General features: G+C 35.3%; 2 protein-coding genes across 7 annotated transcripts; one reads left to right on the forward strand and one right to left on the reverse strand.

Annotated features, from left to right (window-relative positions):
• The first annotated feature begins 21937 nt into the window (after positions 1-21937).
• TPP2 (tripeptidyl peptidase 2) lies at positions 21938-110864 on the forward strand. 6 transcript variants are annotated; one of them, XM_020964001.2, is made up of 31 exons: positions 21942-22192; positions 28890-29018; positions 30929-31024; positions 32339-32443; positions 33952-34076; positions 37685-37848; positions 43097-43251; positions 49204-49280; positions 50924-51051; positions 56463-56562; positions 58438-58586; positions 59872-59987; positions 61381-61549; positions 67444-67601; positions 68891-68967; positions 73127-73233; positions 74693-74847; positions 79125-79241; positions 79728-79828; positions 81660-81756; positions 84888-85025; positions 86562-86806; positions 87021-87099; positions 89101-89139; positions 97732-97883; positions 98206-98302; positions 99451-99581; positions 101785-101995; positions 107075-107194; positions 109063-109157; positions 109950-110038. In XM_020964001.2, the coding sequence occupies exons 1-31, from the start codon at positions 22028-22030 to the stop codon at positions 109951-109953; spliced, it is 3801 nt and encodes a 1266-aa protein (XP_020819660.1). In that variant the 5' UTR covers positions 21942-22027; the 3' UTR covers positions 109954-110038. The 6 variants fall into 6 exon arrangements, with proteins under 6 accessions (XP_020819665.1, XP_020819664.1, XP_020819660.1 ...); XM_020964005.2 differs by lacking the exon at positions 30929-31024 and having other exon boundaries at positions 21941-22192; XM_020964003.2 differs by lacking the exon at positions 89101-89139 and having other exon boundaries at positions 21945-22192.
• A 2067-nt stretch (positions 110865-112931) lies between these two features.
• On the reverse strand, positions 112932-119996 carry METTL21C (methyltransferase 21C, AARS1 lysine). Its single transcript, XM_020964007.2, has 4 exons — positions 119783-119996; positions 118499-118653; positions 115089-115206; positions 112932-114617 (listed from the first exon to the last, which is right to left on the reverse strand). The coding sequence occupies exons 1-4, from the start codon at positions 119952-119954 to the stop codon at positions 114223-114225; spliced, it is 840 nt and encodes a 279-aa protein (XP_020819666.1). The 5' UTR covers positions 119955-119996; the 3' UTR covers positions 112932-114222.
• Positions 119997-137831: the final 17835 nt, after the last annotated feature.

A 137831-nucleotide genomic window follows, 5' to 3' on the forward strand; every position in this document is an offset into this window, starting at 1 on the left:
ACATAGAAGATACTTCAAAAATACTCATGGGGTTGAATGGAAATTTCTATTAATAGTTCTTGAGAGCAAAGATGGAAACCTTGTCGTGATCTTCCATATCTCAGTTAGATTTCATGAATTAATTCTAATTTCAATGGAAAGAGAAAATATCAGTGTATTCCTGAAAGCAGAAAAATTGTTGTCACAATACATATATCACTGACATCACAATAGATACAACATATATCATTGATATGATGTTACTTGCATTCCTCTAAGACTTAATGTCTAAGTAATCACTGATATATACTTTTATGAAGACTATGCTATAATATGGTCCTTTTTCCTCTTTGGGACTCTTTTTTAATTCTATTTTTAATTTATGGAATAAAACAAACATTTCCATAACAGTACAATAAAAAGACGATTGTATATGAAACTGCAAATCTTAAAATGTGGTCTTTTACTTTATTTCATTTTATTTTTATTACATTTGAGTTTCAAGCTCTTTCTCTTTTTCCCTCCCACTCAGCACTAGAGAAGGTCAACATTTGACACAAATATGTATGTGAAACTATACACATATCAGTCCTTTCTCTGGAGGTGGATAGCATCTTCCTTCACAGGTCCTTTGTAGTAATTTGAATATTCATATAACTCAGAAGAGCTTTGTTATTCACATTTACTCTTTGAACCATATTGCTATTAGGGGACATAATGTTCTCTTGGTTCTACTCATTTCACTCTTCATTATTTCATCTAAGTCTTTCCATGTTTTTCTAAAGTAAATCTTCTCATCATTTCTTACAGCACAGTAATATTCCATCACAATCATATACCACAACTAGTTCAGCCATTCCCCAGTTGGTGGGCATCCCTTCAATTTCCAGGTCTTTGCCACCACAAAGAGAGGTGCTGAAAATATTTTATATATAGGTATCTATATATAAATACCTATATAAATATGTAGGTTGTTTTCCTTTTTCTCTGATCACCTTGGAAAACAAACCTTTAATGGTATTGCTGGGTCAAAAGGTATTCAGAGTTTTACAACACTCTGGGCATAATTCCAGATTGCTCTCCAAAATGGTTGGAACAGTTCACCAGCAGAGTATTAGGGTCCCAAATTGTCCACATCCCCTCCAACATTTTTCACTTTCCCTTCTGTGTTTTAGCCAATCTGATACGATATGTAATATGGTATCACAAAGTTTTTTTTTAATTTGTTTTTCTCTAATCAATAATGATTTGGTGCATTTTTTCATATGACTATATATAACTTTAATTTCTTCTTCTGAAAACTGTTTGTTCATATGCTTTGACCATTTATCAGTTGAGGAATGACTTACATTCTTATCAATTTGACAAAGTTCTCTATATATTTGAGATATGAGAATTTTATCTGAGAAACTGTCTATATTTTCTCCCTAATTTTCTGCTTTCTAATCTTGGCTATATTTGTTTTATTTGCACAAAAACTTTTAAATTTAATATAATCAAATTATCCATTTTATCTCTCACAATGTTCTCTATCTCTTATTTACAAATTCTTCTCCTATCTATAAATCTGATAGGGAATATATTCCATGTTCTTCTAATTTACTTATGGTATCTCCCTTTATGTCTAGGTCATGTATCCATTTTGACCTTATTTTGGTAAATGGTGTAAGATATTGGTCTACACCTAGTTTCTGCCAGACTGTTTTCCAATTTTCCTAACAATTTTTACCAGTGAATTTTTATCCCAAAAGCTTAAATCTTTACATTCATCAAAGACAGATGATAATTTACTACTATGTATTGCTTAAGGTTAGATGATTTGGCTTCCAATTAATTTTTAATCTGTGTTTTCATGGCCCTTTGTTAAATGTAATTTTATTGCATTATGATCTGAAAATGATGCATTTAATATTTCTGCTTTTCTGCATTTAAGTATAACGTTTTTATAGCCTAATATAGGGTCAATCTTTGAAAAGGTGCCATATACCACTAAGAAAAAGGTATATTCTTTTCCGTTCCCATTCAATTCTCTCCAGATATCTAAGATTATCTAAGATACTGTTAAATCTTTTTTACTTCTTTCTTTTTTCTTTTTTTTAATAAATTTATTTATTTATTTTTAATTTTCAACATTCACTTCCATAAGATTTTGAGTTCCAAATTTTCTCCCCATCTCTCCCCTCCTCGCACCCTAAGACAGCATGTAAATTGATACTGACTCTACATATACATTCATATTAAACATAATTTCACATTAGTCATGTTGTAAAGAAGAATTAGAACCAATGGGAAGAACCACGAGAAAGAAAAAAAACTAAACAAAACAAACAAAAAAAAAGAGAGCAAATAGTATGCTTCGATCTGCATTCAGACTCCATAGTTCTTTCTCTGGATTTGGACAGCATTTTCCATCATGAGTCTTTTGGAGTTGTCTTAAATCCTTGCATTGCTGAGAAGAGCTAAGTCTATCAAAGTTAGTCATCACACAATGTGACTGTAACTGCATACAATGTTCTCCTGGTTCTGCTCACTTCACTCAACATCAGTTCATATGAGTCTTTCCAGGTTTTTTTGAAATCTGCCTGCTCATCATTTCTTATAGCACAATAGTATTCCATTACATTCGTATACCACAACTTGTGCCGCCATTCCCCTATTGATAGGCATCCTTTCAATTTCCAATTCTTTGCCATCACAAAAAGAGCTGCTATGAATATTTTTGTACATGTGGGTCCTTTTCCCATTTGTATGATCTCTTTAGGATACAGACCTAGAAGTGGTATTGCTGGGTCAAAGGGTATGCACAGTTTTATAGCCCTTTGGGCATAGTTGCAAATCGCTCTTCAGAATGGTTGGATAAGTTCACAATTCCACCAACAATACATTAGTGTTCCAATTTTCCCATATCATGTTCAGCATTTATCATTTTCCTGTTTTGTCATATTAGCCAATCTGATAGGTATGATGTGGTATGTCAGAGTCATTCTAATTTGCATTTTTCTAATAAATAGTCATTTAGAGCATTTTTTCATTTGACTATAAATAGCTTTAATTTCTTCACCTAAAAACTGCCTGATCATATCGTTTGACCATTCATCAATTGGGGAATGACTTGTATTCTTATAAATATAATTTAGTTCTCTATATATTTTAGAAATGAATCCCTTATCAGAGACATTGACTGTAAAAATTCTTTCCCAGTTTTCTGCTTTCTGGCTAATTTTGATTGCATTGGCTTTGTTTGTGCAAAACTTTTCAATTTAATGTAATCAAAATTATCCATTTTGCATTTCATAATGTTTTCTATCTCTTGTTTGATCATAAATTCTTCCATTCTCCATAAATCTGAGAGGTAAACTATTCCTTGTTCTCCCAGTTTGCTTATAGTATCAGCCTTTATATCTAAATTGTGTACCCATTTTGATTTATTTTGGTATAGGATGTAAGATGTTGGTCTACGCCTAGTTTCTGCCATACCACTTTTCTCAGCAGTTTTTGTCATATAGTTTTTATCCCAGAAGCTGGAGTCTTTGGGTTTATCAAGCAGTAGATTACTATAGTCATTGGCTACTGTGTATTGTGTACACAACCTATTCCACTGATCTACCATTCTATTTCTTACCCAGGACCAAATAGTTTTGATGATTGTGGCTTTACAATACAATTTGAGATCTGGTATGGCTAGGCTACCTTCTCACATTTCTTTTCATTAATTCCTTTGATATTCTGGACCTTTTGTTCTTCCATATGAATTGTTATTATTTTTCCAGCTCTATAAAATAATTTTTGGTAGTTTGATTGGTATGGCACTGAATAAGTAAATTAATTTAGGTAGAATTGTCATTTTGTTATATTAGCTCAGCCTACCCACAAGCAACTAATGTGTTTCCAATTATTTAAATCTGACTTTATTTGTGTGAAAAGTGTTTTGTAATTGCGTTCATATAGTTTCTAGGTTTGTTTTTGCAGGTACATTCCCAAACATTTTATAATGTCTACAGTAACTTTAAATGGAATTTCTCTTTCTATCTCTTGATGTTGGGCTTTGTTAGTAATATATTGAAATGCCGATGATTTACGTGGGTTTATTTTATATCCTGCCACTTTGCTAAAGTTGTTTATTATTTCAAGTAGTTTTTTTACTTGATTCCCTAGGATTCTCTAAGTGTATCATCATATCATCTGCAAAAATTGATAGTTTTGTTTCTCTTTTGCCTATTTTAATTCCTTCAATTTCTTTTTCTTCTCTTATTGCTAAAGCTGTTTCTAGTACCATAATGAATAACAGTGGTGATATTGGGCATCCTTGTTTCACCCCTGATCTTCTTGGAAATGCTTCTAGCTTATCCCCATTACATATAATGTTTGCTGATGGTTTCAGGTAGATGCTACTTATCATTTTAAGGAAGACTTTGACTTCTTTCTTATTTTTTTTGGTTAGATTTCTCTAATCCTGAGATGGAAAGATGAAATCCCCCACTATTATTTGCTATTTCCACCTTTAATTCATTACCTTTTTCTTTAAAAGTTTGAGTGCTTTAGCATTTGGTGTATATATGTTTAGTATTGATATTACTTCCTTATCTGTGGTATCTTTTAACATAATATAGTTTCCCTGCTTATTTCTTTTAATTAAATCTATTTTAGTTTTGATGTTGAGATCATGATCACTACTCCTGCTTTTTTTTTAACTCCAGTCCTTTAGTTTTACTCTATGTCTGTCTCTCATTTTTTATTGTTTCCTATAAACAACATATTGTTGAGTTCTGTTGACCCATTCTGCTATCCATTCCTGTTTTATGGGTGAATTCATCTCATTCACATTCAAAGTTATAATTACTAGTTGTGTATTTCCCTCCATCCTATTTTTCTTACTGTTTATCCTTTTCTCTCTCTTTTTACTTTATCCCTTTTCAAAAAATCTAATTTACTTCTGACCATTGCCTCCCTAATCTACACATCTTAAAAGTCTCTTCCTTATCCTATCCCCCCATTCCCCTATTTCTCTGTAAGTTAAGAATACTTTTGTACCCTGCTAAATACTTACGTTATTTCCTCTTTAACACAGTTCCAATGAGAATAAGGTTCTTGCACTACCTATCCTCCTCTCTACTATAACAGTTCTTCCATTTGTACCTCTTTTGTATGAGGTAATTTGCTCCATTTTACCTATCCAATTTTGTTATTGTAGGACCATTCAATCATCATCAACTCAACCCTAAGCCTCCTATCTATGTATACTCTTTTGAACTACCCTAGTCGTAATAACATTCTTTTTGTGTGTGAGACAATTGGGATTAAGTGACCTGCCCAGGATCACACAGCTAGTGACTGTTGTGTCTGAGGCGGGATTTGATCTCAGGTCCTCCTGACTCCAGGCCTCATACTCTACTCACTGTCACATAACTGCCCCCATAATAACTTTCTTAAGAGTTACAGATATCATTTTCCCATATAACAAATAAACAGTTTAACCTTATTAAATCCCTTATAATGAGACTTTCATCTTTACCTTTTTTTATGTTTTTTCCTGATTCTTGTATGTCAAATTTTCTGTTCAGTTCTGGTTTTTCCTCAAGAATAACTGAAAGTCCTTTAGTTCATTAAATATCTATTTCTTTTTGCCTTGCAGGATTACATTCAACTTTGCTAGGCAGGTTATTCTTGGTTGCAAACCTGGCTCCTTTGTTCTTCAGAATATTATACTCCACATCCTTTGCTCTTCTAATGTAGAAGCTGCTAATCTCGTTACGTACCTCCACAATATTTAAATTGTTTCTTTCCACTCGCTAATAATATTTTCTCCTTGATGTGGGAACTTTGAAGCTTAGTTAGAATGTTCCTGGGAGTTTTCATTTGGGGATCTCTTTCAGGCGGTGACTGGTGGACTTTTTCAATTCCTATTTTGGCCCATAATTCTAGAACTTCAAAGCAATTGTCCTCAATAATTTCTTGAAGGATAGTATCTAGGCTCTTTTTTTGATCATAACTTTCAGGTAGTCTGATAATTCTTATGTTATTTCTCTTTGATCTGTTTTCCAGGTCAGATGTTTTTCTAATGAGATGTGTTACATTCTCTTCTATTTTTTCATTCTTTTGATTTTTGTCTTATTATTTCTTGATATCTTATGAAGTCATTAGCTTTCCCTTGCCCAATTATAATTTTTAAGGTGTGTTGAATAATGTCTTAGGCTTCAGGTTTTTCACACTGTTGTTTTTTTCTGAGCTCTACCTGAGGGCCTTTGACCTTTTGGTTTGCCCAATGTTCTGTAACCCAAGGCCAGGTGTGGTCACTGCTTCCCAGCCCATGCCTTGGTCTATAAGTGATCTCAGGTATTCCTTTCTGAGCTACAACCAGGGCCAGCCTCCAGCACAGCTGCCACTGGAAACACTCTTGTTCCCTGTGGACTCTCAGTCGGCTACAGCCTCAGCTCCTCTGCCCTAGAACTGAAACCAGGGACTCAGCTCCCTTGTGAGTGACCACAACCACCAGGGCCCCACTCCACTGCCACTGTACTCACCAGCATGTGCTCACTCCTACTCACCTGCAGCCACAGCCTGAGACTCCATCTGGTTGGGGAGCATGGGCCCCCAGTCTTCCCTTGGTCAGTCACCTGACTTCCATACTGTAGGGCAAAATCTGAAGCTAAGGTTGCCCCAGACACAACTGCCTCCAGGGCTTGCTGTTTGTTGGCTCAGTGGTGTATGCCCAGAGGTATCTACATTTCATTCAGGCCCCTGACCACCACTCTAGGAGGTCAGATCTTTCTAAAGTCCTCCCAAAATTATCCTAGGATGCATGACTGCTTTACCCCAACTTTTAATTATTTCTGCTGCTCTAAAATTTACTTTGAGGCATTATTTTAAATTATTTGTGGGGACATTTGGGAGAGCTGTGTAATTTCCTGCCTTATTCTGCCATTTTACCATAATTCTCCCTTCAAGAACATATAATATGATCTTGAAAAGCTTTTTTTACATTCTACATGCAAGTATCTTTTCTTCAGGATAGATGGGATTAACTGAACAAAGTAATAGCCCTGCACTTTGTTTAAGATTTGGGCAGCTCTTCAAAGGTTATTACTAATTATGTTTAAATGTGCAAATCTAGCGCAGGACAGATTATTGCTTCTTTTTCTCAAATCTTTATGTGAAGAGAAGTTTGATATTTGTCCAGTGCTAGTTTAAATCTGTCTTGTTGAGTTATAGGGCAGACTCAATTAAGAATAAGGAATTCTTTAAAAATTATATATAGAGAGAGAAATGTTGACTTTAGTCAGGTTATCATATGGGCAATAATTTGGTTTTTCCAAACATTAATATTATTAAAAAGATATTATCTTCATAGCTTAGGAATACGATCAAGGTTGAGACCTGCTCTTTACAACTCTTTTAACCTAGTGACTTTACTTCTTTCCAAACTAATTATTTCATTGCTGTTCTCATTTATGCTATATACACTGTTGAAATGTTTCCTAAGTCAATTTGTCAATCGGTTCAATGTTTTAGATAATTTCATTGAATGATTTATAATTTAATATACTCTAATTTGTTAACCTGATTGTGATAACCAAATATTACACTGCTTACTTTGAGTAATTCAGCTTGCTAATATTAGCATGGTATTGTTAAGTCCTCCAATCATTTTCCCCCATCTTTGTCAGTACTTTTTCTTGGAGTAGTGAGGATACATTTATTATTATTACGATCATGTTACTTTCTTTATCATGAAACACAGTCATGGAGCATACTCATATTTGCCCTCCTGGTTCCAGTTCACCTGGTCAAATTTTGCAGTTGACACTCACTGGGTATCAAAAACTGACACTCCATCACTCTTTTCCTTTGCATTAATGAATGACGGAGGACTACTCTGATCTTACTCCAAAAGTCAGGCAGAAGAAAGGCTGAATCTGACATGGCATCTATGATTGTTCTTTCCTGATGATAGGTGAGTGAGTATTCCAAGATGGAATTATACAGGCAGTAATCTTTAGAATGTTTTTGGCTGAGATATCACTAGCAATGTACCCCAGAGCAGTAGTGACCAACGGGGATGAGAGTGGCTGTGCTGGGAGAAGAAAGACATGCCAAAGACATATGGTGACTTCAGGGAATCTGACCCCCTCATGGTGGAAAGAGATGCCAGCCATGGACCCTGGTAAAGCATAGACTCTTAGAGTCCAGCAGAGAAATACAAGGGGACCTTTGTGATTATGACTTAATGGAGAAAAGACTTCTATCTAGTGACAGAAGTTGGGAGGTACCCAAATGCCCTGATCCATTTTTATGCATTCTCCACCTAAGTACCTCACTAATACTATACTGTAAATTTATGCCCATTCTTCCCTCACCAGCCCATGGAATCAGCATTTAGTTCTGGAAGAGTGCACTTTGGGATTTTTTTTTTTTGGAGGGAGTGAAGGTGGGGGAGATATTTTGTACTAATTCTCTGTATTATCCCCTCTTAGTAAATACTTTTTTCTATAAGCTAATTGAAGCTGATTGTTGATGGGGAGCTCACTTATAGGGAATAGCTAGCTATTGTCAACCCTGACCAAATGACCAAAGAGCCATAGCAGCTCTGCAATCGCTGTTAATCTTAAAAAAAAAAAAACCACAGAGAGCTCACACAGGTTATCAAACCACAGTTAACTCTAAAAATAAAATAAAATAAAATAAAACAAATAAAACCAAAGAGCTAACAGTGGCTATAAGCAAAACAGGTTTCTTTATTCTGTTAGAAGAGGGAAACTAGACACATGCACCAGGGTCCCCTCTATTAGGAGACCCACACAAATTTCAATGCTTATGCCAATGGCTTCACAGTGAGCTGTACCCCTGATAATGGAGTGGTAACAGCAACAATGAGACAAATTTGATTCACACCAGGACTTCATAACCAAAACAAAGGTACTACAAGTGCTTGTCCAAGCTCAGAGACCACCTGGTGCTGGTGTGAAACAATTCTGGGATTTTGCTATGGCTGAGATCATCCAGAGGGTGAATGCAAAGGATTGTTGTTATGCCAAGCTCAGGGCACAGCTTGTTTACTGGGTCTTAGCTTTAGAGAGAGAGAAAAAAAAGGTGTCTCCTAATAGTAAAAAGAGAGGAGTAAAAAGACAGGGGTGGTCTTGGCATGGGGATCCTGACACTATCATTCTAGAAACAGCACCTCAGGTTCACTCCTAGAACTCTGAGAGTAGTAGCCATTTGCCTTCTGGGCATCACAACTTCTTTTGGGTGAACCCTAGAAAGGGTGCTACACTTAGAAACTTCTAGAGGTTTCTATTTCTTCTTCAAGAAAAGGAAATTCTTATAGTGAGCTTCATGTATCATCATCACTTTTTTTTCTATTCTTACATTGTCTATAACTTCTACTATACCTCATGTGATACATATTTTCTACTCTTAATTACACATAAACTAAGAATAACCATATTTGGCTGACATAAAATGAATCTTAATGTAAATTCAAACATTTCTGAGGTAATAACCTTCTAAGTCCCTGAGTTGGGGTGGTTGTGATAGCAGTAGTGGTGGAAATTATCAGTAATAAATATGGGTACACTATTGTGTAAGAATGTTCTTAGGAATTTTCTCATGCCTAATTATGTACCCTTTTCAAATTAAGGAAATGTGACTCTTCTCTTCTAGCTATCATTAAATACAGCATTCCTGAACCAAAATGTGCTTCTCCTTGCTTTAGGATTTTGCTCACAAAATCACAGAATGATAGAATTTGAGAGTTAGAAGGGACCCCAATGACCATCTAGTCCGATCCATAAGCAAAAGGAATTCTCCCTATAAAATATCTGACAAGTGATTGTTTCGCCTCAGCTGAAAGACATTCCAGGAAAGAGAGCTCCCACCCCTCTACCCCCTGAGGAAACCCTTCCCATTTTTTTAACTTTTGGACAGCTCTAATTATTAGGAATATTTTCTGACACCAAGACACACAAATACGTGGAGGTCTTTGGGGTTAAAATGAGTTGCTGAATCACCATCAGGTGAAGCGAAATTATCTCAAACAATGCATTACAATTCAAAGTAGCAAAGCTGACTAGCTGACTATATAGAGAGAATTTAAGTGGTGAGTAGGTCTTACCGCTTTTCATTCTGTTCTTTTTTGGAAAAAATTTTTCAGCAAATTAATAATATTAAATATCCTATCTCATCACTTCATTAAGGGGGTTTGACTTTAAGCAAGAGAATATTTGGTTAATGGATCAATCAGTAAATCAAATCACTTTTACATTTTAAATATAACATAGAGAATATAGTTAATAGTTTTCCTAATGTTTTGCTGGTACTTTAGCTTAATTTTCTTAAAAGATAAATTCTAAAGCCTGTATACAGAAAAGCTCAGAGAACTATATGTGCCATCAGAGAAGAAGTTGGGTCCCCCAGGACCTCTCTCTGCTTCTCCTAGGGGTTTCTCTATATGTAGAACTACATTTATGCTTCTACTAGTAAAGAAAAACAAAAATAACCCAGATGTTTTAATTGTCATTATAATTTAAACTAGTCATAAAAGTTGACAGGGAAATTATAGTTAATACACTACATTATATAGATGATATTTAATTTATTTCTTTAAAAGTTGTTTATGCTGTCTTTTAATTTGGGGGGAGGCCAAATTGTTACTTCATTATTTTAGATGACCCCTTGTGAGGCAACTTTCTGCTCTGTAATTGTCCATAACAATAAAATCAGAGGTAAGACTTTAGACCCAAGTCTTTTTGACTCAGAGGTTGCCTCCCTAATTACTATATTACCCTACCATTCTGTCTTTTTATACACATGTCCAGATAATTCCTTTTTTTTAGAAATCTATGTAACCAAGCAATCTTTTGTCATTTTCAGCTTCTCTATGTTGTCTTTTGGGCAAATGAAATAAGGTTATCTTGGAAGATATGCTTCTTTCCATTCTCTCTAGCAGCTCTTTCCACTAAGACAAAAACATGCTTATGGCTCCCCTAGCTTTGAAAAAGAAAAAAAAAGGCACCTTCCTTTGACCTTTGCTACCCACCTTAAGCTTGTCTTATCTTTCTCCTGAAAATTTCCATTGCCAAATTTCTAGAAAAAGCATTCAATCTACACATTGTCTCCGCCACTTTTAACTCTTATAACTAAGGTTTCTATCCCCACCATTCCATTTAAAGAGTCTTTCCAAAGTCATTAACTGACTTCCTGTTCATTAAATTCTAGGGACTCTTTTCTGACCTCAAACTCTTTGACTTCTTTAGCACTAAAGAATGGTGACCCACCCCTCCTCCTAATAACTTTTTCTCCCTTGGTTTTCATGACAATGTATTCTTTATGTACTTCTACCTCCCTACAAGTGATTCCCTTAGCTCTTTAGTCTTCTCTTGCCCCTTAAAGAGATGTTCCTCCAACATTCTGTCATCACTTTTCTCAGCTCTCTCTATACTTTTTCCCCAAAATGATCTCACGTATCCTAATGGCTTCAGTTATCACCTTCATACTTAGAATTCTCAAATCTGTTTCTGCTACCAATCTCTCTATAGAGCTCTAATTTCATTTCCAATTCCCTGTTCTATGTCTCCATCTAAAAGTTCCCCCAAATTTTTGAAGCTCATTAAGTACAAGACTTAATTTGCTGTCTTTTCATGTTTGTTTTTTTGGTTGGTTGGTTTTTTGGCTAGGCAATGGGGTTAAGTGACTTGCCCAGGGTTACACAGCTAGTATGCATCAAGTATCTGAGGCTGGACTTGAACTCAGGTCCTCTTGACTCCAGGGCCAGTGCTCTGTCCACTGCGCCACCTAGCTACCCCTTTTCAGGTTTTTCTTAAGGGACAATGCTAATTACTATATACTATGTAAACCCACAATATATGTTGATAAGAAAGCACAGAATTATATGGTGTTAAATGACCATTTTTAACAAAGCATTTAAGTGCCTAAATTTATGTCATACAGATATTCATTTATGCATGTTATAATCTGGACAGAAATAGCCATTTTTCATCCACTTGGTCTTTTCTGTGTGGATAGTCAGAACAAACTCTTTTGAGTATCATGGATCTCTTCTAGGAGAGTTTGAAATGTTCTGGAGCTGGATGAAACTAGCACAATGTTATCTATTTTTTTGTTGCGGTTTTTGCTTTTTGGTGAGGCAATTGGGGTTAAGTGACTTGCCCAGAGTCACACAGCTAGTGAGTGTTATGTGTCTGAGGCCGAATTTGAACTCAGGTCCTCCTGACCCCAGAGCCGGTGCTCTCTCCACTGCTCAACCTAGCTTCCCCAATGTTATCTATTTTTAAAAGGACATCTGAAAGACTTCATCATTCACAGTGAATCTCTGTTCAACTTGGTTGTCTACAGTGAATTTCCTAAATCCCAAAAACTCTTTGGAAAGCATACATAAAAATATATATATACATATATACATGTTTATACACACATATACATATACACACACATATATATATATATACATATACATACATGTTTTATGCCTCACCTCATGTTTTTGATCAGAGGGTTAATGAACAAAGTAACCTCTATGATATGTTTCAAATAATCTTGAACAGTTTTAACGCATGGATGGGAGCCACATTGTTAGATGAGAGCCATTAAGATATCACTTTGTTCACTAAATAAGATGCTTTTTCAAAATCAGAAACAATAAGCACAGTGGGATGTTATATTCTCTACATTGGTTACATAGTTGGGAAATAGGACTGCTGATGACAGCAAATTATTGTGGTATAAACAAGCCTTGGCCTGAATCTACAGAAATTTCCTACTGTTGGACTAGGCTTAGACACAGGGAATTATTACATAGACTCTCTTTGATGTTTCTGAGAGCTGGGAAATTGAGGGCACAGCCCATAGTTATTTACTTGATCTTTTGCACTATGCAAATGTAGTCATTTAATAAGTGCTGGTGATGACAAAGGTCATTAACACCATTTTATTCTGTTTGCTGATCAACAAATACTTGGGGATAGGATGGTATACAGTAATCATCAAGTGTCATATATCTGTGTTGCATTGGCAAAATGTACTTTGATGACAATGAAACTATCAATAATGCCAGAGTTTGACAGGATTTTGGAACCATTCTGAAGTTGTTCTTTTTCCATGCTCTCTGGAGAATCCACAGAAGTCTTTCTGCAGGCACTACTGTGGTTCACTTTCCTTCATATTTTATATAAGTAAGTTTTTAATTCTCTTCAAAGTTTTACTTAGTTTTGCTTTTAGGGTCGTTCTGTTGTTTTATCTACTTTTTCTCTTATCTTTGGTGTCTTGCTTTTTTTTCTTTCTTGAGTCCTGTCAATTTCTAGTGTTTCCTGAATCCCTTTTATGGAGACCATCAAGTTTGTCTTACAGGGCTACTTCAGCTTCTTTGCCTTGGGAAACAGGGTTCTCATCCCTTAGTAACCTTTGGGGAACTGGACTAGCCCCAAATGATTTTCTAGTTTCCATTTCCTCAGGCTTGATGCCTGGGCATGAGCATTTTCAATTTGCCTGATTCCTCCTTCTGCTCTCTACATATCCTTCACAGTGGCTGGGTGTAATTATCATTTGCTATTTTTTTCTAGTGATAAGTGACAAGGAATTGCTTAAGCAAATCAATTGAGTCATTTCCTCCTGCTTGAGATGCTCTAATACCTAAATGGGTTGAGACTAAGTCTTAAGCAATCTTAATCATAAACTTTAGTTTCAATCATAGGTTTTAGACTAAGTGAAAAATGGTTTTGGAGCTAAAGTGACATTGTGGTTGTGTGTTTGTCCTTCATTCTCAAAGAGGACCATGACATCAGCGAGTTGATGACTTGTAATTGACTTTGATTTGAGTGAAGGAGGGTTGTGCAAAGTCACTAGTCTCACTTTCTTCTCCAGAACCATCTGGGTCCAGTGGCCAGATATTCATCAGGATAACTAGAGATGGTTCAGGATCACAGGAATCAGTTCAGATTGGCTAAGGAAACTTGCTCATGCTCAAGGAAGGATTCATCCATGAAATATCAAGCTAGTTTAGAAATAGGATTATTCCAGAGATTTAAGTGAGTATGGCATTTCAGTAAAACCCTTGAAGAACTGTCTGAGAGTGAAGGAGAGGCCTTGGCCTAAGTTTCTATTCTCCTCCTTTCCTTTAGCAGGAAGAAGACCATGCAAGCTTTAAAGGGTTCATCAGATTTTGGACTTCCTATCTTCACCCAAGTGTCCTAGCAGCATCTCCACATCAACTGATAGCAATGTCTTCACTGAAAGTCAAGGACAGACTGGACATATAGATTCGTGGTCCCACAAGGAACCCAGCAAAGAAATGATATCATGTCTAAGGGGAATTTATTGAGCACCTCACAAAGGGGATAAAGGACTTCTGGAGACTAGGAGTTTTGAGTTACACCTCTGCCAGGTGTGTAAGCTTGATCCACATTCCCTGAACTCTATGTACTGGTAGGACAATGTATCTATGGACTTTTGGGGTAGGGAATCTTTTGTACCAACTATTTTTGCTATACCACCTCAGTAAAGACCCCTTTTCTGAAAAAGCTACTGAAATCTGGCGCTGACAAAATTGATTCTCAACTGATAATAGTGGGAGGAACACTGGTAGTAGCTTTTGGGATATAGCACTAGGGGAAAAAAATTCCTCGAGGATACCCCTAATCCACTGAGAGAATGTAGCCAAGCTCTAAGGACCTGATTAATGAGAGGGGGATGCTGGGAAAGTAGTCTCTGGGTATGTGTTGCACTGGGATGCAGTAAGGGGAATGTTCAGGGAGAGTCACTTAGCTATAGAAGAGCCTATCCTAGTGTCTGGTAGAGGGCACAAGAATAGTAGTTTATGTTGACTGTCATCAGCCTTTAGAAGTATGTGTGGGGAGAGCAGGGGGGAGAAGAATGCCAAGTGATTTCTTTAAATATTAAAGTTCTCTGGTGTTATACATATTTTTTAACCTGAGGGAAGGAGAAGTTTTGTTTTCTCAAGGATTTAGTTTTAATTACCCTACTTTTGGTATTTAATTTGGTACATAATTTTTGGCATTAAAGAAGTATAGAAAAAGTGATTAATCTCCATTTTGCTTGTCATATGGCCCTTGACATTTTAAAGCTGTACTTTTAAGAAACAATAAAATATTTTCAGCTCCACAAACAAGTTGAAGGGGTTTTTTTTGTTTGTTTTGTTTTGTAGTTGGTTGATTTTTTTGTGGTTCTTTGGCATTCCTATCTCTCTGTGCGCCTAATAGGGTGTTTTCTACCATTTTATGCTATCATTTGCATGAAAGTTAAAGAAAGAAGAAAGCACAGGACAGTTCCTGAATAATTAGTAATACCAATTGATAGAGATGTTAGTCCAATAAATATTTATTGAAAATCAGCTATGTGCTAGAAGGGCTTTCCTTGAGAGGATACAAATAAGTACTCTATAATACAGTGGTTTCAAAATCAAATAGAAATGGGAGGAGACACTAAACCATATATAAGGATCCTTGTGGGCTGCACACTAAATAGAAAGCCTCATTGTCTATATTTTGCTGTGTTTTTTATTTATTTTGTTAAATATTTCCTAATTACATTTTAATCTGGTATAAGTGTACTGGGTCATGTGGCTGTATGCTTAATAGTCTTTGGTGGGAGGTGGTGGGAAATAAATTCATACATGAAAAATGAATAATTTAAGGCAGCGTAAATGCCAAATGAGTATTGCAATCAATGTCACAGTAGCTCAGACAAGAGAGATCACAGTAAAATGAGATGCTTAGGGAAAGTTTAAAGGAGGCAGTAGAACTTGAAGACAGATAAAACCTGAACAGGCAAAGAAGCATTAAGAGGAAATAGGGTGAGGGAGTAATATTATTAAAGGAACGTGCAAGGTATGCTCAGTTGATATGATAGCCAAAGCAGAAGAAATGGTATGAGGTAATTTTAGATCCTGGAGGTTGGAGACAGATTACAGAGCTCCTTGAATATCAGTCTAAGGAGTATGAACTTTTATCATGCTGGCAAAGAGGACCCATTAAAAGTTTTTATAATGGGAGAGATATAGGTATAGTGGAAAGAACCCCGGCCTTTTTTACCTGTATCCTACCACCAATTTGCTGTATGCCTTTGACAAAGTACTTCACTTTTCTAAAATAAGGGTAGGGGTTGGCCTAGATTATCATTTAGTTACCTTTCATCTCTATCAAACTATAAGATAATAGAAATTTGGACTAAAAATTGAAGAAAGCAGGAGTCATTTAGGAAATTACTACACTAGTCCGGGAATGAAGTATACATATAAGGATTTGACCTAAGGTAATGGCAATGGAAACACAATGGAGAATTATATCAAATTAGCAAATACAGTTAAAAATGAAAGATATATTTGTATATACACACATGCCTTCATTAATTTAATGTTCAGGAAAGTATACTATTATGGTGGTAAAATTATAATGTGAATTAATCTTTTTTGTAAAGCAATCTGAAAATGTTACAAAACTGATGAAGATCTCTGACCTAGTGATCGATCCTAGCAATCAGATTATAGCCTAAAGATGTTAATAAGAGAAAAAAAAAGGCCTTCTTATGCAAAAAAAGTTTATAGAGGTTTTATGTTCTAGTGAAAAACTAGAAACAACTCATAAGCTCCACTGACTGGGAAATGGATAAATAAATTGGGGAATACCAATAAGAAGAAATCTTACAGTGGCATACGAAATGTCAAATATGAAAACATAAGTAAATATGGAATGATTTTTATTAAGTGGTACAGAGCAAATAAAGCAGAAGCAGAGACAATGAATAAAACTATGTAAAAATAGGAATAAATATAAATACATATATATATATATATACAGTAACAAAATCTGATCAAAAGTATACATGCAAATAAGATGTATTATAAATTTAGTACTGGAAGAAGCTCAGAGGTCAACTTAGTTTAATTGTCTCATTTTATAAATGAAGAAAAAGAGACCCAGAAAGGAGTAACTTTCCCAAGATCACACAGGCAAAAGAGAGTAGACTTTCTGAAGACTTCTGACTTCAGATCCTGTATTCTACAAATCATTACAAATACATATGAAGATTTCTTATACTTACCTGCTCATGGCCCCATAATCCCAACAATGGTTACTGTAAGGTTATGGAACTGCGAGGGGATCTATATTTAATTACAAAGTCCCACAGCCCTCTTTCCCACAACACACATACATAGAGATAACCCCCTCCCCAGGCCCCACCCACCCATGCCTCTGGACACAATTTTCAAATGCTCTTCATTATTTTTAAGAAGTAATTGCCATGCCTCTAAATTACCTACCCTAACTAAAGCAATGTACTTGGTAGATATAAAAGATATAGAAGTCCTTAAAATATAAAGCAGGGGGCAAGGGAAGGTATATATATATATAAGTTAGTATTACAGAGTGGCAAATGTCATTGGTGTTTTCTTTTGTTAAATATTTTTTTTGTTAAATTGTAATAGTTTGGAGTTTAAGGTTTTATGTATTGTTTTATTTATTTGCATGTTTGGGTTTGGTGATCTCTATTAAGCTTAAATATACACACACACACTTCTGAGGATGAGGAATTTTGAAGGAAGAATTCACAAGACATGGTAACTGGTAAATTGGAGGGATAGGGACGAGGCAAAGATAATTGGAAGTTTTGAGACTGGGTGAATGGGAAAATAAAAGGACTAATACATTAAACAGAGATGTCAGAAAGAGGAATTTACTTGGGAGGAAAGATGATGAATATAATTCTTCAATAGGTTAGAGGTAATGGGATAAAATACAAATTGTAATATCCATAAGGCAGCTGGCAATGTGAGAGTAGAAGTGATCTTAGGAATCTACCACATAGTCTAATGCCCTCATTTTGTAAGTGAGAAAACTGAAAGGAAACTGAAAGTTAACTAAGTTCACATAAGCAGTAGCAAAGCTGGGATTCAAATCCAGGTTACACACAGTGGTGAAATGCAAGTATTTATTAAGTGCCTACTGTATGCCTAGTACTGTGCTGAGTGCTTTACAAATATGATCTCAGTGATGATCATCACAACAGTCCTGGGAGATAGGTGCTATTTTTATGTCTTGCTTTTTACAGAGATGTTTACTACCATCAGACGTGTCATCATATTAGGATAGTTTTTACCCAACCTTAAAATTAGGGGACTGAATTAGATTGTAGGATCTCCTGTTACTGCTCCTACCCTCGAAAGATCCTTAAAGGCCATTTAATCCAAATCCCTCCGTTTAAATATAGAATGCAAGGTCATACATGTAGTTAGCATCAGAAGTAGAATTTGAATTCAGATCCTCTGACTCCAGAAACTTCCAAGTCCCTTCCAACTCCAAAATCCTAGGGTCCTGTATAAGAACCCTTCATTACTGATTCTGAATCTGTCTAAAAGACTGATGTAAATATTGTATGTAAAGGTACAGGACAGAATATATCAACAAAGCAAAGAATGTGAATTTTGAAATATTTAAAACAAAGTAGTAAATTAGTTTTTCTCTGCAAAACAGTTTTAAGCTATTTTTCATTCTTCTGGTTAACCATGTGTTCAGATACATTTGTTCTGCTAATACTGACTTTCAAAACAAAAGCAGAAAAAGAATACTGAAAAAGAAAGTAATGATAATGTATTTATTGTACAAACTCAAGCCTAATAAGGAAAAGATACCTAATCAAAGCCATGATAGATGTTAGTTTTAAATACTGAGTCTCAGACCTATGAAGATTTAGCCTTAAAATAGAAGTTAATTCATTATTCCTTTTTTTTATCCTCTCAAATCAGTAGAATAACCACTGCACAACAAATTTAGGTGTTCAGAAACAATCTATATATAAAAATCATTCATAGCAAATAAATTCATATTTCTTGAAGAAATTCAAAAAATATTGAAGAAATATATATAAAAGCTTTGAAAATATCAATTGTATTGGCTTTTGAGGTAAGCCAGCAGCCTTGATAGGGAAATTAGTAGAAGACCAGGAAAACTGACTCAGTACTTCCTGCTCTGAACATCAGAGTGTGGTAACCATTTATACGTGGGGGCTCAGTCCCTATCACATGTCTGAACTTTACTCCCTTTAGAATGATAGCTGTGTTGACTATCCCTACCCTCTTCTATTCCTCCCTTCCTCTGGATCTGTTATAGTTTCTAAAGTTTTCTGTGAATTTTTGCATTCCCTTTTTTGAGACATTTCTTTGCTGCATATAATGCCACAATCTTTTTTCACCTTTCCTGTAAATCTTCAATTGTTTGTTTGTTTGTTTTGAGGTAATCAAATTAAGTGACTTGCCCAGGGTAAAGCTAATAGGTGTCTGAGCTTAAATCTGGCCTATAACATAAGACAATATAGATTACCACCCAATATAAACTTGGCTAAATATTTATAGGTTCTCCTTAGGTTGTCCCAAATATGTGTGTGTGCAGTATATATGTACACCCACTAGATACCACCACTTCCTTTCCTTTCACTCTTAACTCTGTCTAGTCTAGTTTCTGTCCTCATTATTCAACCTAAAGTGCTCTCTCCAAAGTTACTAACAATCTCTTAATTGCTGATTCTAACACCCTTTTCTCAATCCACATCCTTCTTGACCTGTAAAGACTGTGACACTGTCAATCACCCTTTTCTGGATATTCTCTTTTCCCTACGATCTCCTGGTTCTCCTCCAGTCTGACAACTCTTCTGTCTCCTTTGCTGGATCTTCACCAAGCTGGGGGTAGGACTGCGGTAGGGATATTCCTCAGGGATCTGGGTGCTCTTCTTTTCTCCCTCTACACTATTTCACTTGGTGATTTCATCAGCTCCTATGGATTCAATTATGAACTGTATACTAATGTTCTGAAATTTATTTAAACAGCCCTAACCCTCTCTGCCAACCTCCAGGCTCTAATCTCTCTATTTGTCTACTGGGCATCTGAGTTAGATGTGTTGTAGACATCTTAAAGAGAACATGTCCAAAACTGAACTCATCATCTTTCCCCTGAAACTGTCCCCTCTTCCTAACTTATCTATTACTGTCAAAGGGACCACCATCCAGGAACCCAAGCTCAGAGCCCAGCAGTAATCACTCTCCATCCCCACATTTTGCCTAGACCTATAGATTTTACCTGGGTAAAATCTCTCATATACATTTCCTTTTCTTTGACACTATCACCAACCAGGTCCTCATCACATCACACCTGACCTATTGCAATAACTTGTTGGTTGATCTGCCCACCACAATTTTCAACTCCAGAGGTTAAGAAAGTTTCCCCAAGGTCTCTCAGTTAGTCATGACAGAACCAAGATAAAAACTCCTGCCTTTTTTCCCATACCACACTGCCTCTCTATTAACTTGTGTTCTTCTATTAGTGATTTAATGATTTGTAAAGTCTCTTGTCAGTTAATTGCTTTCCAACTCAACTGAATAAATGAAGTGTCTACTCCAGGAGCGCGCATGCGCACCCCCCCCACACTCCCTGAGTCTCTGACCAAAAGGAATTTACATTCTAATCATGTCACTCCCCCTGTACTCAATAAACTCCAGTGGCTTCCTATTGCCTCTAGGGGAAAAAACAAAATGTTCTGTTTGGCATTCAAAGCCCTTCATAACCTCGCCCCCTCCTGGATACCTTACTCCCCAAGGAGTACTCTGGGATCTAGTGACACTGGCCTCCTGACAGTTCCATTAACTAGACCCTACATCTCTTAGCTGCAGGCATTTTCTCTGGCTAGAATTTCTCCATGCCTAGAATGCTCTCCTTTCTCCCCACAGACAACTAACTTCCCTGATTTCCTCTGTCTCAACCAAAAACCCACCTTCTACAAGAAGCCTTCCCCAACCCATGTTAATTCGTGTTTTCCTTCTTTTAATTATTTCCTATTTTTCCTGCATATAACTTGCTTCGAATATATGTGTTTACATGCTGTCTCCTCCATTAGACTGCAGGCTCCTTGAGGGCAGGGGCTGTCTTTTGCTTCTTTCTGCATCCCCAGCGCTTAGCACAGTGCCTGGCACAGGGTAGGCGCTTACTAAGTTTGAGTGAATGAATGACCTGCAGAAGCAGGCTTTGAACCCAAATCTTCTAATGCCAGGGCCAGTGTTCTTACCATATACACACCTTACAAAAGAGGCAACTGAGGCCTGACTTGGTTCTTTGACACCAAAAGTCTGTGCTCTACACACACACACACACACACACACACACACACCCCCTTCATTTTATAAATAACAAGTCGGTGCTATTTGCACACGTGCCCGCACACCTACCACTCTAATTTTACAAAGAAGATAACTGAGGCTCAGAGAGACTCTCTCCCTGCTTTAAGAACACGAGGATTTAAGACTAGTGGATTTGAAGATTGTCCTATGAGTGCTGGGCATCCTAGAGGGGAAGCTCGGCGGTGGCGGAATTGGGGGGTGGGAGGGGAGACTCGGACGGACAGAGAGGCACAGACTCGCGCTCACGCGCACGCATCCCGGCGACCTGTTCTAGACTCCAGGTTTCAGCCCCGCAAGCCCCCTTCACCGTCCCCAGGATGGCGAAACCCAATTCTAGCCTTTAGAGGGCTGACAGTACAACCGGCCGGAAGGTAGCCTCCTGCCAGTTCCTTAGCTCACATCGAAGTCATCCGCCCGGGAAGTTCAAAGGCTCTCCTTGGACTGCACTTTCCCAGGCGACCAAGTCCCCTGAAGGGCCCCGGAGCTTCAATCTGCTCCCCGGGGTTGTAGGTTCCGAGACACTCTTCTCCCAGTTCCGTCAACCCGCTCTGCCGTAGGCATGGAAACACTCTGGCTGACGTCACACACCGACGCGCGGCGTCCCTTGCTTGCGGCGTCCCTTGATTACGTAGTCGTCGGCGATTGGCTGTCCCAGAGGCTCGGTCCCTCCTCTTGGCGGCACCGCGATCTCGCGCTCCACCGCGCGCGCCACCGCATGGAAGGGACTGGCTGGCCAGCCGGGAGCCTCGGACTCCCCGCCTCCTCTCTCCGCCCCCATCCCCAGCCGCAGGGTGTCCTCGAGCTCCCCCGCGCGCCGCCTGGCAGTTTGCCTTGTCCTCGTCCTCGCGCCTCCTATCCATGGCTACCGCAGCGACCGAGGAGCCGTTCCCTTTTCATGGGCTTCTCCCGAAAAAGGAGACCGGGGCTGCTTCGTTTCTCGCCCGCTACCCAGAGTACGATGGGCGAGGGGTGCTCATCGCCGTGTTGGACACCGGGGTAGACCCGGGGGCGCAGGGCATGCAGGTGAGGTAGCCCCCGAGGCCGCAGCCCCGGGGGTGGAGACGCTGGAGGCCCGGCGCAACGAGGGAGGCGCTGTCGGGGAAGGGGAGACGGGGACTCGGGCTCTCGGGCGCTGCCGAGGATGCTAGGGTCGCGACCTCTGTATGCGGAAGGGGGGGAGGACAGGATCGCGCGCACGGCCGTGGGTGGGGAGTGGTCCTCGCGCGCCCGCCGTGGGGGAATGTCCGCGGCTCCCGGGAGAGGAGGGCCGGAGGGTGCACTTGAAACAGACAATAGCGGCGTGGCGGGCCCTGCAGGTTCTCGGGGACTTGTGCCCAGGGGCCATCATCCCTCCTTGCCTGGTGAGCCTGCCTGGCCTGAAGCCACGAATAATCGGGGTTTTGATTTTTTCTGAGTCTTACTGCTGGGGGTGGGGAGGAACGTGTTGAATAAGCAATGCTGATGAAGAAGAGTTTATCTTTAAACATATTGGTTTTTATTTGTGTAGCTTTGTGGGGGAGAGGGAGGTGTTGTTGGGGAAGAGTTTGCATGTAATGTGAAAATGAGGTTTCCATTAAGTTGTCTTTAGAGGAGGCTGTCAGCTTCCGGGAAGTTCCCTCCCAGTAGTTTTGTCCTTTCTGGTTTTTTTGTTTGTTTTAAATCATAAGCTAGTACTTTACTTTTTCTACCGTCTGTTTTGGGTCTGTGTTGCATAAGATAAGATGGCGAAATCAAGTGAAGGTGTTATAAATCAGTGTTTTACTTGGGGAAGATAAATTGAGTTAGGTTTTGGTTATTGTTCCTAGGAAGTTTCTCTTTTTAACATGGGGGAAGAAAGCAAGTTTTAAATAGTTGTTTTAAAAGTTTATGCCAAACCTTGAGAAATATTTAGAGAAAAGAATAGAATGCAAATGAAAGAATATCTCTTGCATTTATTATAGTTACAAATATTCTGACTTTAAAAAGAATTTAAAGTTTACAGATAGCTATGGATTTGTTGGTCAGTAACAATATTCAGAGAACCCAGGCATTGGGATAGCTAGCTTTTTTTCTTTCAGTCCAGTGGGAAAAGAAACAGACCTTCCTAAAAGAAAACATCTCTGACTAAATACACTCCATTTGATCATTCTCTCACTTGACATTCCTTCTAGACTTTGTATTCTTGCTACTTTTTGTCGTTTACTTACTTTTGTTCCAAAGCTAGTTCTTAAGGACTCAACACTACTTTTGTATTAGCTGCTCAACAGTCAGGTTGGGCGATTTGCACTAGTTCGAAAGAGAATCTCGTTGAAAGTTCGGTCCAGAATTTTTGTTTTTGTTTTTGTTTTTGTTTTTTGCGGGAGGGAAGTGGACTTTGTAACTAAATATTGTTCCTCTGCAGTTTTCTAGCGTTTTGCCCTCATGGTATCCTTGGTAAGAGTAAAGAGTAAAGGTTTAGGTAAGCAGCAGCATTCTTTCTGAGTATTAGCTCTGGAGCAGGAAGCTCTCACTAGGAAGCAATGTGGATCATTGGAGAGCACACTGGATCCTAAATCAGAAACACCTGAGTTCAAATCCAACCTGAGACACTAACAGTGTGACTGACCCTGGGCAAGTTACTTAACCTCAGTTTCCTTATCTGTAAAAAATGAGGTTAATGTCAACTACCTCTCCCCACGGTTGTGGTTAGGATAAAATGAAGAGATATTAGTAAAGTGCTTAGCAACCCTTAAATCTCTGGATTTAGAAACAAAGAACTGTAACACCTTGTGATATCTGCTATTTTTAGGTCTCAGATCCCTCACCTGTAAGATGAGAGGTTTTAAACTAGATTTCACCTCTGATGTCCCATCCAATTCTAAATCTATGCAATCCTGTGATACTAATGACCCTCAAAGTGTAATGGTAGGTGTTACTGCTAATATCTATGAGTCCTCCAGATTGTTTTCAGGGTCTGTTAAAGTATTTAATATTTAACGATTGCCTTAATACTAATTTAAAAAAATTCAGATATCATCTCCTTAGTATTCTTATTGAGAATGCCAGTCTTCCCCTTAGCTTTCATGAATTTTTTTGGGTTGGCAGTGGAGTTAAGTGATCTTCCCAGGGTCACACAGCTAGTAAGTGTCAAGTGTCTGAGACCAGCTTCGAACTCATATCCTCCTGACTCCAGGGCTGGTGCTCTATCCACTGTGCCACCTAGCTGCCCCCATGAATTTTATTAAGGGCTAAATAGTTCACTGGTTAGCTTGCCCTATCACAGTAATAAATGGATCCAAAAAGTTTAAGAAATGAAGACCTCTGGAAGCCATTCTAATATAGTATTTTTTTCTAATCCCTTAGAATGTAAGATCCTTGAGGGCAAAGAATTGAATTTTTTTTACCTTTGTATCCCCATACAATGCTTTGCACTTTGTAAGTGCTTAATAAATGTTTGTTGACGGAGTAAGAACCTCTCCAACAAATTGTTCCCTTGTTCTTTTTCCCTTATCATAAAGCAGCAATGATGTTTGCTTCCCTAGGATTGCTTTGAAAATTAATTATAGGTGAAGATTAATTATATATGAGTCTTTAAAGTGCTCAAGAAAAATAGTATTATATAATCACTTTTTTTTTAAGGCAGTTGGGGTTAAGTGACTTACCCAGGGTCACACAGCTAGTAAGTGTCAAGTGTTTGGTCTGAGGCCTGATTTGAACTCAGGTCCTCCTGACTTCAGGGCCTGTGCTCTATCCACTGCGCCATCTAGGTGCCCCTATAATCACTCATTTTTAAAGTAATAGTATTTATTGGCAGGTACTTGCTTTGGGTGTTAAACATATCCTCAGCTTCAGTCCCTATTAGATTATTCACTGGGGCTATTAGCATAATAGATAAATAAAATATGATTGATAAAATGATGAAATAAATGAAAATCTAGACTTCGCCTTTCATTCTTTGTTATTTAAAGGTCTGTAAAACGAACAATTCAGTCAGTTCAGAAGGCATTTCCTAAATGCCCGTGTGCTATATTCCGATAAAAAGACAAAAATGAAACAATTCCTCACTTAAAGGTGATTGCTGGGGTTAATATATATGTGGAAAATAAATACAAAACATATGCAGAGTAATTTCTGGGGTGGGCATCAGGCTAGGCATTATATAGGAGCTGAACATTGAAGGAAGGTAGGAATTCTGTTATATGGAGGGGAATAAAGAATGCATTCCAGTCATGGGTGACAGTTTTGTACAGAAAAACTGAGACGGAATATCACTGATGAGGAACAAAAAGTAGACTAATTCGGCTGGAACATGGAGGTGAGTTAAGTGGGATAATTATGCTCAAAAAAGTTCCTGCTGTCAAAGAGGTGCTTATCATAGAGGGAAGGCACTAGCATTTAGGATGATTCCTAATGGCTTCTTGTAGAAGGAAGAATTTTAGTTGGGACTAGTAGATATCAGAGAAGCCAAAGATGGAGATGAAGAGAGAATCCCAAGCATGGAGGGACAGCCAATGAAAATGCCCAGTCAAGAGATAGAATGTACTACAATGAGGAACAGCAAGAAGGCCTCGGAGGAGATATTTACATAAATAGGTAATTTCATACACAAAACAGATTCCATATACTGTAAATGTAGGTTTCAGAAGCTATGAAGACTAGGAAGTTATTATAGACTTCCAGAAGGATGTGGGACCTGAGTTAGGCAGGATTTTGATAGAGGAACAGAGATTATATTCCAGGTTAAGGGAACATCTGTGTTCTACAAGGAAGGAAGTTAAAATGGTACATTGTTGGAACTGTGAGACCAGCCTGATTAGAGAGTAGGGCGTGTGTAGGGAAGTAGTGGTTTAGATAGGATGGGTGGAGATACTCTGTGACAGGCACTAATCTCTTTTTTTCTTTTAATTCTTTCTTTGGATTTATAAACCTCGGATATCAGTATTAGCTGACTAGTGTTAAAATTAACTTGGAAAAGTCTAGATGACAGTCTTAGAGAAGAAAAAAAAGTTTTGCCTTTTGAGTGGTTAAGGATCACTAATAACTGCTTGTCATTAATTTAGCTAATTTAATGATCATTGTGACAAATTAGTTTTTTCCAATATTTGCCAGAATTTCTGAGATTTGGTATTTAGTGTGATGCTTTTTTTTTAAAGTTGGGAGTAAAATTTCCCAAGTATAGTATGATGTTAAACTTGAAATGTCTCTTAAAAGACTCTTGCAAATACTTGCCAGTCGTAAAGTGGAAAGAGAACTGGCATTGGAGTCAGAAGACCCAGTTTTAAATTTTACCAGTGTCACTTGTTAAATATATTTGCCTAAGTCACCTAGACAAAATGATTAACTTCTCTGGACTTTCAGTTCTAAATCTAGAATTTTTTTTGTGGAGGCTAGGTAGCAAGTGAATGTTTAACCTTTTTCTTTGACAGGCATTGAAAACTTGTGAAAGAATTTAGTGGTGACTTAGGAGGAAAAAAATAATACAGTAACATCTTACTTATGTGGGAGTCACTAGTACAGTTGACCTTGACATAAACTTTAAGGGAAGTTTACAAAAGGCCCTGAGAAGACACCACAAAATATAAGTACTAAAGCTTAGGTGCTTGATTCAAAGGAGAACCTCTGAAGCCCTATCACTAAGAGCTAATTTATTTATATTTTAGACATAATTCTAAATAAAGTTGTTAGAATTATATTAGAATTCAAACAGTTCATTAAATTGTTAATCTGGCTCCTCAGGTAATCAGTTAGAAAGTGTTAAAAACTACTTTCAACTTCTCAAAACAAACATAAATCATTTCTTAAACCTAAGTCACCTATGGAAATGAATCCATTTATATAGGAAGTTAGATTACCTATAGTTTTTCAGGAATTCCTCTATTTACATAATAGCAAATAGTTATATAACTTTTAAGGTTTATGTAATACTAAGATTATTTTGTTTATCCTTAAAACAATACTGTGAAATAGGTACTATGGATATTATACCCATTTGACACATGAGGAAACAAGCTCAGAGAGATTAAGTGACTTGCCTGTGGTCAAAAAAATGTAGAATTGGGACCTAGGATTCTTCTGACTTCAAGTCTGATGTTCCTTCCACACACAAGTGCTGCCTCTGATAACTAAGATATATCCATGAGGGTTTGCAGTGAAATTCTTGTATAAATAAAATGGATTGAAATGAGAATATGTGGGAAAGTAACTGCTAGATTACAGTAAACTTCATTCATATTACTGCTTACAATCTTTTCTTCTTATAAATGCTCATGTCTGCTTTGTCAGTGATACATTTTCTAATCTCTAGCTCAGCTAGGGCACTGGAAGGGATATTCTGTGACTGATAAGACAAGGGACGATAAGCATTTTTAGTAGTTGTAGAATCGCTTTTATCCATATTACATTTAAAATAAGCATATAATTTTTACCATGTTTATTTAGCATGCTCTGTAACTGGATTTTCTGAATTTGTTGGAAACTCTGCCGAATTTTTTCGGTTCCCATCTCTGTCTCACTCTCCTTGCTGCTTTTTTTCCCTCCACTAACAATCCCTTCAAAACCTACAAATATAAGAAATGCCACAATAGTGGTATGCTGTATGTGGACTGGATACTATTTCTTCTGTGATTTATTAATGCTTTTTTCAGTTGAATTTGGTTTCCACAATATGATTATTGGCTGATTTTTTTTTTGTTTGTGAATTATTATTGTTTTGGTCCACCAAGCATAAAGTGCAATCTCTGCACGTTCAGTTATTGCTACCATGGGCAGTTTAAGAAATAAAACATGACTTAAACATAAACATAAACAGATGTCAGGGCAGGGTTGTCTTCCCATGGAGGCTCAGCATCACCTTCTTGACACTTGATTGCCATAGCTTCTCTATCACAGTGAGGAACTCTCCTATCAACAATGGCTGAGATTGGAGTCTGGATGACATCCTCCTTCCTCTCAGCTGCTAAGAGAGGGGCAGTTCTTCTTGAGGAAGAAGAGAATTTCCTTCATGCAGTCATTGGTTGGGACTGTCCCCTTGCATCCTAGGTTCCCAGATTGAAACTCAGATCAGGTTTTCTCCTAGAGCCAATGGGTAAATATATTTAACTACCCTTTATTCATTGTTTCTGTGACAGAAAATACATTCTTAGTTTCAAACAGGGATTAAGAAGCAAATATTTTTGTAGGTTGAGGACCATATGGAGGAGGAATCTTCATTAAAGTATAGCCCTAGATAGTTAAAGATATTTTCAGACTAAGCCATTTTTTAAAAAATAAATTGCCCATGCTCTTTCAGTCAGTCTTCCTTTATTTTTTAACTACTATTTTGTATTTTTTAGTTACATGTAAAGACAATGTTTGACATTCATTTTTTATAAAATTTTGAGTTCCAAATTTTCTCCCTCTCTCCCTTCCCTATCCCTCCCCTCTCCCTAAAACAGGAAACAATTTAATATAGGTTATATATGTGCAGTCATGTAAAACCTATTTTTATATTAGTTGTGTTACAAAAGAAGAAACAGTTTGCAAAAAAAATTATAGCATCCTGTTTTTCACGTTATACTAGCCCCAAGTCTTATTATTCTTTTTGGTAAATCTATTCAGTAATGTTTTTATGATTGAATAGTCTAGTTGGGATTTGTCAGTCTTTTTACTTATAGGAGTTAAAAAAAATCAAATTATAAGAGTCCTGGTCATTTGGGGTTTCTATACAGCAATTTCTCTCTCAGCTAAAAGTTTGTACTCATAAAAATTATTTTTTGTTTTTCAGATTACTACTGATGGGAAACCTAAAATCATTGATATCATAGATACAACAGGAAGTGGTGATGTGAATACTTCTACAATAGTAGAATCAAAAGATGGGGAAATTGTTGGACTTTCAGGAAGAACTCTTAAGGTAATATCTTATTTATTGTTACTATTATTTTTTTTCATGTTATATTCTTAGTGTCCTTAAAATATCACTTCAGACTACTTATGGAATGATGATGATGATAACATTTTTGTAGCACTTTAAGTTTGTGAAGTGCTTTGTAAATATTATCTCATTTTATCCTCACAACAACCCTGGGAAGGTAGGAAGATATCTCCGTTTTATAGATAAGGAATCTAAATCAGAGGTTAAGTGACTTGCCCATTTCAGGAAAGGCATCATGTAAAAAGGTGGTGCTTGAGCTGGGTATTGAAGCAAGTTAGGTATTCTCTTAGAAAGAGATGAGGCAGGAGGGTGTTAACAGGCATAGAGGGTGGCTAGTGCAGAGGTATAGAGGGTGGCTAGTGCAGAGTTATAGAGAGTATGCATGTTGTGCTGTATGTGAAGAATAGAGAGAAGCTTAGTTTTGCTAAATCAGAGTGTGGGAAGGGGCGTAATATAAAATCAGGTTGGAAAGATAGGTTGAGGCCAAGTTGTGAAGAGCTTCAAAAGCACAACAGAGAGAGGTTGATATTTTTTTTTCCTAGAGATAAGTGGGAGCCACTTAGGGGAGTGAAATGGTCATTTTGACATCTGTGTGGAGGACAAATTGGAGTAGGGCAAGACAGTTAGGGAACTGGCAGTAGTCCGGGTAAGAGGTGATGAGAGCCTGAACTGTGGAGTGGTAGCTGTGTGAGTAAAGAGGACGAGTTGGATATAATATAACATGTGGATATAGAAATAGCAAGATTGCATTACCTACCAGATCCATGGAGAGAGAATGAAGAGTCTAAGATAATATCACAAATCTAAGAAATGAATATAGTAACATAGAGATTGAAGAATTTAAGAGAAGGAAAAAGTCAAGCAAAATTGGCACCAGAAAATCTGACATTTTCTACAGTGTTTCACACCCATAATCCCTCTATGAAGGCAGTGCTCCATACTTCTTACTTTCTCCAGTCAGCCATATTATTCACATAGGATTTTAATAACTTTTGTTACTCATAAGTTAATGTTGTTCTTAACTGCTTGAGACCAGAGTGTAGTCTTTACATGACAGTTTTTTCTTTTTTGATGAAATCAGTTATTACTCAGTATTTGATCATAGACTCTCTAAGGTCCCTTTTAACTCTAGATCTTTCTCTCTTAAATGATATGTTCATTGGTTAAATGGTTTTCTTGCATATAGTACTTTAGAAGCAGCAAACAGAAGAGTGAGAAGGTTGTAGTTAAGTGTAGTGACAGAAACTACAGGTAACACTAAAATTAAGGGGAAAAAGAGAGGTATCAGGAAAAGACTAAACCATGTTCATTGTTTAAGAAGTCAGGAAAATTTAGGGCATAGCTTTTATAAAGTAATGAGATTGATTCCACAAATAACATTGATTTAACTTCATACCCAAAGGGTACAAGATATCTGTCTGCCTTATCATCATTCTAAGGCCTAACTTTGTTTGGTCAGGTTCTGGGAAATTATGCATAGGTAAGCTAGCTCTCTCTAGACTGGTTCCAGATAGCACGAAGATCTTGGGATTTTTGCCAGCTTATATGAGATAGGAAAAGAGATCTGTTGCACCTGAAAATGCTAAGCAAAGCATACATATCTTTGAATGTACCAGTTGTGGGTGGGTCAGGTAAGGTTGAACTCAGGGGTTTGGAGAATCTTTTGGTGTCGGTATCTGAACTCAGATGTTAATCATTCACACCACTTGTCTTTATATGTCTCCCCTTCTCCCTGTGAAGGAAGAGGCCTAGTCTAACCAACTTCTTGTCACATTAGGATCAGATTTGTCATTACAATAACATTCTTCCTAATCTCAGTTTCATAGAACAGTGTGTAATTAAGAGATAACATATAATGAAAGAACAAGTTATTTTTCCCCTCTTCATAGATTCCAACAAGTTGGACAAATCCCTCAGGCAAATACCATATTGGTATAAAAAACGGTTATGACTTCTATCCTAAGGCTCTTAAGGAGAGGATGCAGGTAATATATTATACTCATCACTTATATACGTATTAAGAGTTTATGGTAATGAATAAGAATTAATGCCAATGAATACCATATTTACTGGCCTTTCTTACCTTGATGAATCCTTACTTCCACTTGAAAATATTTTCCTTGTATAATTTCATCAACATTAGTGTTTTTGCTTTCTTTAGAATGCCAATCACTGTTGCTGTTAAATTTTTCGAAGACTTAAAGGTCTGCCAGAATAAATAAAGCCATCATTTTAGGAACTATATTCTATTTTTCTACTTGCGTTCTGACTTAACTCCCCAATATTGCCACTTCTTACCATTGTCTTCCTTATTGACTTTTCTCACTAGTTATAACCTCCCAACTTCTTTAATTACAGATTAATTGGGAGTTCATTTACTGTATACAAACTATATACTATATGCAAGCTACAGACAGTTCACTCAGTTTCTTTGTAACTTTTGTTTAAAAATTGCAGTTACAAAATTAATGAACCCAGTTTTCTTTCAATGGCATATTGAATTGTACATTAATCCTAAGATTTGTCTTGCTAATAGTTGATTAAAGAGACCTCAGTTCAGTCAGATAGAGATAGATTATTGTTTAGAGTAGGCTTCTTAACTAGTAATATCCTTTTTATTTGCAATTTTATTTGATATTCAAAAGTACAATTTATACATCTGTTAAACTGCATAAATAATTGCATCTGTTGCTGATATTGTTTTGTTCATTTAAGACATGCTTTTCATTATCAGAATTGAATCTCAGCTAATACTAACTAAATGTTAGTGTGGAAAAAATTCGTGGTAATGGAAGTACTCAGGGTATTTCCGTCTGCATTCACCTCCATTATTCTGTAAAGTCTGAATAATTTTTTAAAAACTGTGTGAAAGTTTAAAGTTATTGAAAAGCTCAATGCTAAATCTGTTAATTGCTTATTACATTCTTTATGATTTATTAGTTGGCAGTCACTATACATGGTCTTCATGTTTTTAATTAAAACTGTATAGTTTTCTGTTTCAGTAATTTCTGTTTGAAATAGCAGCACTGTGATTTGGAAAGCAGCAGATTTTGATTTTGGAATAGTTGGAGTTGTGGTGATTGAATAAAAACAGGAGACTCAGTTTCTTAAAATATAATGCCATAATTCTTTTTATCTTTTTATTACTTGATTCATAGCCTTGGTAATTTCACTAACATCTTATTTGTCTGTGTTAATTGTATAAGCATCCAAATGTAATAGCAATGAGGTTTGCAAGTAAAATTGTCTAAAATAGTAAAAATATAATATAATTTTCAGGATATTTATTTGTTTTTCAGAAAGAACGTAAGGAGAAAATTTGGGACCCTGTTCATAGAGTTGCACTTGCAGAAGCCTGTAGGAAACAGGAAGAGTTTGATGCTGTTAACAACTCTTCTTCTCAAGTTGGTGCTAATTGTTTAAATAAAAATATTGGTAAAGAATATGCTTCCTTAGGGAGTGAAAAATTCTAGTTTTAGAAGTTTTTCTTAAAGAGTGGTTTACTTATTTTTGGGATTTGTAACACCCTTCCTCCTCATAAAGTTGATATGGGCTCTGTTTAAACTATTTTGTTAAATATGAGCTTTAACTAAGTATTGTACAGAACTTTAAAAGTGGGGTCTTGGTTTAATTTCATTTGTATTCTGATTAAAAAAGTTTCTTGTTCTGCCACTTATTCATTGGTAAGATAATTTTTAAATAATGGAAAATTAAGCATTATTAAAGGACAAGACTAAAACAGTAACTTTGACACATTTGAGAATCATCTTTCGCTTAACTAATCATTAGGATAAATATTTTTAAACACTTCAGACAGTACTAAGTATATGTGGCAACTCTTATCTTTTTGAAAAATTAGGCTCCCATATGAACATGTAATTGTGTAACTGTTTTTTTTTCAGTGAGCTCAGATTTCTTCCTAATTTTGTTTTCACAGTAATTCTATGAATTAAATGCAGAAAACAAGTTCATGCTAATTTTTTTATCATCTGTTGATGTGGATACAGTATGTAACAAACTTGAAAGTTTGTGCACTTATTTTCAAAACTACTTTTATGTAGTCCCATTCTCAAAGTAATTTTCACATTTGCTATCTATGAAGAGAATCCTTACTCTTTTGCCATCCCACTGATCTCAGTTTAGCCTTTTATTTAGATTTTATTTTGAAATCTTGTTTTCTAACTCTGTAATAGACTTGATTTACCATTGACTGTTTTGATAAATCATAGGGATATATGTATGTGCATTGATGAATACTTTAGATTAAAAAAAAATTTTCATAATAGAGATGCTGGCTGCCATTAACTATTTGTTAGATATTTGTTGTTTCAGATTTTTTTTTTAAACATCCTGGATTTATGCATGTTTTCACAACTCTAAAATAGAGATTGGCTTGATCCAGTAAATATTGTGGTGTTTTTTGTTTTTTTTTTGTAGCTAGTTATGTTAAAAGGAATTGAAGATATATGGTTTCTGTAACTATGGTGGATACCTTAGGAGTTTTTTTTTCTAGATTTTTAATGGCCTATGTAATATGAGCTGGTATATTAAGTAACATGAGTTGGTTTTTTTTTTTATAACCAGTTCTTAAAATAGCTTATAAAACTGATTAGAGAGCATTTGTGGCTGTTTATTTTATGAACTGCTATACGAATAAGAGAGGACAAATGTTCTTATCATAAGGTTTGAGGACTTAATTTATAGCCATCTCATTAGATAGAACCATAATTTAGGGTAAGAAAACAAAATGACCTTTTGTTTTTCTGGAGTAAAGTTCATGCAATAGAGTGTAAAATCTAGAAATAGGCTTGTATTTATGCAGATTATATTGATGAGTGGAGTAGTGGTGTATATTAATTCTTTAGAAGCAAAAATGTATCAAAAATTTGCATGTTTGTGTTATCTTTTTTAGTTAAGTAAATTAATCAAAGAGGAGCTTCAAAGTCAAGTAGAACTGTTAAATTCTTTTGAGAAAAAATATAATGACCCTGGCCCTGTCTATGACTGCATAGTTTGGCATGATGGTGAAACCTGGAGGTAAGCCAATTCTATGTGTCTTACATATTTTAATCATTTTTAAAAAGTGTTTATGATGTAGAGCAAAATTAAATCTTACAAAGTATCCTGATTATTGTCTTATATAACAGTAATTCTGCTGACCAAACTACATGAAAACCAAGTTAATATTTATTTTTGTATGGAAATGTTGGGAAAAATTGCATACTTTAGTTGTACAAGGTGTCCCGAAGGTCTTAGTGCAGTTTTAGGCTATTAAACCTTAAAAGTGCACTAAGATATTTGTATTATTCCTTTGGGAGTTACATTTTTAAATTATGCTTCACCTTTTGTCATGGGTATGTTAAGTTGTATTATAAATGATGGTTTTGTAAATGGAATTGTTTTAAATGTAATTGCTTTTTAAAGGAACTCTGTTGTGAATATTTAACACAGAACCATGTTTGACAAATGGCATTATAGGATGCACTGGGTTCACAGTAACTGTTACAAATGATACAGGCATTAATGATTGGCAAAAATAAATCTAACTATAAAACCTTAAATTAGATCTCCACAGAGATCTAGGACAATGAAGTATTTTAATGGCAATATGTACTGTTTCTGCCCTACCCTCCTTCCTTGGCCACTAGATATCTGGGGATTCTTACATGATGGGGATAGGGGCACAAGGGATTCCATTAATGTGGTACAACAACCTCTTGCTTTTCTCCTTGTGACTGACTAACAGCAATACTAATCCACTGTTTTCAGTTGAGGCAGGCCCTTGGCCCAGCAAGAGGGAAATATGAAGGTGATCCTGTGGTGCCTACCAAAAGTTATTTTCTCATTGGTCTGACTATTGAAACCTCTAAAGGAAGATGGAAATTATGTGGGTGGAAGGTGGTACTTGGCAGTAAGAAGGAATTTTCCTCTTGAGGCATTAGCTATGGTAATGGTAGTTTTGCTGTTTTGTGTTAAGGCTTGGTTAGTAATGTCAGGCAGTTTGTACTTTAAAACTATATTGGCTCGCGTGACCTTGTGCTTGACATATTTGTTTAGGAAATAATTAAGTCAGATCAACAATCCATCCATCCGAAGTGTTCTTAATCTGGCAAAAGCTCTAGGACTATGAGAGATGTTTAATAGGAGAGCAAAGTTGGTTCCTTGTATGATGTAGATCTCACAAGATTAATAGGCATAATTTTTAAAAAATATATATTTACATATATATATGTACACATACATATACATGTATATTTGTTTATATTATGCACTCCTTGAACCTGATTTTTATTTTTTGCCTTTAACACTTCAGTTTATCATTTATTGTGCATTATGATTTATCAAGATATTAGGAGACACTCTGTTTTCTAGCGGTAAGGCTAATGAATAAGAGTTAAGGCCAATGAATACCGGTTCCTGTCTGGTTGACAGCTTCAAACTTTGAGTATTAGCTTGTTTTATCCTATTATAGACTTTGCCATTTTTCCTTGTCTCTCCCATTTTAATAAATGTATAACAAAGAATCCTTTTGCAGTATGAATGGTCAACCTCTGATTTTATGTTTTATTAGTTCTATAATTTATGCATTCATCTCACTTGCCACCTTCTAGATGAACCTTTTCAGAATTCCTTCAGCTTCTTCTGTATTACCTTGTATTTATTTTGAGTGTACTTATTTATGGATATGTTATTTCCCTGATAGAATCCAAGATCCTTGAGGGTAGGTACTGTTTCATTTTTGTATTTTTATGCACAGTGCCTAGCACATAGTAGGAGTTTAACAAATGCTTACTGATTGTGAGATGTACTAGATACTATTAGGAAATTCAGAATGATTAGATTATGATTCTAGTTATCAAGGAGCTTGTGGATTATAATATCCAGTTAAATTTAACAGCCCATTAATATAGCCTTATTGATGTAGTTGCCATAATTTCTTTCAAGTGAAATATTCTAGATAAATATCCCTGCCTATTTAATAATAATAAAAAGGTCACTCTTTGGTACAGTATTTATGGAGAGTTCCTCTATTTCTAGTACCTACCTAATTGTTCATCGGTTAACTCAGATATTTTTAAAAATACCTTCCTCCTGTAAGGAACTGTGCTAAGTTGCTAGGCATAACTGATATTCTTATAATCGTATTGGGGGGAACAAGGATATGAGGCACTTTTTAATTGTACATACATACACACACACATATATACACACACACACACACACACAATAAAAGGTAGATGTGGTAAAGGCAAAGGAAAGATCTATACAAGATGCTGAAAGAATAGTTGACAAAGAGTTCACTTTCATTGGGGGTAAGGGACGGCTACAGAGAGATGTTGGCATGTGAATTAGACTGGAAAGAAAGAGCAACTTTCCAACTGATGAAAATGTGGAGGAAAGGTAATGAGATAGGAATCGTCAATTAGTTGTCCATTTTGGCTGAAGCAGAATATATAATGGGAAGTAGTATGAAATAAAGTTGAAAAGTAGGGTTGGAAGCATAAATTGGAAGGCCTTTCATTCTGAGCTAAAGAGACTTTCTTCCCCCCCCCCCCATGGGTAGTAGGGAGTCATTAAAGCTTTTATTGAGCAGGGGAATGACATGACATGGTTGGACCTATACATTAGAAAAGATTATTTTAGAAGTTATGTGAAGGGCAACCAGTTACATGAGCAGGAAACCAATTAGTAACATTCCAAGGACTTAGTTAAGCTGTGGCGATGAATGGAAAAGAGGACCATTTGGGAGAGATGGTATAGGTAGAATCAACAGGACTTGACAAATTATTGGATATGGGAAATAAGGGAGATAGAAGGCTTAAAGATAACTCCAAGAACCTCTGCATTTGGGAAGATGGTGGCAGTATCAACAGATACTGGTAAGTTAGGAGGAAGGACAGGTTTTGAGGGAAAGATGAGTTTGGTTTTGTATATATTGGTTTTGGGGTGCTAGGGGGACATGCAGGTAGATATATGAGCTGGAGTTCAGGGAACAGTACAAAGCTAGATACAAATGGTCATCACCAACATTTAAAAAGCTCTTTAAGTTTGCAGAGTGCTTTTTATAGATAGTTTCACTTGAGGCTCACATTAATGTTGTTTGGTGGATATCATCCCACTTTTACAGATGAGAAAGCTGAGACTCAGACCAAATGATTTACCCATGGTCACACAGCTAGCAAGTGTTAAAGTACCAGAGATAGGACTTGAACTCAAGTTGGTCTGGATTTTCTTTATTGTGCCTTTTTGTGGACGCTTCAGTTATGGATTTACAGACCTCTAGTGAGGGGAATCAACTGTCCCTTTCACTTTAAATAGCTCTAAATCCTGTTTCACATTGCCCCAGCCATGTATAATGCAGTGTAATTTCTTTTATGCTGGTAGACATTATTTGGTTACCTAGGTACTCTCTTTTTAAAGCCCTTTGAATGAAGAGGTGAAAACTTTGCATTTGCTTTGGTATGTGTTAGAGGTATGTGGTAGATTCTTACCTTTAAGGAATAATGATTATGAGATTTTTAGAAATATAAACAAATTACATGAAGGAAGGGAGTGGAGGCAAGGAGAGATTGTTCAGTTGGTGACATATAATTGTCTGTAAAATGGAAATTTGGATTTTAACTATTTCTATTTTCAATTTACAGAGCCTGCATTGATTCAAATGAAGGTGGGGACTTAAGTAAGAGCAGTGTAATGAGAAACTACAAAGAAGCTCAGGAATATGGTTCTTTTGGCACAGCTGAGATGTTGAATTACTCTGTTAATATATATGATGATGGAAACCTACTTTCTATTGTGACCAGTGGAGGTATTTCATCTCTAATCTGTGTACCTAACAAATGATGAAGTGTCTTAAAGCTAAGGATTAAAATACTCTAATCTTAAATTTGTGAAGGATTTAGAGGTTCCAGCCTCCTTGTTTCAGCTAGTGGGACTAAACTTCAGGTCTCTTAATTCCCAGCCTACCATAAAACAATGTCACCATTTTAGTATGTTTAAAAAGAAAACATGCTGAAAATAATGAAGCTGTTTTACTTTAGTAGTTTAATGAATACCACATTTTAAATGTATTTCCATCTTTGGGTATACTTTACTTTTTATCAGCTTATTTTATTAGCTACAAGGAGCCTGAGGTATCCACATACTCATTATCAGGTACCTACAGTTAAAAGTTTCTTTGTTTTGGTCCAGAGTTGTGATTTCCCTGTCAGGAAAACTGCCAGTGCAGATCAACAAATGCTCTGCAATTTGGACTTGTAAAAAGTTGCCTGGGTAATTGAGAGCTTAAGTGCCTGGGACTTATTTAAATGGTCACACAGCGAGTATGTGCCAGAGGAAGATTTCAACTTAGATCTTCCTGACTTGAGGTTAATTTTCTGTACTGTCATGCTGTTTCCTATGAGGTTGCTTAAGGGAGCAAAAATCATCACAACACATAGTCACTAATGATAGCCATTTGTAAAATTAGTTCTGATTCAAGTATTCCTTCTTAGACCAGTTTTTCTCTTCATCACCTCCCTGCCCCATCACTTGAAATTTTTGTTGGTCAGACACTTCAGAAGAATAGTTTTAATATCAAAGGGTTAAGAAAGTTGATGAAGTTTTCAAATGGGTCACATTATGTTCCTACTTTAAAAGTCAAAAGAAAAGTAAAGGGTCTTATATCTGCCATCATATAATTTTGTCGGAAAAATTACACCAAAAAATTCAGCACTGATTCTGCTGTTGTTTTAAAAATTAGCACAAAATTGCTATTATAACCTAAATATTGTTATAGAAAAAATAAATTTTCATAATTTTTACTTTCATTTTCAGGATGAAGTTGCAAAGACCTTCTTTTCTACTATTTACTATGAAATATTTAGCCCTGTTTTAAGTGGATTCACTTTAAGTGAACTTTTTCTAGTACTACTTTACTATTGAATAAGGAAGACATGCTTTATTAAAATTAGGGTTTTATATCATTACCAAATATGTAGTAACTTTAGATTGATTTATCCCTGGGGCTTTAGAGCTGTTCACTATGCAAACACAATGAAATTCTTAACAAGTTAAGGTCAATTTTCTGAGTGAATGTCCATTAACAAATGGTTCTCTCACATTATATCAAAGAACCTTTTCTTTTAATAATCTGATTCCTCAAAATAGGGGTCTACACTTTTCTGCTTCTTTGGTTTATCTCCTTATATTTTCTGGTTTCCACTGCCTCAGCTGCAGAGAACCCTCTGTCTAATGGAATCCTTTTTCTTAGTCGTTTTCTACCTGGGTCTCTGCTGGATTTGACATTATTGATCACCCCCATCCTTCTCTTTACTAACTTCCCTATTTTTAATACTGGGACAGATCTCCAGTCTCTTCTGGGTCAACCTTGGAGTAATTTGATTTTTCTCTCTTTAGTTCCTGTATTCAAGTACTTTAGAATTTTCCTTTGAGGTGTCTCTTATTTCTCCATTACACTGTTACTAACATAGACTAGACTTTTGCTACAGTAACTTGATTAACCTCCTGCTTTTTGTTTCTCTTCCCATTCATTTCATGTCACATCACTTTAGATTGATATTGCTATAGCACCACTTTTATCTTGTTACATCCATGCTTGCAGAACTATAATGGCTTCTTATTGTTCATTAAAGCATATCTAGAGTTCTCACTCTGACATTCATAACTCTTCCTCTACTTATTCAAACTTGATATGAAATTACTTTATCTCTACTTGAAAATCTTTACTTTAAAGATTTTATTCTGGTAAGTATACAACCTCTTTTATTAATTGGTTCAAAGGAGCTAATTGTGTCTGATCTTATGTGTGAGTTAAAGCCATTTTTAGCATTAGGTAGTGCCATTGTAAATTTCAGCTCATTTATTTGTGAGAGGGTCCTGGAACTAGCCATTTCCAAAAGAAAATAGAGGTTCCCAAAATTATTTGGTCTACTGCCCCCTTTTCAAAAAAAAGAATTACTTAGCACCCTCTTAGAAGTCTATTTTCCTTAACCCTTTAACTTTTTTTAAATTTGCATCATTTTAAAAAATATTATTTTTTTTAAATGATGCAGCTTAAATTTAATAATTTATTGTAAATTTGTGAGTTTTTCCCTGCATTGAAATTTTGATGACACAATATTGCATCATGTAACCATGTAGTATTATATTGTAAACAAATCATTACACACACATATTCCTGCTGGTGCATGCTAGACAATGTGCGACATGCTCGCCTGCCAACCCTTGCTTGTTTAGACCTGTTGTCGGACTTGAACACTGATTGGTTATAACTTGTATTTTGTGTGTTAATTTGAAAAATGATGTGATCAGTATGACTTTACTCTGTTAAACAACAGATGAAACATGTATGAACAGTTTTTCAAAAATTTTTTCTCTTCTCTTCTTTCCTTATGCTTCTACCACCCCCTTATTTTTATTCAGTGGGGTCCCCCCATTGTTCCAGCCCTCCCCAAGGGATAGTATTGTCCACTTTAGGAACCTGAGGAATAGACAAAGACTACCAGCACAGAAACCTTTTGGTGAAAAACATTTATGTGAAAGTTAAAAGCTTGGACTGCTTGTTCTCCTTACATGGCTGTAATTTCATTTCTTAGAGTGTGTGAGTGGGAAGATACAGGAGAGTCAGGAGGAATGTCACACAGACCATTATCTCAAGGGCAAATAGAGGCCAAATTAAATTCACTCTTAACAACCCAGATGAATTCCATAGACTGGGAAGAAAAACAGTGTTGTCTAAAATTAAAAAAAAAAGCCTGCAAGGGCTTTGATGCCAAGAAACCCCAAATCTTTGAGCCTTATACTAGCTCTTGGAGTACAGGACATGGACTAAGTTAAAAGTACAGGGATATCTGCAGGTACTATCCCCAACCAAAATTTTTGGCACTGACTTTATTGATGCATTATAACCTAACCTGATGTTGTCAATAGTACTGTTCTTAAGGAACCATTTAAAGCAGAGGGTAGTGGAAAAAGCCCTGGATTTCTATCAGAGGAGTGGGTTTACATTCAACTTCTGCTTCTTGTCATCTCAATCCCTCTCGGCAGGGAACTTTACCATTCTGAACTTCATTTGCCTCATCTCTAAAATGAGAGGGTTGAACTAAGTGATTGCTAAGGGCTGTTTAACTCTAAATCCATGGTCCTATCATCCACAGTAATATTTCAGCTAATAACTTTTAGGTTAGGTCCACTTAATAATATGAATTGAAGTATACCTGTCTGGGAAAAGACATTTAAAGATTAGTGAAAAAGATACCAAGTTGTCTACCTTAGATTTCTTTAAAAGTTTTCCTCATATGTTCTTTTTTCATTATAATGTTTAAGAATAATTATTGTCATTTTTTTTATTTTTAAAACATTTTATTTTTTTTTTTTTTACTTTTATGTCTTCTGTTCCCCAAAATGAGCTCTTATCTTTTTTTTCTTCTTCTTCTTTTATTTTTTATTTTATTTTATTTTTTATTTTTTGCAAGGCAGAGGGGTGAAGTCACCTGCCCAGGGTGAGAAAGATTTGAACTCAGGTCCTCCTGACTACAGGGCTGGTGCTCTATCCACTGGGCCATCTAGCTGTCTCTGATCCCTTTTCTTTTAGGAAAGAAAAGAAGGAAGCAAAAACATCCTGTAAAGTAACCTTAACTGATAATGTATATAACATTCTACTTTAGTGGTCCCCCATTCGCACACAGTCTTTAGGGAGAAGGATTTTTGGTATTTATTTACTGGTATTTATTAATTAGTTTTTCAGTTACTAAGAATTCAGCTTCCTTTAGGTGATTTTTTTTCACTTATACTGCTACGGTCATTTTGTATATTATTATTCTGATTCTATACAGTTTACTTTTAATCAGTTCATAGACATTTCCATGTTACTCTGAATTCCTTATAATCATTTCTTTTACAACAATAATATTCCATTACATTTATACACCACAGTTTACTCAATTGCTCCCCAGACAGTTGTTCATCTGTTTTAGTAAAGGGTTTTTTTTCCTTTCTAAAGATAAACATGCTTATATTAATCTTGAAATCTTGCCTACTTATGCCTATTGTGCCATAAGCTCTAATATCTGATTTGTGTGGCCGTGACTGAAGCAATGCTACCTGATGTCACTGCTTCTAATTGCAAAAAAAGTATTTAAATGAGAGGAAAATAGTCTACCGAATGTTGCACTTAGAAACCCAGTGAGTTAATAGAGTGATATAGTGGAAACAGTTTAGTTTGGACTCAGAGAATCTGCTATTTGATACATGTGTGAGTTTGGCAAAAGCACTTAAGTTCAGTGCTCTCGTTCTCAAATGCAAAATAAGGTACTTGAATTACATCTCTAAGGTCCCAGATCTAAATCCTGTCATTCTGTAAATGACAATAAAATTTTATACTTTGCCGTTGTTCACATATGACAGATCCTTGCATACGTAGGAAGTTTTAAAAAGTACATTGATAAATAGTTCTTTTCTTTGCCAGTTCATACCATACATTTCCTTTAAAGCCAATCTCTTATGAAGCCTTTCTTTCTTGAAATCTTAGCCTACAGTTATATTTCCTTTAGCAAAATTTATATAGCATTTGATCTGTCACAGGTGTTAACTCTTACTTAGATGTTGCTGGGATTATTTTGAACCTGAAATTCCTATACTACTAGCACCGTCTTAAACACAAAGACTTTTAATCTTAACTTTCAAATCATTTGAGAATTTTGTAATATAATGCTAGGAAGTGATGTACTTATAGGCCCAAAGTAGCTATCTGATGAATTAAATTGGTGAACTGTTTTATTGCTCATGAGTTAATGATGTGAATAGGTCCTAGAATAGTTTTATGCCACAGGTCTTATTAATAAATTATAATTAGGAGGAAGTTACAGCATTGTAAAAGTTTTATAGTTGAGAAAAATCTTTTTTTTAAAGACATCTGAAGATTATCCTTATTTAGTACCTTAAGCCAAGTAACAATTTTTTTCTATTAATAATTATAAATGTGTAAATTAAACTGGTAAAATCATCATTATAAAATTTAAGTTTTCTCATATACACATTTTTTTCCTTGTTCATAGGAGCTCACGGGACACATGTAGCTAGTATAGCTGCTGGATACTTTCCACAAGACCCTGAACGAAATGGTATAGCTCCTGGTGCTCAGATTCTTGCAATCAAGATTGGTGATACAAGGTTAAGCACTATGGAAACCGGCACAGGTCTTATAAGAGCTGTGAGTATTCAGTATATTAATCTAGACCTTAGAGATAGAAGATGCTTTTTATATTTAGCCTTATATTTGCTTGCTTACCTGTTGGCTTGCTTACCTGTATATTTAATTAGGGAATGGAGGATAAAATAAAATTCAGACCCCACAATTTGAGCTATCTGATTCTCAGTTTCACATTTTTTATGTTACTATATTGATCTATTTAGATAATTTAAAGTTTCTTATAATAGGAATGTCTCTTTTGAGTTTAATACTCCTTTTCAATAAAAAAAAATACAATTTTTTAGTCACATAATCTTAGAGCTGTGACATTCCTCCTACCCATAGTATGAATCTCCTCCAATATCACCCCACAATAGTCATCTAGCCATTGCTTAAACATTTTGAGTAGCTACGAACTTATTAGGTCTTAAGGCAATCTGTTCCATTCATTCTAACTAATCTGGAGGCCCCAAAGGAAAAATAAAGTTTTGGAGCAAGTGGGAGTGAAAGTGATCAATTCTTCTTTCCTATATTGTGATAATGAAGTATTACAGCTAGAAGGACTTCAGAGATCAAATTGACCTTCCTCATCATTTTCTAGATAAGAAATTGAGGACATAGAGTGACTCAGTCAAGTTCATACAACTTGAAAAAAATCTTTTAAATCAAGAAACTTCAAGGATTTTACTTCTAGGAGCATTTTATATAGGCTATTCCTTCCAGCCTATATAAGGTGAAAAAATCATTATTTTAAAAAGATCTTACTTTTCAATAAAAATTTCTCTAACCACTTAATCATTTACATTAACAAGTACAATTCGTATTTTCCAACTGTCTCAGAAAAAGCTTTTATTTTTACAGATTAAATAACAGACATAAACAAATACTATGAAATAGAGGGGAAAGCATGGAAATTGCAAGAGGATCTCAAATCTAATTCATATAAAATCTACAAGACAAGGATAAATATGTTTAAATAATTTTAAATGCTAATGAAGGGAATGAAATACAGTGGAAAGAGTCCTGGCCTAGAAATGTGTTCTAATCTCAGTTCTACCATAAATTAACCCTTAGGCAAGCTACTTGAGCTCTTGAGGCCACAGAGTTCTCTTCTTTCACACAAGCGCATGGAAACAGATGATTCTCCATAACACTCCATTTTCCAGCTCTAAAACTTTACTCTAACAGTGCAAATGTTACTGTAGGAAATGCTTAGTTACAGGGTAAAACTCATTTTTATACATGTTTTAAAAAAAAAAAGATCATTCAGAAAAACAAATTGCAAGATGAAAATCTCCACTAAAGCCCTTCTCCCATACCTTATAAAAAGTTTTATCCCCAAAGACCTCTAGGCATGGCAGCGGGGCACCTGGGCAGGCAGAAAACACTTTATAGTATATATAGTTAAAGGGCATTGATTACTAGGGGAGGGGAAGAAAATCAGGAAAAACTTCAAAGAAAAGATAGCACCAGAACAAAATCTTTAAAGCAAAATAAGGACTCTGAAAGGTACAGATGAGAAAGAAATACATTTCAAGCAGTCAGTCAATAAACATTTATTAAGTATTTACTTTGTGCCAGACACTGAACTAAGTAGGGCTACAAAGAAAGGCAAAAGATATCCCTGCCCTGGAGGAGTTCACAATCTAATGGCACAGAGGATGACTATGGGGAATTTGAGGAAGCAATAGGAACTTCAGATTTGGAGAACCTAGTGTGGTTGAATTATATAGGATAAAAGGAATAATGTGAAATAAGACAACAAAATTTGGAGCCAGAATGTGGAAGGCCTCAAATGTCAGGATAAAGAATTTGCCTTTTATTCAACAAGAAAAAAGGCAGGCATACTGAAGGTATGGGGCAGAAGGGCATTTTATTTTGTGTCCTTTAGGAAAATTGTTTTGGTAGTTGTTTAGGGAAAGGACTGGGGGAGGGAGTAACCAACTAAAAGGCTAATAGCCTTACAAAAGTCTAGTCAAGAGGTGATGGGAAACTGAAGTGGTAACCAGGTGAGCAGAAAAAAAAAGAAAGGAAGAATACAAGAGATATTGTGGAGGTAGAATAAGACTTGACGAATGGTTGGATTAGGCAGTTAAGAAACAATGAAGAATTAAGGATGGCGAAATTATAAAACCATGTCAAAAAATACAGAAATACAGAAATAAGGAGGTTTAGAGAAGAGGTTTTCAGAGGAAAGATGAATAGTTCAGTTTGGGATAAGCTGAGCTGAACTCAAAGATTAACGACAAGAAAACACCCAGGTAGCAGGTAAGAGATGCAGGCCTGGGCTTTAGAAGGAAGACATGGTACAGTGCTGGAGGAAAGCACTGAATTTGGAATCAGAAAACTAAGTTATTCCAGTTATGCTACTTACTATAAATAGGACCTTGGGGTAATATTTTAACTTCTCTAAGCCTCCATTTTCCTAATCTGAAAAATGAGTTAGGTTAACCTCTGAGGTTCCTTCCTCATCTAAATCTTATGATCCTATTATATTAGCCTAGTGTCATGGAAGCCAAGGGAAGAAAGGATCTAGAATAAAGAAGTGACAGTTTCAAAGGCTGCAGAAAAGTCAAGAAGAATGAGGACTGGGAAAAGGTCCCTGAATACTAAGAAGATTTTAAAGAACAAAAGAGAACCTTGGTTTCTAAAGGCTACGCCAACACAAACACCGAGCTGTAGCAGGTTCTATCCAAGCTGAAAAGGTAACATGTATGGGTCCAACAATACTTTATACGTTTTTATGACCTAAGAAAACACAATTAAAGAGTAACTACAAGAAGCTGGTCAGTAAGAAATAAATTTTAGTGGGCTACATTCACTTATGAAGACTGCCTACTAAAATACAAATGGAATATCCCACATCAATGACTTCTCTGACACTGAAATACTGAGGAAAAAAAGGTTTGAATAATCATGTTCTATGATACACACCAGTGTTTTTCCATTTTTTATTTTACTAATGAGTTCAAAAAAATAATTTAAAAAGACATAAAACCTCAACAAATATCATTCAATTTTTTTCACTAACCACTTCAATTTCCTGGGGTGGGGATATGGGTGAGGAAAGAGAATACAAAAAATATAATTTTGTTAATTTCCTCATCAGTTATAGCATTGTCATTGACATCTCAATTGTGAACACGGAGTATTATAATAAATACATTTATACATTTCCTTTACCAAGAATATTTATAAAGAATGAAACTATCAGTAATTAACACTTTGTCAATTTATTAAAAGATTTGCTAGACTAAGTGCACAGTTTATTTCAATAAAAATCTCTTGTATCTAGCACTGCTGGGGGATTGTTATCCCTATCAATTAACTGTCCAAATGTCTTAAGCTTACTCTTTTAAATGCTAAAACATTTTAAACCATTTTTCCTGGAAACATAAAATGCAATATTTACTTCCTTGTCACCTTACACAGAGAACGCTGAATAAAACTTAATTTTTTTGTGACATCTCAGGATTATCATTATATAAAAACATTAATGATTTTTCTCCTATAACATATAGAACCCTTATAGACTTCTGTTAGAAGATAATAGTTTCATTTGCTGTTGCTATTAGTCTGTGTGTCTCTTAAATAATCAAGTGCATGGAATTTTGCTGGCAAGGCCTTTTTTTGCTTACTCCTATATTTTAAGTTAGGCTTCAGACAACTCAAAGTTAACTTCTAGACATATAATGCTTTTTTTGTTTGTTTGTTTAGTGGTTAGCACAACCATATATAAATTAGAAGTTTAATACTTTCAGGATGACCTCACTAGTTCTACAAACCCTAAGATCAGGAAGAAAACATTTTTAAATCACTTTAGAATACAGAAAACTGGCAAGGAAGAAAGAATCATTTAACTAAAGACATAATAAAATTATGGCATGCCTGCAAAAAAAATATTTCCAGATTTCCATGTGCCAGTCTACGTTTCCTGGGTCATATATTTCCCATTCAAACCAAATACCCTTCTGGTCACTTATACCTTCTATCAGCAAGCATATTATATGCATATGTTCTTAAATGCTTCACATCAGATATACATCTACTTGTTTGCAAACAAATAAACAAAAAAAACCAAATGAAGTATTCATACACCGAAAAAGTTCTATCCTTGAAAATCTAGAATGTGAGATACAACACCTCTTGACTAGACTTTTGTAAGGCTATTAGCCTTTTAGTTGGTTACTCCCTCCCCCAGTCCTTTCCCTAAACAACTACCAAAACAATTTTCCTAAAGGACACAAAATAAAATGCCCTTCTGCCCCATACCTTCAGTATGCCTGCCTTTTTTCTTGTTGAATAAAAGGCAAATTCTTTATCCTGACATTTGAGGCCTTCCACATTCTGGCTCCAAATTTTGTTGTCTTATTTCACATTATTCCTTTTATCCTATATAATTCAACCACACTAGGTTCTCCAAATCTGAAGTTCCTATTGCTTCCTCAAATTCCCCATAGTCATCCTCTGTGCCATTAGATTGTGAACTCCTCCAGGGCAGGGATATCTTTTGCCTTTCTTTGTAGCCCTACTTAGTTCAGTGTCTGGCACAAAGTAAATACTTAATAAATGTTTATTGACTGACTGCTTGAAATGTATTTCTTTCTCATCTGTACCTTTCAGAGTCCTTATTTTGCTTTAAAGATTTTGTTCTGGTGCTATCTTTTCTTTGAAGTTTTTCCTGATTTTCTTCCCCTCCCCCTAGTAATCAATGCCCTTTAACTATATATACTATAAAGTGTTTTCTGCCTGCCCAGGTGCCCCGCTGCCATGCCTAGAGGTCTTTGGGGATAAAACTTTTTATAAGGTATGGGAGAAGGGCTTTAGTGGAGATTTTCATCTTGCAATTTGTTTTTCTGAATGATCTTTTTTTTTTTAAAAACATGTATAAAAATGAGTTTTACCCTGTAACTAAGCATTTCCTACAGTAACATTTGCACTGTTAGAGTAAAGTTTTAGAGCTGGAAAATGGAGTGTTATGGAGAATCATCTGTTTCCATGCGCTTGTGTGAAAGAAGAGAACTCTGTGGCCTCAAGAGCTCAAGTAGCTTGCCTAAGGGTTAATTTATGGTAGAACTGAGATTAGAACACATTTCTAGGCCAGGACTCTTTCCACTGTATTTCATTCCCTTCATTAGCATTTAAAATTATTTAAACATATTTATCCTTGTCTTGTAGATTTTATATGAATTAGATTTGAGATCCTCTTGCAATTTCCATGCTTTCCCCTCTATTTCATAGTATTTGTTTATGTCTGTTATTTAATCTGTAAAAATAAAAGCTTTTTCTGAGACAGTTGGAAAATACGAATTGTACTTGTTAATGTAAATGATTAAGTGGTTAGAGAAATTTTTATTGAAAAGTAAGATCTTTTTAAAATAATGATTTTTTCACCTTATATAGGCTGGAAGGAATAGCCTATATAAAATGCTCCTAGAAGTAAAATCCTTGAAGTTTCTTGATTTAAAAGATTTTTTTCAAGTACTTTTTGAATGAAGTGTAATATGCTTTTTAGAATATAGTTTCTAAAACCAGTAATTGAAGTTTCCTGAAATTCAGGTGGGTGAATTCTAAAGAAGTCATTGAAACTTGAGCTGTAAAAATGTGTGGTGATGATAAACAAACTACAAATCTATAGCGCAAACAGAAAGTAGGAATAGAGTCAGCTGAAATTCTCTAGCTTTTATACTTTCTTGCTGAAATTCCTTCTTCTTTAAACTCTTTTATAAGAGAAATACTGGAGTTACAAAGCTCAAATAATTGTTTGGGGATAATAGCACCTACGAAATTAACTGCAGTTTATTAACAAATTGTGATTCATGGTTATAAGCTATTTGGGAATCACTGGTGTGGGGTTGCATGTTTTATCTGAAACCTCAAATTTTTAAAAATAGCATGAACTTGGTCTACAGAAAGTATTCTGTTCTTAAAATCAGAATGTAAGCAAAACTCTGAAACTTTTTTTTTAAACAGATGATAGAAGCCATAAATCATAAATGTGATCTTGTCAATTACAGTTATGGAGAAGCAACCCACTGGCCAAATTCTGGGTGAGTATGAATAAAACTTGACTAATGATTTGTGATCACATCTATAAAAACATCCACATAATCTACTGTACCCCAACCTCATTTTCTTCTTAAGCTTAATGGTTTTTATTACTTGATTTTGTATGCTTTTGGGGCAGGGGCAACTAGATGGCACAGTTCATAGAGTGCCAGGTCTGAAGTCAGGAATTTTCATCTCCCTGAGTTCAAATCTGGCCTCAGACACTTACTAGCTGTGTGACCCTGGGCAAGTCACTGAACCCTCTTCACCTCAGTTCCTCATCTGTAAAATGAGCTGGAGAAGAAAATGGCAAACCACTCCAGTATCTTTGCCAGGAAAACCCCAAATGTGGTCACAAAGAGTCAGATATGACTGTAAAACAGCTAAAGAACAGCAGCAAAATATTAGAGGATCTCGACATCAAAAAATCAAGCAATAAAAACCACCAGGCTTATGAGAAGAATGGGATTAGGGCATAGCACTCAAAAACTTCATCAGTGACTCACTGAAAAAATAGGAACCAATAAATGCATGTTAAATGGTTTAGAAATACGTAAGTATTATAATAGTGAACACATTCACAGCCTCAGGCTGTTAATTGGCTATATTGGAACAAATTCACATTTTTCAAACATGCATTATAGCAAAATCTCTTGAACTTGTTAATAATACTGATTGTCATCATCAATAATGTGATGAGCAGTAACCAGAAGAAAAGTATTAGATATAGCTAGGTTGTGACTTAACTGTATTTTCTAGAACCATGACGATAAGCCTTTATAATCTCATTATTTTTTAGCTTAAATAAAATACATATAGGTAAGGCATCAGCCAAACCAACATATAACCCTTGCCGAGAAATCAGCTTATCCTGATATTGTTCAACTTTCATAATATCTTGTTATCACTTCACTTTTCTATCTGATCTTACTCCTCCTCTTGACACCTATTATCAGAATAATCCTCGTGCGCCTTATTTTCAAGATAAATTTATTTACTTGTGTTGTGCCAGTATTCTTATAAAGCTCATTTACATTAGCTCCTCCTTCTGCTTCATTTCCTTAATTTTAAAAATTCATCAGTTTCCCCTTTATTTTGCTCTTGCTCAGCCCTTAAAAGGCTTACTATTTTGTAACATGCTTGGTCTCTTCCTCTGGCTTATTAACCCTTTTCAAGATGAATCGTTCCTTACTTCCCATCATAGCTTTAGCTGCTAGAACGCAGGGTCCTTGTCTCATTTTATCTTTGTATCCCCACCCTTCAGCATGCTATGCTCTACACGGTCAGCACTTAATAAAAATTGAATTTAGTTTTCTCTTCCTCCTCTCTAATCTGCGTTCTTCCATCTCTTCTACCAGCATATTTCCCTCAGTGCCCCTCCAGCCCAGCCAAGTTCTGCTGTAACTAAAACTTCTAGAGATTATCTGTATGCCATTTTTCCTGCTGTTTTTTCTTTACCGTTTTAGGTCATCCCTATAATTCTTTTAGTTCTATGATGGGCAGTTCCTGATACAACTAATTTCTGGGTTTTTTTTTTTCATATTCAAGTAATTTGTACTTACTATGAAACAGCTTAGTATTTGAGTTCCATAGAAAATGTTGGAAAATGTTTTGTGCATTCAAAGGGCTTCTGTCTCTCTTTCAGGAGGATTTGTGAAGTTATTAATGAAGCTGTGTGGAAGCATAATATAATCTATGTTTCAAGTGCTGGGAATAATGGTCCTTGTCTCTCCACAGTAGGTTGTCCAGGTGGAACTACTTCAAGTGTAATAGGTTAGTTCTTTGATTAAAAAGCCATTTGTGCATATTTTGTTCTAAAATTACTTGTTGATACCTATGATAAGATTCAGTTCAGTGTGATGAACAGCAGAGCCAGAGTATCTTAAGATGAAAAAATACCTTTTTTATTGTTATTTTTAATTGAATTTAACATACTTTTGGATTGATATTGCACATTCTGAAAATCCAAATCTGATAGATATATTATAAAATGCCCTCCACCTCCCCATGTTCACTGTCTCCCTACCTCAAGAAGAATATGTGTTCTCTGGGAGCAGGGGCTGTTTTTTTATTCATATAGTTCTAGCTCCCAGCATAATACCCAAAATTTCTGTGTGTGTGTGTGTGTGTGTGTGTGTGTGTGTGTATGTGTGTGTGTTTAAATGAGAAGGAATTCTCATTTCTATTGTGGAAGACAGAGAGGTGGAAATCTTTAGTTGGAGCCCAGTTTTTTTGAATTGTAAAAAATACCTGTATTATAGTGGAACTCCAGTTTTTTCTTATTATCACTAGGCATTTATAAAACAAGAGTGACTAGAAGATTTGAATGTTACCTCAGCCTTTCATGTTATTTTTAATTTGTTCTATGTGCATGATAAAAAAGAGTATTGGCATTAACTCCAATATGTTCCACAGTCCTCCTTTTCTTCCACTAAAAGGCTCTAGAACTGAATTATGATTCCTCCTGATACCTTATTGCTACCTTCTCTCCTTATAAGCTAAAGTCCTCTGTCACCCAAGCATTTCCTTTTCCTTTTGCTCTGCTCCTTGAAAACCACACATAACTTTTTCTTTAAATGTGTTTGTGGTTTTTATTACTAAGTACTATAGGAAAGCTTTGTTGGGAAGACCAAGTAAAACCATTGGAAAAGCTTATAGAATTATAAAAATGTTATTAATAGTTAATTCTGGTCCTATACATACTAGGTCTTGGTCTTTTTTTTTCTTAGTCCTTCCTCTTGTTCCTAACACGGCTCTTATTCCCACTTTTGTCTTCAAGTATAACTTACCCACGTTCATTTGGGCTAAACATTAGATAAATCAAGCTGTACATTTCCAAGTGATACAAATTCAGTTTGGAAAGTTTATTTAGTATCAAGACATTTAGAATCTTCCTATCCAGGTCTTAGCATTTGGTACAGGAGCTCATGCTTATGATAAAACCTCTATTAAGGACTGTATCCTTCAGGGCAGCTATGTGACATAATAGATAGAGTTTCAGGCCTGGAGTCAGGAAGACTCATCTTCCTGGGTTCAGATCCAGCCTCGGGCACTTATTAACTACATGACCCTGGGCAAGTCACTTAACCCTATTTGTCTCAGTTCCTGATCTGTAAAATGAGCTGGAGAAGGAAATGGCAAACCATTTCAATATCTTTGTCAAGAAAACCCAAAATGGGATCAAAGAGTCAGACTTGACTTAAATAAGACTGAACAACAAAAATGTACCTCCGCTTTCTTTCCAGCCCACCAAACTCAAATGAGTAGTTTACCTGGTACTGATTTCAGGAATATATCCAATTTGCCTCCCTTACACTAGTCATTGACATATAGATTGTCCCTTCCTTCAGTTAGATCACCAGGTAAGAAGGAATTTTCCTTTGTCAGTCCCCAAATAATTTCATCCCCAGGGTTTTGTACTTGTTGGGAACCATCTTGCCTTTCACACACTCATTCTCTAGTAGCCTAAAACAGTTGTTCCACCTGGATTTGTAGTGGATGTTATGCTCTTTCTAGCAAATAAATTCCTACTGTCTGTAACGGCATGTCATTACATCACTTTATTTGCCATCATAATTCAAATATTCTGGATTATTTCTAAAAATCATGTTTTTCCAATGTTGCTTTCATTTTCCCAGGAAAACTTTTAGCAGAATGATTTGATCCATAGTACATTCTGTTTTCTAAAATTTTTTTTGTCACCACTTTTATTTCCTACTGTACTCTCCCACTTCCTTTTTAACAAAGAAATAAAGTAAAACAAACCTATAAAACAATGAGCATTTAATAGCACGTGCAACAGCTTTTCCTCTAGTTCATCTACCTCTACTCAGTAGAGAAAATATCGAGATTGTTAATCCATTTTATAGAAATGTAATTTTATTTAACTGCCACTAAATTACAGGAGTTTTAATTCTACCATGTAATAGAAAGAAGAAAAGAAAATTTTTGGTTGAAAAAGCTATTTTTAGGCACCTGAAGGTTTGGAGTAGGTCTCCCTACTGTTGTAAAAACAAATCTTGTTTTAAGCCTGTCATCGTGATCCTGTCACTTATGATATAGATTTCAAAGAATTCATAGATTTTTAGCAACTATTTTCTCCTTCACTTTAGGTCACCACCAAGAGGTGGCAGCAGAGAATGATGATTTTAACATACCTTTCACTAGTTCAAGATGGCATCTCTTCCCTTCATGTGAAGGGCTGTGAACACAGTTTTCCAGTGTAGCTGTACATTTTTTTTTCAGTTAACAAGCATTTATTTTCTCTAGTCTCCTCAATTAAAAAGAAATGTCTAATCCTGATAACAAAATATGCATAATCAAGCAAAATAAATTTTTATATTTTCCATGTATAGAAATGTGTTCTCATTTTGTCTTCCAGCTAAAGTTCTATAAGAGTATAACTTTTGAAATAGCTAAACTTAATGCTGATATGGTATGGTATAGTGGAAAAGTTAGAAATACTGACTTCTAATCCCAACTTTTCTGCTAAGTAGATGTTAGATGTTTGACCTTGTTATTTAATGTTCTCTTGGGGCTAGTTTCTTTATTTGTAAAAATGAGAATTTTGGACTAGGTAAGCTCTTAAATTTTGTGATTCCTGTGAAACAATTTTCAGTTAAACAGCAAACATCTCCCTTCTGTTAGCTACTTTATTTTCCCAAATGAGGGGCTCTAGATAAAAAAAATTCCTCTTTTCGTCCTCCTCTTATCTTCTGTATCAAAACCCCCTTGTTATGTTGTTAGCTCAGACAGGATTCTGCTAATTTCCTAATTATCTCCTGTTGGTAGATGGGTCTCCTTCACTTATTTAGAGGGTTTTCTTCTTACTTTCTTTAATGTTTTCTCTGCACAGTTTCCCTATTGAAAGAATCACCAGAAAGGAAGGTATGAAGAGGGCTTTTATTTTGTGATATATCAAAAGCCCTTCACCATATGGTTTGCATCTCTCTTCCCATTCTTTTTTATATAATTCCCCATCATACATTCTCAATTCTAATCAAACTGGCCTGCTGGCTTTAACTTCTGCATAGAATTTCTCTTCCTGTCCTGGTAATGCCTTTGTACTTATGCTCCTCCATGTCTGAAATGTGTTCCCTCTTCATCTCTACCTGGTAAGATTTCTAATTTCCTTTAAAGCATAGCTCAGATCCCAATTTCTACAAGAATTGTCCTAATCTTCCCAGGTATTTACATTCTCTTCATCTTGAAATTACTTTGTATATATTTGAGATATGTTGTGTATCTACCCAATAGAATTGAGTACTCCTCAGTGAAGGGAATGCCTTCATCTTTTATCTTTGTGCCCTTGGTACCCTTACAGTGCCTCACACATTGTTTATAATAAATATGTGTTCAGTTGAATAAGTAGTTTGTGATCCATTTCAATAGGTGTCTTTTTTTCTTTCTACCAGAATTAAAATGACAAAATCATAGAGCTTTTAGTGACTTCAGACATCATCTAATCCAAACCTTAGATTTGTATCATGCATGTGTCCTTAGCCCTGTTCTTAGTTGCTATAATTTGTTGATTATTTAAACTAAAATTTTGCATGATAATTAAAAAATACTAATTACAAGAATTGAATACCACTTTTCATGTATTTTCTAAAAAACAGAAGGATAAAGGGACTCCAAAGAACTGGAAGAAAGGTGGTACTACTTTATTTTTAATACAAAAAGTCAGAATATATTGAAAACATTTTCATGTTCGTTAGATAATTTAGCTTAACTTTTTAAAGTTTTCTGCAGGTATTTCAGTTCCGTAACATTGCGTGTTCAGTTACAGTAAACCAAATTCGTTAGCTGCTTTATCATTTCTGTGAACTGTATATATTTGTGGACGCTTCCAAGTTTTAGTCTCATTTGTCGAATTCAGTTCTACAGTTATATACTAAGCTCCTCTTGCATATAATGTACAGTGCTAGGAAAAGGCAGACATAGAGTTTGTTAGACATAGTCCCTATGTTTTAGGACCTTATAGTTAAGTCTTATGATAGAATGCACAGACAGTAAGCACATCAGACTCTGTGTCTGCTGTATAGTCAAGTTCAACTGTGCTCCTTGACTTAGTCTTATTTCATTACTTTTATTTGTAGTGCTTACCTATTATGGCTTCTTACCTGTAACTAGTAGAAATTTTAAAAATGCAGATCGTCATATTTGTCAAAATAGAAAAGGGTTTGGCCTCTGATTTAGAGGACTATAAACAGCAAGAGGCCTTTCCTAAATATACTTAGCTTTGTGGGGAGTTACTATGAGGCCAGAATTTTGTATACAGTTTAGGTTTGCAGATTTAAAAACTTGTGGTATAGGTTTTCCAATAGTTAGGGATAACAAGTCAGAAATAGAAAGGGTAGGTTAGAGCTGCTATAATCTAATGTTGAGATGTGATAGCTAAAAAGGAGGAAAAGAAAAAAGCAATAGAACAGTCAAATAAAAAACCATTGGATGGCACCTAATACAGTTGTGATATTAAATTATATGGAATGTTATGTTTCCTAGCGATGATGGAAAAAGGCAGTGTATTCTTATCAGGCAGCCAATTTTGTAATGGTCTAGGGAAGGGAGCAGTTCATTTAAAGTAAATATTACTAATGAATCTTTAAAAAAAAACACACATAGACAAAAGCTATTTGTGATTAAATCTTGAATTCTCAGTTTCCTGCACCCAGCTTGCATGGTGGTATTGTATAGTAGAAAGGACATTCATTTGTTTGGGAGTTCACTCTGCTGCTGCGTGACTGTAGGAAAATCACTTAATGTATCTGTCCTCAGTGCCCTCGTTTGTAAAATGAGAGAATTAGACTAGATTATTCCTAAAGCTTCTTCTAGCCCTGAAGTCTGAGTATTTATATTCTTTATGAATGCCTTGAACTTGTATATTTTTCTGTGCTGTCAAAATTTTTCATGCCTTAGTTTGTCATTTATGTTTATTTGTATTGGGTTTCTTCATCAAATTGTGAGCTCTGGTAACAAATGTAATCTGTCCTTTGCAACTTTCTCTGTAATCTTAATACAGTATATTTAATAAATGTTGTGGGCACACCAGTTAACTGAAAGTGATTTTCTTTTTCTGCAATAAATCTAGTGACATTTTATGAAGAATTATTTCCATACTATATAACATTGGAGATTGTTTTTGTTTTTGTTCTGATTTGTTAATTCTGAAATCTGTTTTGTAGGAGTTGGTGCTTATGTTTCTCCCGATATGATGGTGGCTGAATATTCACTAAGAGAGAAATTACCAGCAAATCAATACACTTGGTCTTCTAGAGGCCCTAGGTAGGTCAAAATTAATATCTTAAAGGTATTAAATTAAAAGCATAATGGAAAGAGGATATAGAAGACCTGGATTAAAACCCAAGTTCTTAGCAATGGTATGATCTTATATCAGACCAACCATTTTTCCCCTTTGTGGGACTCAATTTTCTCATCTCTAAAATGGTTGAATTAGGATTTATTGTTTGAAGGGACACTGAAGTTAATTTCTGACTTACATATAAACTATTGTTTCCCCACAGGTGGACTCTGTAGATAGAAGTTTAATTTCATTCATTCTCCCTATTATGTTCTTTTGGCAATTTCTGATTTTACTGATACTACTTGCACAAAGTAAAATGGTGAATAGAAGAATAAAATTCAGTTCAATTAATTTAATGTATTTTCTGAATGTTGTTTGGGAAAAAATAATAGTTTGAAAGTAAACTATAAAATAAATTCTGTTTCTGTCAGGTCTCAGTTACTATAACCTGAATAACTATAACATTGTGACATTCTTGATATCTTTAGGATAATTGTATAGGAATTTTTTTATCTTATGTTACTGAATTACTTATATTTCTAAAGCTTAGAATTATGATAAAGTCAAATGTTCCTTTGCAGAGCTTCACCACAATTACAGACTTGAACAACCCCTTTCAGGGCCCATTCCATTTTTAGCTTTTGAAGTAATAACTTGGGTTGGGAAAAATTTGGGCTGAGGACTAAAAGCAACTGAATAGTTTTAAGCAGGTAGAATTATTCCTTTTTTAGGTCATGTAGCCCCTTGTGAGCTTAAAAAGTATCCCAGAGGTATAATAACTTTCTCAAGTCTTATTTTCATTTTTTTCTCTTCTAGGGTAATGGTGATTCTATGCAATGAAATCACCTGGTAAAATAGTGGTTAAGAGATTCTCCCCTGGGCTTTGGAATGGGCAGAAAATACAGTAGACAAAATGAGCTCTTACCTCATATGATTTTAGGGGATGCTGGGTATTAAATTTCTAGAGTTCCCTCTTAAATTGCAAAAGGCACTTTTCCTATGGGGATCACCACCTTAAGTCCTTATCTGATAATTTTTTAGTTAGCACAGTCATAGAATTAGAAAAAACCTCAGAGCTGATTATTCCAAACCCCTAATTTTATAGTTAAGGAACTGAGGCCAGAGACATGACATAACAGTCATGGAGTCAAATGAGATGATAAAATAGCATAGCTAACATTCGTGTAAAGTTCATGGCCTAAAAAGTTCTTTATAATGAGAAACATCCTATTTATACTTAAAAGATCCATTAATTCGTCAATGTATATGATGTGTGTATACTGTCTTCACAGAGTATAGATAGTAACCCATTGATGACTTGATAGTCTTCCAGAGCTGCCAGGGCTGAAAAAAATCCATCACTCTCAAGCCTATTTTATGAAGCTTCTCTGAACTTAGCTAAATTGGTCCTTGTATGATAGGCATACAGTCTTTCACTACAACCATATTTAAAGCCTTTACAGATTTAGCACAGGATCCAGGACTTTAGTGTAGGATCATATAATGATCTTTCACCTTTGTATGTAAAATGCTTTAAGTGTAAAATGTACTTCCCCTATAAAGGCTTGATACAATAATATATGTGTTATTCTCATTTTGAAGATGAGGAAACAGCTCAAAGAGCATAAATGACTTTCTTATGGTCATATAGTTGTGTGAACCCAGGATATAAATCTAGGTCTTCTAAATCCGTGTCCAACAGATTTTCTACTATGCAACACTACCTTTGGTGTTTCATCAGTATTCTAATACAAATGAGAAAGGAAAGTAGTAGCCCTGTAATGAATTCTTATTCCTTGAACTTTTATTGCCTGTATTGCTCATTTAAGCTTAATAATTTTCATTTTTATTCTTAGTACTGATGGAGCACTTGGAGTAAGTATTAGTGCACCAGGTGGAGCTATTGCATCTGTTCCTAACTGGACATTACGAGGAACCCAGCTCATGAATGGGACATCTATGTCCTCTCCTAATGCTTGTGGAGGCCTTGCTTTGATACTCTCAGGTAAACAAATCATTTTTTTTTTGATAGGTTATTTCTGTCCTTTAATGTTATCTGTGAAGCATCCATATAGGTATTCTTTCCAGTGATAAAAATTGCTACCTATTCATGACTTCTCATACTATGCAGATTTTCTCCTTGTTTTCCCATAAATCCTTGTAGAAATTCTGTCCAGTCAATCAGTACATTATTTTAAAACATCTGTTCTGTGTTCAGCACTCCTAGGCCCTAGGAATACAAAACCAAAAATGAAGCATTCTCTGCTCTGAGAGAGTATACGTTCTTTTGGAGGAGACATGCACAGCCCATTCAAAAGAAATACAAAGTAAGGAAGGAGGAGGGAGAGACCTAAGAGCTTGGAGGTATTAGGAAAGGCTCCATTTAGAAGATAGGGCATGAATGAAGTGTTGAACAAAACAAGAGGATTCTGAGGTGAAGGTGAGGAAGTAGTGGTATTTCAAGCGCAGAGGATAGATAATACACGATTATGGAGTCATGTGAGGAAGGAACAGTAGAAAGGTCACAGGCTGCAAAATCTAAGAAGGACATAATGTGTGATTGTCTTAGAAAAGTAGGTTGAGATGGGAAGGGCTTTAAATGCCAAATCAAGAAGTTAATGTTTTGTCCTAAAAGCAGTGATGAGCCACTGGAGTTTGAGTAGAGAAGTGACATAGGTCTATTATTATCTAAATTGTGGAGTTCATCCTCTAGTTCTTTTTGTAAGTAGCAGGCAGAATAGGGTTTGTTTTTTTAACATGGAAGTAAGTCATCATTGGTAACAAGTTTTGTTACCCTGCCGTTCATTAATCCATTGACCTTTGGCCATATATAGTTATTACACCTGTCTTTCATTTCTTCATTGCCCTTTGGCCACCCAAGATTTTTATTTTGACAGTGTGACATAGTGGCTGGAGTGCTAGCCAGGAGGCAATGGGGGGAATCGGGGAGTCTGAAAGACCTGGGTTTAAATCCTGTCAGATACTTACTAGTTCAGTGATCTTAGGAAGTCACTCAATCACAATGATCCTTAGTTTCCTCATATGTGGTAATGGCACCTACCTCATAGGGTTTTTATTTAATGGGATCATAAATGTAAAAAATACTTTGCAAACCATATGAAGGATGATATAAAGATTAGCTATTGTTATTTCAGTAAAATTGTTTTTTCATTTCCAGATCAGAAATGGTATACTCTAAAACAAAAAAGGCTACATGTAAACCCAAATTGAAAGAAAATGTTTCCTGAAGCCAGGTTTCTACAAATAGATTTTATTTTCCTGTCTTTTAGGACTGAAAGCTAATGACATTCATTACACAGTTCATTCAGTCAGAAGAGCACTGGAAAATACTGCGGTGAAGGCTGAAAATATAGAAGTATTTGCTCAAGGACATGGTATTATTCAGGTATTGTTTTCATGTACCAGAAAATGGATTATAAATCATTAAAATGACAGCCAAGCATAAACTCATTTTAGACTAATCCCTTTGAAATTTTTGTTTTATTTAACTGAATCTTAGGTTGAAATATTCTATTCTTTTACTTAGTGTAGTTTCTTGTACTGCAAATGAAAGAGAGAATGTTTTTCTTGTTCATGCTTTACAGTTAATCTTTTGTTTTGTTTTTAAGCAAAATATTGAGATGCAAATAAAGATGGAACCATGGCTAAGAGAATGGGGTCAGTAGAACTAAATTAAAGTGAGAGATTAGGTGGCTTCTAAAGTGATTACTTAGGACCAAGAGTATGAGCAAAGTAGGGGCAGCTGGGTGGCGCAGTGGATAGAGTACCGGCCCTGGATTCAGGAGGACCTGAGTTCAAATCCGGCCTCAGACACATAACACGTACTAGCTGTGTGCCCCTGGCGAGTCACTTAACCCTACTGCCTAGCAAAAACAAAACAAAAAAAAGAGTATGAGCAAAGTTAGGAAGAGGTGAGAGTGAGACTGGTAGTATTTATAGACTACTGCTAAATGAATTTTTGTAGATTGAGCTACTTTGCCTTTACTAAAGTTATTGTTATAATTTGGAGAGGAAATTCTCATGACATAGTTACTATGTAGATTGAGAGTTAATCATTAAGAAAATATTTTTCTTCCAATTTGAAAATAGAAATTGAGACAGAACTACTTAGTTCTTACTAAAGCTGGAGGTCAATCTCATTTATTAAGTAAAAGTCATTCTTATTGTATAATATAACATAGTCCGCATTCTATTAGTAATTTGTTAGAAGCTACCTCTCCTCTCGACACCAGCAGGGTTTCAAAGCTGCCAGTGGTGAGAGGCCAAGACTAAACCAAGGTGAGATCTGAAAAGGAAACTAATGAAGCAGTTTAATTACACTGCAAGATCAAATATGAAAAACATTTTTGAATGAACAGCATTACTGTCCTTTGTCATCTTATAGAATTGGATTTGGCAGAATTTGAAGGATAGAGATATGTTTTCACATAGAGATAATTTTAACCACTGATTATTTTTAAGTTCTTCACAATTTAAAAAATGGAATCATAGAACCACAAATTAATTATTTGTAGGCTACTGAACAATCTATTCATCTAAAGTTAAGCATCAAAGGACCACACCTAAAATCACCCTCATTTGAAGCCTGAGGTTCTACCCTAGGAAATTCAATGTATGTTAGTCATTAGGGCTATTCCTGTAATATTCTTAGGAGTTTAAGCCTGTATTTTTTAGTGTGGTTTAACATTTTAACCTTTTTGTATCAAATTTCTTACGTTTAATTTCAATTTCTGGCTAAATTTACATATTGCTAATTGTCAGTTTGTTGTTCTGCTCAGGTTGATAAAGCATATGACTACCTCGTACAGAATACATCATTCACCAATAAAATAGGTTTTACTATTACTGTTGGAAGTAACCGTGGCATCTACCTCCGAGATCCTGTCCAGGTAGCTGCACCTTCAGATCATGGGGTTGGCATAGAACCTGTATTTCCTGAAAATACTGGTAAGCAGTTAATAAATAAGGTAAATTTTGTGCAAGTATTTATAGTCAAACTTGATGAATGTGTAGGTACTATGCATTTGGTTCTATACAGGAGCAAAATAGAGAAATGCTACACTTTCCAAATGTAACACTTTCCAAAATTATAAATTAATAATTTAGAAATACATATTCAAACTATTTTAGTTGTAAATTTTGTTTATATGCATTATCATGGCATAGAGTAGACTGAGAAAGTATTAGTTACCATATGATTCGTGAGTTAGGGTGGCAGCATAGTTCAGTGGAAAACATACTGGATTGGAGAGGACCTGAGTTCAGATTCCAGCTTGGCTGCATATCTTGGGCAAATTACCGTCTCTGGCTTGTTTCCTCATTTGTAAAGTGTATTCACTTTACCTGTTTTACCTATTGGTAGGACTGTATGGCATCTAAACTTCTGGCTTTAAATCTATGATCCAGTGATTTCTTTAAAAATGTCATAACTCTAGAAAATCTTTAAGAATAGTCTTTGCATATAAGAAGGGTATCTTTGATGAAAATTTGAGATGGTAATAAGTATGCTTTTATAGGTGATTCTATGCAGCTCACCACATCTTTAGTGATAAAATTGATTTTGAGTTATTATGTATTGCTGATTTTTTAAAAATATCCTTAAATAGGTAAGAAAGCATATGTTAAAATCATATATGTTAAAGATTCCTTTTTATATATAAGCAAAGAAGTAATTTTGTTCGGCAGTTCTCTGATTATCAGTATAAAGCAAGGCATAAAACAGGAGCATATATGCTCACCAAAGGACTTCTTCTGCAATATTCAAATACAGGAAGGATTCTCTGTTTACTGTGAGGTTTTCCAGAAGCTATTGTTTACAGTTGACATTGTCCTGATTTCAAGGCACATTCTAACATTCTTTAATCATCTCATAAAGGTCCATGGCCTAGCAATTCCTACAGGAAGAACCAAGTGAATAAAATGCTTATTGTCCAGATTATGAAATGCAGTTGATTGGTAGTCATTTAGAATGAGGTAAAAATATATAGACAGCATAAATGTGGTACTGATGTCCCTGAAATGATAAGAGTTAGAGGAAAGCCTAATCAGAACATTGATTAGATCTCTTATGGAGGGTTTATGACAGGACATGGGTAAGAATAAGTTAGCACGAGGAAAGTATGTATTGGTTGCATTCTACATTGAGATAGAGAGTGCATTTGTCAGTGAAATAAGTCATAGATCCAAGGAAATTTCATTTTTGTCTTTAACAGCTTTAAGAAGAAAATAAAGTCTTTTGCTAGGCATTGTGGTTAACGCTAGTAATCCCTGCTACTGAAGGGAGGCTAAGGCTAAGTGGCTCCCTTAAACTGCAGTAGGGCTACAGCCAATCAGGTATTTCTACTAAGTCTGGTATCAATATGAGAAGTCCCCAGGAGCGGGTCAAACCTCCTAGGGTGATGAATATTAGGATCATGTCCATGAATGGCCATTGTGCCTCCAGCCTAGGCAGTAAAGGAAATTCAATTCCTCTTCTCCATTCCACTCCTCAAAAAAAAAAGTTGGTCTTGGTCCACATAATGCATATTGTTAGCTCCTGAAACTTTCTTCCAAGGGTGCTAGTTGAATTTGTATCATTTTGAAAAATTGTACTTTTTTAGTATTTTGTGAAATTCCTATTCTCCCTCATTTTGCACCTACCTAGATATGGGAGGAAATTTCTTTTTTTTTTTCCCATAAAAATATAAAATAATGTAAATTGTTCCTTTCATACTTTCAGACATGTAGTAAGAAACATAAGAGAATTATCTAGATAATTCATAGGTTGGCTTGTGAATAGGAGAGCAGAAAAGCAAAAACATTCATGCACACTTGCATACATTCTGGACAGAAAACCTGAACACAAATTTGTACATGTAAGGTTAGGACTACGTTGTTATTTCTCATATTTATTGCAAACTGTGCCAAACAAAATTTCTTGAATCTCTTCAGTACAAGACTGCGAGGAAGACCTTCAAAACATAAAAAACATAATTTCTCTAAGTCACTAAGACTTGTCCAGTACTTGTACTTCTTGATTTGCCAAATGTCAATCCATTTGCTGAGGGTGGCAAATATTAAAATTAGAGAATAGTGTAAGGGTGGTTGAGAATTCATTACTCTGTTCTGCCTAAAAGTAACTATAATTGTTAGGTAAAAATATTTCTTGATTGTATCACTCATAACTGAGTATGAGTAGGGTCTTTAAATCTCCTTAAATCAACCAAAAACATTGTGTGTGTGATTTGGTCCATTTCTAAGTGGATGTAAAAGGGAAGAACTGGGAGAACCATATAAAAGGAGAACCATATAGAGATTTCAAGGGCTAGATGCTGAGAGTGTGGTCATACAAAGTTGGGCAAAGAAGCAGGAGCCCTGTGGCAACCCAAAAGGAGAAACAGAAGTAAGATATTTAAGGTGGAGCAGGGAGATATTGAGCAGAGCTGTTAGCTTTACAAATATCTGACACCAGAAGAACTGAGAGGATATCATTAGTTTGCACACGTTCTCATGGAATGAAGGAAACCTCAGTGTTCCCTCTAGGTGTCTATCCACCCACAGACCCCAAAATTAATCTGCTGTTTGGTTACTCAAATGTCACCAATCACACGAATTTTATGTCAACTACAAGGTGGCCAGGAATTAACTAAATAAAGACAGAAATACTAATATAGACAAAAATTGCAATCTCATTCAAAATGTTATATATTTTCTTAACTGAGAGTTGGTGAAATTTGTATTTAATTTCTATATATTTTTTAATATAAATTTATTTATTTTTAGTTTTCAGCATTTCAATAAATCTTCCACAAGATTTTGAGTTCCAAATTTTCTCCCCATCTCATCCCTAAGATGGTATGCATTCTGAATACCCCTTCCCCTAGTCTGCCCTCTCTTCTATCTCTCCCCTCCTTCTCTTATCCTCTTGCCTTTCTATTTTGCTGCAGGGCAGGAGAGACTTCTGTACCCCAATTCCTGTATTTCTTATTTCCCAGTTGGATGTGAAAACATTTTTTTAAAACATGGATTTTTAAAACTTTGGGTTCCAAATTTTCTCACTTCCTCCCTCCCCACCCACCCTCCTTGAAAAGGCAAGCAATTCAATATAGGTTATACATGTGCAGTTATGCAAAACACTTCCATAGTAGACATGTTGTGAAAAACTAACTCTATTTTCCCTTAATCCTATCCTGCCCCCCCATTTATTCTTTTCTTTCTTTTGACCCTGTCCCCCCTCAGAAGTATTTTCTTCTGATTACCCCCTTTCCCAATCTTCCCTCCTCCCTGTCATCTACCTTCTCTCTGGTCCCTTTCCCCCCATATTTTCCTGTAGGGTAAGACAGATTTCCATACCCAATTGAATGTGTATGATATTCTCTCCTTAAGCCAAATCTGATGAGAATAAGATTCACTCATTCCCTCTCACCTTCCCCCATTTCCCCTCCACTGTAAGAGCCTTTTCTTTTCTGTTTTTTTGTGAGATAATTTACCCCATTCTCCCTCTCCCTTTCTTCTTCTCCCAGTATAATCCTCTCTCATCCCTTCATTTTATTCTCCAGATTTGACCCCTTAAACTTCAACTCACCTTGTGCCCTCTATCTATCTATCTATCTATACATATAATTTTTTCCCTCCAACTACCCTAATACTGACAAAGGTCTCATGAGTTATAAATATCATCTTTTCATGCAGAAATGTAAACAGTTCAGCCTTAGTAAGTCTCTTATGATTTCTCTTTTCCTGTTTACCTCTTCATGTTCCACTTGAGTTTTGTATTTGAAAGTCAGATTTTCTATTCAGCTCTGCTCTTTTCATCAAGAATGCTTGAAAGTCCTCCATTTCACTGAATGACCATTTTTTCCCCTGAAGGATTATACTCAGTTTTGCTGGGTAGGTGATTCTTGGTTGTAATCCTATCTCCTTTGCCTTCCGGAAAATTATATTCCATGCCCTGCGGTCCTTTAATGTAGAAGCTGCTAAATCTTGTGTTTCCACAATACTTGAATTGTTTCTTTTTGGCAGCTTGTAATATTTTCTCCTTGACCTGGAAATTCTGGAATTTGGGTACAACATTCCTGGGAGTTTTCCTTTGGGGATCTCTTGATAATTTCTTGAAAGATGATGTCTAGGCTCTTTTTTTGATCATGGCTTTCAGATAGTCCAATAATTTTTAAGTTCTCTCTCCTGGATCTATTTTTTCAGGTCAGTTGTTTTTCCAGTGAGATATTTCACATTATCTTCTATTTTTTCATTCTTTTGGATTTGTTTTATAGTGTCTTGATTTCTCATAAAGTCACTAGCTTCCAACTGCTCTATTCTAATTTTTAAGGAAGTATTTTCTTCAGTAAGCTTTTGGACTTCCTTTTCCATTTGGCCAATTTTTTTTTTAGGGCATTTTTCTCCTCATTGGCTTTTTGGACCTCTTTTGCCATTTGGGTTGGGCTATTTTTTAAGGTGTTATTTTCTTTAGTATTTTTTGGGGACTCCCTTAGCAAGCTGTTGAGTTGGGTTTTCATGATTTTCTTGCATCACTCTCATTTCTCTTCCCAGTTTTTCCTCTACTTCCCTTACTTGCTTCTCAAAATCCCTTTTGAGCTCTTCCAAGGCCTGGGACTGATTCATATTTTTCTTGGAGGCTTTGGATGTAGAAGCTTTGCTTTGTTGTCTTCTTCTGGTTGTATATTTTTATCTTCTTTTTCACCAAAGTAAGATAATACAGTCTGGCTCTTTTTGTGCTGCTTGTTCATGATCCCAGCCAATTACTTGAGTTTTAAAGTCTTTGTTAAGGTAAGAGTCTGCTTCCAATGTGGAGAATGTACTGTCCCAAGCTTCAGGGGTTTGTACAGCTGTTTTCAGAGGTACTTGTAGGGACCTGAAAATTTTCAGTTCTTCTAAGGTGGTATGATAAGGAGTGAGGTGTTTACTCCTTTCTTGGCCTATGTTGTGGTCTATTAGTGACCATAAGCACTCCTTTCTGTCCTGGAACTGTGAGGAGGGTTTTCTCTTCACAGCCACTATAAGCTCCACTACTCCAGTGTTCCTTCTCACCCCAGGACCAACGCCCAGAACTGTGACCTGGATCCAAGCACGGGCAAAGCAAGAGATTCCTGCCTCAATGCTGGCAAGGAGATCCCTGCAATCCCCCTGTGATCAGCCACTGGATTCCCCCTCAGTCTGTGGGCGGGAAGCTCAGGAGGCAGCTGCCGCCCCCGGGGCCACAATCTCTGGACACAGGAACTGAGACCCAGTGCTCCTCTCTCAGCACTGCAGAAACAGTCTTTTTCCACTGACCTTCTCAGTTGTCTTTGGCTTTCATGGGTTGAGAAGTCTGGAAACCACTACAGCTGCCCACAGTTCAGTCCTCTGAGGCCTGCTTCAGGTTCGCTGTGGCCTGTGCCCCCGCTGCACTGCGCTCCACTCCCAGCCTGGCGTGGTATACTTTTCTGATCAACCATCCGGGTTATCTTGAGCTGGAAATTTGTTTTACTCTGTCTTTTTGTGGGTTCTGCTGCTTTAGAATTTGTGTAGAGCCATTTTTTACAGGTATTTGGAGGGGTTTGGGGGAGAGCTCAAGGAAGTCACTGCTTTCACTCTGCCATCTTGGCTCCACCCCAGGAAACTTCTTTTAACGAACGAGAAATTGAGCAGCCTTGGAGATTGACAGGTTTTCCCTTCATGTATGCTAGAATAAAAATGTATATACTGTCTCAGTTGTAGATGAGTTAAATATTCATACAGCACATTACCCAATGTATGAAGTTATTTGCAATAATTATTTAAAAATCTATCAGCAGGTATTAGATTGTTTGTTTAAAATAAATGAGAAAATATTGATATGTAGCTTTTTCTTTTTTTAATGGCAGATAATTCTGAAAGAATATCTCTTCAGCTTCACTTAGCTTTAACTTCAAATTCATCATGGGTTCAGTGCCCTACTCATCTAGAGCTTATGAATCAGTGTAGACATGTAAATATACGAGTAGATCCTCGGGGCCTGAGAGAAGGACTACATTTTACAGAGGTATTTTTTTTAAAAGTTCTCTATAAATTTTCCCTATTCTTTCTACTTTTTTATATTTAATTGAAAAACTCCAAAGTAATTATTGTTTCTAGGAAATAGTCTTATAACTTGCCTGATTTAGCTACTAATTATACCACGTTGATATTCAGTTAAAAATTAAATTTATAGGGCACGATGCTATTTCTTTTTAATTACAATAAAGTATCTTTTAGACTTCCCTCCAATTTGAAATTTTTCATGCTTGAAACATGGGTAGAATGAAGCTTTAGGTGGTATAGTGGATAGAGCACCAGGTCTGGAGTTAGGAGGATCTGAGTTCAAATCCAACTTGAAACATTTACTGACTGTGTGAACCTGGGCAATCAGTTAATGCCTGTTTGCCTCAGTTCCTATCTGTAAAAATGGGGACACACTGGAGAAGAAAATGGAAAACCGCTCCAGTATCTTTGCCAGGAAAACCCCATGGAAGGAAGTCTATGGAGTCATGTAGAGTCAGACACAACAGAACAGCTCAGCAACAACAACAAAAATGAAGCTTGCCTTTGTACTGTAATAAACGCTATAAAATTGTTGTGTGTAGGGTGGCACCATTTTTAGACATTTAACACAGAAATTGTTACTACTGCAAATCTGCGTAGCAACAACTTGCTAGTATTTAATACAGAATAATTAAGCTTCATTCCTTTTTAAATGAGATAGCATGGCATAGTAGACAGAAGACTCTCCTTAGAGCCTGAAAGACTGAATACGTACTGCCTCTGACACATACTAACTCAGTAACCCTGGGCAAATTACTTAATCTCTCAGTGCTCTGAGTAACTCTCTAAGACTATAATTTGCAGAGAAGGTGCAGACCTACCTTGATAGGTGGAGTTTGCTTCTCTAGGTATTTCTGATGCCTGTGAAATCACAAATCCATTCCTTATCCCTACTCTTCTTTTAAATACAGAATTTATGTGAATTAATGAGATCTTAATTCTGTATATTTGTATGGTTCAAAATGTAGCTAAATTGTTTATCAGTATTGTAAACAGATCACAGAGGTTTTATGCCTTTTTAAAAATATCCCCCAAACCGGAGAATTAAAAAGACATTTAATTTGTTCAAAATTTATCTAAGTATCTGTAAGTAAGACAAATATACCTTTGTTTCTGTCATACATGTTAGGTATTTTTTAAGTTCCTGAAATGTAAATATGGATCAATTTATTCTACGTCTGCATTTTAATAATTGGTTTTATTTTACAGTAGAACTGTGTAGTAACTAATGTTAACAATTTTTTTTTAAAGGTATGTGGTTATGATACATCATCACCTAAAGCCGGCCCACTGTTCAGAATTCCAGTAACTGTCATCATATCAGCCAAGTGAGTATATATAGTATATTAAAGGATGTTATGTTTGAACTTATGTGGAATGTTTGTTGGTTATTGAAGTAATGTGGTATCATAGAAAAAGTGTTGGATCCAGGAGAACTGAGTTCTAATCTAAAGTTTACCAGGGCCTTAGATTTGAACACTGTATTAAAACCAGAAGACTTAGGTTCTCTTTTCTAATTCTACTAACTATAATGTGACCTTAGACATCTGCAAAATAAAGGTCACCAGGTGATCTTAAAGGTTTCTTCCAGCTATAATAGTTTATTAGCTCTTTGGCTTCAAGCAAGTTATTCTAATGATTTGCTACCTTAATTATCTCCTCATATAATATGTTTTCCGTGATCTTGTTTCTGAGCTGGTAAGTGTTGTTAAAGGAAAGTCACAAAAGTCTGTTTAGATCCGTTGTCCTAGACCTCAAATAAAACCAATACCCAGAATGAGGGCATGAGGTGAAAAAAAATTGCCACCTAAAATGGAAACCAATGAGAATCAATTTAGAATGAATGAAATTATCCATTTGCAGACGTCAGTTACCTCAGAAGATGGTGTGTAAATCCAACATCCATTTAAAAAATTTTTAATCTTATTTAACAAAAGGTTTAGAGATATAGAAAGACATTCAAAAGTAAATGAGTTTACATGGGTACATTACAATCCCGTCAGCAAGATTTTCTTTAGTGTATTAATTTTTTAATAAAAAGCACACAAAATAAAATCATTCTGATCTATCACAACTGTAAAACAACAGAGGTAAATTATATAATATTAACGTACATTATTTTCTGTGTGATGGTCTTTAGAAAGATTGCCACAGGCAGCAAACGCACAAAGGCAGTGTCTGATCATTTTTCAAAATAAAAGTAATATATTTATTTGTATGCCATTAAAGCATTTACAGTAATAACAAAGACTGTTTCTGTTCTGTGTCCTTTCCTAAAATACCTTCAGCTTAAAGATTTAAACAAGTAATGGTTGAAATAGCTGCGAACTGTTGTTAGCAAAATTGCTACAACAGGGAGAATATCTGGTCTTAAACATAGAAATGTTTTATAGAAACTTGCATATTTTCTGAAAACCTAAAAAATCTAGCTTTCTAATCTGGCAATATCATCTCAGAAGTATGCCCCAGAGAGAAGAAACAGCTGAAGATTGAATATACATTGTATTCTCCATTCATCCTAGCATATAACAGTATGAGACTGAGAAGTGATGTCATGGAGGCAGGTGAATGCAGACAATTCCTTTTGACCCAAGCAGCGTATAAAAATCCCTGTACCACTGGTTAAACTCCATTTTTTACAGTGGGAGGTATGTGTATGGCGGAAGAGGAGGCAATGTATTGGAACCATGGATAGAGATTAGAAAGGCAGTAAAAAAGTGGGGTGGGTACTCCACTGCTCCCCTCATGTATCAAGTTCACAGTCTAGACCAGAGGTGGAGAACTCCTTTTCTTTCCAAGGGCACAAGTCACTAGGAAATATCAGTAGGCAGCATAGCACATATCCACACTGTTACAGAAATCATATTCCAGGTTGAGTGACATTGACAATTACAAAAGACCTTCATGCAACAGGTTCCCCTGTCTCTGTCTAGATTCTCAAAGCTTAGGCACTAGACTAGATAACAGTTTAATGTCCTTAGGTGAGTGATGATCGTGGATTTTACAATGGACATATGATGATAGTGGGAAGGAAGCAAAAATCTTTAAAAACTGGAGACACTGATCCAGCTTCCCAAAGCAGTGGACTTTCTGTAAATCTAGCATTCAAGTGGAGATTTAAATAGATGGCCATTTGTGAATGTTGAATTAGGAGACCTAAGTTGTAGTAATAGTAAGATCTGAGTTGGATTTAATTAAATTTGTGTTACCCAAGCCTCAGCTGATGTTCAGTTACCTTGTTGGTGCTCAGTAAATTTTTTTTTTTATATATGCTGATGGATGTTATTTTGTTGTTGTTATTGTATCTTTTCAGTCGTGTCCAACTTCATGGCCCCATTTTGGGTTTTCTTGGTAAAGATACTGGAGTGGTTTGCCATTCCTTCTTCAGCTCATTTGACAGATGAGCATCTGAGGCAAACAGGGCTAAGTAATTTGCACAGGTCACACAGCTAGTAAGTGTCTGAGGCTAGATTTGAACTCATAAAGAAGAGTTTTCCTGACTTCAGACCTGGTATTCTATCCACTGTGCCACCTAGCTGTCCATACTTATGGATTCCTTATCCTGCCATGGTGTCCCAAAGCTTTCTTAATCTTCCCACTTTTCCAGTACTGTTCTTTCTTTAGCAGGTGAATTGGCTAAGAATATGAAGATCTTCTGATGTGAGCCCCTCTCTGTTCAAGGGAGATAAAATATGAATTGATAATAGAAAAAAATTCCTATTTTGACAGATTTTTCAGTTACACAAAGCTAGGGTGAGATAGCTAACAAATTCAAAATCCAGAGAGATAATTAGCAGTGAACTGAATCTGTTCATGGAAAATTCAATAGAGATAAATATCAGTTTTTATACTTGAGTTAAAAATATCAAAACATATGCATTACCTTTCACTTTTCCATTATTCTTATTCCTCCACATTCAGTTGAAGTAAAGAAGGAGACTAAGTGGGAATTAACTGAGAGGTAGAAATTGAACCAGGAGGAAGCAGTATCTCAGCAGCCAAAAGATGAGAATATAACAAAAGAGAGAACAGATAATAAGCAATGTAGCAATGTTAAATGTTTCAGAAAAGATGAATTGAAGACTGATAAGAAGTCATTGTATTTAGCATTTGGGAGACCATTGGTGACATTCAAGAGAGCAATTTCACTTACAGGAGTTAACTTTTTGTGTGTAATGAACCCCTTTGGCAGTCTCAGAATAATGTTTTTAAATGCATAAAATAAAATACATAGGATTAAAAGCCAAATCCTTATATTGAAATAGTTATGGAAAAATTAAAAAACAAGTTTACAGACCCTGGGTTAAGAACCTTTGTACTCGGGTGATAGTAACAGAAGCCAGATTGCAAAAGGTTTGATGAAACCAAGGCTCAGATCCAGTGCCATTTTTTTTTCCATAAAACTTTTCCTTTCTTCCTCCTTGATAATAAGCTAGGATCTCTCCCTATTTTATATTATAGTCATTTGTGTACTTGTCTCAGCCTTCCTACAAGATTATAAGCTCCTTGATAATAAGTATGATCTTACTTATCTTTGTATACCTTGTAGTGCCTACCCAGTGCCAAGCCCTGACTCCAAGGCAATACTGCTTCTCAGTTATTTGTTATATAGAATTGAATTGAATTGCTGATTCTTGGTCTTTCTGCCATATAGGGTTGTTTGGAGAACAAACTGAGATTATGAATGTAAACTTGTGCTGTGAAGAAATTTCAAAGTCCTAAATCAACCATGTATTATTTGAACTAGAGATTTGGATGTGACTCTTACTGCATGTAGTTGAGTGCTAAATGGATATGCATTAAACAATTTGATTAAGTACTGAATGTTGTGGTACTCACTAGAAGTATAAATATGATTTTAGAGTACTCAGTCCTATCTTTAAGTATAAGTTTGAATTTACACAGTGTCCAATTGGACCTGTGACATGAATTAGACCTTTGGCTTAAATGTTTCATGTGCTTCATTGTTTACAAGGAAGACATAAAAATATTTTATTTTTCTCTTACTGTTACTTAAATGGATGGGACAATATGAAAGGCACAACTACTTTACTAACCACACATGATGGCCATGAGGAGAGATCTAAAGAATAAATTAAGCCGTTCATGTTGTTAATTGAATGTTATTTCATCTGGAGTAGTATGTGGTGATTATTGATTCCAAAGGGCCACCCTCATAATTATTAAGACAGTTCAGGAGTGATCCAGGTAATATTCTGTCCAAGATCCTCATATTGCTTATGTTGTTCTTTGCTGAATATTACATTCCTTTGGAAAGATCTGTCATTCAGTATTATAGATGGTGATTCCAGATACAAGTAGATATAAAAGTTATTTTCTACATGAAAACTATTTAAACATTAAAGAAAAATAGGGTTTAAGATTTTAAAGAATCAAAGTATTCAGTTCATCCCACTGATGCTTATTGAATGTTAGCCATATGTTTTTTTAACTACCTTCACATGTATTAATTTAAATTTTTTTCAGAGTAAATGAATCATCACATTATGACCTAGCCTTTACAGATGTGCATTTTAAACCTGGCCAAATCCGAAGGCATTTTATTGAAGTTCCAGAGGGGGCAACTTGGGCTGGTAAGTGAAAAGAAAATGTTGGTTTTTACTAAAATTTTACATGTATTGTGTCCCTGTTTCATTAATTAGACTATAAAAAAAGAAAACAACACTGTTTTGTTTTGACGTGAAGACATGTTTTTGTTTTCATTAAGCAAACAATAGGAAAATAGTACACATATTCATTCAAAAAGCATTGCAAACTTATTACTTTGGAATGTGTTTTTAATGAATCAATTCTGTAAGCACATAAACTATGTATATTCTTAGAAAGAAATTTATTTTTCTCCATATTAAGTAATATTAAGTATTAATTAACATATAGTAGTAAGAATAAGTATTATAGCCTGGGTGACTAAGGAGATGGTAGTATTCTCGACAGTAATAGGGAAGCTGGGAAGAGGGGAAGATTTGATGGGGAAAGATAATGAATTCCACTTTTTTTCTTTTTTTTCTTTTTCTTTTTTTTTGGTAGGCAATAGGGTTAAGTGACTTGCCCAAGGTTACACATCTAGTAAGTGTCAAGTGTCTGAGGCCGTATTTGAACTCAGGTCCTCCTGACTCCAGGGCCAGTGCTCTATCCACTGTGCCACTTAGCTGCCCCCTATAAGTTCTGTTTTAGAAACACTGTGTTCAATATGTCTTGGAGGTCATGAGAGACATTACATAGACATTGCATAGCTAGATATGAGAAATATCTGCATTGATGGTAAATGAACCTATGGGAGCTGATAAGATCACCAAGTGAATTAGTATAAAGAAAAAGAGAAGATGGACTAGGACAGAGCATTGGGTGATATCCATAGTTAGTGGGAGTGATCTAGATGAAGATCCAAAAAAGGAGACTGAGGAGTGATCAGGCAAGTACAGAAGCTAGGAGGAAGAGTGAAGAGGTGAATATTCAGGAAAAAAGAGAAATCATGTTAAAAGTTGCAGAGAAAGAGCTCAAGAAGGCTGAACATCAAGAGGAGATTAGTACATGTGGCAATTAAAAAATCATTGGAATGGCAAACTTGTGGATGGTGACAAGATTAAGGGTATTAGGTAACGTGGAAGAATAATGAAAGGGAAGGAATTTAGTTATGTCTTTGAGTGCTATTGGTAGCCAAAAATAGAGTGGGTTGAATTTTATGTTTGAAAGTGTAAGGTAGGTTCATAGCATATGTGCATGAAGAAAAACAGTGTGTACATCTGTGGTTGTATTATAGTTTTATGGCCATTGTCCCAAGCTTGATACTACCAAAGCTTACTGTTAATTACCCAATATAAGCCCCTTTACTTTGGCTTTTAGCTTTTTCTACAAATCCTGGCTAACTATCTTGTAGAAAAGATGAGAATTTTTTCTAGATGTACAATTTCATACCTCAATAATCTTGTAGCCAAAAAATCATTATTCTTATTGCCATTATTACAGATCCATTTCAAGTTCATATTAATGTTTAACATTATACTTAAAGATCAATCTTTTCTCTTACTTTAGAAGTTACAGTATGTTCATGTTCATCTGATGTGTCAGCCAAGTTTGTTCTTCATGCTGTACAGCTTGTGAAGCAAAGAGCATATCGAAGTCATGAATTCTATAAGTTTTCTTCTCTTCCAGAGAAAGGAACTGTAACGGAAGCATTTCCTGTTTTAGTAAGTTGATATAATATTTTGAACTACTATAAAGCTTTTCTGTTGTGTGGAGTTTTGGTAGTAAACAAAATCATGTAATGGCTTAAAATTTACCAAAAACTTTCCCGTAAAAACCTTGTAAGGTAGACTGTGCCCATTATCGTCTCTATAAATGAAGGGACTGAACTCTCAGGAGTTTAAGTGACTTGCTTATATTCTCACTTAGCTAGTAAGTATCCTTTTTGTTCTCTTTTATTGATGCCTTTTGTTTTTATATCACAAATATTTCATGATGTCCCTTCTTGCACCTTCAGTAGAATCCACTATTGTCATAAAAAACAGTCAAGGAAAACTATCCAGCACAACAACTTTGTCTGATACCGTTTGGCACTAGGATTAAGGGACTAGATAAGGACTGGGATTTCGTTTCTTTAGAGAAGTTCCAGATAGTCATTACCTTTTCTGCAGCATAAAGTTTTAGGATTTCACAGCCTGTGTATGTCAGAAGGACTTGAACTCAGGTCTTCTGGCTTCAAGGCCAGCTCTTAATCTGCTATATCCTACTGCCTCTCAGTTTTCTGGTATAAAATGTACTGTGAATATTTTGATATGTATGAATCCTTTCTGTCTTTGACCTTTTTAGGTTATATGCCCATTGTTGGGTTCACTGTGTATGAGCAGTTTAGTAACTTTTCTGAAGTAGTATCAAACCGTTTTCCAGAATGGTTGCACTGCTTCAAAGCTCCACCAATACTGAAGAGTTAGTGTGCTTCTCTTTCAGTGCTGTTTCCATTTTTAAAAACATCTTTGCTATTTTTTCTGAATGATAATGACATTTTGAATTTTAAAATCTGCATTTCTTTTATTAATAATTTTGAGCATTTTTATGATTCTTTTTGATAACTTCACATCATTTTGTCACCTATTGATTGGGAGATGACTTTTGATTTTGTTTATTTGTGCTCAAATCGCTATTTATCTACAATTTCAGGTTTTTAAATTAATTAATAATTAAAGATTTTTAGTGATACTTTATTCAAAGACTTTTTTTCCTCATTTGATGTCTCTTACTCAATTTGCATTGTTTTTACTCATGTAAAAATTACCATTTGCAAATTGTCTAGTTTGTCTTTGATGAATTTTTTATCCCGTTTTATGAATTTTCCACCTAATCTTTGATCTTGAAGGAACTTTTATTCATCCCCCCCATTTTTTTTGAGGTAACCTTTTGTATTTATTTTGCTTGGACCTCTGAAGCTTATTGCAGTATGTAATGTAAGACCATTTTCTGTTCATTTGCTCTTCACTTTTCCCAGAAGCTCTTGTCAAAGAGGAAGTCTGGGGTTTGTGTTCTCAGGTTATTGGACGCTGTGTTTATTTTTAAGAGATAACTTGTCAGTTCTTTCCCCTAGTGTTCTTTTCTATTTTTTAATTAATACCTAATAATTTTGAAGACTAAGGCTTTTTCAACAAGCATTTACCATGTGCCAGGTATTGATATAAAGAAAAGCAAAACAGTACCTGCCCTCAGGTAGCTCACATTCCAATGAAGGAAACTGTATGTAAGTAATGAGGCCCTGCTAGAGGAGAAAATATATTTCAGAAGGGAAGGCCCTAGCAGCTGGGAATTACTAGGAAAATCCTGCTGTAGAAGGTGAGATTTGAACAGTATTGAAAGAAGCCATAGAAAGTAAGAAGAGGAAAAGAACATACTAGGCGTGGGGTGGATCAGCAGTGCAAAGGCAAGGTGATGGTAGATGGGTATGCAAGGAAGAACAAGAAATGTGAAATTTAACAATGTCAGTCTTTTGTTTTTCTTGCAAATTTTTTTTCATTATTTCCCTTTAAATTCTCAACCATTAAGATTTGCTAGCCATCCACTTGTACTCTAGGCATCTTCCTCCTTCCTCTGCCCCAAACCTGTACGCTGACCTTGACAATCTGGGTTTGGAAAGATAAGTTTTCACTTCCCATGCTTGTATATCGCTTCCAAACCATGCTACTGTGTCTCCCATTACTTCTACCTCCTTTTTATGTGTTTTACTCTCTCATTAGAATGTACCATCTTGTAAGTATTTAATAAATAATTTTTCATTCTTTAATTTACATGATACCAATTCCATTTTTAAAAAAATTTATTTTTATTTTCAGTTACGAATTATATCCTTCCCTACATCCCCTTTCACTCCCATTAATAAGGCAAGAAATATGATACTCATTATACATATGAATTCACGCAAAACATTTCCATATTAGCCATGTTTCCCCAAAAAAAGGTGGGGAGGGTGGAATAAAGAGAAGGGAAGAAAAAAACATGTTTCAGTCTGCACTCTGGAAACCATCAGCTCTCTATTTGAACTCTATTTGGAGTTCATCTGTATGGATGTAAAAACAGCATTTTACATCATAAGTCCTTTAGAGATGTGATGTGTCATTCATTGTATTGGTCAGATCAGCTAAATCTTTCACAGTTAATTATCTTTATAATATTGTGGTTATTGTATAAATTTTTCTTCAGTTTCTGTTCATTCTGCATCAGTTCATATATGTCTTGCCAAGTTTTTCTAAAACCATTCCTTTCATTATTCTTTACAGCGCAGTAGTATTCCATCACAATCATGTGCTTTAACTTGTTTACCTATTCCCCAATTGATGGGCATCCCTTTTGTTTCTAATTCTTTGCCACCACAAAAAGAGCTGTTAGAAATATATTTTTTTTTACATATGGATCCTTTTCTTTTTCTGTTTTGTTTTGTTTTGAACCTCCTTCTGGCATAGACCTACTAGCAGTATTGCTGGGTCAAAGGGTATGCAGAGTTTTATAGCCCTTTGGGCATATAGTTTCACATTGTTCTTCAGCATGGTTTAACTAGTTCACAGCTCTACCAACTGTACATTAGTGTATCTATTTTCTCACATCCCCTCCAGCATTTGTCATTTTCCTGTTTTGCCATGTTAACCAATCTGTTGAGTATGAGGTGGTACCTTAAGAATTCTTTTAATTTGTATATTTCTAATTATTAGCGATTTACAGCATTTTTTCATGTGACTATTAACAGCTTTGACTTCTTCATCTGAGAACTGCCTGGTCATATCCTTTGACCATTTATCAGTTGGAAAAAGGCTACTACTTTTATAAATTTGGATCAGTTTTTTATGTAGTTGAGAACTTAGACCTTTATTGGAAAAATTTGCTGCAAAGGTCTTTTTGGTTTTTTTTTTCCCTCCCAATTTCTAATTTTGGCTGCGTTGGGTTTTTTTGTTGTTGTTGTGTGGTTTTTTTTTAAATCTTATGTAATCAGAATTAACCATTTTACCTACCATGAACCTCTCTGTCTTATTTTTGGTCATGGATTCTTTCCTTATCCATATATCTAACAGGCAATTTTTTCCCTATGCTTCTTTCTATCAGTTTTTCTGTAAAGTATCTGAGATTTATTTGAATTTTGGACTTGGTGTTTTAGGATGTTAAAATAGAATCTAGGAATATGGGGGATTTTTATAGTTTGTGGTTTTGAATAATCTTGATGCATTAAAGGTGTTTGTGTAACTAGTCAGATGCCATCAATGCTGCACACATTCTGAATTTCTCTAATTTCTTTCTTCCCATTATGAATCTCAAGCATTTTTCAGTTTTTTCTGGTTTATATCAGAAAAAAAATTTAGTAGATAATTTACTGGCATCTCCTTAGATTACTGGCTTTGGTGAAATTGCTGTATAATTGTTTTGGGTACTTATTTAATTATTCATGGAGGGAATATTAAACAGGTCTATTTTTTTTCCTAAACATTTTTCTTTCATAAATAGTTGTAGCCTATTGTAATTTAAAAATTAAAATATATGAATTTCACATTAGCAATTTCATGAAAGTATTGTAAATAGCAAAACAAAAGAGCATCAATGATAAACTTGCATCATACCAGACTCTGACTAGGGTTGTACTTAGCATTGTGGAATGTATCTAGCATTGTAGAAAAGTAGCTTTGTAAACATGTAGTAACTATTAAGGAAAGATGATGGGAAACAGTCTTATTTGATCTTGGTTGAGGGGGAATTAAAGTAAAAATTTGGTTATGGTTACTTTTCTGTATTTGTGGGGAATTTGCCGTCCTTGCTTCATGATTATAGCATTTTCTTAGCTATCTATAATTTAGTCTCTTCCAGTCTATTGTATTTTCTTCTTTGAAATATTTTCATACGTCTGATAACATTGAATATTGATATCCTGAAACTTAGGGTGATATAAGAGAATTAGGGAAAGCAATTAAATATTTGTGATTCATTTTTTCATTCACAGGGTGGAAAGGCAATTGAATTTTGTATTGCTCGGTGGTGGGCAAGTCTTAGTGATGTCAATATTGATTACACAATTTCCTTCCATGGGATAGTTTGTACTGCTTCTCAATTAAACATTGTAAGTATAATCACATTACATTTTTAAAAATGTGAATTCTTCTTATTGTAAAGTCATATCTTGTCATGACAGTCATAAATAAATTGCCCACGTATGGGTTATACTCCTTTCTGTATTTAATTAGCTTGATCTTAGATAACAAGTGTATTGGTCTACCAGCCTGGTAGAATCTGCTAGGGCAGAGTAGCAGAGCAGAAACAGAAACTCTGGATATTTATGAAATGAATCCGTCCTGCATATTAGAGATTTTAAATAATTCATTTAAAATGGAGAAGTGACCATGGTTCTGTCAATTTCAAATTTTTTTTTTTAGTTAGCTTAAAAAGTTATTCTGATGTATTTCTTTAAAATTTTAGTTTAATTTCAAGCATGGTTGGGTATGTAATGCTTTAATTGTAGGCTTATTCGCTTACCTTGAAGCCAGTGATGTTAACATTTTAAAGCTAACATAGAAACTAATTCAAAAAAAACTTACTTTTTCTGTAGCATGCGTCAGAAGGAATAAACCGTTTTGATGTTCAGTCTTCCTTGAAATATGAAGATCTTGCCCCCTGCATAACTTTGAAGAGCTGGGTCCAAACTCTACGGTATTAATTGTATTTCTGTGAGCTATAAATATTAATAGCTTTTTGTGGGGAGGTACTACTCTTATCCAAAACTTTAGTAGTTTAGCCTATGAATGCCCTCATACTCCCAATGTTAGAACTACCCCCAGACCGAATCAAGACAGCTATGGCTATTTTTTCTATTTGCACCCCATTTGAAATACTTTGTGTTTGATGAGTTGGGTATCCCTGGTATTTAGGAAGTTATCCTTTTTATTGTATGCTGAAAATATCGATGACTAGATAAAATGAACAATTTTTCCATATTTAATTGTATTAATGTGGACCTGGATTACTTTAAGAGACAACTGAAAAGATTCAGATTATTTCTGAGTAGTAAACAAATATAGCAGTAATTTAGTATTTCCATGCCCAAGTAGCTCTATCTATAACATAGATATATTAATGGATGCTAACTATTTATCTCACACTTAAACTATGAGGATAAATTAAAGAGTGAGTGAAAGCTCTGTGTAAAAACAGCAATAGTGAATACAAGGAAGTATTATTTATTTTTATTGTTCAGATGAATCTGATCTTAACTCATGTCAGCATGGGCGCTATTGGCATAGTACATTACAAGTAATCTAATGCTGGGAAGAAATCTCCAGGTGATATACAAAATATCTAGAAGTATAACCTAGAATTGACAACAAAGTATGATAAAGTCGAAGTTGTATAAGATATTCAGCAGTCCAAGTTGCTACATGTCAGCATTTTAAGGCTGAATACCATAAATTGAACTGCATTTCAGGGAAGTAGTTGATCCTCACAATTAATTTTACTTATACAATTTATATACTGTACTGAGAACTGTTTTTCTTTATTCTCTTACTACACTGTTAGTGTCTTGACTATTATTCTTATGTAATAAGAATTACTTTGTATGTTAAGTGTTGTCTTATTTTAAAAATTCTTTGTATTGTGGCTTCAGTTAGATTCCTTATTCATTTTATCCAATTTGATTACACTTGAATCATCAGACTTAGCTGGAACTAAAATTTATTTTTTTCCACTGTCTTTGTTTTGCTAAACATGATATTCTGAAACCTGGATAGTTAATTAGTTTTGAACTAATTAGTTTTGAAACTTAGGAAATGAATTTTTGCCTACAGTAGTCTAAATATCTAAAAAAAAATCGAAATATTTTTAAGTTTGTCCCTTTCTTTGGTGCTTACTTTAGATTTCAGAATGTCACAACAAGATTTAAGGGTCACTCTTATATTATAGTTGATATTTTCTCTAATCACTTTTACAAAAAAAGAATACCTTATCTGTGTTTCCAAATTAATCTTCTTACATACTTGATGTGGGTATTAAAGGTACAGCTGTAATCCTTTTAGGCAAACTCCCTGTACTGTGCAGGTCTTTGGTTATATTTACTGGATTTGGTTTTTGTTTTTGGTTTTTTTTTTGGTTGTTGGTGGTTTTTTTGTTTTGTTTTGTTTTTTGGTGAGGCAGTTGGGGTTAAGTAACTTGCCCAGAGTTACACAGCTTAGTGAGTGATATGTGTCTGAGGCTGGATTTGAACTCAGGTCCTCCTGACTCTAAGGCTGGTGCTCTATCCACTGTGCCACCTAGCTTGCCCTGGTGGTATTTACTGTTGAAGCAAATTAGTTGGGGTTTTTTTGAGCATTTAAAAATCTTTGTTATTCAGAGATTCACTTGAATATTAAATATGTTTACAAGGAAATTTATTAATTTTTTCTGTTAGAATTAAGATGTCACATTCCAGTTTTAGAAATATAAAGTACTATTTAATTACATGAATATTATTTTATTTAAAAAAAAAACTATAATTCCCTAATTGCAGACCAGTAAGTGCAAAAACAAAACCTTTAGGATCCAGAGATGTTTTACCAAATAATCGTCAACTTTATGAGATGGTCTTGACGTATAACTTTCATCAAGTAAGTATTTGCATAAAGAAAAATATAATTTATATTTACAATCAAAATATGTATTATTCTAAGTTTGCCTTGTTTGTGTGAATCATCATAACTGAAAAGTCAGGGTAGATAAGAATTGGAACAAATAAGCAACAGTATTTACCCTAAAACATCTGGAAACAGTACGTATATTAGTACCACCATAATTCCTGTTAGTTAACCAGCATTTATTAAGTGCCTGGTAGGTGTCAAACTCTGTTCTAAATACTGGAGATGTAGATAAAGATTTTTTTTTAAAAAAAGGTCCAATGGAAGAGACAACATGCAAAGAACTATATATGAATGTGATGGATATGATATGATAATTGGGAGTGATTTCAGAGGTAGGGCACTAAGTTTAAAGAGGATTGTGAAAGGCTTCTTGAAAAAAGTTAGCTTTTAACTGAGACAGAGTTCCAGGCAGTGGAATAGCCAATGAAAACTCTTAAGAGTAGAGATTTGGAGTATCTTGTGTGAGGAAAAGTAAGGAAGCTGATGTCACTGCATCATCGAGTAGTAGGGAATAAGGTATTTGAAGACTGTGTAAGGTGTAAGAAGTATAAGAAAGGACCAGTTTATGAAGGGCTTTGAAAGCCAAATAGAGGATTTCATATTTGATCCTGGATATAATAGGGAGCCACTGGACTTAATGAATAATGATTGGCCGTGAACAGGGTAGAGGGAGAACAGGAAGAACAAATTGACATCTGAGTGGAGAATGGACTGGAGTGCAGAGAGTCACAAGGGAAAGAGATCAATCAAAAGGCTATTGCAGTAGATCAGGTGTGAGGTGGAATGAGTGCCTTCACTAAGGTGATTTATAGTGTCAGAGGAGATAAGGGGTTATATTCAAGAGATGTTATAAAGGTAGAAATGATAGGATTTGACCACTAATTGGATGTGAGGTGTGAGAGTGAAGATTTGAGGGTGACATTTCTGTTGCAAGCTTACTTGTCTACAAGGATGATGTATATCCTTGACAGCAGTGGAGAAATTAGGAAGAGGGGAGAGTTAGAAGAAAAGAGAAGCATAGCCTTTCTGTTTCGGATATTTTGAATTTAAGATGTCTGTAAGATTTCTAGTTCTGGATGTCTGAAGGGAAGTTAGAGATGCAAGACTGAAGGTCTGCAGAGAGGTTAAGGTTGGACAAGTAGATTTGAGAGTGATCAGCATAGAGATGATAATTGAATTCGTAGGAGTTGATGAGATGGATCACCAAGTGAAATAGTATATAAGGAGAAAAGAAGAGGACAAAGGACAGAGCCCTGAGAGACAGTCACGGATAGCAGGCATGACCTGGACAAAGCTCCATCAAAGGAGACTGAGAAGGAGCAGTCATATAGGTAGGAAAGACAAGAGAGGTTAGTATCATGAAGACCTGGAAAGAAGAAAGTATTAAGTACAACATGTTTATTGACAGTATCAAAGGATGTCTATGGGTTAAGAAAGATAAGGATTGAGAAAAGGCCAATGTATTTGATAATTAAGAGATCATTAGTAACTTTGGAGAGATCATTTTAAATTCAACAATGAAGTTGTAAGCCAGAAAAATAAAATGGAAGTATTGATTATAGATGCTCTTCTCAAGGAAGTCAGCCACAAAAAGGAGAAGATACAGGACAAGCGCTAGCAGGGATATGCTATCACCTCAGGGTTTGGTTTTTTTTTTTCCAGCAAAGCATTTATTGAGAGAGAGAGAGAGAGAGAGAGAGAGAGAGAGAGAGAGAGAGAGTGTGTGTGTGTGTGTGTGTGTGTGTGTGTGTGTGTATGGTACTGTTTATATGCATGATATGGAGATATTTCCATATATATGGAAAAACAACAGTTATTTAATGTGTACAAATAAGTATAAGTTGTAAAATGGTTAAGTGTCTAGGAGAGTTCAAGCAGAGTAGCTTGAGAGAATCAAGGATTAAAGCTGTTGATTCTCTCTGGGAAGGGATCAGAAAAGACTTCATAAGAAGAAAAAAGTGAGAAAATTGTTATAGGTGTGGGGTGTGTAAAAAGAGGGCAGAACAGTAGTAGAAAATGGTGTAGTCCAGTAATTTAAGTACCAGAGTTGTTTGGCACTGAATATATCAAAGTAAAATTTGCCATTTGAAGGTACTGAATATTTTTAGAAATTTTATTGTAAAACTATTATTAGGTCTACCAGTATTAAATAATGAAGTTAAAGAATAGCATCTTTAATATGTCCCATTATACCACTTCATAGCTATTTAAGTTCTAATAGGTAAGCCCTCATTATTTTCTATAGGCCAGCCTAAGGTATATACCAAGTATGTAACATGCCTCAGACTTTAAGGTTCTGTAGAAAATCACACATTGAGATATTGTTATATCAAGTACAGTATGCAATTAGATATTTATGAGGTTTCTTTTATTATAGTGATAATGAACCTGAGTATCTTAATATATGGTAGATGCTTATTTTTTTTTTATCTCTTATATAAACAGGAGATAAAGTTGAACATTTTTTTAAGACAGTCATTTGTGCCTATCACTGATGAAACATTTTTCAGTTGAAGGTTTTTTTTTTTCAGTCTTATCAATTCAGGAAAGTGTTTTAAAGATAGAATCATGTGCTTTCTTCTCATTTTCTGTATCTTTATGTTTGTTTGTTTTGGGGTTTTTTTTGGGGGGAGGGGGCCTAAGCAATGGGGTTAAGTGACTTGCCCAGGGTCACATAGCTAGTAAATGCCAAGTGTCTGAGGCTGGATTTGAACACTCAGGTCCTCCTGACTCCAGGGCTGGTGCCCTATCCACTGTACCACCTAGCTGCCCCCTTTCTGTGTCTTTATGAAGTTGAATAAACACATATTTCTTTGCTCTTATTGTATTTGAAATAAATATTTATTCATAGTATTTATTTTTACCTTGTTGGAATTTTTATGATGGAGACGTGTCTAATCTTTTGTAAAGTATTAGCCTAATGAGCGTTTTACTTTGTGACATTCCCTCTTCCCATATTTCATTTTATCCTACAATGCTTTTTTCATTTTTTTGTTTATTGTAAGCTTAATTTTAGGAGTATTATCTTAGGCATTCTTTTATGAGGGTTTTTAAATGGTTAACTTTATTTTTGAAGAAATCATATTTATATTTTTTTGTAGCCTAAGAGTGGGGAAATTACTCCAAGTTGTCCTCTGCTTTGTGAATTATTATATGAATCAGAATTTGACAGCCAACTCTGGATTATTTTTGACCAGAACAAGAGACAAATGGGATCAGGTGATGCCTATCCTCACCAGGTATCTAGAATAATTTCTTGACTTTAATTGTGAAATGGATATAGTCACTTTACCTAATCTGTATTTTCAACATGCCATATTTACCTTAAGAAAGAAAAAGAAAAAAATTGTGCTTCTGATACATGTGAATTCCTTATGGTTACCATGAGATTGACAGATCAGAGGTATCCCATAGATCAGGGTTCTTAACCTGGAGTCCATAGGCCCGATTTCACCAGGTGTATGAATTTTAAAATTTTGATAACTTAATTGCATACATCAAAATTGGTTTGTTAGTAATGCCATGTATTTTTATTAACTTAAAACACATACTGAAAAGGGGTCCATAAGCCTCACAAGATTACCCAAAGTGTTCATGACACACGTACAAAAAGGGCCAACTCCTACTATAGATAAATATAAATCAGTATCAATGTGATATTTTTTTACAAATTATCTTCTTACATCCTCATGGACCAGATAGACATGTTAGGTAGATTCGGAACTGGTTGTATAATCAGAACCAAAGAATAGTTATAAAAGGAATATCATTAATACCAGCAATCTGTCCTTAGCTCTTTTGTGTTCACCATTTTTGTCAGTGACTTGGGTGAAGACATAAATGATAATCTTGTCAAACTTGCAGATGATATAAGACTTAGAGAGATAGCTAACATATTGGAGCACAGTCATGATCCCCAAAGTTCTTGATGGCCTGAAAGAGTAGACAGAGTCTACATTTATTTATTTTTGTCTGGTTCTGTTATTGAGTCATGTTCAGAAAGCCAACTTTACAAGTAGAGGATGTGCAGAGAAAAGACCAAACGATGACTTGTGTGAAAAAGATCTGAGAGTTTAAATGGAGTCTTATTGAACTCAGTGTGAATTCAAAATCAGGCTGTATTCATAGGAGCATAGGCCGAATGAAAGAATGAAGGTGGTGATGACTGCCCTACCTGGATTCCATTTAGAGAACTATATTCAGTTCTGGGTATCACATTTTAGGGGAAATGTGGATAGGTTGGATTATTTCTAGAATGTGACCAGGTTTGTGAGAAAATTAAAGACCATGTAATTTTAAATTTCCATTAAAGGAACTATAGATATTTAGCATAGATAAGAGAAGACTTAAAGAGTCTAATAGTTCTGTGTGGAAGGTTTTTTGGTTCTACTCAGCCCCTGAGAAAAAAACTAGGAAAATGGGTGGAGATTACAGATAAGCCACTTTAGGCTTAATAAAAAGAAAAATCTCCTAGCAGTTTTAGAGTTTTCCTGTGAGATGCTTTGCTTCATGTTCCCTTTTAAAGTAGCCTGTTCTCTTTTTGATGGTTTCCGTATGGTTGACTTTAAGGAAAGCTAGATGACTATACTAGACTAGATGACATCTGAAATCCCTTTCCTTTGATTCTGTGTCTCTGGAGCTGAAGAATTATATTATTATCCCTACAAAGTTTCTAAAATAATTCACATTTTGGTAAGACTAGAATTTATTTTCTTAGTGTGACATATTTGCTTGATTAATCTTTATTTCATATAAACACTTTTTCTTTTTTTCAGTACTCTGTCAAACTAGAGAAGGGTGATTATACAGTTCGACTACAAATACGTCATGAACAAATCAGTGATTTGGATCGTCTTAAAGATCTTCCGTTTATTATTTCTCATAGACTGTCTAATACTTTAAGCTTAGATATTCATGAGAACCATAGTCTTGCTCTCCTTGGAAAGAAGAAGTCAAATAGTTTAACACTACCACCAAAGCATAGCCAGCCATTTTTTGTTACATCATTATCTGATGACAAGTAAGTAATACTGAATTAATAAAAAAAATAAGCCAAATCGTTATCACATTGTTCATTGCTTGTGTTTCATAAACTATATTTGTAATATGTAAGGGTTTCCTCTCTTGCCATACGCACCTTTCTTAATTCCAAGAGATGTAGGAATTATGTCAATATAATTTTGGTTCTGATTTTTCTCTTTTAAAACCTTTTCCACTCTTGATTTATTTTTCAGGATACCCAAAGGGGCAGGTCCAGGATGTTATCTTGCAGGATCCTTAACATTGTCAAAGACTGATCTGGGAAAGAAAGCTGTGAGTATTTATTTTACCTAATGAATTCTAAAAATAAAAAATCATGTTTCTCCAAAAATGTGAATTAGCCCAGGCTTGCAGATAAGTCAGACAAACAAAATTAGATGTGAAAAATTTCACCACCTCCTTCATGTTTTTATCAGTACTGCTGCTACTTTCTGTTCATATGAATTTTAGAATTATTTGTTTGGTTGGGTTTTTTTAGGCCATTAGCCTCTACTTATTTTTGAATGGCTAAACTAGACTTGAACCTCCTGTTATATGGCTATCCAGGGATTTTTTTAAAGGAGAAATTCAAACGAAATGGTTTTAAAAAACAAGAGTGTTTAAAATCAAAATCATTTTATTTTGAGATGTTCTGTTAGACTAACTTAAAATTGTGGACATTCACCAAATTGTTACATTTTATTATGTTGCTTCTAAAAAAGTTTATTTTTAAAAACTGTAATGAACAGCAGGGTTTTCCCACAGTTCTATAAAACTTTTTTGGAATGGAGAATTGAATAATTGAGTAGAGAAATGTAATTTAAAATATATAGGTATGCTATTTCTGGATTACATTTTGTTCACGCATGTTTTGTAAAATGAAATTTATTTGGTTTGCATTTTTAGCTTATACAGTTTACAGAAGCCTTTTATTTAACAGACAAACACTGTTGCAGGCTTTCTTTTTATAGTTTTGTGTTTTTTTTATTTTTAAACTTTTCTCATTCACTGTAATGTTATAAGATTTCTCTTCTGGAAATGACATTTCTCTATAGTCACTTCTCTTGAACATTACTCGTCAGTTGCCATAATTTCATTCAGTTTTAACTTAACCTTACCTGCAAAAGCTAATCCAGCCTTTCATCATTTAGCAGCTTGACAGTATCTGCAAAAATTAAATCAGTCTTTCAATTTCATTATGTTGGAGTCTATTAAAGTTGTTATTGAAATGGACAGATTTCATAGGAGTATTAACCATTTTAAATGTTCCCATTTTTCCATTGACCTTGAACAGTATTCTTAGGGTTTGCACATTAAAAAAAATTCGTTGCCTTGGAGTCACTTGCCTCAATTTGTGTTTCATGTGTTCTGTAGAAATAAAACAATCAGAATCTATGTACAGTGCTTTTTAGAAACACTGGTTTCATGTACAGACTTCATAGACATGGCTCTCAATCTGAAATGTAGGAGGTTTTTTTGTTTATAGATCACTTATTTGTTTTTAACTACTTTGTGAGGCCTAAATAGTAAAAGAACATCTTAATTAAAAGGGTTGGTTTTTTTTAAATTAATTAATAAAATCCAGCAAATGAAAAATAGTTACTAGTTCTTGATTGGCTTCTGAGGCAATTGGGGATTCAAAGAAACTTGGAAAACTTATGAGATTTGCTAGTAGCTATTGTCAGATTTAATAAAATCTTGAGTTGTCCTTATAAGTAGAAGAGGAAAAAGCCCTCATTCAATTTAATTTTTGTTTTCCACCTCATTCTCATAATCATTCCTCAGCAGATTTCTAGCTTTTATGGAGTTTCTTGTTTGAAAAGGTTACTTTTCATAATTTTTCTTATTGTGACCACCATAAGCAGTACTTTACTTTGCATGGTCCTTTTTGAGAAACAACATATAAATAAAAATTGTGCTATTGTTGTCATTTAAAGTGGCATTAGAAAAATAACTTTGTATAGCATCTTGTGAACAAATAGTTAAATGTGATTTTCTAAGATTTATTTTGATAATCATGAACTTTGGTGTGCTTGATCTTTGAGAGAAGTGTTTACGTTTGCCTTGGAATAATTGCTACATAAAAGACAATTATGCGTAAGCACATTAGAGTTAAAAAATTAAAAAGGCAGTTGTGCCTGTAGTGGCATGTCAATCTTCATCATAGGCTTGACACTTCAAGTAGTATAATCCGTACCAGTGGGAAGTAAATGAGACCATATTCAGACAGAGGTGGTATCGCCATCCTGTGTAGTGTGTGCATGTTTTCTTACAGAATGTTGTTCTAACTCCCAGGGGCAGTCTGCAGCAAAACGACAAGGAAAATTTAAAAAGGTACTGAATGTCAGTTCTTGAAAAAGATGTGTTAAAGCCTTTTTTGCATATGACTTAACGTTTTTTCTGTCCGTATATCTTTTTAAAACCTTCCCTTCAATTTCCTTTCCTTTTAAGTTCTACAGTTCATTGCTACTGGCCACACCTCCTGTAAACACTGACATGCTGCTTTCCTAAATCTCTTTGAGCAGCATGAATTGCTGTAAGACCCCAGTTCTTTATATCTTGTCTTTATGTTACTCTTCTAATCATAGTCTCTTAAATATTCATGATATTGAGTTAGTAGTATTCTAGGATAAAGTGCTCAGCTACTCTCTGTCCTTGTATAAAGCATTTCCATTGTATTTTATATTCCTAACTACATTATTCAGTATTTTGACATTTTATATGTCTAGAAAACTATAGGGAGAAAATTGTCTTTTTAAATCTGTGGTCTTGGTGTGTATAGGTAAGGATACAGGTTTGCTTTGGTTTTTATTATCAGTCATCTGAGAAACAAATTCTCTTTTGAAGGATTTAGTTTAATGAAATATTCTCACCTTTGAAATGAAATTTGCTACTTGTTTAGACATTTGTTTAGACATTTAGCTCAAGAATGTCAGAGAGAGGAATAGAAGTGAACCTAGCAGAAAGTAGTAGCTAACATAGAGTACCCTTTAGTTTATTATTGCTTGGAGAGCATCCTGTAGGATTTAAAACAAAATCTATAAATGGAATAGATAGTTCCTCAAAGATCCATTGAAATGGGGAATTCTAAAATAGTCTGATGATTCCCTGCTTACTACAGCCACAGTGAAACCAGTAAGGAAAATTTACTTTGATGTCTTATTTCAATGAGACAGCTTTTTAAAAGGAAGTCAAGAAAAGAGTTGAAAATATTGGGTGTTTGGTGTAGAGATGGAAAGAATCCTGGGGAAATTTTTGTTAACATTGATCAAACTTTATTTTTAGCCTCATAATAGTAGATTTTAATTTTTTTCACTTGCTACCCTATCACGTAAAGGAGGAAAAAGTTAATTGAGATTCCTCAGGTTCAATCATTTATTGACGAAAAGGAGAATTTTATTTAGATTTGGTTGCTTGAAAGTGAAAGTATTAAAATGTTACTGCTACTTAACATGGTAGCACAAAAGATGCATAAGTAGTTCAGTTACTATTCATCTTAGTGAACTCTATATGGAATGTAAGTCCCTTGAGAGGCGCTTCCTAATCAATGCTTGTTGATTATTTATATAACCAAGTTCATTTATTATGAAGAATGCCTTTTATATCAAATAGGACTGGTAATAATCAGAATTGGGAGGAGGGGGAGAACAAGAATAACAAAACATTATTTCTCTAAGACAGCCTCTTAGATATTGAAGGATCTGTATAATGAAGCTGTTTCTTTGTACTGGCACTCATGGAAGTGGCTCTTTATCATTGAAATAGTTTGGTGGCATGGTGGGTAGATCACTGGACTTGGAGTCAGGAAGACCTGAGTTTGAATCCTGCTTCAAATACTGGCTATGTGACTGGACAAGTCACTTAATATCTCTCAGCTTTGGTTTCCTTATCTGTAAAATGGGGATAATAATAGCAGCCTCCTCACAGGATTGTTGTGAGGATCGAATGAGATAACATGTAAAGCACTTTGAAAATTTTAAAGAGCTATTTATATGAAAGTATGAGCTGTTGTTAGTAACTTTACTATGTTATCTGAAGGGCTGCTTCCATTAACTCATTCATAGTGAACTTTGTAATGTTTTAAGAATTTGCAGAGCTGTGAATAATATTACATTGATGTTTAAAGGTCATGAGTGATGACCTGAACCCAAAAGCGTGTAATTTGAGACCAACATAAATCTTAAAACCTATTAAATCCATCTCTGTTTTTAGGAGCGTATTTCAATTTTCCTGTGTCCTACATGTTGCTTTTTTGTGTGTTTTTGTCTCCTTCGTTCTCTCCCTGTTCTTAATTTTTCCCGTTCCTCTTCCTCTTTACTTTTGCCCCTCAACTTTTTACTTGCTTTCCTGCCTTTAATGTGTTTAACTTTCATTAAGGTTTTATAATATTGCAAGGCTTAATGCAATTAGTACCGTAAAAGAAAAAAAATAGATAATACTGTACTCCTTGTTTTGTAGGCTCTAGCCTGTCAGAAGCAATTTCGTATTATATCTAAGTATTTCTAGCTTGGAGAAATGTCCAAACTGTGGCTTAGTTCGCTATGCGCTCTAATGGAACTTTAGCTCGACACAGTTTTAGGTAACTTTTATAGAAATCTTAAAAATTACAGTGTATTTTTAAAAAATAATTTGGGTAACATTCCAGAAAAGTTTAGTAACCAAGTCAAAATTTCATTTCTTCTTGAACCACTTTTCTCATAGAATCAATGAGTGCTCCTCTCCAGTGTATATCAGGAATCTTTTCTGAATAAGAGGCGAAGAGGATGCCTCTCTTTCATCAGACTAGAGTGCTTTCTTTGGGTTAGTCCTAGTGCTGATAACTTCAGGATAGGGAAAGTCAATGCATTTATCTAGATAAAAGTTAAGTTTGGTTATCACCCTTAATCATTTTCCCTAGGAAATGTCATCTTCTGTTACACTGGCAAATAACTTAGGTAAGCTTATGTTTCCTTGTTTTATGCTGATATGCTCATGAAAACAAAGTTATCTCCATGGTTACATCTTTCTCAGAAATTTATTATTTTGCTATATGAGTGGGAAACTTTGTTTAAGAGAAAGAAGCCTTTAAGTCTTCTTTTGTTTTATGAAGTCACATGCCACTTTGAAGGCAATAAAAATTAGCCACAACAGGATCTTACACTCCTTAAGCCTTTCATTCAAGCATGTAACTGTGAAAATAAAGTTCTGCTTTAGAAAACCAAGCCTGCCTGGTTGTTTCCTTCTTGTTTTTATTAATCAAGAATATCTTTGATGGGTGCGTAAGGGCTAGTAATTCCTTATGCCATCTCAGTCACCCTTTTTTTTCCTTTTTTTGGGGGGTAAAAGCTCTGTTGGTGAACTTACTTATTCTTTTGAAATCTTCTTTCCCCTCTTTGAGCTAGCTTAAAAATTCCTAATTATTTTTAATATTCTGTTACCACCAGCATGAATTTCTTCTGTGTGTGTGTGTGTGTGTGTGTGTATATTTATTTGGTTCAGGTCCAGCCACTCTGTGCCTCACTTCATCATCTTAAATACTGTTGTCATTCCCACACATAATAGATCTGGTGATAATAATGTAATATAGCATGTTTATGGCACCTTAAAAGTCTGCAAAACTCTTTACCCAACAACCATGAGAAGTAGTACTGTTCCTATCCCCAGTAGAGAAAACAGGCAAAAAGAGGTTTAAGTGGCTGTAATGTCTTATAACTTAGCAAGTGTCTGAGGAAAGATTTCATTTAAAATCTTCCTCACTCTAAGTCCAGTGCTCTATCCATTGTACTATCCAAAGTCTTAATGTAGGGATTCCACTCTTTAATAGATCGCCATAGAAATACTGAAAGATCTGTTTCATTTCATTTGTATTTGTCATTCTTCCAATTTAATCTACAAATGCTTTTGGATGACCTAGCTTAATTGGGACTAATGCCAAACTAGAAGCTTCTTTTCTTGTCGACAGCTTTTTATCATTTTGTGAAGTTAAAGTGCTCATCATCGTCTTCTATATTTAGTAAATGAATGTGTATACTGATCCCACATTGTTCTTAAGTTGTTGCTGTCACAGATGGATTTGGGCTCATTTAGCCTTCTCTTTGTGGCAATTATTTTGTATTCCTTCAGACTTTTTAGAGACATGGTTATATTCAATGCCTTCAATTATGTTGCTTTCTCATTTTTCATAGTGGACAGGTCATTTAAACAGATTGGATTGGAAGTATTGTTATAGATAAAAACACTGTTTTCTTATCTTTGCTTCTGATTTGTCCTTTGCATCAACCATTTTATCTGACTGCAATTCTATTCTTAGAGAAAGTATTTATGATAAATAAGGCTTCTGAATAATCTGTAAGCTTTTAGCCTCTTAAATTTCTCGGTTTTAACCCATATTTTCTAACATTTTTCACCATCCTCCCCTGTGTCCGCCTTCACAGTGGAGTAACTAACATCATAATATGTGTGACAACATGCCTGTTGTCTTAGTTTGGAGGATCTTGTCGGTGTCTCCATAGATTTTGCTCTGTATCTTTATCCTCTGGAGCAGATTTTGGTGCATAAAGCTGTATTTTTTTCATGGGATACTATTTGCCATATTTTGTTGTGAGCAATGTCAGACAGGATGACAATGTTCCCATGAAATGATGTTTCTTGTTACCTCTGGGTTCACAGTGAATGCAGCTCCACCAAGTCTCTTATTCATCTCTCTGAAAAGAACCTGTGACCTTTCCATTTAGCTAAGGTAGTTTTTGTCTTCCTGGTTTCATTTCTGTTGATGTTAGTATAGATGTGGTTCAGTTCCTTGTAAGCAGCCTAATACATTAGAATTTCTTTATAGCATCCTTTATTTGCTTTTTAACTAGTTATTGCAGAGGCAGAAGAGTGCCACATAGGGCCACTTTGTGATTTTTTTTTGTCTATTCTGTGGTCACTGTGGTTAAAAATAATTCGCCCTGTGACCAACATTTTGACAAGTGTTTCTAACATAACTGGGATGAGTCCTGAGGCAGCAAACACAATTTGTTACTTGGGCCATATTTGTTACTCGGGCCATATTTGTTACTCTCAGCTAACGTAATGTTTGTGAAACCAAGTTTGCTACTAGGCCACAATGAGGCACCAGAGCAGGTAGGACTTTTATAGAGAAGCGACATAATTTTTACAAATAACAAACAAGGGTCTGTTTTTGTTGCGTTATGCTTAAAAGATACTTTTGAGTTGACAGTTGTAGGTAAACCTGTTTTAACTAATACTTCTTCAGAGGTCAGCCAAAACAATTTGATCTAATAGAAAATGTCAAGTACTTAGTAAAATGCCTTCATACTCTTAATGTTTTTTGACTGCCCTGTTAACTTGTAGAGGTCATTTTTAAAAATTTAATGAGAAATAGCTATTTCTGCTTACCTGTTTTGAATTAACACTGTTAGAATCATTAGAAACACACATAATTGGAGGAATGAATAAGAACTTCATAAAGCAAATGTAAAATGACCAAGTTTCTCTTCTGTTTAGAAATTCAAGCTAATATATCCATATCAGGGTTAATATGTTATATTTTAAATAATCAACTTTTCATTTTATTGATATGGTACTATAAGATTGAATCATCCTTTTGTTGTCACAGGTTTAATTTAATTTTTCTATGTGGAACATAGATCATCAGGGTTTAAATAAAATGTCTTCCTCCTCAGCCCCCAGGATCTTTTATAAGATTACTTTGGCATTAATTTCTGTATTTGTGAGAAAAGAAGTTTGAGATTACTACAATACATAATTTGCTTCATTTTTTGTTTGTTTATTGCTTAGTTTAAAAGTTAAGCCATTAGTGGTATACATTTAGAATATTTATAATTCTGTTTTCTCTGCTTCCTACCATAGTACAAAAGCCTTTTTTGTGTATACCTTTGGAATTTGGAATTCCAGAGAATTGCTAGTCCCCTAACATAGAGTCCTGGGCATCAGTCCACATCTGGGCTAGACATGTTTAGAAAGAAAACATTATCACTTCAGTTTAAATTATTGCATTTTTTAACTAAAACAGTTATGCTGCTATATATTCCCTTATATGGGAAAGCTGATACTTACTTAGATATGTATATACAGTTCCTGATCATAAGAATACGTAGACTGCTATAAGAACTATAGTGTGCTCTTTTCAAGGCAAATGTAATTAATGTTAAAGAGGATGTATTTGATTATAAAGCATCTAATGGGCCCAAGAAGGAAAATAAAAAGCATAATATGAAGTATTATTCATTGCATAGAGATCATTTACAGTAGTCAGCTGTTAATTATCCTAATTCTCTTAACTTGGCTATTTTCTCTGTATATGACTGAGAGCAGTCAGTTCATAATTTATACATACATACATATATGTGTATGCATTAGTAAAATTTTAGCTTACATACCTTTTTGGATCACTGCTTAGCTTTCCCATAGTCAGTTGCTTTTTAGTAAATACATTAAATATAAAGTTTTTTGAGAATAAAATGGTATTTTCATAAAGTTGGACCAGTTAGTTCATGAGGGTTCCGATAAAGGAATAAGGTAGTAAATAAAATAAGTATTAAAAAGTCAGAATTTCTAGCCAACTAGAGTGAAATGTAGAAAATATTATTTGAATGCAATGGAATTTTCACTCAAAACCACTATATTCTATTTACCTTATTATGCTAATATTAAAGATATGAAGTATAACAGGAAACTACTTATAAAAATGTCTTGTTGAAAGTTACGGTATATTTTATATTCCAATTGGACGTGTCCTTGCATTATAATGGCTTCTTTTCTATAGCATGTTAGTTTGCAGAGTGGTTTATGTTATTTCGTTTCTTTCAACAACCCTGTGTAGTAGGTACCACAGATATTATCTACTGTTTTACAGAAGAGAAAATTTAGGGTTATAGAGAATAATTAATTTGTCCAAAGTCATGCCTCTACTAAGTAGCTAAACTATAACTAAAAACCAGGTCTTTTAACTCTGAGTCCAGTGGTCTTTCTACTACATCTTTCTGTGAAATTTTTCCCATCCTGTTCACATGCTAAAATCAATACAATTAGTAAACATAACAGTGTGCAATCAATAGCTATACAGTTCTGTTTTCTCTGCTTCCCACTTTTGAGTAGTAGAAAGAGCCATCTTTACAAGAATCTAAAGGTGACACTCATTGTTATGGGTAGAAAAGGGCACAATGTGGGAAATAGAGAAAATTAGGAAGGAAACTCAGAATGAAGAGGGAAAACTAGAATCGTCTCATTGGAGAGAAAAAGATTAACATACTCTCACCATTTTCTCAACCTTTATTTTTTGCTAAGAGAATGAAACAATCATTTTATTTTGTTGGTTATGATAATTTCCCTGTTCTGAATTTCTAATGTAAAGGAAATTTTTTCTTTCCCTCTAATTTTATGCATTTTTGCAAAATCTGTTTTCAAGTATTTTTACTATAAAAATGTTAACAGAAATTATGTAAATCAAGAGAATTCAATACATTCTAATTGCTTTTTTTATTCCCATTGTCTTTAAGTACAGTACATCAGAAATCTCAGCTTTATTATCAGCCTTGGAAAGAATTTTGTTCAGAAATTTTTAGTACTTGTTTTAGTTCACCTTGATGATTATCTTTTATTTACATTTCCCATAATAGAATTTCTTATATATATCATTTAATCTCCCAACTTAACATCACAGGTACAGTACGTCTAGTAAAATAGTCAAGCTTAATAAACAAGTGGAGAATTTTATATTTTCTTTATATTAAGGTTCTTTTATATATTCTTAAATTGTATGGTGTTTAGGAATATTATTAATTAACATGAAAAAAATACTTTTGGTTTTGTTATTGCATTAGGTCGGGGTAGGGTAATGATACAGTGCTTTGCACCAGCTAGGCCAAAAAATATTAGGTAATTGTGAAAAGTATTACAATGGATATGCTGCTATGGACATTATATCTAGATGACCTTTCCCCCCCTTCACTTGTAATCCTCTCTTAAATACTTTGCATGTAAGTCATATTTTTTTAGCAAACTTTACTTACCTCAGTATACTATTGCTTACCCTTATATTGCTCCTCTTAGAATAGTAAAACATGTTTTAGTTACGTACTTAGCTCAGGGTTTTTGAATGTGGGGAATTTAGAGTCAGCATAAGATTAAAAATTTATAGTACGGTAAAATTACTGTCTATGTTGTATGTAAACTGAGAAATATATTTAACTATTTCTGTTTGCATTAGGAACATCTAATTTTATAGTCCAAAAACGCACCTTAGCAGTCATTTCATAATGGTAGTATGCAATTTTATTTTCTAGTGAATTTACAGTATTGACTTTTCAAGAATTAATTGTATATATGTCATTATAGTAGCTAGAATAATAGAATGTCAGTGTTGAAGGGACATTTGAGGTCATTCAGTTGATAATTGCTATTTAGAATTTGGGGGAGGAGGGGGAACTATAATTCTTACCTACAGATAGAATTAAATAATACAAAAATTATTTTTTAGATATGCCTCAATTCTACATATAGCTACAATTCCACCTTAATTTCAGCCTGACAAAAAGCTGGGGCTATTTGTTACTTGTTTTTAACACCTTTTTCCCATTGCTAGGTAGAAAATTGTAGAATTATGACGCCACCTCCACCTCACCCTTTTAACTTTTTACTCTACATATTCTCCTGTTTGAATCTGTCCCTGACCCCATTAGCAGAGTATGACTGTTTCACTTAGAATTCAGAGAAAAAAGTTTAAAGTCAATGCACATTGGAATTTATGGCTTCATTTTTGGTTTCTGGAACACTTGGATAGCCCATTTCAACAACACACTAAAATATGAAAATATGAAAAAAATTCATGTGTCAGATTATCACCAGAATATTGTTTTTTCAAGGATATTAATTTATCTACTTTGATCCAAGAAACTGATATGTTTTTCCCCACATACACAGGATATAATCCCTGTTCATTACTACTTAATACCTGCACCAACAAAGACAAAGAATGGCAGTAAAGACAAAGACAAGGATTCAGAAAAAGAGAAGGATATCAAGGAAGAGTTTGCTGAAGCATTGAGAGATCTTAAAATACAGTGGATGACGAAGTATGTTAATTTTTGTTTTTAATGTTGCTTTAAAAAGTTTATATAAAATGGAATTCACAAAATTTGGGCATATCTTTTACTAGCTTATTCTTCTAGAATTTATCTTTTTACAACTGTGATATCCAGCAGAGGTATTTTAACACATTTCTAACTTGTTCCTTTGCCCAAGAACATTGTAAATATTTTTTAGCAACTACAATTCTAAACTACAAATTCTAAATTATTTTTTCATCATGTTCACCTTCTAAATCAGAAAAGCTGCGATGTTAAACATTTCTGGTTTTAAAGGAAATGAAATAATGACTCTCTCTCCTCTTTGCAGGTTGGATACTAATGATATTTATAATGAATTGAAAGAAACCTTCCCTAATCACCTTCCTTTATATGTTGCAAGACTTCATCAACTGGATTCTGAAAAGGTTATAAATTATTTGTGTTGTAGATGATCTTGTGTTTGGAATTAAGATTTATTCTTACTTTTGTGATCTGAGTAGCATTAACCTGGGAGGAGCAATAGATGAGTGGAGAAGGTGTTTGTCCAGTGGTAGCATTTAGTAACAGATGAGACAGCTATTTTTTGTTATCTACATTAATGGACTCTCTGAGTGTAATCATGAGTTGAATTTGTGATTTGAAAATGCTTGAATTTTTAAAATGCTTGAACTCAGTTCTGAGAATGCTTAAATTGGACCAGATCTCATGGGTGCTTACAACAGATAGGAATCTGCTTAATGTTTAAGATTAAATTAGTTATAACAACTAAAATTCTGCAAGTTTGAGGTAGATATAGAAGGTGATTTTATGGAGAAGTCCATTAGATTTACAAAAGAAGAGAACAGATGTCTGAGATTAAAACAGGAATCGTAGACACAGATACTGATAAGTACTGCTTTATTTCTCTTTTAAAGAAGTTGACAAGAAAATTAACCTTACTTTATTAAATAGTTACTCTCAATAGCCTGTGTGAATAGGATAGAATAGAGTGAAATAATTTAAAATTTTCATCTTCAGTTCTTTAGGTGTAAAATGAGAGGGTGGACTAGATGGCTTGCAGGATTTCTTCAAGCTCTGCATCCAGTGGTTACATTTTATGAGTTTTAGTAATGCTTCCATAATTCCTTTCAGTCTCACTGCCTCCTCAGAAAGAAAGCATCACTGTTTAGTTTATAGAAAAAGACACTTTCTTTGATAGATGAATAATGGTTTTTCTTGCTTCCCCTAGTCAACTGTGTAATTCATTCCCTCTCTTATCCTCTTTCTAGATACTGAATGTAAATAAAGTAAAAGGAATAATTAACATTACTGATAAAAGCATGTGAAAGTGTTTAAAATTTGAGCCAAATTTTTTAGAGGCAAAAGATGAGGGAAATAACTTTGACATTAGAGGACAACCTCCAAGGTCCATATGTGTACATACATGGTTTGAATTGTACATTTGTGTGTTGCACCCCTTAGGTGGTTGAGACATCAGAAATTAGGCATCCAAATATAAATAAACATGTTTCAGTGTACAGATGCATGAAATTTTACCTTTAAATTCCTTATTTTTTCTTTTCCCCCAACTTAGGAACGAATGAAAAGACTTAATGAAATTGTTGAAGCTGCAAATGCTGTTCTTGCTCATATAGACCAAACTGCTCTAGCAGTTTATATTGCAATGAAGACTGATCCCAGGCCTGATGCTGCTACTATAAAAAAGTACCTGACCAGTAAATACTCTTTTCTTGCATCTCATTTTTAATCACTTAAAATAGGGTTTAATGCTTTTTAAGAATATAGAAAATGAAAAAAAATTGTATTAGATTTTGCTACTTCTAGTATATCTGCATTCTCAGTTTTTGAGGTTCTAGTGCCGTAAGCCATTTGTGATATAAGAAAAATAATAATATGGAAATGGATTTATCAAAATAAATCAATCAATTGAGATTATGTGGGGGAAAAAAGTATACTGAAGCGTAAATATACTTTCAAGTATACTAGCATGAAGAAAAAGCTATGGGATAGCATTCAAGCACTAATAGTCCATTTGGGGTTTTATCAGCTTCTTGTCCAGAATTCAAAATTTATTCCATGCCTGGGTGGTTACATTAACTAAACTGAATTAATAAAACATCTTGCTTGAGGAAATCAGTCTAAATATACATCACAGTTTTAACAGAATCTTAGATTTGGAAGAAAGGATTCCCTTCCACTAATTCTAGAGTAGTATTCATCCAGCCTCTGCTAAAAGTTTTCCAGTGTTGGGAAACCACCTCTCTCCTGAGGCAGTTCATTCTACTTTGAGAACACAGTTAAGATTTTTTCTTTGTTTTAACCCTAAATCTGCTTCACTTCAATATTCCTACCTATTGGGCTTCTGGGACCAAACAGAAAAATCTTAATTCTGCTTTTACGCAGCAGTTTTTCAAATATTTGAAGACAATTCTCTTGTCTCTGTTAAAGTATTTTCTTCCCTAAGCTGGATATTGACGGTTCTTTTCATTGATTACTACAAAGCCTAGCACTACCTCCCCCCACCCCTTTCACTCTCTTAGTCACCATCTTGGATGTGCTCTATTTAGTCAATGTTCTTCTTGAAATGTGGCACCTAAAATTCAACAGAATTATAGATTTAGTGTGGCTGATGAGTAAAAAGGAACTCTGAATATTTGTATTTAAATAATAGGTATTAGGTTCTTCTCAAGGAGAGGAAAACTGGCTACTTATTCACTGTGTGACTTGGTGCAAGTTACAGAATCTCTCTGGGCCTTAATTTCCTCATCTGTAACATGAGGTTGATTGGACTAAGTGATCTGAGGTCTCTTCTAGCTCTGATTCTGTGATGATTTTGTTGTACTTTGGCTTTAATGTAATTTGAGGGAAGGAGAGAAGAGAGATATTGGTTATGTTTTTCAGCAACTTTTTCAATTAAATGAATTCTCTGTGTGCTTATAAAGTATTTTTTAATAATCAGCCATGTGCCAAAACTCATACATGGTACTATATTTGAGATTATTGAAAAATACCAGTTTTTCTTGTTGTGACAGTGTTAAATTATTGGCTAAATAACAATGAAATTAATTTGGGGCTTTAGATTACATTTAGGTTTATTTCATCAGTCAATTAACTTTTTTATGGTGTTAACATATCTTTGTGTGTGATCATGAAAACAAATTATTTAGTTTATCTGAGTTGTCTTAAAGGATTGCATAGAACACGTAGCAACATTACAGTAATGTTCTTCATCCCTGCCCTTGTCTTTTTCATATGTGTTTATAATAAAAAATTGAGTAGATAAGAAAAGCCTAGAACTATTTTTTTACTGAATAGTTAATTTTAGCTGTCTCTATTTCTAGGCTCTACTTTTTGAGTTCTGTCTTACTCACCCAAATGTAAGGGTTACCTTAACTTATATAATATGTAGTAGTCAGTAAACATTATTAAATGCCAACTGTGTGCCAGGCATTATGCTGAGCGCTAGGGATACAAATATGAGAAAGAAATATTATCCCTCAAGCTTACAATCTAATGGAGTAAGACAGGTCACAAAAGGAAGCTGAAAAGGTGGGTAGGGAGAGAGAAAAGGAAAGGTTCCTGACATTAAGGCATCATAGACAAGTTAGAAGAATCTCAAAGTGGTGTAGCCAGGTGGGAAATAAGGAGATTTCATGGTTTCTACCCTCCAATCAAAGGAGCAGAGGGTAGTGATGAGGTGTGAGTACCAAGGTTTCCCAAGAAGGTCCCTGGGTCATGGTGGATCAGTCAGTATATAGTAACTCACTTGGTTTTTATTTAATAAAACAAAAGTCTTATATTTTGTGCATAATAATTATGACATGCAGAAAATATGTCGGTTTCATTTCGGGTTTAGGCAGCATTTAGGAAATTTCACTGTCAGGATTTTTTCCCCTCTGATTTGCAGTGACATGGACAAACAAAAATCTGCATTAGTAGATGCTATTTGTCGAAAAGGATGTGCATTGGCTGACCAACTTCTTCAGTTGCAAGCCCAAGATGGAGCTATTTCATCAAGTGACACAGAAGGAAAGGAGGAAGATCGAGAGAGCTATTTAGATTCCCTGACAGAAACTTTCTGGGAAACCACAAAATGGACTGACCTTTTTGACACTAAGGTAGTTTTTCAATATTCTACATTTTCGTTTTCATTCTTTGGTAAGTACTGCATTACCTCTGCCTACCTTCCAAAACATATTTTCCTAATCATCTACTGCTGGCCAGCTTGTCTGTTCAGTTATTCTTTCATTGCTGAACCTACTGCATGGCTGAACTAGCATCAGAAGCTGAAGTGGACTATCTGCTAAAATGTTGGAAATAAGGCTTGAACCCCCCTCATCTTGAGAAGATTCTGCATTCTCTATAGAAAAGTTTTTTGGTATTTCTTCAGTCATGGGAATGGAAATTCTTTAATCACACTTACCTTAAAAAACACTTTGAGAATAATTAGTTTTTAAACATCACCAGCACGTCATCTTTTTCCAATTTTTTAAACCATTTTCGTTTAAAGTTTTGAGTTCCAAATTCTATCCCTTCCTCCCTCCCTCCCCTGTCTTCTCCATGAGACAGAAAACAATCAAATATAGGTTATACATATGCAGTTATGTAAAACATTTCCATATTAATCATTTTGTACAAGACGATTCAAATAAAAGGGAAAAAAATTAGAGAGAGAAAAATAGCGTATTTCAGCCTGTGTTCAGTCACTATCAGTTCTTTCTCTGGAAGCAGATAGTATGCTTCATCATTAGTCCTTTGGGATTGTCTTAGATCATTGTATTGCTGAGAATAGCTAAGTCATTCACACTTCATCAAACAATATTGCTGTTAACTGTGTGTACAGCATTCTCCTGGTTCTGTCCATTTCACTATGCATCATTTCGTGTTAAATCTTTCCAGGTTTTTCTGAAATCATCCTGCTTGTCATTTCTTATAGCACAATAATATTCCGTTACAATCATATACCACAGCTTGTTTAGCCATTCACCAATTGATGGGCTGCATCTCTTTGATTTCCAGTTCTTGGCCATCATAAAAGAGCTGCTATAAATATTTTTGTGTAAATAAGTTCTTTTCCCCCTTTTTTTGGGATGTTTTTAGGATATAGACCTAGCAGTGTTATAGCTGGATCAAAGGATGCCCTTTGGGCATAGTTCCAAATTGCTCTCTAAAATAATTGGACCAGTTATAACTTCACCAGCAGTGCATTAGTGTCTCAGTTTTCCCACATCCCCTCCAACACCCGACATTTTCTTTTTCTGTCATATTAGTCACTCTGATAAGTGTGAGATGATACCTCAGAATTGTTTTAATTTGCATTTCTTTGATCAGTAGTGATTTAGAGCAGTTTTTTCATACAACATGTGTCATCTTGAGAGATAGCTGAATAGGTTTGAGGTATGTGGTAGATTGCAGAATCTAATTATGTTTCCTATTCCCTAACTTGTAACTTACTTCACGTATTATTCCAGTGTTTGTTTTAAAGGCATATTAGAATTGAGTTTCTTAATTCAGATCAACCAATCCTGACAAAAATCATTTTGTTACTAAAATTGTCTGAAAAGCAGCCGAAATTCTTAGTAGAACACTCTTTGGCTGTCTTATTTAACAAGGGGGCATTGGAGGAGGCTTTTGCAAAATTGATTAAAAAAAATTTGGGGGGGGGGGATTCACAAGAGCTCTAGTTCCCATTTAGATAGATTTACCACCTTGTGGCATTTTTCTCCTATCCTTTTCTCTTTTGTACTATAACTGTTTAAAACTAATAGGGTTAGGCAGAAACTTTATTTTAGAACAGTGGAATAATTTTTTTTCTTCCAATATATTATGCTTGATGAGACTACCAAAAAAAGTTTTATTTTGTTTGTGTTTTGATAGTAAGATTCTGGATTATTTATCCTCTTAAACCAAAGAAATGTTAATTTTAGAAATCTGAAAAAAATATTGTTTCCACATTAAGACATTACTAGAAAACATAACATGCAAACATTTTGTAATTTTTTGTGGATGTAATAATTTACTGTTTGCTGCCTATGTGTTCTCTGCATCTCTACTATCAGTAAACAATACTAGTCTTCCTCAATGAATAAATATATAAAATGGGAACAGAATTTAATTCTTGGTGCAGAATTTTATTTTATTCTAGCCTAAATATTAAATATTTTCTTGAGCATATTATTTTCATTAATTTCTATAGTTTTAAGAATGTTGACTTGTTTGGCATTATTAGTTCATGGATCTCAAAGGTTGCAATACATTTGGTTTTATTTTTTCCTCTTTGTTGTTAAATATTTGAGTAGTAATCAGAGAATTAAGGAAGAATGATTCTTTGGATCTCCGTATGAATATTTTTGATTTTTGGCTTTTATCTCTGTAGTATAATTAAACCTTAATTATAATAATCCATATTTGCTTGATGAAACCTGTGAGGTTTACAAAGTATTTTCTGCACAATAACTTGTGAATTAAGTAATACAGATGACAGAATTTACCCATGGTCACTCAGAATGTCTAAGGCGTATTTTATCCTAGAGGCATTTGAGAGTCCCTGGTGCTTCTTGGGCAGCGGAGTAATGGAGCTGGATTTGGGGAGGGGAAAGACACTGGGAAAAGACTCTCCTGAGCTATCTCTTATTTGACTGTGTTGCATTATTCTACATGTGCTGACTTTATACGTTCTCTTGAATGTGTATTTGTTACCTCCCTAATAACATATATGTTCCTTGACAGTAGGCACTGTATTATACTTTTGTCTTTGTATCCCTAGCATTGAACAAGTGATTCATAAGTGCTTGTTGATTGATTAGGGAGAAGGCATTGATAGGACTGTATCCTAGGTTAAGAAGATTTATGAGTATCTCTTGTAGTCATAGGATTTTAGTACTAGAAAAGACCGTAATGCCTTAATTTTATAGATTAGGAAACAGATTCAGAAATGTTAAATGATTTTTTTTCCAAAAGACAATGCAATGATTTAGTAGCATAAGCAAGATTAGATCCTAGGTCTCATCACTCTCAGTGAAATAGTCTTTTAACTATACTGTACTAAACACTGTTTTATCAGTTTCTCTCAAAAATCCTTGCTTCATTTGTTTAGTTTTAATAGGAATTTGGCAAGTTAAGACACATCTCTCTGGCAAGGGGAGACAATATGTACGTACAGAATTTGATACTAGGTGTTTTTGACAAGAAAGCACTAAGCAGCTAGTGAGAACCAGGAAAGTCCTAAAGTAGAAAGTTGTGTTTGAATTGAGTCTTGAAGGAGTCTAGAGGTCCTAAAAGGTAGAGGTAAGAAGGGAGTACATTCCAAAGTGGAGGGTCGCATGTAGACGTGACCTGTAAGAAGGCCTGTTTGTCTGGACCATAGTCAACACAAAAAATAACATAATGTATAATACACCTGGAAAGGCAGGTTGGAGCTAGGTTGGGAAGGGCTTTAAATGCCAAAAAGACGAGTTTATATATTTGATCTCAAAAGTAATAGGGAGTTTTGGGACTTTATTGAAGAGTATAGTGATATAGTAACACCTGAGTTTTGGAATATCACTTTGGCATGTGTTTAAGATAAATTGGAAAGAGGAGAAAAGAATTTTGAACTCAATTAGGAAATTACAGCAGTCATCTAGACAAGAGTTGATAAAGGACTGAATAAAGTGAATGAAGAGTGAAAGTGAAGTGAAATGAGTGAAGAAAAGGAGGCAGATAAAAGAGATGCTGTGGAATTTGAATCATCAAGATGTGTTACTTGTTTAAGAGAAATTACTAGGGCAAAAGGGATTCTAGCGAAGGAAGGTTGGACAGCCAGGAGACCTCCAGCTGTGATTGAGGTAAAGCCTAATCAAATGACTCATGAAGAGGCAGGAGTAGCATAGAGAACTGTTTCAGCAGCAACTCAAAGTAGCCTTCTCTCCATGTCGTTGGAGAGTGGTTTTACCCAGTTGCACCAGAAATTTGTTGTCTTTTTTCTCATTTTTCTCATTTCTCATTTTCTCATTTCCCCAGAATGGGGAAAATTATTTTCCATTGACTTATGAGGTATTATAGATGATTTTATTGAATGAATTTTTCTTTATGTTATAGCTTAATTGAATGCTTTATTTCTGGGGATTTACCTGGTCTTTGAGTAAAGTATATATCTGATTGGGGCTTAAGTTAAGATGATTGTTTCCGTTTCCCTCAATCTATGTGTACTGTAGGGGACTGTCGGGTAGCATGGGAGAACCTCATTACACTTGTAAGTGTATTGATATTTCATTTAAATTCATGACATCCTAGTGCCCTGCCAGCCCAGTGGTTGATCATTCATAAATGGGTCTTACAGTCTTAATAGTTTTACATAAAAAGTTCTGTGTATAACCTGATATTTATTTTCATACTACTGTTCCAATTATACATGTATGTGTGTATGTATGTACATATATGTATGTAATAAATATGTAATATGTATACAAATACATATGCCCCTTTAGCAATTTGGCTATCATGTTTTTATCATACAGTTATTTATAGATGGAACCTAATGAGTTATGATTTGCTGTTTCTGTCCTTTAAACTAGCAGGTCAATTTGAAATATTTAAATATTGAAAATTAGATACAAGAGATACATTAATTGTAGATATTTAATTTTTTTTTAGATTATGAATGCATAGGCTTGTAGTAGAGGTTTCCCTTCAAGAAGAATCTTTTCACTGGGTATGGTGCCTCATTCCTGTAATCCTTACTACCACTAAGGCTGAGGCAGGTAGATTGATAGAGCTTGAGAGTTCTAAGCTGGAGTGGGTTATGCCAATTGAATGTCCTCCCTGTATCTGGGGATATGATGTTGCCTCAGCAGCAGAGGGGCCACCAACTTGCCTAAGGAAGGGTAAACCAGCCCACATTGGAAATGGAACGGATCAAAATTCCCATGCTAATAAATAATGTCCTGTGATTGGCTTTTGCATTTCCAGCAGGGAAAAGATAGGGAAACTGAGTCTCAAAAAATATAGGTAGGTAGGTACATAGATATTGATTTTTCTTTTAATAAAGTATTCTGATGTATAAATTATATGCTTTTTATGATTCTACATTTTGAAGTTATGAATTTAAAAAAATTTAAATGTACCAAGCTATATCATATAATAATTTCTAATATTATATTTATAGTGTCACTAATGTTTAAATTTTAATTTAAATTGGTTCTGTTTACCTATTGTAGGTTTTGACTTTTGCATATAAACATGCATTGGTAAATAAAATGTATGGGAGAGGCCTCAAATTTGCAACCAAACTTGTGGAAGAAAAGCCAACTAAAGAAAATTGGAAAAATTGTATCCAAGTAAGTAATCACAAAAAATGTTAATAGTCTGTCATTAGTATGTGATCATGAGGAAAGATAGTTAAAATCTTTGTTGAAATAATGATTATTTTCTGTAAATTAATACTTTTTACACAATATTTAGACAACCTGTCATAAAAAAGGTTATATTGCAAGTGAAATGTGGTGGTATAAAAAACAAATTCATTGTAAATCATAAGAAAAGTTATTTTTCAAGTTTAAAAAGGCCTTTTAAAAATCATTTTCCAAAGAAAACTATTTAGTCTTTGCTATAGGAAAGGTATTGACTTTATTTGTAATTTTAACACAGGGGCTAATGTTTTGTTATTTATTAGAAATAAAGTATTTTTCAGTCAGTAGAATGTGGTAAATTTTTAACAGTTGTTTAAACTTTAAGGATTCATACTTGATATTAGTTCTTTGATGGAAAACACTATCATGATAGTATTTATTTTTGTACAGACAAGTACATTAAAATGGTTTTCTGAGGATATTGGTAATTGAATATGGGAGTATGATGAATATATTAACACAGAGAGGATTTAGGTCTCATTTTAATTCCTTAGGTATATGTGTAATGATCCATGTTCACAAATAATCTGAATGGAAAGGTCAGTGCAGGGAAATTTCAATCAAGCATAACATGATGAGGGGGACAGTCTGGAGTTTTTAAAGTTCTATATAATAAAAATACGATATATATTAGCAAATATGTCTTGAAAAGTTAGATAAAGTTTCCACTAACTGTATAATTAGAGGTAGATCCTATGGAAAAAAGAAAATGAGAGGTTACATTAGTCATCTCTTCATAGAGCAATTACTCTCTCCCCTCATTTTAAGGACTGTATAGCAATCCTTGATAGAAAAAATTTTATACTAACTTACATTTGAATTCAGTGAAGATATTGTCTAAAATGATTAGTAATTATATCTTTACATAAAAATCATGTCTGTTTATATGTTAAGGTATAATGAAAGAAATTTAGAAGACTGATTTTAAGTGCAGAATAGATTTAGGAAGTACCTGCCACTTTGGAAGTATATGTTTTCTTATCAATAAGAACATAAGGGAGATGCCATTAATTTGCCGTACTTACCAAACTAATGATCCATATTATTCCATAATCTAACAAAGACTTCTTGGGGCAATTTATGGTGAAGCATAGTTGTTATTACCCTTCATCACCTTGTCCTTAGAAGTTATACTAAATACTTCTAGTTTTAATAGGTTTTTTATTGATGTCTTCTGTTTTTACATCATTATAGTTAACCCTAGCATCCTTCCTCTCCCAGAAAGACATCCTGTGTAACAAGTAATATTTATTAAAAACAAAATAAAAAAGAGGAGAGAGGGGAAAAAATTAGCACAAACTGATCAGTATATTGAAAACCAAAAAGATTTGTAATGTCTATGAACCTCACATCTCCAAAAAAGGGTGAGCTAGAGGTGTCTTTTCCTATCTCTTCATTTGAGAGCTTTTCAGTTTTGTTAATTACACTTCTGATTTTGTTTTTGTGTGATTATTTTTTCCATTTATATTCATGTAGATCTTTTTGAGCTTCTCTCTTTTCATTACATACATTTCTTACAGCACAGTAACATTTTATTAACTTCATGTACCACAATTTCTTTAGCTATTCCCCAGTAGATGGGCCTCTATTTTATTTCCAATTCTTTGCTGTCACAAAAAGTGCTGCTATAAAATTTTTTGTATATATGGGATTTTCTTCCTATCAATGGCTTTCTTGAGAGTATAAGCCCAGTAGTAGAGTCTTTGGTTTGAGAGGTATGGACATTTTAATCACTTTATTTCATAATTCCAAATTGCTTTCTCAAATGGATGTACATTTTGTTTTACATGTTATAGCTCTACCAACAATGCATCAGTGTGCCTGTCTCTCTAGGCTCTCCAACAGTGACTATTACCATTTTTATTATCTTTGCCAATCTTCAGGACTTGAGGTAAAACCTCCAGTTCATTTTGATTTGCATTCTCTCATCATTAGTGAAAGAATGGAGCATTCTTTATGTGTTCGCAAATACTTTGGAATTCTTTTGAGAACTGTTTGTTCATATTCTTTGACCACTTACCTATTCAAGAATGGCCATTAGACACTTAGTACTTCTTTAACTGCTAATAAGTACTCGATTGTTTGAAATTTTTATCTTTTGGTTGATCTCTGGCTTTTTTCCAGTAAATAGAAAAGGAGCTAAGAAAAAATAGGAAAGCAAAATAGAAATTGGAGGAAGGACCATTTGTCGAGAGTATAGAAAAGTGATGTCATATAGAAGAGACAGCTAGGAAAAAATAATCTGTGTTTGCTACCTCTTCCAAAAAGGGGAGTCAGGGGTCAGGGGAGAGGATACAGAAAATAATAAAAACAATTGAGTCTGTTTTACTTGTCTGAAATTACTAAAGCTTAACTGTAGATATGACTGGCCAGCCTAATTCTGGGTATCTAAGTTCAAATTCCTTTATCTCAGGCCTGCTTTGACGTTACTTTGGCATCTAAGAAGCAGATTCAGTCTACCTGAAATGGACTGTTATTTAGTCAGTAGCCTAGAAGATCAAATGTATTTTAAGCCATAATGAAAAATTATTTCCTTTTACTTCCATCTGCTAATATAAGTACTCTTTTCTGTATTGTAGATTCTTTCTCATTGTAAAATGTTTAATGCAGAATTTATTGAGAATTAAGTGGTTCAGTCATCTCTTTTTATATTTTAACAATATGTTCATGTGTTTCATTTTAGCTGATGAAGTTACTTGGATGGACCCATTGTGCATCTTTTACTGAAAACTGGCTCCCCATCATGTATCCTCCTGATTATTGTGTATTCTGAAATATGAACTGAGACTTGAAATTAAAAAAAAAAAATTTTATAGTAACCTATACAACAAATTTGTGACATTTTTATTCTGATGCATGTTCATCCACTATTAAAATGATGTGTATTTATCAGAAAATTCACTGGTGTGTGGCTTAATACATGTAAACTCAGACCCCTGACATCAAAAAGTTTTCTTAGTGCATCACATTGCTGGCAATGGGATGTGTCTTTACTGCCAGCACCAAGGATTTTCAGTTGGGTTGCAGCTTATTGCATGCATATTAGGTTTTTAACTGTTACTTTGAACTGCAAACCTGTAAAATTTCTATTTTGATTTTATAAATGGACAGGGTTTTAAAATGCTTGACTTTCATTTTTTTCAATTGTATGAAGGCCTTAAAAATAAGCTACATTAGATGTAGCTAAAATTATTTATTAGACTAAAGTAATGGAACCTCATTTCATTTTTTGTTGTTGGCAAACGTTTACATTTCAATTAAGGATTCAAATGAAAAACTGTCACAGCTAGTATGTGTCATTTAATGGAGCATAGCTCCTCCTATAAATCTTCATCTTGGACTTATTTCAGGCAAATCATTTTTTAAAATATCTACATGAAGTTCAGAGTATCAGGACGAACTGATACATGTATAAGTGCCAGACAGCTAATTCTTTATCAGGTATTGTAAAGCTATACATATGGTATGTTTATTAAAGTTGAAATAATGTAAAACACTTGAGAATAAATGTGCAAAATTGAAGATCAAAGTACACCATATGCACTCTGATACCTTAAGGAAATTTTTTTATAATTAATAAAAGTGAATATTGAAGCTACTTCAAGTTGGTCTTAATTTTTCATAAATAAAATTTTGAAAAGCTGGTAGCACTTAGCAAGAAATATACATTAAATCCTATGGGAAGATTTCATTAGTGCAATATTTTATGTTGAAATGCTCTTTGTAGGATTGAAATTATTGAAATCCTGTCTGTGCCACCTATCAACTGTGTTCCCATGGATAAATCATTTAATCTTTCTGAGTTTCCATTTCTTATCTGTAAAATGAGAGGATTGGCTTAAATGACCTTCAAGTCTCCTTCTAAATCTAAATCTGTATTATTTTCACAATAACCTGTGATGTATTTCATTTATTTTAAATTCTAGCTGTACTATTCAGTTGGCCGAACATGTTTTGTTTTTCTCTCTTAGCCCTCAAAACACAAGTAATTATGATCAAGTATATTCTATATTCACCCACACAATTCTTTTATTACATGCACGACTTTTTAATTTAGTAGGCAGGCCGTTGCTTTAGTATTCTGAATACCGGTATTCCAGAATCAAAGAATGTTGGAGATAGAGAAGGAACACCCCCCCTGCCCACAACAGTATAGTTCTTGATGTCTTTCCTTTGATCCCATTATTGCAAGCAGGAGCCCATGAGAAGCACTGACATTTTGAATTGTCACCGCTAGTCTTTGTACAAGGTCCACTTATTTCCTCTCACATCCCCACCTTTGAACCCAGTGTGAAAAGTAAAAATAGTGCCATTGGCTCCATAACACCAAATAGAAGTATTCCGGGAGCCAAAACATGTTACTTGTCCACTAGGCATAACCTACCAATTCATTTGCTCAATGACTCTTGATAATTTTCCTAATTAATTTGTTCTGTTTTCATTAGATTTTAAATACTATTTTGACATGAGATTGATGTAATAACGTTGTAAACATTAAGTAGGCTGTTACTGGTACCACCACTACTTATGTAATTGTGGTTGTCATGTTACCTTAAAATGGAGATGGTATCTGTTTTGTCTGCCTCGATTGGAATATGAATACAAAAGAGAATCCCTGCCTTCAAAGACCTTATATAATACCAGGCCAGATAAAATAAATAATAGAAGATTGACATAAAATAAATGTGCAGTGTTATAGAGGGTAGTAACAATGGAGGGACTCTACTCTAGAAATGCCTTTGAAGGAAGCAGCACTGGAGCTAAGCCTGAAAGGGAGAGAGGGGCTTAGGCCACTATGTGCTGGAGAAGGAACGTCATGTGGGAGAACAGCAAATAACATGGTTTGGCTGGAACATGGTATGCATGACAGAGTAAGGCGAAATCACTCTGTAAAGATACGTTGGAGCTGCCTTGGGAAAGCTATGAATGCCGAACAATTTTCCATTAGATCTTAGAAACAGGGCCGTGGGAAATGGAATAATAGCAAGACGTGTGCAGCCATAATTCAGCCTGTTTAGTCTGTCTAGAGTGGGAAGAGGGAGCAGCAGCCATAATTCAGCCTGTTTAGTCTGTCTAGAGTGGGAAGAGGGAGCAATGTAAAATCGCACTGGAAAGATAGGCAGGAACACAGGAACTTTAAATGCCAAAAAGGAGTTGGTATTTTAACTTAAAGCACAGGGGAATGTCATGGTCAGGTATACACTTTCACATCGGATCAAAGAGGAACTGAATAGTCCAGGCAAGAGATGATGACGAATTTTTCACTTGTATGAAATGGCTTCTGTGAGGGAGGTATGAAGTGACACAGGGAAATGAGAATTGTACTTTGGCAAGTGCTGACAGACCCAGCAGTCAGTTGGGCATATATTGTAATACAGTTAGAGACCCCTAGTACTTCTTCCCAGTTTCTTGGTAGCAGAGGCAAGGGTGAGTTATCTCTTCCAGCTGGCTCACCAAAGGATTTGGGGAATTGCAAAGTGAGGAACCATCAAGAATGAGGATTTTTATATAACAATCTTAGCACAGTGTAGATGTGCTTGTTACGTGTTTGCACATACTCAGCAAAAACTGTTAGAGCCACCTCTCTTATGTCTCTGGTTACTTTGCTCACTATCTCTTCCAGTAAGACAAAAATCCTTTCCCTTCAATAACAAGGTTTGAAGAATAAAGGTTATGAAATAATTTTATTTTTCAAATTTGGGAGTGGGGAAAATAGAATTTATTTTTTTTGAACTGCCAAAATTACCATAAAGCACAATTTTGAGTAAATGCAATATTACCATTATCATCAAACATGGAGTTGAAGTGTGCTGAGTGCACATCAGTGTAGAATGGTGATACTCTAGGAACTACATTGGACCATAGGCCGTGCCATGGAAGCAAGGGGTCCAATTGGCTTGAATAAGCTCCATGAAGATTGGGATCAGAGATGTTCCTGTTTGCCTCCCCAGAAACAAACACAATGCTTTGCACACAGTAGGTGCCTGATGTTTGAAGTGACTTAAGTAATCTGGAATAATTTATTTCAGATTGAACTAAATACTTGAGAGTCAGCCAAATATGATATAAATTATGGAATAATTATCTTCCTCAACAGTGGACTGTAGGGTCAGTTTTTATAAACCCCAAAGTGGTTTTCCATTGGTATATATTATAAAAATATTAAATGTCAGTACTAAAGGATAGTAACAATTAGTCAAGAATGCAATAGTTTCAAATCCTACCTAATAAAGATTCTGAAAGTAATGCACTAAGCAATCTCAAACCTGGAAAGTTTGGGTTTTAAGCTGCTTGCAACCTCACCCTACAATGTAAGTGATACTATACAGTTTGTTTATTTTATTCAGCTAAATGTGTAAGTGGTATTTTTGTGTAGAGAAATGGCTTCAAAATAGTAGTAGCTATTAGCTAAAGAAGATTATTGAGTAAATGCATCATGTAAAACATGTGTCCATTATACCACAAATCTAGTGTAAAGTTGCATATTTTAAAGCATGTTGAATTTGAGGTTTCAAAAACGATGACCATATTCTGGACATATTTGCAACTTGGTGTGTGTAATACCTTTGCCCTATATTATTTCATCAGTAGTTTTAAAAACATGAGCTAGATGTGATTAGGTAATTTGGGGGTGAGGGTAAATTCAGTAAGGTGAATTTGTACTTGGAATATGAATTATAAAGTGTACATTACTGTTTCAAAATATGTAATACTTAGGATTTCTTTAGTATAAAATTTGGTGTGTATATATGTGTATCTATGCATATATAGACGTAAAATTTGCTATAACAATTTCTGAAGTTAAGTATGTCTAATAAGCATTTTGAAGATATACATCCTTAAATTCTTTTTACTTAATTTTTCACGTACTTCTATGTGTTTTGCCTCGAATATGATGCATCAGTGTTTGCTTCAAAAGGCATACTAACATGATGCATTTTTTTTCCTATTTTATTTTAGTCCCATTTTAGTGTTGCTTTAAAAATCTTGACTGTTGACTCAGGAAATTCAGCAAGTAGTGTTGTGTTGAAAATTTGCTTGAATTTTTCCAAAAATTCATAATCTGTGCTGAATCTGAATTTGTTTGCCCAGAGCAACACTGTCCCTGGCTGACACAAATGTATCATTGTGGTCAGCAGTTTATCCAGAAAGTAATGGTGGTACACTACATCAGTAGCTAAAATGAAATCGTAATAGTAAGCTGACTTAGGGAAATTCAGTTCCAGATCTTCCCCCCACACCAGTTCTCTCACTTCAGGTTGATGCACTGTACAATTGTGTGTATTTTCAAAAATGTTGTATTGGAGGTTTCCTAGCACATCAGGAAGATCTGTAGCTGTTACATGTGCTCCTAAGAAAGAAAGAAAAAAATTTACAGCAATTACCAGGTAATATTTTGATGTCTGTGGGGCAATTATGTTAGATGCTCAGGGAAGATACAAAGGAAATAAAAGACAGTGTTTTATACTATACTGGGGAGATATGGGGAGGTTGAACATAACCAGGTGTAGCCATGTTGTCACATACTTAAGCATTATATATTCATTGACTGTGGTCGATATTTTGTAAATGCCTTTGTAATGTAATGTAATATTTTGTAAAATGCCTTTTGTAAATGACTTTACTTTTTCCTTTATGTTAATAATTCACATCACATTTTCTTTCATCAGAACAAATTCTGTGTTGCAGGACTAAAACAAGTGTTTTAAAAATTCTCAGCACTTTCTTAAGTTAATGAAAATAAAGATTCTAAAACACTAAAGGCTTCTTATATTTTTGCAACGATCATAAGTTTAGAAGAGCTATAAAATAATGTACTGACCTAATAGACTAGCCACAATTGACACAAGGCCTGGTCCAGCCCCAATTTCAATTACTGTAGCACCTTGAAGCTTGAGCTCTGTACTGTGTTGTTCCAAATATTGACACAAAGCTACAGCCTAAGAAAGAGTAAAATATTGCAGTTAGACACAACCAAGAGATTGGAGATCAAAAGTCTAGACTTAATTAGTTTGGGAGGAAGCTGTTTCAACTCACAAGGCCCCAGTTTCTATATTACAATGGGGTTGGACTTCCTCCAAGATCCTTACCAAACTTAAAACCTATGAACCTATGAAATTGTTTGGACTCAATCTTTTCATGTGTTTAAAAAAAAAAGATTTGGAATATATGGATCTTTAAATAGCCTTACCAGTTCCAAGTTGCCTTAAGTATGGAATCCTAAAGTTCTATGAGCATGGAATTTGACAGCCACTGACAAGTAGGATCACAGGATTATAAAACTTAGAACTTGAGGTGATTTTGATTTAGCTAGTTCTTCCACTCCCATTTCACAGATGAGAAAACTAAGGCACAGATAGTGACTTACGAAAAGTCGTAGAAGTAGTAATTGGCAAAAGAATTTAAACCCTGGCCTTCTGACTCCAATTCTTGTATACTTTTAAAGTTCTAAAAGACATCTTTGTACTTTAGAATCTTAGAAATGAGGATAGCAAAGAAATCTGTCTTATTAGGTCATGTATGATAATACTAGTATTTAAAGCAGTCCCCAGTGATTTAAAGGATTATCTGTGGCCTTAGACCATCAAATTCTCTTGGCTCCTACAAAGTAAACAAGTTGTGATGCTAAATAGGAGTAATTCATTTTGGCTGGTCATAGCTATTCCCAAATTGTTCTAAATATCTTGCTGTAAAACTTTTTTGAGTAACTTACCTCTTATGCTATATTTTTTTGAATTGGAGTAGATTTTTTTTAAATAATCATTTAGTAAACATATATAAATTGGTCCATATAGAACTTTTCCAACTTTCTCCCCTCAAAAAAAAAAAGCATTTTTTATTTGTATTGATGCAGAGTAGAGAAACAGTATGGTATGGAAGGACGTATATTAACTAGGCTTTCTGTCACAAAACCTGAATTCAGATCCCAGTTTTGAAGCTTAACTGTATAAAATCAAGCAAGCCATTTTAAACTCTTTGCTCCTCAGCTTCCTCACCTGCATACTATAAATAATATTTATATTACCAGTTCTCAAGGTGATTACATTAGTAATTACATTAGAATACATTAGAATAAGGTATTATTTCTGATTCAGTGGAGATTTATACCTATTTCTTTTTGCAAGGTAGCCCTACCTTGGAATAAAGAGGTTTGTAAGAAGGGCTATGTCAGGATGATATTTAGATATAAAATACCCTTTAAGAGGCATTAATATTTAAAGCAATAAATTGAGCTCTATGAGGCCATAGTAGGCAAAAGGCTGGCCTCAGAGTCAGATAGACTGAGGACAAGACCAGTCTCTAGACACATGCTGACTGTGTGGCCCTAGGCAAGTATACTCCCAGAAAACTTTCTAAAAGTTGCGAACATTGGTTGTTCTGCATCGTAGAGGGAGACTCCTCCCCCTTGTCATCCCATACCAGTGAAATCAGTGGTATAGATTCCCCCTCCCCTAAAAGAGCACTGTATTTTAAATGTCATTTGTATACCTTCTAGGTCAATCAGCGCTTACTGCTTACTTTGTACCGAGGCACTGTGCTAAGTGCTGGAGATACAAATACAAAAGTGAGACAGTTTCTACACTTAATTTGTATTATATTAGGTAATAAGTGTAGATAAGGGAGACATACCCTTTCTCTCTCCTCACCTTACCCCCTCCTCAAAAAAGTACAAAGTGATTTGGGGGAAGGGCACATTAATAACTGGAAAAGTTGAGCAAAACTTCTTGAAGGGGTTAGTAAAGGAGGCTTGAAGGGAGCTAGGAGAGTATTTCAGGTATGGGTGAACCAACCACCTACTCAAAGGTGCAGAGGCTGAAGATGAAATGTTGTGAAGCGCAACGAACAGTTCAATTTAAATAGAGTGAAGAGTGTGTGAAAGGGAATAATTTATAATCAGTGTAGGTTGGAGTCAAATTGGGAAGGTTTGAATTTCCAAGGGGCAGCTAGGGGGCGTAGTGGATGGAGTGCTGGGCCTGAAGTCACAAAGACTCATCTTCCTGAATTCAAATACATACTTAGACACTGATTAGCTGTATGACCCTGGACAAGTCATTTAGCCCTGTTTGCCTCAGTTTTCTCATCTGTAAAATGAACTGGAGAAGGAAATGGCAAACCACTCTATATCTTTGCCAAGAAAATCCCAACTGGGGTCACAAAGAGTCAGACACAACTGAACAACTTAATTTCCAAAGAGGAGTCTGTATTTTAAATGCTTTAAATGCTAAATGGGGTCAACCATTTACTTTACGAGATTTTATGTGACTGGGATGACATTTGAACTACTACTGGAATAACGCTATGTTTAATAGCATATTTAACCAAATGATTCATATTCTGTTTTTTATTTGTATGGTGAGAACAATATCCTGCTAAATGGATCGTAAATATATGTCCATTATTTTTATGGCTTTTCCCCCCATCTCCAGAGTTTTGGGGGCATATAGTTTAAATGATTTTTTGCCATTTTTTGTATTATGGTGATAATGGTATTATCCAACTGCTAATAAATAGGCTTGAGCTATAGCATGAAAGCATTTCTCCTCCCAAGATATCAAACACTCTTGTCTTTGCCACAAGCTCCTTGCGAAACTAATTGATTGAACAGTATATCAAATTCATTAGATTAGAGAAAAAAGAACTATATTTGAAGTCAGAGGACCTGGTTTCAAATGCCAGCTTTCAACCTATTACCTAGTTAATCTTGGGCAAATCACTTCCCTGTTTCTTCATTTGTAAAATGAGGATGACCTTGAAGGTTCTTTCTAACTGAAAATGTGACCTTTCACAAAGCAGAATTTTGAAATTTGAATTCACTTGAGTTTTTGAACTTAGCAAGGACCCTTCTTTTATGGATCTTAGGAGACTGAGGCACCAGTATGTTGGTCAAATATATTATCACAAACATTCCTAGCCATTCTTATCTCTACATTCTCAAGTTTTCTGTCAGGGTGAACATACTCTTTTCCTACTACAAAGGAGTTTTGAAATAAGGACATTCTGTCAAACATAACCATAGTAGCACAGTGTCTAATGCAAAGTACTTAATAAAATCCTTGCTCCTTTCCTCCCTCTCCTATATATAATATATATGTGTATATACACAGATATATATGTGTACATATGTAAAGAGATACACATAGTTGGAAACACACACATATGGTAAATATATATGGCAAATATAGTGGCTTTATATTTCAAAAATTTTAATCATAAAGTTAACAATTAACTTACACCTGGCCACACTACAGCTCCATAGCTCTCTATTGATTCTTGAATAATAATATTCTTGCCTGCATATGAATAATGTTCCTTAGTATAACTGTTATAATTTGTAGGAAGAAATTTCTGGAGAGTAGGAAGAGAAGAGGATCCTGCATCACTGAGATCTGTGGGTAAAAAAATAAAATGTACTTTATTATTTACAATAGTGTAGTAAAGTTATTATATTAGAAATATTTTTCAAGTAGTTCTTTAAAGGTAGAGGAATGCCACTTAATGCCAGTCTGAAATACCAGATTTACTTATATAGCCCATTATAGCTGTAGTAGTGAAATGTCTATGTATATGAATATTCATATATGCAAAAATCCAAGTTATTCAGAAAGATCTCTTAGATTTCTGTCTAACATCCCTTTCCAACATTTATGTGATTTCAAGCTGCTAAGTACTCTGTCCTGATCACTGGAGATACGTAAGGAAGTTTGCACAGTAAATGTCCAAGTAACAGTAGTCCTGAATAGAAAGGAACAAGATTAATTAATCTCATTTAATAACTCATTACTATTGGTTAGACTTAAACTAAAGATAATAATAACAATAACAATTGATATTAGCTTAGAGCTTTATAGTTTGCAAAACACTTTGCGTGTATTGTAATAATTGGTTTCTATGGCTGCTTATTAGCTGGAGAATGAATACATTTTTTGAATCTATCCAATTAGTAGTCATTATCAAAAAGTCATCCAATCTAGGTCTGAATCAAGATGATCCTGCTATTAAACTATTTTACCTTTAAATATTGCTTCATCAGTATTAGAAACAAAAACGACTATTAATCACGGTATTCAAATTGGATGTAAAACATGAATATAACTTTTATTACTTATGTGTGCCCAGTACTATGCTACATGCTGGAGATGCCAATTTTTTAAAATGAGACAGTCCTTGACCTCAAGGAGCTCATAGTCCAATTGGAGAAGACAGCACATTAGATAAAGTCCAGCTACGAGGCAGTTACGAAAGTCTAAATGTCTTAAGGGTTCTGTAACAAGGCCAATGGCAAGTCCCAAGGGTTATATCAGATGACATCAGCAGGTCAGATGACTCCCTCTTCCCACCTCCCATGCACTGTTCATTTGTCCTACACAAATGCCATTAGAGCAAAATTACAAAACTTAGAATCCTCTATAATAATTAAAATAATAAAAGTCTCATCACATTCCTGAAAAAGGTTACAATGTACCTAATTATACAAGCATTCATATCATAATGTATTTATCTAACAGGATATATTACCTTTTCTAGTGTCAGAGCATTCTCCTATAACTTGGGAATGAACAGTATTCTCCTGTAATTTGGGAATAAATTCATTTTCTTGGAACTTGACTTGAGATTTGTCCTCATTGTCTTCTGTTTTTGTTTTTTCAAGCAACACAGGATGCTTAGCAGAACTTGAACACATATCCATAATCTGACCAGGCTAGAGGGGAAATGCTTAGGCAAGAAGCTGAAACAAAGCACAAATCAAATATATGTTTTGGAATTTGAGATTTGGTCTTTTTCTGGGGGCTTCAAGTTATAGACATATAAAGCTTAGACAGCAGTACCATTTCTTGTTCCAAACTTTCATTTTTGCCAGTTTCATGAGTCTAAGTGCTCTTACAAGAATTTATCTGTCTATAGACTCACCATTCCTTAGAGTGCTGTCACAGTTGATAAATTCTTGGGCACTGCTCTGTATCATCATCTTTGCCTTCTTTCAACTCCTTGATACCCCTCCCAGGAAAAGCTCATCACTTCTAATCTCATCACCATCTCAAACTGTGTACACCACTTCCCTCAGCTTCCTCTCTCCACTGATTAGAGGGCTGGAGGGTAGAGTTTAAAGTCCTCCCAAAGTTTTCCTATATAGAGGGCAGATAGAGGACTTTTCAGCTCACTCCATTTTGCATCTCCAGCTCTGCCTGGTTTCTACTCCAAGGAATAATTTCCTCCAGTGCCAAGTACCCCCTTAATTCCCCCACCTTCCTGGCTCCTCAAATCTCTGCACCTCCTGTGTTGTCTTCCCTATAAAATTGTAAGATCCTTAGCATAATGTCTGGCACACACTAGGTGCTTACTAAATATGTATTGAATTGAATCATCAGTTGGAAATATATGCTACCCTCGGTCATGTTGATTTTCTTCTGACTACTATTTTTTATTGCATTTTGCCAAATCAGTTCTGATGACAATGTCATCAATATTAATAGCGTTTTAGCATTTCATATAACTGTAATTGGGAAGTGGGTAGCATCTGACTCCACTAAAATAATAGTGATGTCCTTATCTATACAGATGGGAAACTCAGCTCACTTCCATTGGTTTCCAGCAATTTTAGCAGTCTTCCATACACCCACACTTCAAATCAAACATAAGCATCAGATTGTCAATGATCAAGTCAGAATACAGTCCTCTAGCATTAAAGAGGACTTTTCCTATCTAGTCTCCTCAGGGTTGGAAATATTTAACAAGTAGTGAATAGCAGGTTCCCTGAACAACTGTCGTCTAAAGAACTTAAAGAAAAACTCTAGGTGGACGGAAAGACGTGGGGAATCTGCTAGAAAAAAAAAAGGATCAACACAGCCCATTCCAAAATGCTAAGCAATAGCATCCTTTGAGAAAGTGTAGAAATTAGGCGTATGGTTCAGATCCTGTGGGCATATCCTCCTCATTTGGTAGCTCTTAGGGTACCTAGGGTAGTATCTTGTGGTTTTTTAGATCACACTTGTGATGTGGTTCATATAGGTAACTCCCTCTACCAAGGCAGATCAACAATTGCTTTGCTATTTCTAATCTTAGGGAGTTGTCTGAGAGATCAAGTGATTTGTCCATAATATACAGCTAGTATGTGAGCATCAGGACTTGAACCCAGATCTTCCAAATGTCATACTGCCTCATTTTACATTTAAGGGCTCGAAAAACATTTGCTGAGTTGAACAGAATATTGCATCACCTGCTAGATGATTTTTAGAAATTATAGCTATAAAAAGCCGCTACTGTCACTAACCAGAGGACAGCTTTTATGTATGTGTTTTCATTTTGGAAAATACAAATGGCTCATAGGGCCTTTCAGGTGAAGATCAGAAGAAAAGCATCTTCATATATAAAATTGAACAGTATATTCATAAACACCCAGGATCAGTCAGTTGTACAACTCAGGATGTTTAGCCTGACTTATAGACCCATGGTTAGACTATTGTGAACCTGCAGAGATAGTTCTTCAAACAGTTTATATAGAAATGGGAGGGTGCCATCTTTCCCTATTGGAGAATACCCTGATGAGGACATAAGTTGGTACTATATACTGTGGGTACCAATGTACATGTACTGTGACAGAGACAATCAGGTAGTACAGTGAATAGAACACTAGGCCTGGAATCAGGAAGATTTGAGTTCAAGAACTGAAGTCGAATTCAGATCCAGGCTTAGACACTTAACTGGCTGTATGACTCTGGACAAGTCATTTAACCCCTTTGGTCCTCATTTTGTTCATTTGTAAAATGGGAATAATAGCAGCTCCTACTTCCCAGAATTTGTGTGCAGGATCAAATGAGACAATATTCGTAAGTGCTTAGCACAGTGCCTGGAACATATAGTAAGCACTATATAAATGTTATCTAGTAATAGTAGTAGTAGTAGAAGTAGTAGTAGTAGTAGTAGTAGTAGTAGTAGTAGTAGTAGTAGTAGTAGCAGCAGCAGCAGCAGCAGCAGCAGCAGCAGTAGTGATAGTACCTGTCTCCCTGGGTTATTGTGAAGATCAAATGAGATAATAATTGTAGAGTACTTAGCCCAATGCCTGACACATAGTAGGTACTCTATAAATGCTTTTCCCCTTCCTTCCTTCCCCTCCCCTAGACCTTGGTTTCCTTATCTGTAAAATGAGAGTGTTGGATAAAATGGTTGCTGAGGTCCCTTCTAGCATGAAGTCTTTCCTCTATCATGTACTCCAATGTAAGATACCTAATGCAAGAGGTTATCAGTGATGTGGCTTAGTAATCCTGACCAAGAGTACTATATTAAGAATCAGAGGACCTAAAGTTCAAATGTCTTCTCTGTTACTTATTCCCCTCATGATCTTGGACAATCCAACTACTCTCTCAGGATTTTACCCTTCATCCATAATATGAAGTTGGAAGAAAGTAAGGAAGGAAACATTTATTAAGTTCCTACTGTATGCCAGACACTATGCTAAGAGATTTATAAGTCTCTCTCAATCTTCACAGTAGCTTGCCCAAGTTCAAAGAGGCCACATTTGAACTCAGGTCTTCCCGACTCCAGGGGCAGTCCCCTACCCAATGCACCATCTATGTAGGTCTAGCTTAGAAAAGATGATCTCTCAGAGGCTGAATCTGAGCCTTCATTTTTCTCTTCTGTAAAATGAAGGCATTAATCCAAATGACCTCTGATGTTTCTTCCTCATGTTAAATCTATGATTTTATCATTTCAGAAAATTGTTAAAGACCTACTTACTATTGCCAAGATAGATATGGATATCTATATATCTATATCTGCAGATACAATATAAAAATGAAACAGTCTCTGACCTTAAGGAATTTACAGCCTATGATCTCAGTTTGCTTCAATCTAATTTAACCATTTTATTTAAGCCTCTTTTATTAAGCTCTTATGTGCAAGGCACAGGGCTTCCAGCTTTAAATCCACCATCCTTTTGGAGAAAATTGATGATTCCTGGGCCATATTTCTAGTAACAGTTTGGACTGAGTCTTAAGATAAACTAGTCAGCAATGTGTATCATTGATGCCATCTTCGATTAGTCATCTCTGAAACAAAGCTCTCAGATCCTGCTGTTAAAAATAGTTATCCATATATGGACCATTATTGCTACATAGTACAAAGGCAGCCTTATTGCTAAAGGGAAGCTTGCTGAGTCTGGCACTGGCATAGCTTACTCCTAGAGCTCAGCTTCTGAATGACATTTGACTTTGGTAGAGCTTCTTGTGATTTCTTTAAGAGGAAGAGATACATTATTGTTATTGGTGGGGGGGGCAATTGGGATTAAGTGACTTGCCCAGGGTCACACAGCTAGTGAGTAGCATGTGTCTGAGGCCAGATTTGAACTCAGGCCCTCCTGACTCCAGGGCCAGTGCTCTATCCACTGCACCACCTAGCTGCCATGAGGAAGAGATATAGATGGATGATAGCTTCAAACTGCTTTCTGGCAGCTTTCAAACTGTTCTCAAAAATCAGCTAATTTGGGGAGCATCCACAATGCTTTACTCCTCCCTGAACATTGAAGAGCAATGCCAACTATTTTGTACAATTAATAAAGAAAAAGAGACTGATATCATCCATCCAGCCTGGTATGGGTTATTTTTGCCTTACTTTTACTTCTTACTATTTTTCACTGGAATTGACAGATTGAGCCAGTGAAATATTCTAGACGTTTTACATAAATTAATTTTTACCTTGTCCAGTTAACACCATGGGTGCACTCTTGAAAATGATAATGCTGTATACTATTTTTGCTTTCCCTAGGTCATTAAGCAGATGCCAATGTTAGCTTTATTGTTATTGCAATGACCTCCTACCTAGTCTTCTAGCTTCTGGTCTTTCCCCTTTAAAATCCATCCTTCACATAACTGCCAAAGAAAATTCCCTAAAGCATTGGCCTGACCAAATTACTCAACTGCTTGATAAAATCTAACAACTGTTACCTCTAAGATTAAATACAAACTCCCACATCTGACATTTAAAGACCTTCAGGATTTGACTTCAGTCTTATATTATTCTCCTTCCCATACCCTATTGTCAAGTCAAATTGACCTTCTCTCTGTTCCTTACGCACTACACTCTATCGCCCATTTTTATGGTACTGTCCTACCTTCCATCATTAGAATGCATTCCCTCCTTCCCTCTGTCTCTCAGCCCTACTTTCCTTTAAACTCAGCTCAAACCTTCTACATAAAGTTTTCTTGATTGCCACCAGAAGCTAATGCCCACTCATAGTAATGTTGTATGTATTTTCTATATATGTGCACGTTTTTTCCCCCCAATATGACGTTAAGCTCCTTGAGGATAGGAACTTTTACACTTTTGTCTGTCTCCCCAGCACTTTGCCCAGTGCCTAGCCCTAGCACATAATGGATTCTTAACAAATGCTTACTAATTGGTAACTGCCAAACCTTACACAAGATAGAACATAGAACACAGAAGCACATAATCTCAGAGTTGAAAGGGACCTCAGAAATCATGTAATCCAATTTGTGCCTAAGCAACAATCCCCTCTAAACATCTCTCACTGGAAGTCCTCAAGTTGTGAGGAACTAATTACTTGTTAAGGTAGACTATGCCACTTTTGGACAGCTCTAAATGTTAGGAAGTTGCTGCTTATATCAAGTCACAGTCTCACTCTTTGCCATTTCCAACCATAGCTCCTACCTAGGCCATGACCTCTGAGACCATGTAAAAGAAATATAATCTCTCTATCAACTGATGGTCCTTCATATATTTCAGTGCCTAGGATTTTGAGTGGCAAGTATCTTTTTTAAATTTATGAAGCAGATTTTTTAACCCAAATGAAGGACTTTGTATTTATCTCTATCAAATTTCATCTTTTTTACAGTCAGTTCATCACCCTTGCCTGTCAAAATCTTTTCTGGATACTATTTATATTATCGGCAAATTCAATGTGCATGCAATCTATATCTTCATCCAAATTATTGATAAAAATATTTAACGGAATTAAGCCAAAAACAGATACCCTGCACCACTATAGAGAACAAGAAGAGATCTTTCTTCATGTTGACAGTCTTTAACTTTGGGGATGAGTCATTCAACCATTTCCAAATCCACCTAAGTGCATTAGATGTACGGAAAACACTAGGATAACCTACTAAGGAGAGCATCCTCTCATGAATCCCAGGTATTTAGAAATCAATTTATTCCTTCTGATGCACAAGTGAAAAAGGTAACTGTCTATCTCAACCACACAGCTTCCAAAGGAAAAGCCAAAATTCTTTCTTAAAAATATGCTGCTCCACTTTTACTCTTACCTGCCATGGATATGACTGCAATTAAAACATCATGAAGGACAACTAAAGAACTGCTAGAATTGATGGAAAACTATTTCTTAGCCCTTATCTCTCAATCTTGCCCATAAGGATATCATGAGAGGCTCTGTCAATTCAGAAGCTGAATACCTTGATCAGGAAAAAAGTTTGTCCAACCTAGACAGACTGAACAACCTTTCCTTTAGCAGTAAAGTACTATTTAGCAAAGGTGGTCCATATCTGTACAATTTGTGTAGAAATAATATATCATATGATACTTAAACCAACACTCTAACTCCACACCACTTAAAAAAATAGATTGCTTGAAAAACACTTTAAAGTTGTCAGACATGTGAATTCATTGCCCCATCCATTTCTCTCATTTATCTGACCATCCTTAACTCTAGAGGGGAAAGCCCTCCATTCCTTTATCTGGAGCAGATTTTTTTCCTTCCCTGGTCTTTCATTCCCTCTTTCCTAACCATACCCCTTTCCCACCACCCAATTTACTCTTTGGAGAGTATTCTTTCCTCTGTAGTTGCAGAAGACAAAGTGTTGGACCCTGCTCCAGGAAGGGGTTAATCAAGTTAGATTGATCATTTGTTTAACTTCATCAAATATCAAATCCAAGTCTTTTGAGTTAACTTGAACAAGTATAAAATCCTACAGCTTTTTTCCTTGGCCCCCTTTCCCTGCTTTTTTTCTTTTGTATCTTTTTTTCTGAGATTGTAGCTGCTTGCATAGAGAGTCAAATGTGTTTCTCTATATTACATGTTCTGGAACGGAGAATTTTACCAGTGCTTAATAAATATTAAATACCTACTCATTCCGGGTTTGTTTCTTTTACAATGCTAAAACATTAGAAAAGATAGATATTCAAGATTAGAGTCAAGCATAAAAATCTCATCCATCACGATGAGACTCTGTCCATAAAATGCATACAAATTTTTCAATTGTATTTCAATGAAGAGAGCGCCATTTCACAGACTAGTGTAGAAGTGGAATGAAAGAATAATTCCCTCCTTCATCATACCCAATAATATGTGAAATTTATTTTCCATCTCCAAAACTAGGTGCATATTGATAATCCGCTGAAAAGCAGCTGAGAAAATTACTGACCCTCTCTTGCTAAGCATTAGTCCCATATTATCAGTTTACAAAGTCAATTTCAGCGTTTAAGAAACAGCTGCCAGATCTGAAAGGTTTTCCGAAATGTTTTCGTTAGTGCTTAGAACAATTATTCCGAGTTGTTAGTTTAAAGAGTTGTCGTCATTACCTTCTGCACCAGAACGGGCTTGAAGTTGCCTGTGCATCCTCCAATCCCCTCTGGGTTTTATATAGATCTGCACCTGAAAGAATTAGTTCTTGCACAAAAGCCAGCCAGTGGGAGTTGGTTCTATTTAGGGTAGCATTACCCACCAGCTCTTACAGGGAAGTTACTACGTTACACTTCTTTTTAATGTAGTCTTTGCTATACAAATGAGAATCTCTCTCTAAAAGTCCAGAAAGGGAATTGTTCTTTCAGTTACCTAGTTGCTGAGATATTTGAAAAACGTTAACTTCACATTCTTTCACTTGGGATGGGGGTGAGTAAGGGAGAAGAGAGGAAGGAACACTTGCCAGCTCTCGTATACCCTGCGAAGATCCTGTGGCTAAAAGACAGCACTAAGTTCAAAGCTCTGGTAAACAGACACTAATTGAGAAAACGAGAGATAAGCCAGTGTAGTACGGGCAGGAGCTCCCAAGATTAAAGCAGAATGCCCAGGTGAAGGGATACAAGAGAGTCCAGGGCTTGAATTTTAAAATGAGGTGCTTGGGGGGAGACGGCAGGGAGCAGGACATCAGGGAGTCTCGTCTCGAAATGATTCGCTGAAGCCACTGCAGGTATTTTGTGGCAAACGAAAGGCAGTCTTACGGGCAAAAGTTTCCTCATTTAGGAAAAGAGAAGAGCCTTAGGTTGAAAGCCTGATAAATATGAAAAATTAAAAATTTTAAAATAATCATTTATACATGATGAGAAATATATTGACTGAATATTTCTAGTTTTTGAATCAAATTATCCTGGAGTTAATTTAACTTTAACAAATACAAAATTCTACACCTTTTTTCCATGCCCCCCCCTTCTTTCCCTTCTTTTGTATCTTTTTTTTCTCAGATTATGTGCTCTTTGCATAGAGAGTCAAATATATTTCTCTATGCCACATACTCTGGAATTGGGCATTTTGTCAGTGTTTAATAAATATGAAATAACTACTAATTCTGCTTTTTTTGTTTGTTTGTTTTTTGTCATCGTTTTTTACAAACCCCAATGCTGAAACTTTCTGTTCTATTATTAGTGCTTGCAGTTCTGCGATCTATCCACTAGGTGCCAGCTATTCCTATCGCTAATATGAAAAGGGCATCATCTCGTCCTGGGCTTGCTTTTAAAATGGAGAAGAAAAAAAGTCAATTGGGGAAAATATTACCCACACATCTATATTCTTAAATAATTTCATGACTATGTGCTTTCATCTGCATGTGTATTCTCTGCCATGAATGCAAATTACAGCCCACCAGTGCCTCTGTAATGTTTGTTCGGATTCTCTAATGGATCTTCCATTTAAGATGTACCCAACATGCCAGAGACCTGCTTCCAGGTGTTTTATATTTCACTGGTACAAGCTGAGCCTTCTGGCTGTCCATCAGCTTCCTGCATAAATGCAACCATAGACATAACTCTGTTTTGTGAGCTGCTGTTCATGGCATAAAGGAAGGAGATGAATCCATCAAAAAAAAGTTTTATTGATGTGTTTTGTTTTTATATCACAAAAATTTACAGATTACTCCTATTTCATGACAAAGTGAAGAACTTAAGTAAAAGTAAGACTACAATGATCTTATCTGAATGTGCATACAACTTTGTACATCTGTAGTACTCCTATTTTTAATATTAACATAAATCTGCTTTCTCTCCCATCCACTACCGTATTAAAAAAGAAAAGTAATTTTTTCATGCCAAATATGTGTAGTCAAGCAAACAGATCCTTCAGTGGCTGTAAACAATACATACATATATATATATATATATATATATATATATATATATATATATATACATACATACATATACACACATATACACACACACACACACACATATAAATCTCATTCTATACCCTAAGTCTATCAGGTCTGTATTGGATAGCATGTTTCATCATCAGTCCTCTGGAATCATGAATGATCATTGTATTGATCATAGTTCTTATAGCTTTGAAAGAAAATTTGTTAATTTTTTTTACAGTGTTATTATTGTTGTATAAATTGTTCTCCTGGTTCTGCTTATTTCATTCTTCATCAGCTTATAAAAGTCCTCAAAACATTTTTGTAAATTATTCTTCTGGTTCTACTTATTTCATTCTTCCTTAGTTCCTATAAATCTTTCCATGTCTTTTTAAAAGCATTTATTTCCTAATTTCTTACAGCACAATAGTACTCCTTTGCCTTCATGTCTTACAACTTATTCAACCATTTCACAACTAGTTACTGTCAGAGTCAGAATTCAAACCAGAGTCTCTTTGCCAGTTCAACATGCTTTTAACACTGTATTCCATTGCCTCTCGAAGAAAGAGAAAAGTTAAAAGAAATTATGTGGGAAAAATGTGTACTAGGCATTGAGGATGGCCTGTACAAGTCTAAGGAGCTGGGAGCAGTTCAGACTGTAAGAAGTTTAGTGGAATGTTAGTTCCTTGAGGGCAGGGAATGTTTTTCATTGTTGTCTCTGGTATCCCCATGCCTAGCCTGGCACTTTGATATTTTTTAAAATTGTTTTGGTTGTGCCCAACTCTTCATGACCCAGTTTGGGTTTTGCTTGGCAAAGATCCTGGAATGATTTGCCATTTCCATTTCTTTCTCCAGCTCATTTTTACAGATGAGGAACTGAGGCAAGCAAGGTTAAGGGACTTGCCCAGGTTCACACAGCTGGTAAATGTCTGAGGCCATGTTTCAGCTCAGGAAGAAGAGTCTTCCCAACTTCAGGTCTGGTGCTCTATCCATTGTGCCACCTAGTTGCCCCAAGTGGAGTTATGAGTTCAGTGACTTTAAAAAAGTCATTAAAGATTTTGTTTTGTTTTGTGTCTACTAGACTTACGATTTCATCACTCTGTGGATATCTTTTCGAAGAAAATCCATCTTCCAATGCAAATCAGCAACTGCTCTGCAATGTACAGCCTTAGAGACTTGCCTGAAAGGTTGAACCACTTGCCCATGGTCACAAAGCCAGGATGCACCAGCGGTGAGATTTGAACTTAGGTCTTCCTGACTCTGAAAATGGCTCTCTCTCCACTATATCATGCTGCTTCTTCATATATGTCACAAGTGTTAAATATGACTGGCATTATACAAGGGTTCTAGTCATCATGATGAGGAAGGAACTCTTTGTACTATCGACAATGAGGCATCATTGCACCTTATGAGCAGAGGAGTGAAATGGTCAAACTGGTACATTGGGAGACATATTTTGCAGCTGTGTAAACGGAGAACTAGAGAAAAGAGAAGCTGAACGTATATAGACCAGTTCTTTTAGCTCAGGTAGGAGGCAATGAATGGTGGTAGTAGAATGAGTAGAGAGGAAGAGGCAAAAGGGGACTATAGTATAGAGGTAGAATCAACAGGACTTCACAGTTGCTTAGATGTAAGGGGTGAGAGAGAGGAAAGAATAGAAAATTCCTCTGAGATTTTAAAATGACCCTTTAGTGTTGATACTAATAACTCATGAAGGGAGCGCCATTTAGAGTAATTTTATGAACTGATTATATGTATGTGAGGCTCATATACTTATCATATCATGTATCAAATCTCATATGTCATAATATTCCCCAAAGAATACTTTCCTGAGAAACTCCTTAGGGAGAAGGGTAAAGTGAGTATCATGGAACTCAAAATTGGAAAGGCCTTAGAAGTCAAATCACCTGGTGGCTATGGGAAGTGTACTAGCCCTGGAGTCATAGGACCTGAGTTCAAATTCCACCTCTGTCATCTACTACCTACAATAACTCGGGTAAATCACTTCACCTCCATAGGCCTGAATTTCCTTATCTGTAAAATGAGGAACATTGGATTGGATGACCTTTGCTTCACTTCAAGATCTACATATATGCAATAAAAATCCTAATATAATCTATATGATGTAACCAGAATCCTCTCTATTCATTTCTGTTCAATTAAATGAGCATTAATTAAGCACCTTCTATGTGCAGAATATTCTGCTAGGGCCTAGAGATTCATAGTCAATAAGGAAAGAGCTCCTGCCTTCAAGGAGGCTACATTCTATCAGAGAATACTGTAGATATATATATGCAAGTAAGAGAAAGGGAACATTAAGTAATAGGAGAGATCAGAAAAGGTCTTATATAGGAGGGAGCATTTAAGCAGTATTTTGAGGAAAGCTAGAAATTCTAAGAAGAGTTAAAGGAGAATGTTGCTCTGTAACATTTCTGAGAAGTAGTCATCTAAGCTCTATTTGAAGACTTATAATGATAAGGACAGCATTGCTGACCATACAAATATATATGTAATGTGACCAGAAAAGAGAACAGCTAAATTATCCCCTCTCTCATGTTGTCACCGTATGCCTTTTAATGCTATCCAAAGCTACATCAGCTTTTTTTGGCTATCATGCCGCTCACTGTTTACTTACACTAGGATTGTAGTCCAGTAAAACCCACCCCCAGGTCTTTCCCACATAAACTTATATATCTATGCTTTTACTGTCCTTTACTTGTGAAATTGATTTTTTTCAGACTAAGTATATACTAAGTATATAAGTATAAGATTTTATATTTATCCCTATTGAATTTCAACTTATTAAATCCAATCTATCATTTGAGCCTATAAAAATCTTTTTAAAGATACAAACTGTCATCCATGGTGTCATTCTCTCTCAGATTAAAGTGATCTGTAAATCTGACAAGCATGCCATTTATATTTTGATTCATCACTAATACAAATGTTGCATAGCACAGGACCAAGGACAGTTCTCCAAAGGCAGCTCTGCCCTGAGGTTGAAATCAAGTCATTAAATGACTGCTCTTTATCTCCAATCATTTGAGAAGTTTTGAAACCATCTAATTTTACATTAATTGATCCTACATCTCTCCATGGCATTTACAAAGATTACATGAGACTCTTTGTCCAAGTGGGGAAATACAAAGAATAGTGGACTTCAAAACAGGAAGCCTGGGTTTGAATCTCACCTCACTCAAGAAAAGTTCTTGAAAGCCACATCAACGATTCTTTTGTTTATATGCTCTGATGAGGCCTTCCTAGGAAAAGTACAGATCATAAGCTCCTAAACCAAGAGAGAGAAAGAGTTAGAGGCAGAGAGACAGACAGAGAGAAAGCAAAACAGGCAGAAAGAGAGAGAGAGAAAGAGATACAGAGAAAGACAGAGACAGAACCAGCATGTCCAGATAGTTGAAGTACTCCACTGACTTCAGATAATGCCTCTGGGACCAGACTGATATTTCTGGGAGCTCTTTATCTATTACTTCCTTCCCACCAAATACCAGTTCCACAATGAACACACATATACCAATTAGCTAATTTATCCAAATACCCATTTATCCAAATCATAGCACAACAGAACTCAAAGAATGTATGACATGAGAACATATAACAGATGATGCAGTATAAATAGTCTCCATGACATCATATCTGTTTCTCCATCCATTGAGCTGTACCCAAATACTCTCCAACATGCTTTTCCCTCGAGGTCCTGTGCTTTCTCATATGAATATATTATCTTAAATTATAATTCTATTCTACTACACCCTTTTATTTATTTTTTCTCTTGAAAAAAAGCTATTAGACTTTATCTTCTGTTGCAAGGGCTACCCCCCTACATATAGTATGGGGGTGTCATTACGCAGCTCAAATGGAAGCAGAATAGACACTTCTAACCTCTTCTCCCCTCCCCTTCTCCAATGAAGACTTTAATTCCTGCCAAGAGGAGAAGAAAGAAATTGGGGCCAGAAGTTTTTTTCACTGTTGCTCTCCTCAGGGAGACGGGGCACCAGACTACAATCATATCTGTCTTCTCTCTTAAATAAGGGATATGATTTTTTAGGTTAAAACTAACTTGTGATCACTTTTATTAATGGGGGAAGCAAGACCCCAAATTTAATATCCAAGACTTGACTCCTTTCCCACCAAATACCAGTTCCACAATGAACACACATATACCAATTAGCTAATTTATCCAAATACCCATTTATCCAAATCATAGCACAACAGAACTCAAAGAATGTATGACATGAGAACATATAACAGATGATACAGAGTAAAAGAGTTCTCCCATTGCAAGCAAGTTAATTCAGTTCAACCAAGAGAGATAGTCCTAGATTTCACCCAAGAGGAAGTTCTCCATTGTCTGTAATATAGTGACCTTCACTTCCACCTCCTCTTATGTTAGCTTCTTCCCAGAGCCTTTTCCTTCAGCAACCTGAAATCAGGTAAGCATTATCCATCTTTCTCTCTTGAAGCTGGAAGCCAGAAACTCCTGAAGCTCAAAGAGAGTTAGTGACTCCAAGAAAACTAAGGACGTATCCTTTCTCCTACTCTCATCAACTCTGCCTCACCCTTCACGCAGGTGCAGGACAGTGATCTCTGTCACTTAGGATAAAGACCCATATCAGTGGGCTTTGGGAATGGGCTTACATTCCATTTACTTAAGCTCTACTCTGCTATTGCTTTGGGGAGGTGTTTGGGGGTTTATTAGAGCTTCTTTTTCTACTTTTACTTCAGCCCAAGTTGTCATTGCTTCTATGAGCTAACAGGCATGATGGCACTATGACTGTTTGGGCATGGACCCACAGTAATAAATTCCTTAACTGAAAAATAAAAAAGAAAAGAATATTGCCTTGAACTTTTACTAAGTTTACTAGCCTCTGCCATAAAGTCTTTTTCTCCCATACATAAATATAGTTCTATAGGCATTTGCTAGGAGTACTTCATCCCTGGACAAGAGTCTACGCTTCCTATATTTTAGACCCACAAATAAAATTTTATTCTTAGACATCATTTTTTAGAACAATTGTTCATTTCCCAAGTCTATTTTTTATCTTCTGAAACCTTTATCTGAAATCAGCAGTAGTGATAAAAAGTCATATATTCCTTAAAAGTCTAATTTTTTTTTGCTTAGAAATTCATAATTCTGAACAAGGTTCCAAATTCCAGGATCATTTCTCCTTACATCAACTACAAGACTGGGGCAAGGGTTGTCAGAATTGACAAGTCTGAAAAGACTCTCCGTCAAGTTCCGGATACGTGCCCAAGGAAGATAACATTAATGTCAGATCAACAAACAGACATTTCGATTTCACACAGGAGGAAGTCAGAAATCATTATTATTCTTTAATCTTCCTCTGACAGTTATTGGATGACCCCTCTCCTTGAGTACCCGATAATAAGAAGCATCATCTTTATTTGGTCCACAAAGAGTTATTTAATTCTCAGAGTCTGGCTTTATGCTTTATAGGAAAATCCTTACACTAATTATATAGCTCCAAGAATTCAGTGGTCCTTCGTCCCTTCATGCTCTATTTGCATAATCTTCTACCCCCAACCTCCTGCCACAGGTTAGAATTTCCTTCTATTTCTTCATATTCTTTTTATCTTTTTTATTTTTTTATTTATTTTCTTTTTATTCTTTTATCTTTTCCATTTTCTCTTTGAAATCCTTTTAGCCTTTCAGACAAGGTTTCTCTCCCTATGATTGCTTGTAGAGTTTGGCTACATTCCCCCTACCCTTTCATCTTCTCTAGAAGGGAGACCCTTGGATGAAGTGTATTTGGGGGACATAAGCTTATTGAGGGAAGCTAAATCCCCTCTTTCTATCTCTTCACTAATCTTAAGTTTTAATTCATCACTAATCATTTTTATTCTGTCCTTTATTCTAGTTGTTCTTTTCCGGTAGAGGCCAGCAATAATAATGGCTAGCATTCATATAGTATCACCTTTGGCTCTATATAATGATCCACAATCATTACCAATCATTACTTCCTTTGCTCATTTGAAGAAGTAAATTTTTCTAATGCCTTTTTTGAAGCTTATCAAAGTTTCAGTCAATATTCTTCTTGTTTTTAAGTTCAGAAATGTGTAAGTCACACCTATACCAGGAGTCATGTGTCACTTGTCACAGCAGAAACACAAAGTATGTTTGGTAAGGGTCACTGTAAATTTCTCCCTCAATTCCATACTTTTTAGAATCTGCTTGTCAAGCCTCTGTCATTGCAAGGCCTGTATCTTTAAGCTCCACATATCACTTATACTTCAGTAAAGTCACATGTTCCTAGTAATATTCTTTCTTGCCTTCTCTTTACTGCTTCCTCACCAAAAGTTAGAAGTGATGTCTTATTTCCTTATTTCATTTTAGTTCTGTGAGGGTTGAAGGTCAGTACGTTTTCCCCCTTTTCCAATAAAAGAGTCACTTTTGAATCAATGGGGTCCTGTTCCACTAATTAATGGAAAACAATTGCTTCAATTGAACAATGTGTTCAATTGGGGTCCACCTTCCAGGCTGGCACTGAGAGGGGAAAACACAGGGTATATCATTTCCTTCTCCATTACCAAGAGCTAGAAAGGCATGAGGCATCACCTGTTAAATTTACATTGCAAAGCTCCTAAAATTTTGCATTCAGATCCAGCGTTTAATTTTATCTTTGAGGTTAGAGTTGCTTTCTATACCGTAAGAGAGATTTTCTTACCTATAATTGCGACCATTTTTTCTCATCTATCTTGATTCTGAAAGCAATTCACTTCAATTTCTTCTATTGAGGACAACTTCTGCTGAGAGTACCATCACTTTTCCAGTCACCTACATTCACCACTTCAGTGTAAGCCTCTATTCTTCTCTTTCATTTATTCTATTTATCTAATCAGTTGCTAAATCTTGTGATTTGTTTCTCTATAACCAATCAATCAACAAGCATTTACTTGGCACCTACTATATGCCAGGTACTCTACTAGGCACTGGAGATACAAGTACAAGAAGAAAATGAATCCTACGCAGTGAATTTGCACAGTTCCCCTTCTCTCCACTCACAGAGCTACCACCCCAGTTCAGGTCCTCATGACTTTTTGCTTGGATGACAGAAGTTGTCTCCTAATTGGCCTTCCTGTCACAAGGCTCTCCTCGTTCTAGTCCAGCCTCTACCTGGCTGCCAAAGTCATTTTTCTAAAGCACAGATCTGATCATGTTCACTCTTCTATTCAAAAAACTCCAACGTTCCCCTACTACCTCCAGGATACAATACAAAATCCTTTATTTGTCATTTAATGCTCTTTCATAGCTTGTTCCCTTCCTGTCTTTCTAGTCTTTTAACACATTACTGTCCTCTGCACATTCTTTGATCCAGACACATTGGCCTATTTGCTGTTCCTCACACACAACACTCCATACTAAGGGTCAACATCTGGATCATCTTCCACTTCATTTGAGTATCCTTTCTGACTCTCTGGATCGCAGAGCTTTCTCTTTTTTTTTTTCTTTCCACCTGTCCCTCTCTCTCCCAAAATCTTCGTGATCTCTACCTTTGAAGAATGGGGTAACCAAAGGTCAACTTCAGAGTATTTCAATTATCTCAATTGCTTCTTTGTATTTTCATTTCAAAACTGAATGGAAAGGGTTGTCCAGAAGGAGATAGCATCAAGTTGCTTATATCAGACACTGTTATTTTCCAAACTCCTGTCCTCTTTAAACTTTGCCCTTAAAAAAGCCTCAGCATCTATTGTCACACCCTAAATGTCATTTTGAGGCTTATTTTCTGAGTTCTGCTGGGGGTCTCTTGAAACTGCACATAAAGAAAGAATTTAGCTTGTAAGAGATCTGGGCAATAGGAATTAGTTTCTAAAGTGGAGATGGAGAGTCTTGAGCCCGGCAAAGTTATTACCTCAAGTGTTACAGAATTCACTTTGTAGGAAATCAGAAGTACCCACTAAAGATGACTTCAGATTTTGATGTTAGAAACCAACCGACTGATTAAGCATTTATCAAGGACTTACACGTACCATGTACTAAGTTCCAAGGACAATAAGAAAGACCAAAACAGTCCTTGTCCTCAAAGGTTGTCCCTTCCTGACTCTGAACACAGCTTCCTCTTTGTCTCATTGGCTTTTTGTTTTGTCTTGTGATATAACTTGTGTTATTTTAATCTTTAATTGTGGATCGATTCCATTTCTTAATCCTTGTTATTAGAAAAATTTTGATGGATAGAGTCTAAGTCATTTGACATTTAGAAAATTTGTATAAGCGAGGGGATGTTATATGATTAGTTAAATGTGACATTATAAAATATCAAAAATCAAGAATTTTAGAGCTGGGGGCACCTCACTTTAAAAAAATCAGCTGTAATTGCAAAAGGATTTCGATCTAAAAGGTAACTTAGAAGTTACTTTGTCCAAGTCTCTTATTTTCAGATGAAAAAACAGGGCTCAGAAATTAAGTGTTGTGCCCAAAGTCATAGGTTAAATTACTTATGTACTAGCACCTTGTCTTGATCTTTTTGCCCAAGTGTCTCTGGAACTTCATTCATTCATCTATAAAAGGCTCGGTAGGGGTTTGTGTTGGTCTACCTGTTACCTAGGTTCAATATACTCTACCTTGACTTAGTCCCCATCCCACAAAACAGATCTTCCTCTCAGATCTGGCTATTGCTAACAAATCACTTATCATAATCTGAAGCAGAATAGGTTAATTGGATTAACAAAAGCATGGCAATAGTGGGAAACATCAAGCAAGAGGTAATACACACCCATCACTTTTATAGCATCCCCAAAAACATGTCCCTCCTCAACATATAGAGGTCTGACGTATGCATAGAGGCAGTAGAGGTATTTTATGCAGGTATCTTTCACAAAATGACTAGAATAAAATGATCCTTTGGAATTCATTGTCCATCATAGTAAGCTACTCTACTTCTTCAGATCTCTAACTGCCACAGAGTTTCTATGAGTCCACATTGGAAGAACCTAAGAGGAGGCAGCTAGGTGGTGCAGTGGATAGAGCTGAGGCCCTGGGGTCAGGAGGACCTAAGTTCAAATCTGGCCTCAGACACTTAACACCTACTAGCTGTGTGACCCTGGGCAAGTCACTTAACCCCAATTGCCTCACCAAAAAAAAAAAAAAAGAACCTAAGAAAGGATGTTAGTGGGATATGACTTAGGTTCTCCAAGGTCTGGGTCAGTCTCCAGTTTCAGTCATATATACATTTCCTGCTACTGGTTCAAGGGAATTCATCTTATCAATCAATGAATGCCTA

Source organism: Phascolarctos cinereus, unplaced genomic scaffold, assembly GCF_003287225.1.
Source record: "Phascolarctos cinereus isolate Bilbo 61053 unplaced genomic scaffold, phaCin_HiC Scaffold_7;HRSCAF=346, whole genome shotgun sequence".
NCBI classification, from domain to species: domain Eukaryota; kingdom Metazoa; phylum Chordata; class Mammalia; order Diprotodontia; family Phascolarctidae; genus Phascolarctos; species Phascolarctos cinereus.

What these genes read in the sequence shown, in the direction of transcription:
- TPP2 (XM_020964001.2), top strand. Translation starts at nt 22,028, where the DNA reads ATGGCTACCGCAGCGACCGAGGAGCCGTTCCCTTTTCATGGGCTTCTC. An exon ending in GCACAGGTCTTATAAGAGCT is followed by an intron (nt 43,252 to 49,203) that starts GTGAGTATTCAG and finishes TTTTTTAAACAG; the next exon opens with ATGATAGAAGCCATAAATCA. An exon ending in GATGCTGCTACTATAAAAAA is followed by an intron (nt 99,582 to 101,784) that starts GTACCTGACCAG and finishes TCTGATTTGCAG; the next exon opens with TGACATGGACAAACAAAAAT.
- METTL21C (XM_020964007.2), bottom strand. Translation starts at nt 119,954, where the DNA reads ATGGATATGTGTTCAAGTTCTGCTAAGCATCCTGTGTTGCTTGAAAAA. An exon ending in GAGCTGTAGTGTGGCCAGGT is followed by an intron (nt 115,207 to 118,498) that starts GTAAGTTAATTG and finishes ACTCTTTCTTAG; the next exon opens with GCTGTAGCTTTGTGTCAATA. An exon ending in AATTGTGGCTAGTCTATTAG is followed by an intron (nt 114,618 to 115,088) that starts GTCAGTACATTA and finishes TTTCTTTCTTAG; the next exon opens with GAGCACATGTAACAGCTACA.